This window comes from Cajanus cajan, chromosome 4, assembly GCF_000230855.2.
Source record: "Cajanus cajan strain Asha chromosome 4, NIPB_CcT2T_4, whole genome shotgun sequence".
NCBI classification, from domain to species: domain Eukaryota; kingdom Viridiplantae; phylum Streptophyta; class Magnoliopsida; order Fabales; family Fabaceae; genus Cajanus; species Cajanus cajan.
In genome coordinates this window covers 66,686,894-66,831,072 of record NC_138520.1, presented here as the reverse complement: position 1 = coordinate 66,831,072, position 144,179 = coordinate 66,686,894, and the positions used below count along the sequence as shown (strand labels likewise).

Here is a 144,179-nt window from a genome sequence, read left to right as displayed (position 1 = left end):
ATATTTTTTATTATTAAAATAATATTATATCTAAAGGCGCTATGGGGCATAGCGGTACAATGTCGCTATAGGTGATAGCGACACTTTTTTTTATTATAAATATTTTCATTTTATTTTAAATACTTATTTTTTATATTTTTAATTAAAATTACACAAATAAATAAATTTAGTTAAATTTATATTTTCAGTTTTTTGTTTAATTTAATTAAATTTATATTTTCAGTTTTTTGTTTATAAATTTAATTAAAAATAATTATTTGTGTAGTTTTAATTAAATTTTTTTGTTTAATTCTATTAAGATTTTTTTATATATTAATTTAAAAAAAATCGACAAAAAGATAAGTATTTAAAATAAAATAAAAAAATGAAAATAAAAAAAATAAAAAAAAAATTAATTAAAAATAATTATTTGTGTCGCTATGGGTTCTAGTGACATATTTTTTAATTTAATTTCATTTATACTTTCAGTTTTTGGTTTATAAATTTAATTAAAATTAATTTTTTGTGTAGTTGTTTTTTATTTAAATTAAGTCAAGGAAAAAAAATATAAACAAAACTTAATAAAAAAAGAAGTATAAAATTAAAAAAATGGAAAAAAATTTGATAAAATAAATATGGAAATTTAAATATAAAAATTGTTATTTGTGTACTTTTAATTAATTTTTTTTAAGTTTATTCAGATTTTATTTATATGTTAATTTAAAAAAAAGTGACAAAAAAAGAAGTATTTAAATTTATAATTCTGTTTTATCCATTTTGTTTTAATTTTATTCTTTCATTTAATTTTTTAATTTTAATTTATATCTTTTAAATATTTTTTTAAACCATTTTTCTTTCATTTTATTTTCTAATTTTTATTTTATATATATTAAATATTTAACAAAGGAGGCGTTATGGCTTATAACGATACAATGTCGCTATAGATTATAGCGACTTCTATTTTTTTTTAGTTATTTACTTATTTTCTTAACTTGTTATATATTTCTGTCAAATTTTAATTTTAATGAAATTTCATTTTTATTACATGTATATTATAAATATTTTTAGTTTTATTTATTTTTTTATGTTATCTTTATTAAAAAATATATTATAAAAAAATTATTTAAATGGTGGCGTTGTAGACTATAACGACTTCATTGAAAGCGTTTTGTGTCGTCATAGGCTATAGCGACATTGATAATATGACGTTCATGACTTCTTAGAATTTAAAAAAGTACACTTGTCACTGGTGTTGCTATGGCTCTTAGCGACATTTTAGTAAAATGCTCCAAAGGTGTAAATTATTTCAAAACAGCCTTATTTACGTAAATAGTTTTGAAAAGTGCCCCAAATTATTCAATCAACCTAGAAGATTTGAGACGTGTTGCGTATTTACATTGGATTTGACCTAATTCTGATTTTGCTAAAGTAACTCGATTAACTCGCGAGACATGTTTTAACAAAGAATAGAGTTTCTCTTACTATATATAATATTTCAAAACTTATAACTGGTACAAAATAAGAAATCATGTAGCAAGAGAATGAAAAAGGAAAAACAAAAACGGATAGAGCAACACAAAATGACGTGTCTTGGGCAGTATTGTTAATTCATTATTAAAATAACTAGGATAAACACAAGCATATAAAATTAAAATTTCATGTGATATTAATGATTTATACCTGTAAAGCAATATTTTAAGTATAATATATATAATTAAACAAGGGCCAAAACAAACGAATGGTGAACACAACTGCAACATAAATGGTCCATCAATTACCATAATTAAGTTTCGTGATTGGTTGGGAATCCTTCCTTAGGTTTTAATGTCTCTACTAGACTGAAAATATGATCTCTAATTCTCTATATAATAAAATTTCTTTTTGTACAGAGAAAAAAAAATAGAAAAAGGACAACGAATTCCTAATTCCAGAGATATATGCAACACTGCAGTATTAATTACGTACATGCACAATTGGATCCAACATGTGCATATAATGAAGCCCCTCATGTACATAGAGTTTGGACATTCTCCTAATCAATGAATTAATAGCATAGGCATATATAATCCACTGCAATTTAATTGACAGAACGACAATGCTTCTGAAAGGTTATGGATGAGAATTGAGAACAAATTTGATTTTCCTTTGATCATATGTACTACATATTTCATAAGTCTGACATGCATATTAATTGCATGGCATGGCATATGCCCCGATTGATCTCCATTATTGGTCCATTATATATTCTAGTTAAATCACTGTTGGTGACATATGATAGGAGAAGGATCATTTTCAATACCGAGAGAAACTGATTGTACAAAAGAATTAATGATGACATGCCATGCCACTTCATTATTACCTAGTTCTAGTTATATCTATTCAAGAACAAGATGAATATTTTGTTGAAGTATGAAAAAGGGTAAATTATCTGACGGACCACTTGAACAAGCGGTGCATGGGTGGTGAATGAATAATGACCGTAGATTAAATGTTAAAAAAAGTAAACGGTTGAGATTTAATTTAATGAGTAAGTTTTAACAATTGCAGAGTAGTTCTTTAAAATTTGTTATTCAGGAACATTTTGTATTGTGTAGGGTTCCCCCTTAATATTTCTCAAAATCTTGCTCTTTCTTGCGGTAAATCCATTAATTATTGCAAACCAGTAATAAAATAAGTAAGCCATCTCAACACTTACAAATTGAACATTCCTAAGCTCATGGGGACTTAAATGCAGATCTAAATTAAAAATATCATCCAAACTATAAATTATCACCCCGTTTTCACTGTCAAAAACCTCAAATCTTCCTTCATTAACAACATTTTCCACTTCTTCACAAATTTCCTGTAAATCAATAACAAAATTCTCATCTTCCTCATTCTCATTTATATGATCTTCTCCTTCATTTATTCCTTGAAAATTAAATACTCCTTCATTTATGCCTTCAAAATTATCTACTCCTTCATTTATGCTTTCACAATTATCTACTGCCACCTAAAAAGTTTTAAGACCATCACAAACTTAAAAAGAATATCAACCTTCATCATCACAGTTATCACAAACATGACACAACGCAATATTAAACCACAGAACCCTAAACATGACACAAATGTCACTTACCTCTATACTTGAATTCTCAAACTCCATTCTACTCTCACGTTTAATAACAATAAATCAATCTATCAACCTCAAAGGACTTCCGCAGCAGTTAATCTCTATTAACTGTACACACCAGCAACAAATGTATCAACAAAATTGCACATACATATAAAATCAAATGCAAAATAAACAAAAAACGTTAACCTCCAAATCGGCTTCCTTTTGTACGTGACACTTTAGGTTTCAAAAATAAACAAAATCGATTGCTCACCTGTTAAACCTAACAAATCTTCGCACCGGTTGCGGACTACCACCAACCACAACGGACGGGCCGTCGGACGCCCACTTTGAAGATGCTCTCCACCAAAGCCCGCCGCCGCCAATCGCACCTGCTAATCGGAAATCGTACAACCAAAACACCACAGTAACCGGATCGCAAATCAACTCATCATGGAAAACCCTAAACAACACAATGCACCATAACCCTTCATAAACCTACAAAACACGGACAAATATCAAAATTACAAGGACTACTCTGCAATTCTTAAATCTTAATCATTACGTGATAATCTCAACCGTTCAATATTTTAATATTATATCTACGGTCATCCTAAATCCTAAACATGCAGCACGGATGAACCACTTCTTAAACTTCCCCATTAGAGACTTCACCATATGAAAAAGACGATCATCAGTGGACCATTGAATATATATATATATATATATATATATATATATATATATATATATATATATATATATATCTAACTGCCTGTAATTCCTATCAATCTTTTCATAATTAAATAACTAATTAAATAATTGTTAAATAAAATAATAGAATGGTTAATATTGGTACTCTAGCTCCTCAAGTTGGATATCTAAGAGACCTATAACTTGGAGATAAAAGTGTAGAAATTGGGTGAGGTTTTAGTGAGTGGATCAGCTAACAGATTTTGTGAAACAACATGAATCAATTTAATGATGTAAAAAAAACGTACGTGTTTATTGATAAAATGAAAATCTATGTCCATGTGTTTGGATCTATCATGAAGAGCTAGATTGTTAGCTAATTATATATGTGTATCTAGGCATGGCAACGGGACAGGGTGGGGGCGGGTTTTACGTTCCCCGCCCCCGCAAATTTAAACCGCCCCCGTCCCTGCCTCGATACCCGTCGGGGATAAAATCTAGGTCTCCATCCCCGCTCCCGGCGGGGTTCGGGTTTCCCCGCCCCGCCCCCGCCCCCGCCCCCGCTTCTATTTTTTCTTCTTCATTTCTTTTAAATAAATATGAACAATTTAAAAAAAAAAGTAAAATAATATAAATTTTTACATATAAATATTTATAATTTTGGTTTATATATATATAAATAATTTTTTAATTATATTATTAAGCAGGGTGGGGGCGGGGCGGGGTGGGTATTAACATCTCTGCCCCCGCCCCCGCCCCCGATTTTATTAATCGGGGAAAACCCGAACCCGAATCCGAACTCGATAAACACAAGTTTTCCCCATCCAAATCGGGACAGGTTCAAGAAGGTACCCACGGAACGGGTTAGATTATCATGCCTACGTGTATCACACCGTGATCCGATATATCCACATAAACTTCAAATGACCCCAACGGTTATTTAATCCAAAGAATCTTAGAAATTATTAGGGTGGTCAAGGCTCTATATTCAGTCTATACACAAAAGTATGGGAGTTCTTGACTTGTTTTGTCCCATCATAGTCTAGTCCAATTAATCTCAAGAATTTATTAATGAATTTGTATCTAAGAAATTAGACATAATATTTTAAGGTTAAATTTGATTTATGGTTCACGTTCAGGTCATTTCAACTTATAGTATAATGTCATATACTCTTTCAAAAAGTATATAATTTTTAAACAATTATATATGTATTAATATATAATACTGCTTCTTGACTTAAATAATATTTTCTCTATGATATTATATTTATATTAATATTATTTATTTTAACATAGCATTATATTTTAATTGTAGTTGAATATTTTTTTAATTCTATAATTTAATTATATATAATGTTAAGATTAGTATACTATGCCAAATTAAGTTGACACAATCTTGTTCCATGTGCTGTCAAGTCTTAATATTGTTTAGGTTGTGATTCATAAAATTTACCTATCAAAATTTTGAAATGAGTAAGGATACATATCCCAACTCATCCTATGAACCTCTACACAAAAAGCTAGTTGTGAACTTTTAAGTTATTGAACAACTACCCCAATCCGTATTGACATTAATTGGCAGGAACTCAGATCTTGTCTTGAAGTTTCTATGAGCAATTTGAACATGCACAACCTCTTGCAATTAGGGAGTTTGAGACTTACTCAAAAATTTGCTTAATTTGTTTACACTAATTAGATAGTATTTGTTATTCGATCTTAAATGTTGAAAAGGGAGAATTGATCTAAACTCTTTGAAATATGTAATATATTGTCTTAAAAAAATACTTATCGGTAGATTTTCATCTAAGTTTTCATATTAGTATTGAGGATGTGGAACTGATAAATTCTTATTATGAAAAATATATTCAAGAGCAATAGCTTATTATGAAAAATAAGAAAGTTAAATAATAACTTTTAGATTAAATTAATGAATTATGGATTTAGTTTTTAATTAAAGTTATATTTTTAATAAATAATTCTCTCACTAATGATATTTAGTGTTATATTGTCATCGTTACAACCATTAAGATTAGCGCAATGAAGACATCTTATTCAAAAAATAAATAATGAGTATGACGAGTTGAGAAGAAATTATCCCTTGAAACAAGTAAAGGAATTTCTACGAACTCTTTCAATGATGGCACCAAGAGTAATGTGAAAGCAACTTATGAAGTGTTGAATAAGAACAATCTTCATTTTGTTTATTTATTTATTTTAAGTAATTACAGATTCTCTTCATTTCTCATTATCTCCATTTTTTATTACTAAAGTTTTTGAGAACATAAATTCCCTAAAATATGTTATCGTGCACATATTCTATTTATTTTTCCCAACAGTTTAAGAAATAAAACAAATTAATTAAACCAAAACTTCTATTGTTATTGCAATTGAAATTGATTTCCTCGTGAAGTTGTTTAATAATTCTTTACATCCTTGAAAAACCAAATTTATTATATATTCTATCTAAACCTATATAAAAACAAAAAATGTTTAAAAAAATTTGGACTCAAATATAAATAAATTTTAACAAAGTCAATTTTATTTAATGTTCTCGATCTAAAAATATCTCCCAATAAATAAGAACAATATCTATAATAAATATGATTAAAGATATTTTAGTTATTGTAGTATATGAATTATGAAAATTAAATATATATAATTATTTTTTAAAATTTGTATGAGATTTTTTTTTTACTTTACCGGAGTATTATATATAATTTAAGTCCTTATGCATTTATGAACATGTAAATAAGGTACCAACGAATTAACATGGAATGAATGCACATCAAGAACTAAATTAAAAAAGAAATTTCAAAATAATTAAGAATGATAAAATTTTGTACAAACACAATTCAATGTAGCCCTACCCATAGATTCAGTAACTCAGGTTCAATAAAAGCACAATTTCATAACATATACAGTGGAAATTACACTTTAATTGAGTTTTCTTATAAATTTACATTGAAAGTAAATGAAAAGGAGGAAATGGAGAGGATGAGATAAAATGAAAATACCAAAAAAAATATTTTATATTTGTTTAGAGAATCCAGTAAAAGAGAGGTAATTTTATTTTAGGTATATCTCGTATAAAACTTTCCTCCCTAAAATGCCATGAAATTAGGAGGAAATGTGTGTTGCATTTTTATCAAATTGATGAATAATTTTATATTAATAAAAATACACAGTAAAAAAATTTAATTTTTTAGTTAAATAATTTAATTTTAAAATTACTTTAAAAAGTCTTTTTATACGGCAATATATTTATTTATTTCCATTTTAACTTCCACTCATCAAAACATAAGGAATAAATTTCTCCATTTTTCTCATTAATTTTCTCCATCCAACTAACACATTTTTCTACTCTATTTTTTATTTATGTTTTTCTTTTTCTCTTCTTTATTTTACTTGTAAATTGTAATCACCAAAAATTAGAGAATAGAAATATAGAAAGAGTTAATCACCTATAATAACATGATACAATTAAAAAATATAATTAATTGTTCGTGTAAAAAATTTTTACACGAATAATGATAGATGATTAATTCATATAGAAAAGGGTGTGTCCATCCTGGGCTGGGCTTTAACTTGTCACTAGCGTTTCTTTTATATGTTCGATCTTAGTATTCTTCTTTCCTTCTCTTCATTCATTATTTTGCGTAAAAAATATATTATATTTTTATTTTTTCTTAAATTTCAAATAAGTTGCTGCTTTTTGAAATCAGAAATCAGGACCCGTATAACGGCGGTGTCAACAAAACCCTCACTTTAGATCCTTTAAAAAAATGTTTATTTTAATATTTGTAAAAAAATTTCAAAGTTTCATAACTTCAAATTTATTTTTCATTCTTAAAACTTATTTTAAAAGATCTATCTTTAAAGTATATATAAATATAATTTTATTTTCAAGATTCATCTCTAATTTTTTTTATATCAAAATATATTGTAATTAATTTTTAAAAAAATTACTTTAAAATTTATTTTAGACTTAATAATATGTCAGATGAATTGAAACTCATAAGACATGGTTAAACAGCAAACCCGTTCCATCTCCACAAAATTGAAAGGAAAAGAAACAACTGAAGCTTTTGTGTTGGTTGGACAAGGAAATTTGAGATAGTACCCGACTAGGAATGGCAATAGGGTCCATGGACGGGTAGTAGTAAATTTGTCCCTGTCTTGCTAGATGAAAATTGGTCTCATATCCACCTTATATCCGCGCGGGTATCTATTAAGCGGGTATTCATGAATTTCTTAAATACACACGGATATTCATGGATATTTATAAATTTTTTAAGAAATTTAAAAATTATATTATAAATAATTTTAAATTTATATTTAATGTCATTGAAATATTAAAAATAAAAATTCAGTGTTAATTTTAAACTTTTATTTAACGTTAATTTTGTTGAAATAAATAAAAAGGCAAGATAATCAATAACTTAAAATACATCAATTTCACAAGTAAGTTAAAGTCTCATCACAAAGCTACAATAATTTAATCTCTTAATTCCAAACGAAAGTAAATAACTTAAAATACATAAATCTTATTGGTCTAATCAAACCTATAAAATTAATCAAATTACATTCAACATAATTCTATAACATGCTTAACACATGTTGGTAACTTTATCAACCTCACTTTTGTATGAAAATAAGATGAGAGAATGTAGTTTTAAAATTATGTTGTATAAGGATAATTAAGATATTTAAGAAGTAATATTAAACGGGTACCCACGGGTATGGATATCATCATACCCACTCTCATCCTGTTTATAAACGGGTAAAATATTATTCGTCCTCATTATTCACGGATACCCAATTAGCTTATCCATTTATTATCCGTAACGGAATATTTTACCCGTGGATACCTACGAGTGCGGGTATTTTTGTCATTCCTATACCCAACAACATAGTAAAATGTGAGTGTAAAAATGAAAAGAAAGGATTTTATATATATATATATATATATATATATATATATATATATATAATGGTAGATTTTCACAAAATATTATGAGAGGTCAAAATATTTAAATTAATTTCTATTATTTATAAAATTGTACATAAAAATATATATTATTTTTTTTAAAAAAAGTTTAGGGGGTCATGATTATCCGCCCGCTCCTTCTAAGTTCCACCACTGTATAAATATTACATTTAAATTTTTTAAAAGAAAAAAAACACATAATGTGTGTGTTGGAAAAGAAATGAAAAGAAAGGATTATATACATATCACATTTACATTTTCTATAAACAAAAACATAAATTTGCTAAAATGAGTTGTCCAAAATACAAAAAGCAACCAAAACTATCAATTTCCTACGCCTCCTAAATCCAAATCCTGCTCCAATAATGTTGGAATAACCAAACAATCATTTGGATAACAATAACCAAGACCTATTGCATCCACAAAGGTTGATTCATAGCTAAGTCCCTCATAATTTTCCATCACAATATTTTCTTCAATGTTCATAGTTCCATCCACAGATTCCATGTATCCCATCCACCAAGAATATGAATAATCTTGGCTCTCTCCCCACTCTAATGTCACAGAGTCCTCAATGAGTGGTGTTGATGGTATTGGTATTGGTGTTGGTGTTGGCTTAGCCAATATTGAAGGTCCTGTTGTAGACCATGTAGGTCCAGGTTGAGGTATAGCTTCTAATAAGTAGTAACAATATTGTGCATATGAATACATGGACGCATCAATTTCAATGTTGGAGTTGTTACCTTCTTCTGTGTCACATGGTGGTGGTGGTGATGCACAAGCAGTGTCTCTTTCAGCATCTGAATGATGAGCCTCATGAGAATCTATCTCTTCTGAACCTATCTCTTCTTTCATGGAATTTTCCATTGAGTTGCATACATACAGGGTCAAGAACCAAAATCCCTATGAGAATATATAACTCTTTGAAAGGTGGGAATTGTAAGTTAATGCTTAGCTTGTATTAATTTTAGTGTATTAAAACTTTTCAATTGTAAATTCTGACTTTTCAAACTTTTTTTTCATTCATGAATGTTAGCATTTAAATTTAATTTTGAATAAATTATATTTTTGGTCCATGTTTTTTAAAATTTAAATTTGAGTAAATTATACTTTCGGTTCATGTTTTTTAAAATTACGCTTGATAATTTTCTATTTTTAGACTTAATAAGACTTTTAAAAGTTAAAAAAATGTTATACTATTCTCTTATTCACAAATAATATCAAGTATGTTAACCCATTCATACTATGTAATTTGCACATGACTTTTAATATTTTTTCTTCCAAAAATGCCCCTTAGCTTCTCCATTAAAAGAGACATTTTTAGAAGAAAAAAATATTAAAAGTCATGTACATATTACAAATAAGTTAATAAACTTGACACTGTTTGTAGATCCAAAAGACATTATATCATTTTTTTAACTTTTAAAAAATTGCATAGTAAATCTAAAAATAGAGAAATAACAAATATAATCTAAAAAAAAATAAAGGAAATGTGAGCAATTTACTCTTTAAATTTATATATACTAATAATAAAGAAAGTAAAAAAGTTTTTGAAAAATATTAATTATTTTTTAATAAATAATTTAATTCTTTTTAATTCAATAGAATTATTTACAATTACTATTACTATTATATTTATTTTGGAATAATTAATTATCACTTTAATGTTTTTTCATGTATGTTGTTTATAATATTGAGAAAACATTTATCTTTTTCAATTTTATGTTTCTCCTTTTATATTAATGTTTATTAACTATTATATTTATAATTATAAAATTAAGTTATTTTCCTTTTAAAGATGAATTATTATAAAAATATTATTGCAAAATAACAATTTAATCTTATCATCGTCACTTCCTCTCGTAACTTTATAGTTAGTAGACATCTATTCAACCCTTCAAAACGTGATCGAGTTTGATACATCAAATGTTATCATCACTTTTTCATATATATATAAGTGTTAATTTCTTTAATTATTGAACATAAAAAAGAAATTCATTAATTACTGTAGAATGCTTTTAGGTGAAAAATATTTGAAAATGGGAAATGCACTTAAGACTAGGGAAGGTCTAGGCAACTAGAAACAACATGAGTGAAGTGACCAAGACATAAAAAAGAGCATGTACATTGACACGTATCACGTATGTGGTGAATCCATTAGAGTTAGACACACCAAATATTGTTGAAGCAACCTTGCGTGTATGTAAAGTTTTGGTTAATTTTCACCCCTCTCTGATCCCTACACTTTCATGAACTCTGTCTACACCCAAACAATCAAAATTCAAAAGTATGGGTATAAAATTAGATCGACTTTATTTCTATTCTTATCTGATATAAAATTTTAAATGGATGATAATTTATTTGAAATTAACAATTGAAAAATAGGGCTTAAAAAATAGAATGACATTTTAACACTATATATTAATAGTTAAATTATAAAATGAAATAAATATAAAAATTAAATTAAGGTTAATTTAAGGATATATATTTAAATAAATAATATCATTATTGAATACTTTTCAAAGAATATGTAGGATAGTAAGTGATTTGGGTTGGAACAAATTTAGATAAATTCGTTATTTAATTTGATCAAAATTCAACAAGTAAGATTGAATCATATTTATGCATTTTTATTGCAAAAAATCTAATTAAATTCAATCCAATCACGAACTAATTGAATTGAGTTGAGTTAATTAGATTAATATAATTAATTTTTTTATAAATATTTCAAAATATATTTGAATCATTCAATATCTTATTATTAATACAATGTTATCAACTCATAAAGTAAATAATGATACAAAATTTTAAAATAAATTTATTGATTTGTTATACTATTATTAACCTAGACAACCAATATTAATATAAAATAAAATTTAAAACAAATATGTTATATTGTTGTAATATTATCAACCCAAACAATAAACACTAATACCATTTAAAATTCAAATAGATTTATAACTTAGCAAACAATTACAGAGTTGCTCAAACACTACAAGTAAAAGAGCAAGGTCTCTTCCTATATTATAAACATGGCTAAAAAAAATATGTATATATAGAAAACTAAAACTAATAATAGTATTAATAATAATTATTGTTATTATTATTATTATCATATGAATGAGTTGGGTTGGTCAAAAAACACAACCTGTTACCCAACTCATATAGTGCTAGATTTTGATTGGGTTGGATAAAGTATGGCCCAAACTCTCAAAAAATATGAATTGAAATCATTGAATTAGTTTATGTCAGTCCAAGTTTGTGAGTTATTGATACATATTTAACAAGAATGTCAATTGTGTGACACCTTCTACCCCAACATTAATACACAATAAATGTAAACAATAATTTTTTTTTTTGAGTAAATAAAATCTTTCATAGTTTGATAACATCTTTCATGTATAAAACAAATGTCTCAAATATCATAAGGTAGAAGATTCACATTCGTAACTCATAAATCATAAAAAGTCAACATGTAAGTATCAAAACTCAAGAAAACATAAAAAATAATAAAGAAAATATAGATTAATTCCAGTAAAGGTGGCAGTGCCTCCTAGTTAGGAATTAATTTATAACTTCCAAATCATGTAATAAAAATAATATGACAAAGATGCACATTTTGGTCTTTTTATCAAGAACATTCAAAATTACAAAAGAAAAGAAAACTAAGGCTTTCAAAACAATAACATCCTGAACTAAGCCTAGTTATGCCCCGATGTCACATATCCTATCAGAGCATGCCCAACTGAAACCTTAAGCCTCATCACCAACATCCCCATGATGATGATCACCTGCAACACAATTTAAACATGTACAAGAATAACAAGGGAGTGAGAAATATCTCACTCGGTTCCAGGTGCAGAAATAAAGGTTAGATAGCACACATACACAAAAAATATAAGTCACATGTAAACAATACACATACATAATCAATATCACATATACACTCATTTATCATGCAATAATGTCATGGACTCGACTCATAAATGCATGCATATGGCGCCATATGGAAGTTTCACATTTCTCATAGCTTGTTATATCACTGGTGACCCTAAGGTACACCTTGTTAGCATGTTACATCACTGGTGACCCTAAGGTACACCTTGTTAGCTTGTTAAATCACTGGTGACCCTAAGGTACACCTTGTTAGCTGGTTACATCACTGGTGACCGTTAGTGATGATCCTAAGGTACACCTTGTTAGCTGGTTACATCACTGGTGACCCTAAGGTACACCTAAAATATTTCAGTACATCACTAGTATGCGGCCTAAGCGGCACACCTGGAATAAGTCATTTCATCACATAGCTTGTTACATCACTAGTATGCGACATAAGCAGCACACCTGGAGTTATATATGTATATGATGCATGTCATACATTTACTATTTTATTGACTCAACATTTCACTTATCACGGAATTTCATTTATTGGCTCACATAATTATTTTTCATATTTTCATAGTCATAGCTTATCTCAATAGTCCATTTTCATGTCTCATGTCATTTGTTCATATTTCACATAGTCACGTCATAATTGTTCCTCATAAGGTCCGCACAGGAATCCACAGAGAGCATTCTTATTCATATTAAAACTTATTTATTTTTAAAATTAATTACATATTTATTCATTACTTCCAACAAGGAACACAGTAGGGCAAACAGAAAGTAAAACAGAACACATTCATGTTCCTAGAAACATACATCAGGCAAGGGATTGGGGCCCAATCTGACTACCCAACAATTATTCTCACACCCTCGAGCGAGGTTTCTCACTCCCCCCTTACCTCGATAAGCAGGAGCTGAAACTAGAGCAGAACCTTGCTAATCTCCTCCTATGGATTCCCTCTTTCTTTCTCTCTCTTTCTTTCTCTTTCTCTCTCTCTCTCTCTCTCTCTCTCTCTCTCTATCTTTCGCTCTCTAAGTTTTTACCTTCGTCAGTTACAATTTTTTACAGCCCCTCCCTCCTATTTATAGGCATTCAGGGGTACCCGGAACAGCCCGTTCTGAATCCGGAACGGCTCGTTCTAGAGCCATTCGTTATATGCAAAATTTACAACCACTAATGGAAAAAACACTTTTAAAATCGGTCATGACATGACTGATGTTAAAAGTGGTTAATTTTTTTTTAAATATTTGACTTATTTTAGGAGGATCCTTGAACAAAACATGCAAATTAATAAAATACCAGACAATTCATATGTTTTTAATAGACCAAATTACATACAAATGACAAGAGTTGGTAAATGTCAACCATATATTTAATCAAAGTAACTTACAAATTATGATGCATCATGAATTACAAAATGAGTAAAACTATAAACATAACTCGTAGCTAGCCAATGTTTGAATGAAAAATGTAGCTCATTGCTCCCTAATGGTGTTTATATCTTCTAGCAAAAATGGTGATCGATCTATAAATATCTGTTAAGAAAATTTAGAACAATTAGAAGTAACTCTTAAAACATGATAAAATGCAAACTTAAAATAAAAAATTTTAAAATTCTAAAACGTACTTCAGTCCACCCAGATATTATTTGTGAATCAACAATAGTATGTATTGCCTTCATTACATAGTATCCACACTCATAGTTTCCTTTTTGCTTATGAGACTACAAAAAGAATATAAAAACCAATTTTAGTAGTAATGGTAATTCAAAAGAAAATACCTTAGAAAAAATATCATTACTAAAATAACTTACTTTAAGAGAGACCCAAAGCATTTTTTTCTTCAACTTTGAACCTTTAAGTATATGGTATCTTTCCATAGCCCTAATGATAAAAGGACATCATTATTATATTTTAAAATAAAATGTAATGATAAATAAAATTAAGTAGTTTTTTTAAAACAACTTACTTATCTAATAATTGTTTAAAGTCTGCAGGAGGAGGTTTGTGCATCGAACAAATGCATACAGATATATCGTCCATAGGACAAATAATCAGAAGTTGCCAATGAGCACTGCATTGAGAAACTATCAGTAATAGACAATACATTTTTTAAAAATTTATAATCAATTATATACAAATAGACTTACTTAGAAAAGTAAGGAACTAAGTAAACTTTTTTATTTGAGTCAGACATCCAATTTTGGATGTAAGCTTGAATTTCTTCTGTCTTGTTCCCAATTTTTTGGATTAACTCGGAAGGGACCTGTTTGGGTCGATTGTCATCTTCCATATCTGCAACCAATCTCCATAGCTTTTTCATCGGAGTTAAATTTCTAGAATGGTTAAGCATAGCCTTTGGTGGGACAACATCCTATTAAATAAAGTACACAAATAATGTTATACTACATTATAATAAAATAGCACCAAGTTAAACTTTTAATTTTAACTTGGTGCTATTTTATTATAATGCCTAATAGTTTAGTCTGGAACGACCTCAGAACGGCCTGTACTGCAAGTAGAACGACCCGTTCTGCTTTCAGTACGGCCCGTTCTACTTGCAGTACAGCCCGTTCTGCTTGTAGTACGACCCGTTCTGCAAGCAGTACGGGCCGTTCTGGACTCAAAATTCACCCAGCAACAACGAAATAATTAAGAGATAATAGAAGACAATGTTACCTTGATGTTGTATTCTTTTGAGAAAATGAGAAGCTACACACTTTGGATGAGAGCCCTAGAGAGTAAAGAGAGGAATATATGAACTATTGAAGGCAAAGAGTAGAGAATGGAGCTAGGGGGAGAATGGGAGCGGAGATAGAAGTTTAAGTCTCTTGATGCTACTTTTAAAATCGGTTGTTCAATAACCGATTTTAAAAGTGATACTTTTAAAATTGGCTCTTGAAGACTGATTTTAAAAGTGAACTTTCAAAATCGGTCTTCAAGAACCAATTTTAAAAGTAACGTCAGAGACTTTTAAAATCGGTCATAACGTAACCGATTTTAAAAGTAATGCCATTATTTACAAAATTACCACCACTTCACTTTTAAAATTGGTTACTTTATAACCGATTTTAAAAGTCATTTTTGTACTAGTGAACTGGAACGACCCGTTCTCAAAATCAGAACGACCCGTTTTTAAAATCAGAACGACCCGTTCTTAAAATTAGAACGACCCGTTCTCAAAATTAGAACGACCCGTTCTAGGGTTCATTTTAATACACATTGACCATAATTGGAACGGCCCATTTTTAACTAAGGTTTTTAGGCATTTTAGAATCTTGGAATGACCCGTTTCACTTTGGAAACGGCCCGTTTTGGAATAACCAAAATTGGCCTCTTTACTAATTTGGAACGGCCCGTTCCACCATTTGGAATTGACCATTCTGGTCCTTCAAAAATATTTTACTTTCATCGTTTGGAACGACCTGTTCCACTTTTTGGAACAGCCCATTCTGGGCCTAAAAAAATTCATATAAAAATTAATTTTTTATAAATATTTAAAAAAAAATCCCTAAAATATTCTATAAAAACCCTTTTTATTAATTAATAACTATAAGAAAATAATTTTCATAAATATAAAAATAATAATTAACTATTGTATAAAATTTGAGATGTTACAAATTGTCATAAGTAATAAATTGAACATAAGTCTAAGTTATCGAATTTACAAGAACTTGAGATATAATTATTTAATTTAATTCTAGTACTAAATAGATGGATTAAAGAAATTAAATTTAAAATTGTTTATCATGAAATATAAAATATTTATAAAATTATGGAATTAAGAAAATATTTAACAGAGTAAGAAGGAATTTGAATTTAGATAATAATAATAATAATAACAACAACAACAACATAATAATAATAATAATAATAATAATAATAATCATAAATTGTTTTCACTAATATTCCTTATGTAAATCTACTCTAATTTTCATTCAATATTAGAAATTATATAGTTAATTCAATAGTCCTTGAATATATTTAAATCCTAGTTCCTTAGTCGAGAAACTCTAGATTATTTAAGGAAAGTCTCAATTCCTTGGTAATAAATTTTTGTTAAGCAACCTATGTTAAGGTCAATGATCTAAAAATTGACTTATAAGGGTTACTCCTATTCCTGGGAAATAAGTGTTATCAATGTTTTACTCTTGGATCGTGATTCTAAAAGAGTTTTCCAACTTTAATTAAAATTATAAAATCATGCATTGTCCAAAGCAAGTATTACGTATAAAGTAAAATTGATTAAGTGAATAAAAATAATGTATTGAATGAGACTAGGAAAAATTACATGAGTATAGTAGCTACATCAATGAGAACAACCACTCATGACTAAGGATTATACAAGAGAGAAAAGGATCTTCGATTGACCCGTGATTACAAGAAAGCTCTCACAAGAACTCTTTCTTATCTCTTGTGCTTGGAAAAGTATTGTTTGATTCCGAGACCTCCTAGAAACCCTATTTTTATAACATTTTTTAATGAACTTTTAAGTCAAATATGTATTGGTTTAGAGTGCCCATGTCACTCACTCTTTATTTTTATTTTTATTTTTTGTAAAGGCAAAATTTCATTCAACAAGTAAAGATTTTTTAATCACAAGGCGTGATCAAAAGAATTTACAATATTATCAGAACAAGTTAGAGCACTTACAACACAAGACCAAAGCATAATGAATAATACAGAAGAAAAACAAATCACATCTCAAACTTTACAAACAGATGAGCCACCATAGATTAAGATCATCTTCCTTTTACCAAACTTTAAATACAGTAATTTGGTTGTGTAATCCACTCATAGAGCCCATGTGGCTCACTCTAAGCGACCTTATGCATGCTTCCAATAATACTCTTTGTTTTGGCTCGCTCTGTCTAAATTGGATCCATGGTTCCTGTAACGACCCGGCTGGTCCTTACACACAACACAACACACCAGAAACACCAAACAGAAAGGAACAAGTGTATACATATAGTGTCTAGAATATATATATATACAAGGTCCAAGTCTGGCTAGAGTTAAAGTGTACAAAATACATCAATCGCTACTACATCAAGTAGCTAAAACAACAAAACATCAAAAGAAGTCAGCCCTATCTACCATCTGCAGTCCTGCCACTAGTCACCAACCTATCCCTGCTCTGCTCTCATATAACAATATGATCATCGCAGTCCAAATACAATGGAGACAACAAAGGGTAAGCTAGTGAAAAGAAATCAACATACATATATAACAATATGAATGTTAAAACAGCTACAGCTATCAGCACACCAATTAGCTTATACTACACCACAGCATTCAGCAATTATCAGCACCGCAAAGCGGCAATATCAGCACTGCATAGCAGCAATAACAGCACCACTCTAGTGGCTATAACAGCACCGCTTAGCGGTAATAACAGCACCATCATAGTGGCTATAACCAACATACAGCTCAACAATATACAGCACAGCCAAACAGCTCACAACCCAACTAACACAGCTCATAACACAGCACAACAAATCAGCATACATCACAGCTAAGTAGTACTCAACTCAACATTCTATAGTACATCAATATTATAATTCAACATTATAATCATGAATAACAGCTCAGCTCAGCACGACAATATACATCTATTACAGCTTAACATCATTTTTCAACATTATCATCTAGTCAGCATAACATAATTATCATCTAGTCAGTACAACATATTCATCAATTACAGCTTAATTCAGCATAAAACAACATTTATCAACAATTTTAGCATAAATCAACAGCTATCAGCATATAAGTCAACATCATCATACACGCCCGGTGCACTCATGGTCGCGCCCAGCGCAGCTCAACCAGAAAGCACCAGGGGCCAGCACGCCCGGCGCAAGAAAGTCTGTGCCCGTGTGACCCAGCCAGATAGCATAAGGCTCCCTCGCGCCTAGCGCAATACAAATTGTGCCCAACGTAAGCCCAGGCAGAGACTCTAAGGAGTCTCGCGTGCCTAGCGTGCCCTAACCCGCGCCCAGTGCGGGGAAGGCAGAGACCTCCCAAGGTCTCGCGCTCAGCGCAATTTGAATTGCGCTCGGCGCTCCCATGGCAGAGACTCCCAAGGACTCTCCGTGCCTAGCGCGAAAGAATCGCGCCCAACGCAGCACCAGAAGACCTAAATCATGGTACAACTGATATCGCGCCCAGCTTAGTCCAAGTCACGCCCGACGTGGGCCATCTAGAGGCTCACCTTCTCAAGCTCGCCCGGCGCACACATCTTTGCGCTCGGCGGTCTTTCCTAAAAAGAGCCTCCAGGTGGTCTCGCGCCCGGTGCGAAGAACGGCGCTCAGCGCGAAGTTCAGTAGCAACCCTCAACTTTCGAAAAACTTCACCAAATCCTGCAAATCCACTAGAAAACCAACATGCAATCCATCCAAAAGTCCACACATTCATCAAACATCAAGAAAAACACCTCATTTTCAACATGCAACTTCAAATCCAAGAAAAACCCCAAATTTTCTTCAAAACCCGAAAACCCCAAAAACTCCATTTTTCACTACAACAACTCATCGATCAACAACCAGCTAATGAGTTTCTAAGACTCATTCTCAACCAAACACAGCAACAAAACTAGCTTCCCTTACCTTGGTGCAAGAATCCGAGCTCCGGGGAAAAAAGCAAGCTCAATGGAGAAGAAGAAAACAAAAGGAGAGGAAGAAATGGCGAAGGAGAAGAAGCTCCGCACGGCTCAGCAAATTCTGCCTAGGCTTGATCAGCACATAAGCTCACCAAAGAAGAAATCCGCGAGTGAGAACAGAGAATGAGTGAGAGTTTTGAGTGGGTGAGAGTGAGTGAGAAAAGAGAGGGGGGAAAATGGTTTCACAACCTCCCCAACAACAGGAATTTTCGTCCCCGAAAACAGACTTACTTGGGAAAAGAAACGGATACCGCTCCCTACACTGCTGCTCCACCCAAGTAGCCTCACCAGTAGCTGCATCCCACAACACTTTCACCAGAGCAATGGACTTGTCCCTCAACTCCTTCAGCTTATGATCAACCACAACTACCAGCAACTTCTCAAAAGTCAGATTCTCCTTCAGCTGCAGATCATCCAGCTCCACCACATGACCAGGGTCATGAACATACTTCCTAAGCTGGGATACATGAAATACATCATGTAGGTTTGAAAGAGACGGTGGCAAAGCCAACCGATAAGCAACCGAACCCACACACTGTATGATCTGATAGGGACCGACAAACCTCGGTGTCAACTTTCTTGCCTTCAGCGCTCTACCCACACCAGAAGTCGGAGTCACCTTCAGAAACACATGCTCCCCTTCAGCAAACTCCAAAGCCTTACACCTTTTGTCCGCATAAGATTTTTGCCTACTCTGAGCAGTCTTCATCCTCTCCTGAATCATCTTCACTTTCTCAATAGTCTATAGGATCAACTCCGGTCCCACAACCACTGATTCACCATCTTGATACCAGCATAGAGGAGTCCTACATCTTCTACCATACAAGGCTTCAAACGGCGCCATTCCAATACTAGCATGAAAGCTATTATTGTACGTGAACTCAACCAGTGGTAGGACCTTCTCCCAGCTACCCAAGTGGTCTAACACACAAGCCCTCAGTAGATCTTCCAAGGACTGGATTGTCCTCTCTGACTGACCATCCATCTACGGATGATAAGCAGAACTCAGCTTCAGCTTCGTGCCTAAGGCCTGGTGTAGACTCTGCCAAAACCTAGAAGTGAACCTTGAATCTCTGTCTGAAATAATACTGGAAGGCACCCCGTGCAACCATACTATTTCCCTCACATACAACAGCGTCAGCTTCTCCAAGGACCACTTGATGTTGACAGGCAAGAAATGTGCACACTTGGTCAAACGATCAACAATCACCCAGATAACATCACTATTCCTAGTTGACCTAGGCAACCCCACAACAAAATCAAGAGTGATACTATCTCACTTCCATTCTGGAATCTCCATCTACTGCATCAAATCGCTTGGCTTCTGATGCTCCACCTTCGTCTTCTGACAGGTCAGACAGGTCGCCACATATTCAGCTATCTCCTTCTTCATACCAGACCACCAGAAAGTCTTCTTGAGGTCTTGGTACATCTTAGTCATACCCGGATGTATGCTAAGTTTGCTCTTGTGGCCTTCCTCCAACACAGCTCTCCTCAGCTCAGCATCTTGAGGTAGGCAAATTCTGCCCTTGAACCTCAAGATTCCATCTTCTCCCAGCTCAAAGCCAACAGCCTTCTCGGTACCCAGCAAACCAAGAAGCTTCACCAGTTTCACATCTTGCAACTGCTTAAGTCCAACCTGCCTCAAGAACTCACTAGTTATGGTGATCATCCCACAACTAATGTGATCCCGAGCTAACTCCACACAGAGGTTCAGATCTCTGAACTCCTTAACCAGCTCCAGCTCTCTCACCATCATACTAGACACGTGGATGGATTTCCTACTCAGCGCATCCGCCACAACATTGGCCTTACCAGGATGATACATCAACTGGAAATCATAATCCTTCAAAAATTCCATCCACCATCTCTACCTCATGTTCAACTCCTTCTGATCAAACAAATACCTCAGACTCTTGTGATCACTGAAGACGCTGAACCGAGCACCATACAGATAATGTCTCCATATCTTCAAGGCAAACACCACAGCTGCTAACTCCAAGTCGTGAGTAGGATAATTCCTCTCATGATTCTTCAGTTGCCTTGAAGCATATGCCACTACTTTCATGTTTTGCATCAGCACGCATCCCAGACCCTGGTGAGAAGCATCACAGTACACATCAAAGGGTTCACCAGAATTCGGCAATACCAGCACAGGAGAAGTAGTCAACCTCCTCTTCAGCTCATCAAAGCTCCGCTCACAAGCATCTGTCTAAATGAACGGCTGCTCCTTCCTTGTCAGCTGGGTTAAAGGCGCCACTATCTTGGGGAATCCCTCAATCAACCTCCTATAGTAACCCGCCAAACCCACAAAACTCCGAATATTAGTGACAGTTCTTGGACACTCCCACTGCAACACCAACTCTACCTTAGCCGGATCAACAGCAATCCCCTCAGCTGAGATCACGTGGCCCAAGAACTTCACCTCATCCAACCAAAACTCACATTTTGAAAGCTTAGCATACAGCTGCTTTGCCTTCAAAATCTCCATCACTAACCTCAAGTGCTCACCATGCTCCTCCGGGGTTCTTGAATAAATTAGGATGTCATCAATAAATACCACCACAAATTTATCCAAGAACGGCCGAAAAATCCTGTTAATGTAATTCATGAACACAGCTGGGGCGTTAGTCACACCAAACGACATCACAACATATTCGTAGTGACCATACCTAGTCCTGAAAGCAGTCTTCAGTATGTCACCCTCCTTCACCCTAATCTGGTGATAACCCGACCTCAAGTCGATCTTCGAGAAAATGGATGCTCCCCTCAATTGATCCATTAAGTCATCTATCCGGGGAAGTGGATATTTGTTCTTAATGGTCAACTTGTTCAACTGCCAGTAATCAACACACAGTCGACTACCTCCATCCTTTTTCTTTACCAACAATACAGGAGCACCCCACGACAATACATTCGGCCGCATCAACTTCTTCTCCAGTAGGTCCTCCAATTGACCCTTCAACTCAACTAGCTCAGCAGGAGCCATCCTATAGGGAGCCACTGACACTGGCCCCGCACCTGGAACCAAATCAATGCTAAACTCCATCTCCCTAACAGGAGGCAATCCAGGCACCTCATCAGGGAATACCTCAACAAAGTCTCTCACCACATCAATATCAGCTATAACTCTCTCCGTCTCCACACTCAAAGTAGCAAGCAGAAGACAACACCCTGCTCCATCTCTCAGCAATGATTTAGCTTGGCCAGCTGAAATCAACAACTCCTCCTCCGCCTGAGGAAAGATCAATCGTCTATTGGCACAATCTACAAGAATGCGATTGGCAGACAACCAATCCATCCCTAAGATTATGTCAATGTCCACCAAAGGTAAACAAATCAAGTTCACCTTATACTTCTTCTCATTCAAAACTATCAGACAGCTAGCACACAGCTCAGAAGCAACTACCGAAGCAGAAGCAGGCGTCGACACTAGCAGTCTCAACCCCAAATCACACACAGGCACACTCAACATAGCAGCACAAGTATATGATATAAATGAATGAGAAACACCAGAATCAAAAAGGATCATCACATCCTTACCAGCAGCTCTACCTTTTCCCTTCACAAGATCTGAGGAAGTAGAAGCTTCAGCCCCAGTCAAAGCGAATACTCTACTAGCTATAGTGGGTCTGTTACCCCTCTGAGCATCACCTCTCTAGGCACCACCCCTCTGAGCATCACCCCTCTCTGGTCTGCTTCTAGCAGGACAGTTGGTCGACTCATGACCCATCTGATGACACTTGAAGCACCGGCTCTCCGTGTGTGGACAATCCTTGACAAAGTGGGGCCCAGCACACCTGTAACATCTAAGAGTGGCACCTCCACCCTGTCTCCCTCCACTAGCAGCACCAGAAGGTTTCCTAATGACACGACACCCTTGTTGTGGTTGGGGCCTATCACCAATGCTCAGCCTCCCCAACCAGCATGTACACAGCATATGCCAGCCTCCTCTCCTAAGAACATCCCAACACTGTGAAGATCTTCTCCAGCTCACAGATCCAGTGGTCAACTACCTCTGGATCTGCATCTCCCTTGAATTGTGGAGGATGGCATTTTCGGAACTCAGCTAGGTCCCGGCTCTCCTGTGACCCCGTGGGCCTTGATGCACCAACTACAGCTCTATCAGCCTCCGCCCTAATAAAATAAGCATTTTGCTGTTGCATAGCCATAGCCATCATCTCCATGGCACGGGCTATCTGCTCATTGGTTCTAGTCATTGTCTACAAAAATAAAAGCATCTTTAATATACAATAACTAAACCAAACAACAAATCAACAGCACAACAAAACATCACAGCAGTCAGCACAGCAAACAACACAGCAAGACAGCACAACACAGAGCTCAGCACAACAAAAGCCTAAAGGAACCACCCCCAAAGAGTGTCCACTAGACTCGAACTGCTCTGATACCACTAAAGTGTTACGACCCGGCTGGTCCTTACACACAGCACAACACACCAGAAACACCAAACAGAAAGGAACAAGTGTATATATATAGTGTCTAGAATATATATATATATAAGGTCCAAGTCTGGCTAGAGTTAAAGTGTACAAAATACATCAATCGCTACTACATCAAGTAGCTAAAACAACAAAACATCAAAAGAAGTCAGCCCTATCTGCCATCTGCAGTCCTGCCACTAGTCACCAACCTATCCTTGCTCTGCTCCCATATAACAATATGATCATCGCAGTCCAAACACAATGGACACAACAAAGGGTAAGCTAGTGAAAAGAAATCAACATACATATATAACAATATGAATGTTAAAACAGCTACAACTATCAGCACACCAATCAGCTTATACTACACCACAGCATTCAACAATTATCAGCACCGCAAAGCGGCAATATCAGCACTGCATATCAGCAATAACAACACCACTCTAGTGGCTATAACAGCACCGCTTAGCGACAATAACAGCACCGACTTAGCGGCAATAACAGCACCACCATAGTGGCTATAACCAACATACAGCTCAGTAATATACAGCACAGCCAAACAGCTCACAACCCAGCTAACACAGCTCATAACACAGCACAGCAAATCAGCATACAGCACAACTAAGTAGTATTCAGCACAACTTACTACTCACAACTCAGCTCAACATTCTATAGTACAACAATATTATAATTCAACATTAGAATCATCAATAACAGCTCAGCTCAACACGACAATATACATCTATTACAACTTAACATCATTTTTTAGCATTATCATCTAGCCAGCACAACATAATTATCATCTAGTCAGTACAACATATTCATCAATTACAGCTTAATTCAACATAAAACAACATCTATCAACAATTTCAGCATAAATCAACAACTATCAACATATAAGTCAACATCATCATACGCGCCCGGCGCACTCATGGTCGCGCCCAGCGCAGCTCAACCAAAGAGCACCAGGGGCCAGCATGCCCGGCGCAAGAAAGTCTGCGCCCGTGTGACCCAGCCAGAGAGCATAAGGCTCCCTCGCGCCTAGCGCAATACAAATTGTGCCCAACGTAAGCCCAGGCAGAGACTCTAAGGAGTCTCGCGTGCCCAGTGTGCCCTAACCCGCGCCCAGTGCGGGGAAGGCAGAGACCTCCCAAGGTCTCGCGCCCAGCGCAATTCGAATTGCGCCCGGCGCTCCCATGGCAGAGACTCCCAAGGACTCTCTGTGCCTAGCGTGAAAGAATCGCGCCCAGCGCAGTACCAGAAGACCCAAATCATGGTACAACTGATATCGCGCCCAGCTTAGTCCAAGTCACGCCCGACGTGGGCCATCTAGAGGCTCACCTTCTCAAGCTCGCCCGGCGCACACATCTTTGCGCTTGGCGGGCTTGCCTAAAAAGAGCCTCCAGGTGGTCTCGCGCCCGGCACGAAGAACGGCGCTCAGCACGAAGTTCAGCAACAACCCTCAACTTTCGAAAAGATTCACCAAATCCTGCAAATCCACTAGAAAACCAACATGCAATCCATCCAAAAGTTCACACATTCATCAAACATCAAGAAAAACACCTAATTTTCAACATGCAACTTCAAATCCAAGAAAAACCCCAAATTTTCTTCAAAACCCGGAAACCCCAAAAACTCCATTTTTCACTACAACAGCTCATCGATCAACAACCAGCTAATGAGTTTCTAAGACTCATTCTCAACCAAACACAGCAACAAAACTAGCTTCCCTTACCTTGGTGCAAGAATCCGAGCTCCAGGGAAAAAAGCAAGCTCAATGGAGAAGAAGAAAACGGAAGGAGAGGAAGAAATGGCGAAGGAGAAGAAGCTCCGCACGACTCAGCAAATTCTGCCTAGGCTTAATCAGCACCTAAGCTCACCAAAGAAGAAATTTGCAAGTGAGAACAGAGAATGAGTGAGAGTTTTGAGTGGGTGAGAGTGAGTGAGAAAAGAGAGGGGGGAAAAGGGTTTCACAGTTCCTCTTTGAAACTTGAAACTTCAAAAGTATTTTTTCCATGCGCTATATCTCAAGTTCTCAACAAAGAAAAATGTTAAAATACCTAATATTTAAACAATTAAATTCTAAAATAAAATTAACTCCTACTAAGTGTTTCACGACAAAAAGCAAAATTTAGAAGTATAAAATATATTGATAATTGTCTAAATTAAATAAAAAAAAATATATACATATTTGACAATTATTAGTTACATGTACCTACTTACACTCCTAAAAATATGCATGAGAGATTGTGTTTTCCTTTCTTAAGAATCGAAGAATATAATGACTCACTAAAATATGGAAATAAAAAATAATTACATACTGTCCTTTTGTAATAATTGTAATTAATTATAAATACAAATTTTATAATTAGATTTCAAATAATTAAATTATATTATAATGATAATTAATTAATATCTTTTAATTATATTTAATATACAAAAATCATATGCACCAACAAATAATTAGTGATATGTTAACAAATTATATATTTTATATATATGCTAATTATGTTTTTTAAGCATCATATTAAAACATCATTTGAAATTTATGGTGAGATTATAACATTTTTATAGCTTAATTTTTTTTAAAATACTATTCTTAACAAATTAAATTAATTTTGTATATTTAAGTACACTAAATAGGAATAAAAAATAAAAAAATACTGTAGTAATTTAATAGTTGAAAATGAAAAATGTAAGCCTTTAATAATTAGAATAGTTAGAAGTATGGGAACTTAGGTTGAATCCTCATTGTTACCATCTTTATTATGTTTCCTATCTTTAAAAAAAATGAAAACAAAGAACAATCTGTTAAAGTAAACATTCCCTAAAATTTCTACATGTTGTTACTAACTACTTTCTTGGAAATTTTCAAAGTTAATTCGTAATAGATTTTGGACCGCACCATGGACAATAAATAAAATAAATATCCTTTAGGGTATAGGTTTAATTAAAAAAATTGATTACAAAAATAATAGTTATATTATAACTCATATTGAATTCACATTTAATGATAATTAGTTATAAATATAAATTTTACAATTAGACATCTAAAAAAATTATTTAATATATTTTGATTATAATTAATTATATTTTTATTATATGATATAATATATTGTATTTATTTCACACTTAATTTTAATTAATTTTATCAACAATCATTAATCATATATAATTACATTATTTTAAATAATTGTCCAAATTCAAAGATACATATCAACTTAATTATATTTAATTAAAAAATTGATTTCAATTAGTTACCATTAAACTATTTAACCTAAAAATCAGTTATTTAATGTCTTATAATTATATTTAATATGTGAAAAATCATATGCTCTAACAAATAATTAGTGATATGTTAACAAATTATATATTTTATAGTGAATTATGTTTTTTAAAGTATTATATTAAAACATATCATTTTTCATTTGAAATTCATGATAGAATTATAACATTTTTATCGGTTTAATTTTGTTTATCTTACATATTCTTTAGAAATTTAAATTAATTTTGTATATTTAAGTACAACCATTCACGCTTAATTTAAAATGATTGATTACAAGAAACTAATATTAAATTCACAAGGTAATTAATTATAAATGTAAATTCTATAATTAGATGTCTAAAAATAATTATTTCATGTCTTTTAATTATAATTAATTTTATTTTTATTAGATGGTATAATATGTGGTATTTATTTTATACTTAATTTTAATTAATATTATCAACCATCATTAATCGTACATAATTATATTATTCTAATTAATTTTCCAAATTCAATATATATATATATATATATATATATATATATATATATCAACTTAATTATATTTAATTAAAAATTCAATTTATACTCTTGTATGTTATGAATATCAAAAATCAAAATATATTGATGTTTATAATGACTAGTAAGGAAAAAGACACTCCATGTCTATGTGAAAAAAAAAGTGGATTATTTCTAAATAGATGAACACTTTTTTTTTTGTATTAAAAATAGAATTTTTTATGCATTTTTTTTCCATTTCATCTTTAACATATGCATTAGTAAATTAAAAATTAAAATATAAAATAAGAGTATAATTTACTTTATAAAAGTATACACCAAAAGAATCCATCCCCTTTATTTATTATTGTAGATATAATATTCATATGCTCTCATTTAAAATTAAAATTAATATAAAAAGATTTATAATTGATAATTTATAATGATCAATCACATGATAAAATTATAACACTATTAACTTTTTTATCTTATTAATTCTTACTTCTTTTTTTTACATATTTTACTAATGATATATTCAATTTTTTTTTTTACATTTTTAAGTATAATAATTTACGCTTAATTTAATAAAATTAATTACAATAATAATTGTTATATTATAATTTATATTAAATTAACACCTAATTTTAATTAATTAAAAAAATTATACTTAAATATCAATTGATTTAGTAATATATATAACTGTTTATTTTAGAATATAGCATGCTTATATTAAAAATAATGTTATTTCATCTCTTAAAACTTCTAATAAGATAAACATGTTTAAAAATAATGTTCGAAAAAAATATAAAATATCTACAAAAGAAATATAATGTTAATAGTTATGCTAAAAAGATTAAATGTTATATTATTATTTTAAATATTGTTTCAATGCAAAAATAAATAAAAACAATTATAATAAAAAGTTTAGTTATTGATAGAAGAAATTATATTTAAATTAACACATTAAATTATAAAATTATATATTTAATATACCTTTAATTAGATAAAATTTAAATAATTCACTTATTTATTTGTGGGTCAATGTCTAGTTCATTATAATAATAGCAGATTATGCATACTAAATAGTTTGATGAATTAATTATTTTTAAAAAAAATCAGTAAAAATTACTATAATAACATCATAGTCCAAATTTATGGTTTTATGTATCTTATTATAATCTCCATATTGAACCAACCCTATAGTGGTTCAACTACTTATTTAACTTCTTTTATATATAAAAACATATTTAACTCAATTCATTTAAAATCTGTTGAATACAATAAAAAATGTAACTCCAATCAATAAGACTAGCTTGAGATATTCAGTTGCTTTAGCTAACACTTGAGACACTGAGTCTGTTTATCTAATTACAAAACTAACATCAAAGTTTTCTGAACTACTCAATAATAATGTACATTTGCACAAAATAGAAATATCTTTTTGAGTTCTGTTGATACTAATTGTAATTAATTCTCTAATAGTCTACTTCAAATATGACTAACTCCAATTCTTGTTCTATATCCCAGTCAATAGCTTCCAAAATAAAGTTACCGCTTTACATTCGTGCGATTCCATAAGCTCCATGTAATCCTAGCGAAGTCAGTTGCTTTCTTGGTCTCCTACTTCTTTAAGATACATATCCTAACATGTTTGATGAACAATCCAATTTTTAAATTATTAAATACTACATATAAATTGCAATTTTTTGTTAAAACATTCTGAAGAATGACAATTTCACTTTTTAGTTCATCTAAGATATAATGTATTAATTTAATCATAATATATTTATTTTATATAATCACCTTTATTATTATAATTATTATTCAAAATTATTAACAAAGAATAATAAATCAATTTTTATTTATTATTATCATTATTATTATATAAACATTGTATTTTATTTATTATAGAAAGATTCATCCATTTGAATTATTATAATAATTGTAAATGAAAAAAGGAGAATCAAGTGAGTTAGAATATCAGTCCTAGTAATTATAATATAATATATACTGAGAGTTTATTATAATAATTTTTTTAGCCGAGCCAAATATTTTTTTTAAAAGCTCTATAAAATATTAAGTTACTTGTTAATTTTTATAGAGTAAATTATGACAACAAGTAGCTTTCGATTAAGCTAGTAGCAGCAACTTTTTTATGATTTAAGCAAAATTATTTATATAGTCTCCATTTCAAATCTCAATAAGACAAAAAAATATTATTTTTAACTTTCCACTAATTTTTATATTTTTCTGCTTTGTAAGTTTTTCATTAAATATTTATCACATATATTATATAGTTTTTTTAAACTATAATTATATCTTGTACTATCTTAATTTATTTTTAAATTACATTTTAAAAAGTAAAACAAAAACATATTATTACGTTTATTTTTTTCTTACATGAGTTAAAATAATATCATTAAAATGAGAAAAATATAATTAAATAAAATTGATGTTTTAAATTATTTATAAATTTTAAAAAAAATCAATTTAGTGTTCAAATTTGTACGTTTTTTAAAATTAGTGTTCAAACTATTTATAACTTTAGCGTTTAAATTACTTTTAATTTTTTAATTCTCAGTTACGCTTTTAAACTTTTAATCAACATAATTTATTTGTTAAGAACTTTTCAATTTACACTGAAATTATTAAATTAATTTTAAAGAACTATTTTACCGTCTAAAAATTTATTAAACAATAATCCAGAAGTTTTTAGATATTTGTTTAAATAAATTGAGTTCTTTAAACTAAATTATTAATTACTTTAATTATAAGAGTATATTTATTACATATTTTAAGAATATGTTATATGATTATAATATTTTTTAATATATATAAAGACATATTTAATTATATTTCAAAAATATTTTTATCTTCTAAAAACTGTATTTAAAATAATATTTTATTTAACATTTATCAAAATATCTTTTAAAATTATTTTTTTAGAGGTTTTAAAACTATATATAATTATAATAATATTAAAATATAATATTTAGGGGGCATTTGGTAAGAGAGAAATTTTTTTATACACAAAAATCATGATTTCTGGTAATAACTAAAATATGTTTAGTTACTCATAAAAGTTCCTCAGAATATTCATACAGGGTTCCTAAGAATTAAAAATATTAATGTTTGGTTACAATAGTATATTATTTGGTATATAAATAGTTTTTTTACAAAAGTATCATTTATTAAAATAAACTGATTAGATATATTTATTTACTCAAATCTTATTATAAATATGATATTAAATTATTTTAAAAATTTGAAAACTTATTAAAATTATTTAAATACATAATTCAAAAAAAAATATTACATTATAAAAAGTGTTAACAAATACCATTAAAATATAAAAATAAAATAGATTTTAATAATATAATGAAATACAAGAAAAAGACAAAAAGAAAGAAATAGAGATATGGAGGGAGAGAGAGTGGAAGGGGAGAGTGACGGGGAGAGAGAGAGAGAGAGACTAAGAGGGAGAGAGGAGGAATGAGAGTGAGAGAGACAAAGAGCGAAAAAGAGAAATAAATGAGAGAGGGAAAGAGACAGACAAACAGACAGAGGGAGATAGTAGAGTTGTTAAAGCGGGTTTTAGCCCATTGGTCAACTCAATCCACCTTGAAAACAAGTCAGATGTAGCCAAAAAAAAATCAAAAAGCTCCTAATTGCTCCAAAAAATCAACAGGCCCACTTTCAACCCAGCATACTCAAGTTGAACCCGTGTTAGGCCGGACTACCCACTTAACCCTCTTATACCTTCCATCAACCCAACCCAACAATGGCTCACTTAACCATTTTATTGTTATATATGTATTATTTTAATGAGGTACCATTTTTTAGTAGAGGAAAATAAAGTTGATGTTAAACATGATATATTGCTATAGATTTATCTACGTATTTAAGCCTTTAATGAAATTTAGACAACTACTCTAATGATATTTTTTTATTTTGATTATTTTAAAATTGTACACTTTTTTAATTAAGTTTAATATTGTATGCATGATATTTAGTTTAAAAAAAATTATTTTAAATTAAATTTTTCTTAAAAATTAGGTGGATTAATGAGTCAGGTCAAGTTAAAAAATTTTGAACATTAAAATTGATGAGTCAAGGCAAGTCAACCCACTTAAAAAGTAGGGTTGAGATGGGTTAAGCCAAATAGATCGAATTGGCCCATTTTATAAGAGAGAAAGAGAGGGAGAGTGAGAATGAGAATGAGATAGAAAACGAGAAAGAGAGAGGGGGTGGGGGGGAGAAGAGAAACAGAAGGAAAGAGAGAAAGAAATATTTTTTTTAAGAAGAGAAATTGTGATATTTTTATATACATAAAACTTTCTTCTTAACTTGAGAAAATTGAATTCCCACCTACCCTCCATAAAAAATATTTTTGTGAAAAAGTGAGATAAAAATGGTTGCGAAAAAATTATATTATTGGAGTTTTTTTTCAATAATTACAAAACATGAGAAACCAAAATTCTTGATTAAAAATTTTCAAGAAAGTAAAAACATTCTACATATCAAATGTCTAGTTAATATTTACTTATTTTAATTAAGAAAGTAAAAAAAATAAAATAAAAAATAAAAAGAGAGCGGGCCTGCCTTTCCGATTTCGGTTTCAATTTAACTTTTCCTTAATCTCTAATCCCTAATCCTTCTAATCCTTAATCCACCTCCCCTTCACACTCCCAAAGACCATAACTCAGTAGTAATCAGGTACCAAAATCTTTGTCCTTTTCCTGTTTGATTTTTGTATTGCTTTCGGTGCATTATAGCATATAAGTCATCTTTCTGTCTTTTTTGAATTTGTGAAATATGAGGTTAATGAACATTGAATAGTATATGCGGTTGGTTTGATTTAGCTAGCCTGGTTTTTGTGCTAATAAAGAAATAGAAAAGATAAAAACATGAGTAAAAGAAGCGACTATTCAAAGTTTTGGTTCGAGGATAGACAACATGTAAGTTTCATTATATAGTGGTTAAACTATATATGTAGTTTATGTTATAGGAATATATATAAATGTGTTTTCCAGGTAAGTGTGCAATTGTTGCTAAATTGTGTACTACTATATATACTATGCATTTTTATGGTATAAAGAGGTTGTTTGTGTGTCTTTGTGTAATTTTTTAATGTTTTGTTCTTCACCAAAGTACTTACCAGATAAATCCAGTTCCCTGAAGACGTGTGAGTTAAGCCAAAATTTGCTTTTAGAAGAAGCAGTTGTCTACTAAAGTTCATAAAGAATGGTTTAAATTAAAGTAGATATATATTTTAAGTGAGAGGGAGTGGCTTTAATTCCCCAGCCACCAAAAACTGTACCTATACCAGAATGAGAGAGTTCCACTTATAAATTTCATACTTAACCGATTGAGATGTCCAATCTTCAGAAACTTTTAAGATTGAGTTAAATCAAAAACAAAAATTCTAATAATGCAATGATTAAAAATTAAAACCATAATACCAAACTAATTTTCCCAAAGTGCATGAGAGGAATTCATTTTGTTATACATCAATAACAATTAAACTTAAATCTATCGCTTTGCAGAAACTACTAAAATTCTTACTAAACCAATCAACTTGCATGAGATAATCTAACTTCGTAGTAATGGAGGAAAAGAATTCTTCGTCAACGCCTTATCACCCGAATGAGAAAACTCCAGAGCCTATGATACATATCTCTGAACACTGGTTGCACTATGCAGAAAAGGTATAATATAGCATGATCAGATACTAGTTTTCTATGGATCGGTCAAGGATAATATTATTAATATGGTATAGATAGGAATTTAATATTCTAAGCCACCCATTTGAGAGATTTTGGAGGGAAAATCCATGACCTACAAAAAGGAGAGTAACTCGGCTTTTCTCATGTCATTTTCTCTTTTCTTTGGTCATGGTCCTTAGAATAGGGGCTCAGGTTGAGTCATTGACCAAACACACATCATATGCGGTTGGTTTGATTTAGCTGGCCTTTCTGTTTTCTTTTTACTTTAAACCACTAAAGAGAGGTGGCTGGCATTCAAACCTCACATTGCAGGATGTTTAATGGTTGGTAAGAATGCTTCAAGACTTAAAAATCATGATTCAGTAAGACTATGTTTGTGCTGGCCTTGGTGCTCAAATAGAGCTGCTGTGTGATTTGCATGAGACCTTTTGGAAGGAAAATCATACGTGGTGAAGTAATGGGGTCTGATATTGATTTTAATTGTGTTGGGGTTGTATTCCATTCTATGTTCATCTAGTTTTGTACTGAGAAAATTATAATAAGCTATTCATGTTATCGTGTGCATGCATGTATCTAGTTATGTGTGTTGGCTTATAGGGCTCCCAACATATATGATATACAATTGCAAGCATGTCATACAAGTTGTTTTTCTTTTGATCTAATTCTTAAATACGTACAAAATTGCTTATATATGATGTCTTATCCCCGTTTTGAATAGAAATAGACGTTCAATTAAGAACAAATAACAAAAACCTAAATTCCCAAAATTATGCCGAAGGTATATAACATATTTTAAACAGATCCCCTACAATAGTTATATACTACAAAAAATAATCATATAATGATACATATGTTTCTCACTAAAAGTTATTTTCACTTACACTATAAATATAATATATTTAATATATTATTAAAAAGTGTAAGTATAGACTATAATAATATATAATATATATTGTTAAATTATATTTAAAATTAATATTAAAATTATATATAATTATATATCAAATAAATTTATATTTATATATATATATATATATATATATATATATATTATATTTATAGTAATTTTTTTATATGCCACTATATAAAATATTTATATTTATTGTAGTAATATAAAGTTACAATACAACATTCATTATGTAACAGGAAGGAGAATAACTATATCTAAGACTTTTTCCTTTTTCTACCACTCGAGAGTCATCATACAGCACATAAAATCTAGCCCTCATTGAAATTATAGATTCAAATTTATCTTATAGGCATTTTGAGTTTTGCTTTGTCATTCTCATGCTACGTCCTTTACCCTTCATTGTTTGTTATGAAATATGTCCATTGAACCCAAATCCAATAATGAAGCTAATAGAAAATTTTATGAAATTATATATTAATAAAAAAACAAAACTAATTTTTTTTATTATTGATATTAATTTTATGTTTCATTTTATTTGTAGTTTCTCTATAAAGCCAATAGGAAAATACACAAAGAGGTGAAGCTAATTTAGCTGACAAATTTGTTTTATATTACATTTTTACTTGTCTATTGTTATTTTAAATGGCTATATACGTAGTCTCTTATTAATTAGTAATACATATGTAATTTTTCTGTTTGGAGTCTCCATTTTTTTTACTAGAATATGAATTATAAATTGGGGTCTCTCGTTCAAATTATTTATAAATTTAGTGTTCAAATTACTAGCATTCAAATTACTTTTAAATTTTTATTTTGTAATTACGTTTTTAAACTTTTAATCATAATAATATAGTTTAGTTTAGTTTTTTTATAAAAAAATAGTTGTTGGGAGATTAATTGCAAGAATATATATTTTTTAATTAAATCTCCAACGGGTACAATTATTCATATTAATAAAAAAAATTAAATATTAAAAAATAATTTATATAATTAGAGACAAATTAGCGACAAATAATTAAATATATTAGCAAAAGTGTAGCTAGGGATTTGTTACGATAAATATTGCAACAAATTAACTACAATTTTAGTGAAGAAATTTTACAATACGTAGTGAAAAATTGGCAACAAATTTGCGATGGCAAATTTGGGATGAATTAGCAACCATTTGGTGACAAAATATTTGCAATATATTAGCAACAAATTTGCTACAAAAACGCTACAATGAATTAGCTACAACTTAGTGGAGGCATAATTACAATTGTAGTGAAGGATTACCGGTGGATTAGCAATAGAAATTTTGTGACAAATTAGCGACAATGTTGCGACAGTTATATTGCAATGCATTTACGACAAAAAAAAGTTGTAGTTAATTAATTAGAAAAAAAATGTATGAATTAATAAATATTTAAAGTCAATTTTGTGAGGGAAAGCAATAACATTTACGAGGGAATAGCGAAAAAATATTTTTGTTGCATGTTATTAGTAACAAAACTTTCTATCACAAATACGTCGTGCAAAAAACTTAGCAAGAGATTCGCAAGAGATTGTTTCCTTGTTAATACACAAATTTCTTGTTAAAAAGAATAAAATAAAATATAATTAGCATAACTTTATATTACTTGGAAGGAGCAAAGTGAGGTATGCAGTATCTTCACTTTGTAATTCTATTTCTGATGGGGGTATAAACAATTGCAATAGGCTATTTTGGATGAAGAACGATGTTGTGGAGGCCAAAAGGATTTGGGAGATTGGGAAACAAATTGGTATCTCGTTCAATGACGAGGAAGAACAGATTATCAAAACATTGATGGATTTAGAGGTTAGAGATCAAAAAGAGAGACAAGAACTAATAAATCAAACTATGAGGGGGAATCTAGATGGTAATCCATGAAGCTAATATCTTTTAATGTCAGGGGATTAGGGGGCAAGGTTAAGTGGAGGGTTATTAGGAAAATGATAGTAGAAGAAGATGCTCAGATTGTGTGTCTACAAGAAACAAAAAAGGAAGAAATTACTGAAAGATTGTGCAAAAAACTATGGGGTGACGGACAATGTGAGTGGAGAGCTGTGCCAGCGATTAATGCTGCTGGTGGACTGTTATGTATTTGGAAAGTAGACAAATTTCACGTAAGTCAGCAATTTGAAGGTGTATCTTATCTAGGCTTGGAAGGGGTGTGGAAGGAAAATGGGCTAAGGTTGATTATTGTCAATGTCTACGCGCCGTGTCAAAGAGTTGCACGAATGGGTGTTTGGGATGAGATAACGGTCAAAAGAAGACTTAGTTCAGTTAACCTTTGGTGTGTGGTTGGAGACTTTAATAGTATAAGGTGTGAAGAAGAGAGAGTGAGTACGTCAGGGATAAGGTGTAGTCAGTCAGATATGCGTGCCTTTAATGAGTTCATTGAGAATATGGAAGTGGAGGATCTACCGATTGTAGGGAGGAGGTTTTCATGGTACAAGCCGAACTGTACAGTGAGGAGTAGACTAGACAGAATTCTGGTGTCTAGGGAATGGTTGCTAGCATGGCCGGGTAGTACGCAAATGATCATGGACAGGTGCATTTCGGACCATTGCCCGATTAAACTTCAAGTTTCAAACTCGGATTGGGGACCGAAACCTTTCCGTTCACTTGATCACTGGTTTCATGACCCCTCTTTCAAGAAATTTGTTGTTGATACATGGCAGGAGATGTCCATTCATGGTTGGGGGGCTTATGTATTGAAAGAGAAGTTTAAAATTCTCAAAGGAAAGTTAAGAGAATGGAATTATAACAAGTTTCAGGATCCGATGTCGTCACAAAAAAGGATTGTGAATATGCTAAGTAGGCTGGATAAGAAGGAAGAGGAATCAAGTCTGACTGAAGCTGAATGGTCGAATCGAGTTGAACTTCAAAATCAGTTCTGGGAGGTGGCTATTAGAAACGAATCGATTCTAGCCCAAAAATCTAGGGTCTGTTGGCTAAAAGAGGGAGACATGAACACAAAGTTTTTTCACTTAATGATCAACTGGAGAAGAAGAAAGAATGAACTGAAGGGACTATACATAAATGGGGTGTGGTCAGATGAACCCAAGGTGGTCAAAGCCCATGTAAAAGACTTTTTTCAACAAAGATTCCAAGAACAGCCTCAACCTAGACCTGCGTTGGATGGTGTACGATTCAAGGTCTTAACCTCAGAACAAAATGAATTGCTTATTGCTCCTTTCACTGAAGTGGAGATTCGGTCTGCAGTATGGGAATGTGGTAGCGCAAAGTGCCCTGGCCCAGACGGTCTCAATTTTAGATTCATAAAAGAATTTTGGGGTACTTTGGGTGGGGATATTTGTCTCTTTATGAGAGAATTCCATAACAAGGGAAGATTACCTAGGGGAACAAATTCGGCATTCATCACTCTAATTCCTAAGAGAGATGATCCTCGGTGTCTTAGTGATTACAGGCCTATTTCTCTGGTAGGTTGTATGTACAAGATCTTGTCCAAGGTGCTTGCAAATAGATTGAAGCGTGTCTTGCCTAGTGTTATTGACGAGAGGCAAAGTGCCTTTATTGGGGGTAGGAATATCCTTCACAGCGCATTGGTTGTAAACGAAGTTGTGGACGAGGCTAAGAGATTGAATAAGCCGACCCTATTTTTTAAGGTGGATTACGAAAAGGCGTATGATTCTGTGTGTTGGACCTATCTTCTGTATATGTTAAGACGTCTTGGTTTCAATAACCTATGGGTTAGTTGGATCAGTGAATGCCTCATGTCATCCAGAGTGTCTGTGCTTGTGAACGGAAGCTCTTCAGAGGAATTCGGTCCCAAAAGGGGGCTTAGACAAGGTGATCCACTGTCCCCGTTCCTTTTCACAGTGGTAGCGGAAGGGTTAACGGGACTGATGAGGGAAGCTGTGAGTCAAAATAGTTTTTGTGGTGTGAAGGTTGGATCTCAACAGGTTCCTATCAGTATGATCCAATACGCTGATGATACCATGTTTATTGGTGAGGCAAACTTACAGAATGTAATGGCAACTAAAAGCATGATGAGATGCTTCGAGATGGTTTCGGGTTTGAAAGTCAACTTTTGTAAGAGCAAGTTTGGAGCCATGGGAATTGATTCTGGATTGGCGGAAGGTTATGCTCACTTATTGAATTGTACACTTCTATCCTTTCCTTTTACATACCTCGGGATTCCCATTGGCGCAAATCCAAGAAAGAAAGAGACGTGGAGGCCCATTGTTATCAAAATTCAGAAAAAGTTGTCCGCATGGAAAGGCAAGGTCCTATCAATGGCTGGTAGAGCGTGCTTATTGAATTCAGTATTAACCTCGCTACCACTATTATTTCTCTCTTTCTTCAGAATGCCGGCTAGTGTCAGCAAAGAAATCGTTAGTCTACAAAGAAACTTTTTATGGGGTTGTAAGGAAGATCAACGTAAAATTTGCTGGATAAGCTGGGATAGGGTGACTTTGCCAAAGAAGATGGGGGGATTAGGAGTCAAAAATATTACCAGGTTTAATATGGCTTTGTTAGCCAAGTGGAGGTGGTCTCTTTTTCACCAAAACGATTCTCTATGGGCCAGAGTATTATATTCGAGATATGGTGGTGGGACAAATCTTTGCGCTCAAAGTAGTTCCCGAAGAGATTCCATATGGTGGAGGGATCTACTTATGGTATGTGGTGGACTAGAACAAGACAATTGGTTTGAAAGGAAGATTAAGTGGAGAATTGGATCAGGAGCAAGAGCTAGATTTTGGCTAGATAATTGGACAGGCCCAATCTGTCTAGCAAGTGTTTTTCCGAGGCTATTCACTATTTCTGAACAACAAAATCATTTTATTCAGGATATGGGCTCTTGGACAGACAGTAGTTGGGTATGGCAGCTGCAATGGAGAAGGGAAAGGTTCGAATGGGAGATACAGTTGGAGCAGCAATTAATGCAACAACTTCTGGAGTGTAGTCCTAGGGCGGAGCAGGTTGACTCATGGTGGTGGTTGGGTGAACCGTCTGGAACTTATACAGTCAGGTCTGCATATAGTGCCATCACCTCTGAAGTTGTGGTAGGATCCAATAATGGTGCACCTAACATTATTTGGTCCATCCCGGCACCACCAAAAGTTAAAATTTTTGCTTGGAGAATGATGAGTAGGGGCCTCCCGACAGTGGATAATCTGGCTAGCAGGAGTATTACCATATCAGATAATGATGCACTATGTGTATTTTGTAAGCAAGATATTGAAACTGATTATCATTTGTTCTGCACCTGCTCGGTGGTTGACAAAGTATGGAAGGTATGTCTGTCTTGGATTAATTGTCCTACTCCACTCCCTAGGTGCATTTTGGAGCATTTCAACTTCATTCCTGGACCGATTTACCAAAATGTACAAGTTGAATATTGGCGTACCGTGTGGCTGGTCACTACTTGGACAGTGTGGAGGACAAGGAACCTATGCAGGTTCAATGATAACAGCTTCTGTTTTGATAGTCTGGTGAAAGAGATTCTGGTTCACAGTTGGAGGTGGTTGTCATCCTTCACAAAGACTTTCCGGTATACTTTTTCACAATGGTGCAGCAATCCTGGTCTATGCTTATGTAGATTAGGGGCTTGATGTGTTAGTGTAGGTGGAAGACAGCTACGATGGGAGTGGGGTTTATAATAGAGCAGTAGTAAAGGGTTGTGAAGGGGTTACTTCTTTTCTATTTTTTTCTATTCACGGAACTGATGTTTGGTTCTATATGTACACTTTTCTGTTTATCTTTTTGGTACCACTGGTACCTTTTCAATGAAATTTTTCTTAGCTGTTCAAAAAAAAAACTTTATATTGCTTGGAGAATTGTATTACATAATTATGTTTTTTTTTATTTGTAGCACTGTCAAATGATTAATTAGATATTCAATAGGTTCAACTCAGTTACAACATACATTGAATTCATGAGAAAAAACTTGAATTTGATTAGTACAAAATACATCTATGGAGAAAGAAGAAGAGATTTAAATATAACTAAGCCTTAACTAAGAATTAGTTTCAAAAAGACCAATTTTATATCTCAATAATAAGTTAATACATCTTTTATAGTGTTTTTAATTATTTTTAAAAAATAGTGATGGAATAATTTTATTGGACTAACTTTTGTTTTTATCTTCACTCAAGGTTGCATAAAAAGTGGTTTGACTACAAATTAGTCCATACATATGCTTTGCCTTTGTAATGTCTAATTGTATACATATTAATCCTAATATTTTACGTTTATATATATATTTATATATTTTACGTTTATATATATATTTATAGATTGAAAACATAAGTATATTATTAATGATATTATATGTGATTATAAAGAAAGATTTTTCAAACTAATATACATATAATATTTACAATGACGTACATAATTATAACTTCTTATATCACATATTCGATTTTAATATTTACATTACATATTATTCTAAAAATATTTACAATGCGTACCAATTTACATACCATAATTTCTTTTCTGCTTCTACCAGGGCCGTATCTATGAATTTTTGGGCCTTAGGTAAAAGTTAAGACAAGGGCCTATGTTAATATAGCCCAATAATTTTTATGTTATTTTTCTAGTTTTTTAAGTTGCAAAATTATTTATGAAAGTTTTATAATCAAGTAATTCTAACATATCACTCTCAATAGATAATATAGTTAATCCGTTCAATCTATCTTGTAGTATAGTTGATCTTAAATATGATTTAATCAATTTTAATTTTGAAAAACTTATTTCAGCAGTCACAACAGTTACAGATAATGTTAATAATATTCTATAAGCAATGTATGTATTTAGAAAAGAACATTATCTTTTTATATAGTTCAATATTTTTAATAGTGTGTTAATTTCATTTGTTAGAATTTCTTTCAATAACTTTACTTCTAAAAATAAATCAAGATCATCAATATCAGAATAGTTCTTAAAACTCAAAATCTTTTCAAGATTGATACAATATTTTTTCAATTCATCTTACCCTAAAGTTTTTAAATTTATTTGAATCAAATAAAAAATCAAACATGTTTTCATATTCTAAAAATTGTTTAAATCGACTCTCAATAGAAGAAATTGATTGATGTAATATATACAAAAAATAATCAATATGCAAAAAGAATCTTCAGCAGAATGACTTATCTCATCACTATCAATGTCATCAAAATGTTTTTTCCTATGAATCTTACATTTTTCATTGAACTTAGGTTCTATATCCATTTCAATAGTCATTTCTTTGGTGGATTCTAATGTAGATGCAGAACCATTTTCCCTATAATTTTTTAAATAAGTTATAAGGTCTCTTAAGTGATCTATAGCAACATCTATAATGCATATCTTTAGATTGCATAATCTTACTTACGAAATTAACCGCAAAAAAGTATATCATACCAAATATTCATTCCTAATAAAAATTCAAAATTATCCATCTCATAAGTCGCTAAACCCATGGCTTCACTCTTTATCTTATGATCTTCACTAGTTTTCGATAATTAAACAAGTGCATCCCTTATTTTTTGTGCTTGAAATTTATGGCTTTAACGCTTTCAAGTAATTTTAATAATAAAAAAATAAGAGATATAAAAAATGTAAGATATGTGTTTTTATAAAATATTGGGCCTTATCTCAAGTATTATTAATTTTTTTAAAATTAATTTATATCAATAATACTACTATTAAAAGAATTTGGAGGCCTTATAAGTTTGGGGGCTCTAGGCATTAGCCTTACTTGCCTTATTGAATATCCGGCCTTGGCTTCTACTATAATATTTACATGGATGGTTAAAATAAATTTACAAATGGATTGACATGATTAGCGGGTGGTAAAAAGAAAGTGACTGTTATTGAGGCGTCGATCACTGTAGGGACTTCTTGGTTTGGAGAGAAGGTAAAAGATGACACCGCCACTCTATTGAATGTGACTGCGTTTGCTATCGCGTCTACACTCCATGTAGTTCCAGAAAATACTGCAAATATCACTGAAGGAAAAGGTCTTGGAATGGCTGGCATATCCATCTAGATGTATATATATTTGTTTTCTATATAAATTAATTACAAATTTTTAAAACGAGAAACATAAGGAGCGAGAACAATAATCCAATAAATATCAACAATTACATAATATGCATAGAAATATTTAATACTAGTAAATATATATATATATTAATTTTTCTTGATATAAAAATTTGAATTATACTTGTAGTGACTAGTCAATATAAATGAGGATTATAATAACAAATAACTAAAGATTATTTTACCTTAAATCTTTACTCGTTTAAATCTCCAAGGTAAACCTCCAACTACAAATTAATTATTCAAACTTTCATTCTTATGGTCATATGATAATTTTTATCTTTATAAATGAATAAAGAAATAATAACAAATTGAAGATATTTTTAATAAAACTATATTATAATTAATATTAATATATAAAAAAACTGGAACTAAATTACGTAAATGAAATGTCTTAAGGAATATTAATCAAGTAAATAACATTGATAAATATCATAAAATAATTAAATAACACAAACTAAGAACACCTAACTCCGAGCGTGTGGTTCAGCGGTAGGGGTTGATCCACGCTTAAGCAAGGTCAGGGGTTCGAATCCTGCCTTGTGTATGCAGCCGTGTTAAATCTTGGGGCCAACTGTAGACACCCAATTTCGTCCGGGGGCATACAAACAAGGACATTGACCTCTGTTACGAAGGGAAGGAGCTCCCGAAGCATGCCAACAAGAAGACAGGACTTCAGAGGGCCCAAAAGCACAAATTAAATATTTTTATTGGCCCGGAACGGGCCGTTCCAAGGTCCAGAACAGGCCGTTCCGAGGCTCCCAAAAGGCCAAAAAACCCTAATTTGGAACGGGCCGTTCCAAGATTGGAACAGGCCGCTCCAAGATTGGAACGGGCCATTTCAAGATTAGAACAGGCCGTTCCAAACTCCTCAAAAAAGGGCTAAAAGGTTAATTGGAACGGAGCTGGAACGGGTCGTTCCTAAAACGGAACGGGCAGTTCCTAAACCGGAACGGGCCGTTCCTAAATCTGGAACGGGCCGTTCCAAGACCGTTCCGGTCTAAAAATTACTTGTTATTCTCTCTACTGGAACGGGCCGTTCCGATTTCAGAATGGGTCGTTCCAGTATACGAATTTTACACGAAACGACCATATCCAGAACGGCCGTTCTGATTTTGGAACGGGACGTTCTGGACCCCCTTTCCGAAGTCTATAAATAGACAGCTGGGACTCATTTCTCCGGACTCCAAATTTCATCCAGACTCCCTAGAGCTCAAAATTTCTCTCTTTTTCTCCCTCTTGTATTTCTTGAGATTTTGTGAGGCATTGTAGTGAGAAAAGTTGCCACAAATTAAAGCACCTGAAATCTCCATAGTTGAAGATCTAATAAAGCTTGTTACGAGGTATTATTCATCAATCCCTTGTTCTATTTTTCTCTTCTTTTATTTTAATTATTGCTATCATAAACGCAATTATGTAGATTTCTTAGGGTTCAACCGTGTAATTTAATTTTCATGTAAATAATCATTAATAAAGGGGATTAAATATTTTAATTATTAATTCTTATTATGTTATCTTCATCATAGGGTACCGATTTAGGGCGTTGTAGGGGTGCTTAATACCTTCCCTACACGTAACCGACCCCCGAACCCAATTCTGGTTATCAAGACCATTATTGGACTTTTAAAAACCTTTTATTTTTCCAATGTTTTAAGTAAAACATTGGTGGCGACTCCATGAACCTATTTTCAAAACTATTAATTAAGGATTAGTCTGGTGTCCGGACATTCCTTAATTGATGAAACTTTTAAAAGGATGTCTAAACCATTAGTCGCGAGATCGGAAATTTTCGGGTTGCGACTGTGACACCCTCTACCCCATTATTAATATACAACAAATACAACAATAAAATATTTCTTTTCTTCTTTTTGGGTAAATAAAATCTTTCATAGTTGACAAATATTTCAAATATAACAAGGTAGAAGATTCACATTCGTAACTCATAAATCATAACTCCAGTGTAGAAATTATAAAAGAAAAGAAGTTAAGATTTTCAATACAATTTAGTGTAAAACAAGAAATCATATATATATACAAATAATAATAAAGGAAATATAAATTAACTCCAGTAAAGGTGGCAGTGCCTCCTGGTTAGGAATCAATTTATATTTTCCAAATCATGTAATAAAATATAACAAAGATATTCATTCTGGTCTTTTATCAAGAACGTTCAAATTACAATTCTTAACATACATTTTCCTTGAATTATAAACTTTATCTACGTTATCTCTTCGTTAGAAATTACAAAGAAGAGAAACTAAAGTTATTAAAACAATAACATATTAAACTAAAATAGCTATGCCCCGATGTCACATCCTATCAGAGCATGCCCAATTGAAGCCTTTAAGCCTCATCACCAACATCCTCATGATGCTGATCATCTGCAACACAATTTAAAACATATACAAAAACAACAAGGGAGTGAGAAACATCTCACTCAGTTTCAGGTGCAGAAATAAAGGCTAGATAGCACCCACACACACAACAAATATAAGTCACTTATAAACAATACACATATATCATCAATATCACATATACATTCATTTATCATGCAATGATGTCATGGACTCATCTCATAAATGCATGCATGTGGCGCCATACGGAAGTTTCACATATCATCACTGGTGACCCAAAGGTACACCTGGTTACATCACTGGTGACCCTAAGGTACACCTGGTTACATCACTGGTGACCCTAGGGTACACCTGGTTACAAGTTACATCACTGGTGACCCTAAGGTACACCTTGTTAGCATGTTACATCACTGGTGACCCCAAGGTACACCTCGTTAGCAAGTTACATCACTGGTATGCGGCCTCAGCGGCACACCTGGAATAATATATGCGTATAATGCATGTCATACCATCATAATCTCATTGACTCAATTTTTAACTTGTTACATAATTTCATTTAGTACATCATGTCCTCATTTGTCATAGTCTCATAATCACATGTCTCAATAGTCCATTCATATGTCTCATGTCATTTGTCCATATTTCACAAGGTCATGTCATAAATACTCCTCTTAAGGTCCGCATAGGTATTCACAGAGATCCAGAGAGCATTCTTATTCATATTAAAACTTATTTATTATTAACATTAATTTCATATTCATTTATTACTTTCAACAAAGAACAAGGTAGAGTAAATAGAAAATCAGACAGAACAACGGCACTTTCAACAAAAACAAAGTAGAATAAATAGAAAATCGGACAGAACAACGGCACCTTCAACAAAAAATAAAGTAGAGTAAATAGAAATTTATACAGAACAACGGCACCTTCAACAAAAAGCAAAGTAGAGTAAATAGAAATTTAGACAGAACAACGGCAAGGGATTGGGGGCCAATCCGACAAACAACTATCCAACAATTATCCCCACACCCCTGAGCGAGGTTCTCACTCCCCCCCTTACCTGGATAAGCAGAGCTGAAACTTAGGCAGAGCCTCCTCCTCTGGATTCCCTCTTCCTTTCTCTCTCTCTTTCTTTCTCTTTCTTTCTCTCTCTCTCTCTCTCTCTCTCTCTCTCTTCTCTTTCTCTCTCTAAAATTTCACTTTCTTCCTCTGTATAAAAATTTTCACCCCCTGCCCCTATTTATAGGCAATCTGACGCACCCGGAACGGCCCGTACTGATTTCGGAACGGCCCGTTCCGGATCCTTCCAATCTGGGCAAAATTTGTAACTGGAACGGCCCGTTCCAAAATCGAAACGGCCCGTTCCCAAAAAAACCAGAACGGCCCGTTCTGAAACCAGAACGGCCCGTTCTCAATCTCAGCAGAACGGCCCGTTCTCCTTCCGGAACGGCCCGTTCTCCATACCGGAACGGCCCGTTCCAAGGCCGTTCTGGGACTACAAAAACCTCACATTTTCAACATTTGGAACGGCCCGTTTCACTTTTGGAACGGCCCGTTCCGGAACCCAAAATATGCCATTAACAAAAATAATAATAATAAAGATTTGGGTGTTACAATTCTCCCCTCCTTTTAGAAATTTCGTCCCCGAAATTTACCTGAAAACAGAAATGGATGAGCTTCTCGCATCTTGCTTTCTAATTCCCATGTAGCACTTTCTTCAATATTTCCTCCCCAAACGACCTTAACCAAAGGGATTTCCTTTCCTCTTAGTTGTTTCACTCTCGTGTCATCAATCCTTAGAGGAACCGTTTCATAAGTAAGATTATCCTTCAACTGAATGTTGTCAGACTCAATGATATGGGAAGGATCATGGACATACTTTCTGAGTTGGGAAACATGAAAGACACTATGGAGATTTGAAAGAGATGGAGGCAAAGCAATTTGATAGGCCACTTCACCGATTCTTTTAAGAATTTGATAAGGACCAATGAAACGTGGAGTAAGCTTACGGGATTTCAGTGCTCTGCCTACTCCTGTCCAAGGAGTGACTTTAAGGAATACATGATCACCTTCTTTAAACTTAAGGTCTTTTCTCCTCTTGTCATTATAACTCTTTTGCCTACTCTGGGTTGCTCTCATCTTCTCTTGGATCATCTTAACCTGTTCAGTGGTTTGTTGAACTATCTCAGGTCCTAACATGACATTCTCTCCAGGTTCTGTCCAACATAAAGGTGTTCTACATCTCCTACCATACAGAGCCTCATATGGTGCCATCCCAATACTAGAATGGTAGCTATTATTGTAGGTAAATTCTATCAAAGGTAGGAAACTATCCCAACTACCCCCACGTTCTAAGATGCAAGCCCTCAACAAGTCTTCCAAAGATTGTATGGTTCTCTCAGTTTGGCCATCTGTTTGGGGATGGTAAGCTGAACTCAATCTAAGCTTAGTGCCTAAAGCCTTATGCAAACTCTCCCAAAATCTAGAGGTGAACCTAGGATCTCTATCAGACACAATACTAGTAGGAACTCCATGCAACCTCACGATCTCACTAATGTACAACTTGGTTAACCTCTCCAAAGAGTACCTAATATTAATGGGAATAAAATGGGCAGACTTAGTCAATCTATCCACAATGACCCATATAGCATCCAAGTTCTTCACAGTCTTAGGTAACCCAACTACAAAATCCATAGAGATGCTATCCCACTTCCACACAGGCACATCTAAAGGTTGCATCAAACCTGAAGGTTTTTGGTGTTCTACCTTAGCTTTCTGACATACTAAGCAAGCATACACAAATTCCTCCACTTCCCTCTTCATCTTAGGCCACCAAAACATCTTCTTAAGGTCTTGGTACATCTTAGTGGCTCCTGGATGGATACTAAGGATACTCTTATGACCTTCTTCCAGGATTGCTCTCTTAAGTTCTGGCACACTAGGAATGCACAACCTATCCTTAAATCTTAAAACTCCATCCACTCCAATTCTAAACTCACTTTTCACACCTTGATTCAACTTCTCTACCCGACTCAATAAGAAAGGATCCATCTTCTGACCTTCTCTAATCTCATCTATCAAGCTATTAGTCACTCTTAAAGCTCCCAACTTAATACTCTTAGAGGTCAACTCACACCCTAAGCTCATATCCCTAAACTCCTCAATCATTTCATTTCCCTAATCATCAAGGAAGACATTCTCAAAGATTTTCTACTCAAAGCATCAGCTACAACATTAGCCTTGCCAGGGTGATAATTCAATTGAAAGTCATAATCCTTAAGAAACTCTAACCATCTCCTCTACCTCATATTCAATTCCTTTTGGTCAAACAAGTACTTAAGGCTTTTATGGTCACTAAAAACCTCAAATCTAGACCCAAACAAGTAATGTCTCCACAACTTGAGCACAAAAACTATTGCAGCTAACTCAAGGTCATGGGTAGGATAGTTTTGCTCATGAATTTTAAGTTGTCTTGAAGCATAGGCTACTACCTTACCCTCCTGCATAAGTACTCCTCCTAAATCCAATTTAGAAGCATCACAAAATACCTCAAAAGTCTTACTAGGATCAGGTAATACTAACACAGGAGCACTAGTTAATCTCCTCTTAAGTTCTTGAAAACTTTCCTCACACTTAGAATTCCACACAAAAGGTTGGTCTTTCTTCGTCAGCTTAGTCAAAGGAAGAGCTAGCCTAGAGAAATTCTCTATAAATCTTCTGTAATAACCGGCTAGTCCTAAGAAACTCCTAATCTCAAATACTGATTTAGGTGTTCTCCACTCTAATACAGCTTCTACCTTAACAGGATCTACAGCTATCCCACCCTTGGATATCACATGTCCTAGAAAGTTCACCCTATCCAACCAAAATTCACATTTTGACAATTTAGCATACAACTGTTTCTCCTTAAGGGTTTGAAGAACGATCCTAAGGTGCTCAACATGCTCTTCCCTAGTCTTGGAATACACTAGGATATCATCTATGAAGACCACTACAAATCTATCCAAGTAAGGGTGAAAGATCCTATTCATGTAGTCCATAAAAACACCAAGTGCATTAGTCACACCAAAAGGCATAACTAAATACTCATAGTGCCCATAGCGGGTTCTAAAGGCAGTCTTAGGAACATCCTCAGCTCTCACTCTAATCTGATGGTATCCTGACCTTAAATCTATCTTACTGAACACACAAGCTCCAACTAGTTGATCCATAAGGTCATCTATCCTAGGCAAAGGATACTTATTCTTAATGGTCACTTTATTCAGTTGCCTATAGTCTACGCACAACCTCATGCTCCCATCTTTCTTCTTAACCAACAAAACAGGCGCTCCCCAAGGCGAGACACTAGGCCTAATGAATTGTTTTCCTTGTAATTCCTCTATTTGTTTCTTAAGCTCAACTAACTCTGTAGGGGACATCCTATAGGGTGCTATAGATATAGGTGGGGTACCTGGTACTAAGTCTATGCTAAACTCACTCTCTCTCTCAGGTGGTAAACTAGACACATCCTTAGGAAATACTTCTGGAAATTCTCTCACTAAGGGAATCTCATCTAGCTTACTATCAGTCTCAAGTGTTAAAGAAGCTAAGATCATGTACACTCTTTCATTGTCTTTTAAACAAGTTTCAATGTCAGCAGCACTAAGAAATTCCATACTCTTACATTCACCAAAGGAAATAGATTTCTCAAAGCAGTTTAAAAGGACATGGTGAGAAGATAACCAATCCATGCCAAGAATTACATCTAATTGACTAAGAGGCAAACAAATTAAGTCAACTAGAAACTGCTTATCAGAAACTGTCAAAGGACATTTCAAACACACTAGGGATGTAGTCACAGGACCATTAGTAGGGGTTTCAACAACTAGATCAAAATCTAACAAAGACACAGGCAAATTCAATTTTTGGACACAAGAGACAGAAATAAAGGAATGAGTTGCACCAGAATCAAATAGTACAACAAAAGGAGTCTCAGCTATGAAACAAGTACCTTGTATCAAATTTTCTGACCGAGAAGCTTCAGCACCACTAAGAGCAAATACTCTCCCCACAGTCTTTGGACGCTCAGTTTGCGAACCCGATCCAATAACACGTGTTCTTCGTGGTTCAGGACATTGGGTGCTGATGTGACCTTTACCATTGCAGTTGAAGCAGGTAACTTCCCTGTCACGACACTCAGACTGATTATGACCAACAAGTCCACACTTCCAGCATCTTACTGAAGGAGTGGACACAGACCCTCCAACACTTCCAGTAGCACTAACAGTGGATCCTCTAGTAAGCAACTTGCTTTTATCAGCAGCAGCTTTACTCCCTTGAAATCTATTAGAAGCGGAGTAAGGCTTGCTCCTACCCGAAGTACTAGAACTCACAACACGGATAGGACCTCCAACTCCTTTATAAAAAGCAGCACGAGCACGGTTGTCATGATCATAAATGCTGCACTTATTGACCAGAGTGGGAAAGTGATATATCTCCTGATAGTTAATTGCAGTTTTTACTTCCGGACGCAGACCATTTACAAATTTTATGCATTTAGCTCTTTCACCACCCTCACCATGGTAGTGTGTGCAATAACGAACCAAAGCATCAAATTTGGCAGCATACACAGCCACTGTGTCGTTCCCTTGATTCAGCTCAAGGAATTCCATTTCTTTCCGACTTCTCACATCATCCGGGAAATACTTCTCAAGAAAGACCTTCTTGAAGTTGTCCCAATTCAAGTGCACCCCTCCATCAATCATCCTCCGAAGTGCTCCTTCCCACCAAAAGTGAGCATCAGCAGTCAACATGAATGTGGCCAACTTCACCTTCTGAGCGATGGGACAATCCATAACATTGAAAATTTTCTCTATTTCTGTTAGCCAATTCATAGCAGCATCTGGGTCATATCCTCCTTTAAAGGTAGGTGGGTGATTTCGTTGAAATTGCTCCAACCAGTTAGGAGTAACTTCAGTCCTATTGTTATTATTCATAGCTTGTGCTAATGCTTGAAGAGCATCGGCAATCGCACGATCATTTCTACCAGCCATAGTCTAAGAAAATAATACAATCAATAAACATAATCAATCATCATACTAGCATACCAACAAGTTTTACAATCAATTCAGTCCATCATTCATGTACCAATTAAACATAGTAAACCAAATAAGCATAGTAAACTCATAACTCACGGTCGATTAGATCGACCTGCTCTGATACCACTAAATGTGACACCCTCTACCCCATTATTAATATACAACAAATACAACAATAAAATATTTCTTTTCTTCTTTTTGGGTAAATAAAATCTTTCATAGTTGACAAATATTTCAAATATAACAAGGTAGAAGATTCACATTCGTAACTCATAAATCATAACTCCAGTGTAGAAATTATAAAAGAAAAGAAGTTAAGATTTTCAATACAATTTAGTGTAAAACAAGAAATTATATATATATACAAATAATAATAAAGGAAATATAAATTAACTCCAGTAAAGGTGGCAGTGCCTCCTGGTTAGGAATCAATTTATATTTTCCAAATCATGTAATAAAATATAACAAAGATATTCATTCTGGTCTTTTATCAAGAACGTTCAAATTACAATTCTTAACATACATTTTCCTTGAATTATAAACTTTATCTACGTTATCTCTTCGTTATAAATTACAAAGAAGAGAAACTAAAGTTATTAAAACAATAACATATTAAACTAAAATAGCTATGCCCCGATGTCACATCCTATCAGAGCATGCCCAATTGAAGCCTTTAAGCCTCATCACCAACATCCTCATGATGCTGATCATCTGCAACACAATTTAAAACATATACAAAAACAACAAGGGAGTGAGAAACATCTCACTCAGTTTCAGGTGCAGAAATAAAGGCTAGATAGCACCCACACACACAACAAATATAAGTCACTTATAAACAATACACATATATCATCAATATCACATATACATTCATTTATCATGCAATGATGTCATGGACTCATCTCATAAATGCATGCATGTGGCGCCATACGGAAGTTTCACATATCATCACTGGTGACCCAAAGGTACACCTGGTTACATCACTGGTGACCCTAAGATACACCTGGTTACATCACTGGTGACCCTAGGGTACACCTGGTTACAAGTTACATCACTGGTGACCCTAAGGTACACCTTGTTAGCATGTTACATCACTGGTGACCCCAAGGTACACCTCGTTAGCAAGTTACATCACTGGTATGCGGCCTCAGCGGCACACCTGGAATAATATATGCGTATAATGCATGTCATACCATCATAATCTCATTGACTCAATTTTTAACTTGTTACATAATTTCATTTAGTACATCATGTCCTCATTTGTCATAGTCTCATAATCACATGTCTCAATAGTCCATTCATATGTCTCATGTCATTTGTCCATATTTCACAAGGTCATGTCATAAATACTCCTCTTAAGGTCCGCATAGGTATTCACAGAGATCCAGAGAGCATTCTTATTCATATTAAAACTTATTTATTATTAACATTAATTTCATATTCATTTATTACTTTCAACAAAGAACAAGGTAGAGTAAATAGAAAATCAGACAGAACAACGGCACTTTCAACAAAAACAAAGTAGAATAAATAGAAAATCGGACAGAACAACGGCACCTTCAACAAAAAATAAAGTAGAGTAAATAGAAATTTATACAGAACAACGGCACCTTCAACAAAAAGCAAAGTAGAGTAAATAGAAATTTAGACAGAACAACGGCAAGGGATTGGGGGCCAATCCGACAAACAACTATCCAACAATTATCCCCACACCCCTGAGCGAGGTTCTCACTCCCCCCCTTACCTGGATAAGCAGAGCTGAAACTTAGGCAGAGCCTCCTCCTCTGGATTCCCTCTTCCTTTCTCTCTCTCTTTCTTTCTCTTTCTTTCTCTCTCTCTCTCTCTCTCTCTCTCTCTCTTCTCTTTCTCTCTCTAAAATTTCACTTTCTTCCTCTGTATAAAAATTTTCACCCCCTGCCCCTATTTATAGGCAATCTGACGCACCCGGAACGGCCCGTACTGATTTCGGAACGGCCCGTTCCGGATCCTTCCAATCTGGGCAAAATTTGTAACTGGAACGGCCCGTTCCAAAATCGAAACGGCCCGTTCCCAAAAAAACCAGAACGGCCCGTTCTCAATCTCAGCAGAACGGCCCGTTCTCCTTCCGGAACGGCCCGTTCTCCATACCGGAACGGCCCGTTCCAAGGCCGTTCTGGGACTACAAAAACCTCACATTTTCAACATTTGGAACGGCCCGTTTCACTTTTGGAACGGCCCGTTCCGGAACCCAAAATATGTCATTAACAAAAATAATAATAATAAAGATTTGGGTGTTACAGCGACAGATGGCGACTCCACTAGGGACGTTTAAAGAGGGTCAGGCCCATTTAATTGATGAAGTTAATAAAATAAAAAATAATAATTTAAATATTTTTCTCCTTTACCTTGTTTGTTTTCTTTGTTTGGCTTTGATATCTGTTTGCTTATTTAAATTCCACACCTATTTGAAATAAAATTGTACACAAACCTTTGCACACAACAGTTCCCCCTACACCTGGGGGCATGAGAGTATTAAACATAGGGAGTGGTTGACGTACGACCGGCCCAAGTTTGGCCTTGGAGCCTGCGAGCCTTGTCGGAAATCATACTCAAGGTGATAACCGGTTACTCTAGCTCGAAATACTGCGACAGAACTTAGAGTTTGCCAGGTGACGATGACAGAGATACTGGGTCCCTATAATGGGGGCACCTTGGGGGCCTTAAAGACCAGTGAGATTAGAACCATCCTATACAAAGTACTTTTCTTAACAGGGACCACAGACCAAGGATTTGATCATGATCGTTCGTGGGTGTACGTTGATTGAGCATATGTGTGTGCATTTGTTTGTATTATTTTGTTCTAATAAGAGTGGATTGGAATTTTAAAATAGGCAAACAAATAATATAAAAAATAATAATAAAATTTTATACCCCTTTGTACATTCTTAGGTCAGCATTCCATTAACATCATATAGGTAGTTTCCTTTTTGTAAAAAAAAAAAAGAATCAATAAAAATCAATATAGGTAGTCTCATCTTTATCATGCATTATCCCCCTTTAGATAATAGAAACATGATAAAGATTAGGTAAAAAAAAAAGGACATGCATTCTAGATTAGTTCATTAATTTCATTCATTTTATTTTATTAGCTAAGGAGGATTAGGTTTCCGTATGTGTAGAAAGTTAAGAAAAGTGAATGCTCTAATATACGACAGTATCTGCTTTATAAAGAAAAAGCCCAAATCAATTAAAAAAAAATACTATGGTTGGACCCTTGCTTTGATATGTTTGTTGAAGTAAGTCTTCTTAGAATCTAATATAAATTCTCACTTAATACTGTTGAAATCTATTTGAGCATTCACAAATAAACAAATCAATGAGACTGATATTTATTATTCTCAACTTTCTCTACATTCTGCATTACATTCATTTAGAACATATCCCTCCTTGTAAAAGAATAAATAAGAATAAAAAGGGAAATTAACCTATGTGCGTTAATCAGAAATAATGGAAACAAGCCATGAATAAAGAGTTGAGGGTAAAGAACTCCACAATCATTAAGACCCCAACTCTTACCCTAAGAGGATAAAGTCGTGTCGTGCAACCGTGAAATTCAAAGGGAATGGATGGATCCACACTCTTAACGAGTTGCAAGCTAATAAAGAGAACCTGGGGATGACGAATCTCTCAAACACTAAGGCAAAATGATTAGAGCTTTCTCAAAAGGTGATTTCAACAAGAGAGAAGCATTGCTTGTTAAGAAGCTGCTAGAATGAAAACCCGCAAAAGGTGTTCTAGGCAAAAAAAAAAAAGAAAAAAAAAGCAATGTTTGTTCGAGCTGAAAATCGAGAGACAGCTTGAATGTTCCTCTTCAGATTTCATAGAAAGCTCTATCATCGCTTCTACCCATTCCTACATCTCAGGAAAGATACGGGTTGAGAAAACCTTCATGAGAGAAGAAGCCAAAGGCCCTCCCTCTACACGAAATCTTCTGAAGCGCCACATCCAAGCAAGTGGAGGACTAGCTCTACAGTTAGATGACCTAAGCCTCTCTAAGGGGAAACCTTCTTCTTTTTCTATGTGTACGAATCACGAACTTGGGGCATGCCCGGGCCCTCAAGCTACATTAAATGGGCACGTGTAAATTGACAATTCTATTTTAATGCCATACATTTTTCTTCGTTTCTCTTCTCCCTCTTATCTACACTAAGCCTCATTAACAAACCTTAAATAAGCAAGTACATTTGAAATAAGGACATCATTAGAAACAATGGCTTAATACGCAATAAGGAACACATAAAGATCAATCAAATTTGGCATGACTTGTGGATAAAAGTCCAAGCAAAATCAGTGCAAGGGGCACCCCCCCTTTATTGAAGGAGTGAAAGATGATCACAAATGTTGCAAAGACAAAAGCCCTGCAAGAAACTCATTGAAAGGGCAACACAAAGATTAGGGCAAGGTCCGCTAGGAGACCCATAAACAAAAGGGTAACCTAGGCAAAAGTTAGGACAAAACAGCATCCCGAGTTGAAAACTAAAAGGCAGCTCGGGAAGATCATTTAATCAATATGCAATCCCAAGTCATCGCTTAACTTTGAAGGAAACAATAAGCTAACGCAGAAAATGATTTCCTCACTTTGAATGTGCTTGTTCATCAGCCTAAAACACTAGCCTACCTCGGCCAGCCATTCTTCTATAAACCATTTTTGAAAAAAATCCTTTCTAACAAAACTTTTACAAAAAATATATGTATATATCCCCTTTTTCTCTTTCCTCTTGACCTATATGACATTAAGATAAATTTGAGAGATACACAGAATATGCACAGTGAACACTCACAAGAAAAGATGGAGGTGTCCTAGAACAGAGTCTAGGTACACCTGATCTAAGGGCTAACATATCATATTCGGTACAAGCGAGAAGGCCGAACTAAACAAACCTCAGGTTCAAGAAGCAGCACTGAACCTTAGGTTCAGGAAGCAACACTTGGAATGAATTCAACACGGCTAAAGGATAACAATCCATGTTATTGATTAATGCGCATAGATTAATTTCTTGAAAGTAATATCAATATGCATTTAAGCATTAGCATAGAGGCATCATTGCATAGCATGCATAGGGCACAAGTGTGCACAAAAGGGTATAAGTTCAAAAAAAATTTGAAAAAAAATGCAATTCATTCCTTCTTTGCATTTTCTTTTGCATTCTTGCATTCTTCGTGTGTGTCTATCCATCCCTTGTTGGAGGAATCATGAGGCCGAAGCACTCGTAAAAAAGTTCAACAACTAGACAGTGCTTTAAAGCCAAGATCATGTCAAAAAGCATAGCCCCAACAAGGGCACTCCATACAAGTGGTTTCATATAGCCACCAAGAAACAAAAGACATGTCAACAGCAAGACGGGATAGAACCGGACGAGGAAGAATAATCAAGTCCACAAGCATGAAGAGGCCATCACGCCTTACTCCTCAATTGAATGAAGGATGATTCAAGAGAATGCCAAGACTAGGAATGGTTTCCTTACCAAAGCCAGGAGTGGCTTCCAAATAATACTCATCAATAAATATTAAGCAAATAACATCATCATGGGATGGGATCCCTCCACCAATGATGATAACAAAAGATAAAACAGCAAAAGGCAAGCTTCATACATGTTGAAAAAGCCGAAGCATTTAGAAAAATAGCAGAAAAAGGCAAGCTTCAAACATGAAAAAGCCGAAGCTAAACAAATATAAAATTCAGAAAAAAAAACCTACCACAAGCAGGCGCCTGGAGAGGCATCATAATACTCGCATGGCACGGGAAATACCAGAATCCCTATCACCCATCAACACAGGGGCACATCAAGTACATTTCGCCCATCCTCCTTGGGGCATTTTCCATCACAAGTCAACAACAAGGGTACCATCGAGTACCTCAAATCGAAAAGGAATCACCATCAAGTATCCACCCAGGATTTCAAAGGTCCTTCTTCAAATGATATCAACAACCACCCAAATCGAGAGCCGCCATCGAGCCGCTCAAATCAATGAATGACAACGAGGGTACCGCCGAGTTCCTTGGAGTCGAAACTGGGATGCCGCTGAGCTCCCGCCGTAGGTCGGTTGAAGCCTTAAAATCAGCCAAGCTTGATCGAGAGCCGCCATCGAGCTGCTCAAATCAGTGAATGACAACGAGGGTACCGCCGAGTTCCTTGGAGTCGAAACTGGGATGCCGCCGAGCTCCCACCGTAGGTCGGTTGAAGCCTTAAAATCAGCCAAGCTTGATCGAGAGCCGCCATCGAGCCGCTCAAATCAATGAATGACAACGAGGGTACCGCCGAGTTCCTTGGAGTTGAAACTGGGATGCCGCCGAGCTCCCGCCGTAGGTCGGTTGAAGCCTTAAAATCAGCCAAGCTTGGTCGAGAGCCGCCATGGAGCCGCTCAAATCAATGAATGACAACGAGGGTACCGCCGAGTTCCTTGGAGTCGAAACTGGGATGCCGCCGAGCTCCCACCGTAGGTCGGTTGAAGCCTTAAAATCAGTCAAGCTTGATCGAGAGCCGCCATCGAGCCGCTCAAATCAATGAATGACAACGAGGGTACCACCGAGTTCCTCGAAGTCAAAATCGGGACCGCCGTCGAGCTCCCACCATAGGTCCGTTGAAGCCTTAAAAATCAGCACAACTTGGTTGAGAGCCGCCGTCGAGCCTCTCAAATCAGTGAACGACAACGAGGGTACCGCCGAGTTCCTCGAAGTCAAAATCGGGATTGTCGTCGAGCTTCCATCAATGGGCCAGCTGAAGCCCTAAATATCAGTCCAGCCTGGAGAGGCTGAGCTCATAATATACTCCCTCTTCAACAAGCAACAAATAAAGGAACACATTATCACAAGGGAAACAATGCAGAAGCACCAAAGAGACGAAGAGAAGACCCGGACGAAATGTCTACGTCTTTCAGTGCCTTTGGAAAAGCAACACATTACTATTCCAAAGGACAAGTAAAGAGGGACAGCTGTAGACACCCAATTTCATCCGGGGGCATACAAACAAGGACATGGACCTCTATTACGAAGGGAAGGAGCTCCCGAAGCATGCCAACAAGAAGACAGGACTTTAGAGGGCCCAAAAGCACAAATTAAATATTTTTATTGGCCCGGAACGGGCCGTTCCAAGGTCCAGAACGGGCCGTTCCGAGGCTCCCAAAAGGCCAAAAACCCTAATTTGGAACGGGCTATTCTGAAATTGGAACAGGTCGTTCCAATATTGGAACGGGCCGTTCCAAGATTAGAACAGGCCGTTCCAAACTCCTCAAAAAAGGGCTAAAAGGTTAATTGGAACGGAGCTGGAACGGGCCGTTCCTAAAATGGAATGGGCAGTTCCTAAACCGGAACGGGCCGTTCCTAAATCTGGAACAGGCCGTTCCAAGGCCGTTCCGGTCTAAAAATTACTTGTTATTCTCACTACTGGAACGGGCCGTTCCGATTTCAGAACGGGCCGTTCCAGTATACGAATTTTACACGAAACGACCATATCCAGAACAGCCGTTCTGATTTTGGAACGGCCGTTCTGGACCCCCTTTCCGAAGTCTATAAATAGACAGCTGGGGCTCATTTCTCCGGACTCCAAATTTCATCTAGACTCCCTAGAGCTCGAAATTTCTCTCTTTTTCTCTCTTTTTCTCCCTCTTGTATTTCTTGAGATTTTGTGAGGCATTGTAGTGAGAAAGGTTGTCACAAAGCACCTGAAATCTCCATAGTTGAAGATCTAATAAAGCTTGTTACGAGGTATTATTCATCAATCCCTTGTTCTATTTTTCTCTTCTTTTATTTTAATTATTGCTATCATAAACGCAATTATGTAGATTTCTTAGGGTTCAACAGTGTAATTTAATTTTCATGTAAATAATCATTAATAAAGGGGATTAAATATTTTAATTATTAATTCTTATTATGTTATCTTCATCGTAGGGTACCGATTTAGGGCGTTGTAGGGGTGCTTAATACCTTCCCTACACGTAACCGACCCCCGAATGCAATTCTGGTTATCAAGACCATTATTGGACTTTTAAAAACCTTTTCTTTTTCCAATGTTTTAAGTAAAACATTGGTGGCGACTCCATGAACCTATTTTCAAAACCATTAATTAAGGATTAGTCTGGTGTCCGGGCATTCCTTAATTGATGAGACTTTTAAAAGGATGTCTAAACCATTAGTCGCGAGATCGAAAATTTTCGGGTTGCGACACCAACTATCCCACCCTTTGAGGTGCCTCCAACGTAGCGAGGAGATTAGTCACTGCTATCGATGGTGAATACTCCAGGGACGAACAAAAAAAAACTAGGAACACCTCATTAATTATTATGAGTAAAAATTATTATAGATTAAGCAAATAAATGAAGTTAGGGACACCTCACTAAATAAATACACACAAAATATAATATAATTAAATAAACATAATAGCATATAAAATTTTAAAAAGATAAAATTTCCCTCTCCCTTACCTTAGAATGTTGACTTATCAAGAGTTAACTGCAAACAAATAATTTCACGATCCTCTTCGTACTCTTCTCTCTCTCTTTCTCTCTCTTTTCTCTTTCTTCTCACTATTTCTTTTCTTCGTAAACTTGTGTTCAAATTTTTACTGCATGTTCAAGCCTATTTATAGTGTGAATTTTAATGATTACATAATTAGCTTTTAATGGGAAATTTGTGTATTTTAGTTTGATTTCAAAGTCTCTTTACATTTTAGTTACTTAGGGATAAGGTTTATTAATTAAGGGAAAAGAGGATAAGGTGTGAGGATAAGGTGTGTAGCAGATTTTTCTGGGCAACAAATTTTTCTGCACAAATTTCATTATTTTTTTTTACACCCTTTCATATATATATATATATATATATATATATATATATATATATATATATATATATATATGTGTATATTAATATAATTACTTATATTAACCATTTGAAATTTTAAATATGTATATATATATCATAATATTATTTTTTTAAAAAACAAAGTTATAATAAAATTAAATACTAGATATTTCCATTTTAAAAGAAATTATAATATATCAAAAATATACATATGTATTTATCTATTTATTTTAAATAAGGTAACTAAAATTTAAAAAAAAAATATTTATATATATGTATTATTTTTAAGAAAAAATAATAATAATTTATAACATTACATTGAAGTTAGAATATTACAACCTTCATATTTTTCTCACATCTCTGCCGTATGTTTGATTTGAATTAATGATATTGTAGAGAAACAAGTAGGAACATGATCGAAAATTTTTAATTGTTTGAAAAAAGACAAGAAAAAAAAACGAGAAAAGATAAGTAAAACTCATAGTAAAAGAATCTCTCTAGTAGTAACTAAATTTGGTGGGAGAAAGAGAAAAAAAATTATAAAATCCATTAAAAATGTAAATGACACATTTATCTTTTTGTTATATTATATAAATATGTTATTGAAGATAAATATATCTTTATAACACATTTTACTTTTACTTTTACTTCTTTCTTACTTCTATCGATTGAAGCAACTTAAAAATCTTACTGTTTTTAAAGTCATTTTTCTCTTCTCTTCTCTTTTTTTTTTTCCTTCACTTCTTTCTTTTTAAAACATTTCATCTTCTGTTTAATACATTATTAGGTTTCTTATTGTTAGGCGTACTCGAAAATCATGTGACTCGAAAAGATTGATAGCGCTGCCCGAGAAGTAAAATCAACACATGCTGAGTACTTGTGACTAATCTCACGTGGGACGTGGGAGCACTCGAAATTATGGGACTCGAAAAAGCAAGTGTTGCTCGAAGAATAGTTGAAAAGTTGAGACTCTCTCAGAACATGGAGGTTAAGCCAAAACAGTTACCAAAAAATCAATCGAAGAAACAAGAAACGTGGGAAGAACGGTTAAAGGAAGTTATAATTCAAGACCACGTAGCAAATATAGTGGATAGCGGTTATGAGTTAGAGGCGTACATGCACAGAATTAACCGCTCTTGATTGCTCTATAAAAACAACGATTACGGACCTTTACAGAGGTCGGAAATTTCATACTCACATTTCTGTAAGCACTCTCTGCCTGCGCATATGGCTTTCGTGCACGCATCTGCTGGGTATCAATTTCTTGACCACTTTTCTTTGCTTTTTAGGAGTAGAATTAGCGTAGTTTTCTTAATTTATCTCGTTTAAACCCACGTAGTTATATTACTTCAGCATTGTAATTCTGGAACGTTATGTAAGTTGAACCATGATTTGTATTGCAAATATCTCAATTATTCATTTTGTTCATCTTTACATTTATATGTCTGAAAATTATTGCTTGTTAATTATTGAAGAATCTTTAGAAACAAGTAATCACTAAATCTTCCTACTACTCCTCTTCTCGTTTTACAAGACTAAAACTCAGAAACATCACATATCTAAATTGAAACGTTTTTCGTGCTAGTTTAAATAAAAAGAGCCCATAAAACTTGATTCGACCGTAAACACTTATCTTTTTGAAATTTTTTTAATTATACCCTTAAATTAAATATAAAAATATAACTAATTCTTGATCTTCTTATAATATTTTTACATTGATCTTTTAATAATATTTATAATTAGAGTTAGTAAAATTCTCACAAATTATTACTTTTCTAACAATTTGAAATCACTAAAATTAATCGCAAAATTTTCATTACAAAAAAATATATTAAAGATTAAAGTCAATTACAAATTTTTTAAATATAGAAATTTAATTAAAAATTAAGAAAAAAGTAATGAACCAATTAATGCAATAAAGTTTCATCCTCCAAATAAAGCATAAAATTCATCGCTACCCACATGAAATCAAGGAAAAACAAAAAACCTTGCAGTGTTGTACACAACAACCAAGAAATGCTACAATTTAGATATCCTCATTTTGGCGTTGAATCTTTCCATTTATAGAACAAAGAGCAAGTTTGCAACAAAATCGGCTTCTTAATTATTTCGAAGTTATCACTCTCCCACGTGGAGAGTTCTCGTGGTTTTTCTTGGGTTTATTGTAAAAAAATAATATATTTCTTGTATATATTAATCGAAAAGAACAAATAATTCTTGATTTTAATAATTTATTTATACTCTTCTATATCGAAAATAATTTACTCAGTTACAAAATAGATAAGGAAAGAGTTCCTCACTTATTCAAATACTAAGGATTGTTTAGAATTTTTCCCCCCCCAACCAAATAAGGTGGATAATCTTGTTATTTGAAACTATTTCGTTTGATCAACATGTCTTTAGTTCGTATGAAATTAAACTCATTTTTTTAAAAGAAAAATCTTAAATTAGTGTCATATATATATATATATATATATATATATATATATGAGGAGGGTTCAAACGACACCAGTGTAACTTTAACTAAGTGTTACATCGCTTAATAACTTTATATTAATTATGAATTTTGTAAATTCAACCGTTAGATTGAAATTTTATATTAATCTAAGATGATTTGATACTTCATTCTCATAAAATAAAATTGACGTAATATATACATTTCAAAATATACTAAAATATGAACACTTTGATTACCTTCAAGTTGTTGTTCAATTTAAACAAAATTTGACATATATGATCTAAGAGATATGAACTTTCAATCTAACGGTTGGATTTTCAAAATTTACATTTAATATAAAGTTATTAAGCGGTGTAACATTTAGTAAAAGTTACACCGGTGTCGTTTGAACCCTCCTATATATATATATATATATATATATATATATATATATATATATATATATATATATATATATATATATATATATATATAATTGAGAAATGAAATTTTATTAAAGATAGTCAACTAGATTTTTCAAAAAAAAAAATCAATTATTTGCGACACAGGTAGATAGTTCACATAATATGGTTATAGAAAAAAAGAATGTACTCTTTCATTCATACTTTAAAGTTTAATACATTTTTTTTTGTCTCTAAATAATGGTCATATATATGACATTTCATTCGACTCATAAGAAATTAACTTATATTATAAGTATTGATTTTAAATTTTAAAAAGATGGGAAAAAAGTAAATAGTTTTCATATGAAATTATGAATACCAAAACCAAAATTTGATAAGTTGTTTTTTTGGCATTATTACTTTGTATGTTTAGATTTATCTACGATCACATGAAAAAGGTTAGGATGGCTCACACTCACATGATTTTTCACAGCTTCGATATTTGAGTGCATGTCCTTTTAATTTATTTATAGTCTTTGTCGTGACTAACTAGGCTACATGGTAGAAGTACTCTGTTTAGCTAGGTCCCTCGATCAAAACTCATTTCTCACTGTGCATGTGTTGATGTTGAATATTTTCCCAGTCTTCAAGGCCTTCATGGATTCTGAGCTGTAACAACTTTGAGGGTTTTGAAATTTGTGTTATAAATGATTATTCAATCACGATGTCAAATACCAAAGTATCCTTATTACGAATACAACTATTTTATATTTTGTAGGCGGAAAAAATGAGATCGAAAGGAAAGAATTTATTAATTCCAATTAGTTGAATTCTCTTATGAGAATTAATCATTTATAAAAAAATATAAATAAGATTATGTATGAAGATAGTAAAATAGTTTTATATAATTATTTGATCACAAATTATCATGTATAAATAAATTAATAAAAAAAAATATCATTTCACATAAATAAACATAATATTAATTTTTTAGATCATTAATATTACAAAAATCTAATATAATAATTCTTATAAATAAAGATTACAAAACATTCAATTTTTATAAATAAATTTTAAAAATAAAATTCAACATAATAAAAATTATAATTAAACTTATCATGATCTTGTGTAAACAATATTCTTTAAAACCTGTAAAAAAATTATAAACAAATTACTTAGATTAAAATTATATATTAAATTATTTGCGATAGATCTAAAAAAAAAAACAAATATATAAACATCTGACTTCATCATTAGAATCAACTTTTTCATATTTTTGTAAATACTTATTTTCTAAGTCTATATATTGTTTTAGTCCAATGATACCAATAAAAACTACATGACCAAAAAATGAATGATTAGATAATTGAAATCAACGATAAAAAATAAAATAAATTTTATTAAATAAATAAAATTTAATTATTTATTATCTTATATATTATTTGTGTTTCAACCAATTTTGTGCACACATAAGTGCCTCTAAAGTAAATTTATGGAACCTAGGATGATAAGGACTCAAAAATCTACCTCTTGTACTAAATGCAAATTCTGAAAACTACGGTTGAAATTGAAATTACCAAAACATCCTTAACAGTTTTTTACAAAATTGGATACTTGACCCATTTGTTTTTTACCGTCCAAGAATGTCAACAATAACACTCATAGACAACTTTTTCTTTCAAGTAAAACTCCATTTTAGACTTTATTTATATTCAATTGTATCATTCACAAATGAGTCATAATCAGTAAAACAATTGTTAATATTTAAATTATTTAAGTTTGATTCGTTGACACTTATTCATGAAGTTAAACTTTTCATTATTTCCAAGCTTTATTTTGGTACTCTTTAAAGAATGAGTAGCATAATTTCTTGATATTATTAATTTTAATTAAAGATTAACTACCATATAAAGCTTAAAAAAAATACTTCAACAACTTCAACTTGTATATTGGATCGAAAATAATAATAATATTATTATATTAATTTATATATATTTGTATATATTTATATATAAATAAATTATTGTTATTAAGTAATTATATATATATATATATATATATATATATATATATATATAATTGCAAGATGGAGCGGGTCGGATATCATAGTACTCGTGTCCACACCCGCATCTATTAAATTTTGCAGGTCTATACCCATTCCGTATCCGTATTTATTTCGCATAAAGATATTTTTGTATATACCCATAAAATATGGGTCTATTTTGTCTATATTATAGTAAAAAGTAAGATATAATTTAAATAAACCTCACTAAAAAAAAAAGTAAAATTTTAAATAGTACTACTTAATAAGACATTCATTTCATTTAAAACTAACTAAGAATCTCTAAAACTCACTAAAAAAAAGTAAAATTTTAAATAGTACTACTTAATAAGACATTCATTTAAAACTAACTAAGAATCTCTAAACCTCACTAAAAAAAGTAAAATTTTAAATAGTACTACTTAATATGTTCATTTCATTTAAAACTAACTAAGAATCTCTATTAAAAAAAATTGACATTTAGCGTATATTATAAAATTAATAACCAATAAACGATTGACAACAACAGAATACAGCTAAAAATATTTCATTCATCAACTCGTACGTTCTAAGTAAACTAATGATTTTGAATTCAAATTTTTAAGTATACATGTTGTATTAAATACTTAAAGAGATGACTTTTTCATCTAATAATAATCATATACTTGATTCGAACATAATTATTTTCGATAAATGATTCATGTTAAATAGACAAAAGTTAATGCTGAAAATATAATTGAGGCTATTATACCAAATAAACACTTCTGATTAACATTGTACACTAAACTAACATAATTTGGTAGCTTTTGGAGTGATAGTTAGTGCGTCGGCAACGGGGTCCAAAAACCAAAACAAGATATGGATCATAATTATCTTGAACATGATCTTGTGCTTCACAATTTTTAAAACACCACAATCCCCTGCGTCCTGCATACTTGTCCATGCTTTTCCTGGCTGTCGTATCTCATTTTCAAATAATCAGTTTTGTGTTTGATTCCCACACAATGGGATTCATAAGGTCAACCAACCACACAACCCTCAAATAAAGGTGTAGGTCATGACCCTGACAGCTTACACCAGACCCAATTTGGGTCTTCACTTATGTTTAAAATGTCAAGTGCTTTTAAAGATAATGTTGTTAGATCATTGTTAATAAGAAAAACTAAGCATTTCCATCGTCTTGATTGTACTTTATAAAGTACACATTGGACGGTTATGTATAAATTAATGAATCTCCGAAATTATGCATGTTACTATAATCACCCTCTCAAAATCTCGGATCATTCAAAATCAATTAGGGCATGATCCGGAAACTATAGTGGGTGGCCACCCAATTAATGCTTCATATGTTCAAACGTTTAGTTCAATTTTTAATTAAGCCAACACTACTCATAATATCCACTTACTAATGAAAACAAATTAAGATGCCCCGTTAACCACACCCATATTGGTGACGTCCTTTTCTTTTTCATCTAGTTCTTTGTTTTTTCGAAACAACCCAAATTAGTATGAATATTTTTTTCTCATTTTAAAAGTCTAATATGATTTATATGAATTATTAAGGGTTGTAAAGTGAGATGAAGGTGACGGGTTAATTTGTCTGATCCGGCAAAATTAGTGAGATGGTTCACGTAATTTCAACCTACACTTAAATTAGGTCGATCTTGAAAATAGGTAACCAATAAATATGAACCCATATATATATATATATATATATATATATATTAATAATCATATTATTCAAATAAAATATTCATTGATTTCATTGATGATTAATTTTTGTTAAAAAAATTAACTGATTATTTTTAGTGAGATCTTTTTTTATAATATTTTTTCCTCTACAAGACTTGAATTATAACTCTTGTTTAAAGAGATTGATTTTGTTGATGATTAAATTTTGTTATAAAAAAAAATTAACTAGTCATTTTTAGTTAAATCTTTTTTTCTAATATTTTTTCTTCCATAAGACTTAAATCAGAACTCTTATTTAAGAATATCAAGTTCAATATTACTCATATTAATAACTTATTGGTACGTGTCTTTATATATAAATATACCAAAATGTAAGCATTTGTATATAACACAAAAATGGACCCATGATTTAATAAAAATTAATTAAATAAATAATATAATGTTAAGTACTAAACTTTCATTAATTTAGTTCTATATTATCATTTATTATAAAGTGTTATAAGCTTTAAGAGACTAAAAGTAGTAAATCCTAAATTAGAACATCTAAAATATGAAGAAAAAAAATATATATATAAAAGACTAAAATTAAACTTGAAAAAAGTTTTAGAAGGACCAAAAACATATTTTAGCATTTTATGAATGCAATACATAAGAAAAAAAACTACTAAAAAAATTATAGGACTTTATAATCACTACATTTTTATATTTTGATATATAAAAATAAATATGTAAGAAATTATGATTTTATTTTATTTTTAAATTTTTTAGTCTCTTTTAATCATGCGGTGATCGTACATATGTGTTATATATTTAGGTCTGACTTTAAACCCACCAACCAATCCTAACTAGTCTCACCTAATCCACCAACTCAATGGATTGAAGGTGGGACAATGCATGTGTTGGCACATCAAGTTATCACACTAAATGTGTGTTTGGTTTGACGTTAAAAACGTTTAAACATCGTTTAACTTAAGAAAATGTGTATTCAAACATACTCTGAGTTGTCTCACTTAACCTACTTATAACTTATTTCTAATCCTAACCATCAACATTTATTGTATATAAATAAATTTATATTCTTATATAATTAGAAAAGACATAATATTTTTATTTTATGTTTGAGTAAAAAAAAAATTACTTTATAAAATAAAAATGAATCCAAAACACCCACGCAGAGACCATGCAGCTTTGAAGGTGATGATGACAAGGATCCAACCTTCGGAGACCGATTTGAGTTCAAATCCTTGACTTCACCTAGGAATCCTAAATATTCATGCTATTGATCAAATTAATGGGATTGCATTGCCATATATAGTATCTTACATTATCTAAGCTACCATTAGTACAGTCAAATACACTTTTTCATATTGGATTTTGGTAAGTTGAAATTATATTCGATAAGAATAAAGTAGTCTTAAATTGTCAATTTAAAATCGGTATAAATTATTTTCGTAGAAAAAAATTAATGCACTTTTCCACGGGGAAACGTACAAACCAAACCATATATATCAAGATTCAACCAATAAAATTGTAATTTTCCCTACGAGTCAACCAGGCAGTATCCCACAACTCTACCCAATATATGTTACTATTAGCTTAAAAAACTTAATAAACAAATCCAACACCAGTAATACAGCAATTACAATTCATCATAATTCAGAAGTATAGGTCTATATTTCTCCCTTCTCATAGATCTTTTGTCTTCACATTTCACCCCATTATTACTCCAAACTTATGGTATGACTGACGCGTAAGTTTTCAGGAGTGAGTTTAATTTCTATCTATTATTATTGTAAAAAAAATTATATATCAACCAGTAAAAAATAAGAAATTATCATTGATATAGCTTATAATAAAAGGCAATACCATATCACATATGAAGGTTTGTAATTAGATAACAGGCTAAAACTGCAATTATATATGGATAGAAAATCATTATACAAGCTTGACACAAGTGCCTGATCCTACGCTGATAACTACGAACTACCAAGTAAAACAAGCAACACATCAGAACATGAATGAATACCAAGAAATTAAGTTAATTAGAGTCCAATACAATTTCTTGAGGAAGTGACTCCACCATCCACAACAAGGTTATGTCCACTAACATACTTAGATTCATCACTAGCAAGATAAAGTGCAGCCTCAGCAATGTCCAAAGGTCTCAAAGTTGTGCCTCTCAAGTTGCCAAGCCCTCTAACAAACTCCTCAACCTTCTCCACCCCAAAATCTGCATCATCACATTGACCCTCTTCATCACAAGGCCTCCATGCATTCACAAGCATGGAAGTGGCCACCCCAAACGGTGAAATGCAATTCACCCTAATCCCAAACCTCCCCAACTCACAAGCAGTGTTCTTAGTAAGCCCCACTATGGCATGTTTTGAGGCTGTGTAAGCATGTGGACCAAGCCCCCCCATGACCCCAGCAACACTACAGGTTGAGATGATGCACCCTACTCCTCTAGGGATCATGGCCCTTGCAGCGTGCTTGGTTCCCAAAGCCACACCCTTCACATTCACACGCATCACTAGGTCGAACTCCTCAGGGTCGAAGTTCACAATGCTCTTGTTCTTGGACTGGTTCCCTAGAACACCAGCATTGTTGAACATGATGTCAAGGTGTCCATAGCGAGAGATTGTGGAACTGACCAGATTCTCAACTTCTTTCTCCAAGCTCACATCACAGTGGACGTAGGTGGCTGAAGGAGATAGTGTCTCCGCAAGCCTGGCACCTGCTGAATCTTCTACATCACCAATCACCACCTTTGCACCATGCTTCACAAAAACTCTCACCGTTGCTTCTCCTATGCCCCTCGCACCCCCAGTTACAATAGCAACTTTTCCTTCCAACCTATAATAATAACATACCTTCAATAACAAGAAAAATATCTTGTAGTGTATAATTATGTGCCTATATAATTAATTTCATATTAAGGGACGTATATAAAAACACTTTGGACTATCAGGTATTACAGTATTGTAAACAAGATTAGTTTTTATCGTGAGTTTGTGGGGACCTAGTATGAAAATCCTTCAAATCAGTAACAATTACAATATCCTAAACGAAATTACCGTGTATGTGGGATTGGGAATATAATTATGAGACCTTAGAAGAAGAAAAAAAATGTACAGTTTATAAAAGGTGGCGTTTTTCTCCTTGGAAGCTCATTGGGTGGAGCAAGATTGAAGGTTGTGGACAATCTATTCACGGGGTGGAACCTTTTGTTTCACATCAATTTTGTTTGCGAACTAAAACATGATTTGCAAAGTGTAAAGAGAAACAGAGAAACTAGTGAGGTACAAGTTTGAGTACCTTTTAGATGATGGAGAAAAGGTGGTGTCTGTAATCTGTGGAGAAACTCCTTGAAGGGGTTTCTCAGACATTACAATCATGGTTGAGAATTGAGAGGGAGCAAAAGAGAGAGACAGAGGAAACAGAGGTGCTTGACAAATGCTGAGTACGTGGAGCTGCAAGCGCAAAACCGATATATATATATATATATATATATATATATATATATATATATATATATATATATATATATATATACGCCCATGTATTCTTCCAAATCTGTTTCCTTCTTTTCTATTTGTAGTATCTTAATTCTTAAGTGCATCTCTCAATATTTGACAATAAATTAAAATTTTAATAGGCTTAAATATGTTTAAACTATGTCAAATTAGCTCGATTTTAGATTTTTATTTTTTATTTTTTTTTGTTAAAATTACTTGACAAATATATTTTTTTAATTTAGTACCTGACGTTAGTTTTTTCTATTAAATGATGACGTAGCAAATAGACTGCCATGTCATCACCCAACAGTGTCTGCCACGTCATTCAAGGGACTGCCACATGGACATGGTGATGACATGGCAAACACTATTGGGTGATGGCGTGGCAGTCCATCTGCCACGTCATCACTTGATAGAGAGGAACCAACGTCAGGAACTAAATTAAAAAAAAAATTAATCAGGTATTTAAAACAAAAAATAATAAATTAATAGGTAGTAATCTGAAAATCGACCTAATTGGAGGTAATAATCTGAAAAACCGACCTAATTGAAGGTAGTAATCTGAAAACTGCCTTATTTGAAGGTAGTAATCTAAAAAATCAACCTAATTTGAAGGTAGTAATCTGAAAACTGTCTTATTTGAAGATAGTAATCTGAATATTTGTGGCATTAGCTTTCCTATCTTACAAGTAAAACTTATAAGATTTGAAATTAAATTTTTATTTTAAAAACTTATTATTAGTAAATATAAATATTACACACATATATATTATATATATACTGAGTTTTTATATAATTCCATAATTTTCTTTTTTTATAATCAAGTGCAATAGTTTCCATACATGATCAATGAGAAGCTAATTTATGTGCATTTGTTGCTTTTGTTTCTAGTTACAGGTGTTTTATGTCTTCTTCATCTTATTAATCTTCACTTTTCTCCGCTTCTTCATTGTCCACTATCTTTGTTGGAATTTTTGGTCCATTTTCTATGACAAACCAAAGTTTGAAGTCGATGGATTGTATGAATATTCGCATACGCTCCTTTCACTCAGTGTAATTTATGCAATCGAAATATGAGGGCCTCAAAATAGGTTGTCCTTCAATGACAATTTTCAGATTACTACCTTCAATTAAGTCAATTTTCAGATTACTACCTTCAATTAAGTCGGTTTTTCATATTACTACCTCCAATTAGGTCGATTTTCAGATTACTACCTATTAATTTATTAACTTTTGTTTTAAATACCTGACTAATTTTCTTTTCTTCAATTTAGTATTTGACGTTAGTCCCCCTCTATCAAGTGATGACGTGGCAGATGGATTGTCACGTCATCACCCAACAGTGTTTGCCACGTCATCACCATGTCCATGTGGCAGTCCCTTGAATGACGTGGCAGACACTATTGGGTGATGACGTGACAATCTGTTTGTCACGTCATCATTTAACAGAGGAAACTAACGTCAGGTACTAAATTGAAAAAAAATTGTCAGGTAACTTTAACAAAAAAAAATTTAAAAAGTATTAATCTAAAAATCGAGCTAATTCGAGGTAGTTTAAACATATTTAAGCCATTTTAATATTATATTTTAACTGACTTCTTTTATTGGTTTTTCCTTTTGCGTATGTTTTCATGTTTCCATATCTTTTCACCTATTATCTAATAATATAGAAACACATATACTTATTTGTCAAGTATTCAAGTTATTTTTATATATTATTTGTTAATATTATATGTAAGTTCAAGGGATCTATTAGATTTATATAAATAAATAAACTAATAATATATGAAATAAATCATTTTATTTATTTTCATGCATATTATAATTTATAAATACAGCAATATATGTGTGTGTATTTTATTAAATAAAGAGATAAATTATAATTATAAATAAATTAAAATTTTAATTCAGATGTCAATAAATAATGATAATTTTTTAAAAATAATTACTCTCTTAAATGTATTAAAATAACTAGTTTTTTTTGTAACAAACCGAAATGCCAAAAGTGACAATAATTTGAGATAGCTAGAGTAATGATAATGACTAGGAAATTATGTGCCTGTTTTTTTTTTTTTTTCATTTCTGGAGTATCTAGGGCCGATAGCAGTGACTAATCTCCTCGCTATGTTAGAGGCACCTCAAAGGGTGGGATAGCTAGCCCCAAGATTTAACGCGACTGCATACACAATGCATGATTCGAACCCCCTAACATTGCTTAAGCATGGATCAACCCCTACCGCTGAACCACACGCTTGGGGTTATGTGCCTCGTTATTGTTTTAAAAAGTAAAAAAGTGATAAAAATAAGAGTTTATAAAATAGTAGAGTGTGGTTGTAAATATTAGTTAAAGAAAAAAAAATAGTAAAAAAAAATAGACATCAAAACAACTAATTCTTTTTATTAATAGTTATAGATTAATAGACATTACATCATATGTGTTCAAATATTCATTCACATAATTCAAACACTAATTGTTGGCACATATTAGTGAAGAAAAAAAATGAATGCATAAAGGCTAACAATACTCTTTATTATTATTGATTTTAAATTTAAGTGAAATCCATTGAATATCAATGTGAGTCTACTTTTTTATTTAATAATTATTTTCAATTTTCTTATATTCTTATTTGTTTATGAAGATATATTTATATATTGAGTGTTAAATTGTGGAACAAATGTTTAATAAGAAAGTAGGGACAAACTAGTTAGTATTTAAATTTGCAAGGTGTTATATTGTTCAAATAGTCTAAATATTTTAGACCGATCAATACGAGACTTGTATATCTCTATTTAATTGTTTAATCTTTAGTTGGATTTTTTTTAATACATCTCTTATGTTCAGTATTATTTACGTGGATAAATGGTAGATGATTCTTTTTAATAATCTAGAATATGTGGCCATTTTTAAGGATCTATGATAGCTTTAATATCATCTTAGAATAATAGATTAGAGTCTAACTCAACTCTACAAAACTGACTTATAATTAAAGTGAGTGTTACTTTCCACTCATATATTTTTTACTTATTTAATTTCTAGTCAATTTGATACTTGAATTTTTTTTATTAACGTCTTTACTTTTGGTTTTTGTTTATTTGTATTTCTCCTGTCTTAGAGATTTAGTTTTTCTATTAGCTAGACTAAACTTCAGTTTTATTTTTTTAAAAGATTTGCTGGATAAAATGGTTAAGCCTTAATTTTTTATTTTTTTTAATGCTTAAAGTTGTAGATAGGAGTGACACTCCATGATAACTACTAAATCTAATAAGTTGACCTATTTATATGCACATATATAATATATAAAAAATGTGATAAACTTCAAGTTAATGTCATTAAGGTGGCTAATTAGGAATAAACATCAAAATGTTTATGTAAAAAAAAAAAAAAAAAAAAACCTTCAAAATACTTCCTAAAGTGTAACTTGTACTTATGTGATTTAGTTTTATAATTTTGTTGTGTTTTATTGTTTTAGCTTGTTAAGACAGACGTAAATTCAACAAATTAAAATTTATTTATTTTTTTGCAAACTAACCTCTGTTTTCTATCCTAGAGATATTCTAATGTATGTTTCACATGAATCGTGTGTTAATTAAAAAATGCATGTATAAAATTACAAATAAAGAGTATCTAAAACAAATTACAAATAAAGCAATTCTGATCAAATCAAAGAAGAGGGACCATGCACCATTAATGCAAGTTCCATGACAAATTATTCATTACTTTCCATTCGTTGCTACTGTATTGCTTTTCTGGTCCCCGAACGTTATGTTCATAGAAAACTCAACGATAACGAAAGAAAGTAGAAATATACAATTTACTCGGCCCTATTCACTTTGTTATTTAGTTGTGCATTATCTTTACCATCATAATTAAAAGACCAAATTAAAGGACTTGGCACTATCAATCCCTTCTATATATATTCTCTTGTAACTTGATGGATTAATATATATATAGTAATTAAACACACTAAACTCACATATTATAATGATGATCTATAAGAGAATCTATGTTCAATCTCTATTGTAATTGTGTGAACATTTTTTAAATTAATGATAATCATAGTATTACGAGAGATATTAATCTCTAGTTTAGTAAGTTAAAAATACCCGTAACACAACCAATATATTCTCTTATTTAAAATGCTTTTGATATAATTTGTAACCGGTTTCTAAAACAAAAGCTCTGAACTTTTAATGCAATAGTCTACAAAACGTTGAGGGCAACATGAATAAAGAAGAAATATTGTGCTCAAGACCATGATATAAGTGCAAGAGCATGGAAAACGACGAAAACAACTTTTAAGTGGTCAAATTAATACATTTTTAAAGCATGTTGTGTTTCATGCATTGTGCCCAACATCGATCTTTCTATCGCCATCGTTTATGAAATGTGCTTCATGCTTTTGAAATGTGCTTCATTTAAAATTCCTAGAGGACCCGGCAATAATTACTATACGGATAACAAAGTTAAATTTTACTACGTTAGGAAAAGAAAAGTGTTCTCTCAATTTTTGTGATTTTTTTTTTGAAGATTTTATTGATTAAATCATAAGGTATATAATTTCAAAGAATAACGATATTCACAGAGGTAGTGCACTAACTTGAAATAACCAACTCTTGCACAAAAATATATGGGCTTTACAATGGTATTTTCAAATGGGCTTAGATTTAAAAACTTGAAAATGAAGACATGGATTTTGCTATTTACACTACCTTGTTTGCGAAATACACACTCTTTCCTCTCTCTTTTTTTTTTTTTTTATATTAATCTTTATTATTGTAAATACCTTTTATATCAATAATATTACCCTTTATATAAAAATATATAAATCCTATTTTTTATACTTCATTATTCTCTAAACCTTTATCTATTTTTAATTTCACTCTTTGATTCTTTATCTATTAAAGGATTTCAATTTAATTTCGTCCATTTATATTACTACATTAAATTTTTACAAGAAAATACTCCATTCTCAATATTGTGTTATACATAATTTTAGCATATGCCTCAATGTTAACGTTGCGTGTTGCATTTAATTTCATCGTATCCTTCAATATCCATATTGCTTAATGAGGTAGGTCGTGAATTCTATTTTTTTTTTTTTCAATTTCAAAAAGTATTTTTCAAAACATAATACAAAGAGTGAATAGTGTTCCCAAAAGTGTTGCACTTAAAACCAAAACAGGGAAGTGTGGAACGTAAGCAAGAGGTAGGAGGGAGTGTGAAACATATGTAGGAGGGGGAGTATGGATAGTATTTACTACATTAGAAAAAAAAAATGTTATTTTTTATGATCATTTTTATGTTTTTCATCAACTAAATGATGTAAATTTCAAATAAACCAAATTTGTTGAGCCAATACTAATGGGATATAACTCAATTGGTTAAGTAGAGTGTAAGCAATGATAGACTTATAGTTAGTGAGGGTGAGCAAATGCAATCATTTGCTTTAATTAAATTATTAGTGTATATATACATTATAAATATTGTATTTTTTGCATCCCTAATTTTATATATTGGATTCAATGATGATTATTTTTGACATTTATGTTTTCTTCTTTGTAAATATATGATGATTATTATTAATTTTAAATTTTAAAAAGAATTGCCTCTACTTATTTAGGGTTTTACATCCGCCACTAATGAGTGTTAGTGTTCTAAACCCGTTAGTACTAAATTTGATTATATAGCTAAAAAATGTTGCTGAGCCTATGCTTCAAAGATGCACTAATAGGCCAAACCAACTTTTACACAAACATGGGCTTCGTACTGGTTTTGGTGATGGGCTAAGAATTAAGATTTACAAATCAACAGTTTCCTTGGAGCCTACAGTGAGGTCCACAAGTGAGTCAAGAGAGGTACATGTAAATTTTCTACATCTGAATATTCATTCATCTTTGACCAAAAAAGATATAGAGATATACTTATCCATCTTTAACTTTTTGAGAAAGGATATATATACTTTTAGTTCTCTTATCATTTATATTTTCAGTTTTAGTTATGGTAAACAACATTTTTTTAGCTGACCAGGGTACATAATGATCAAGTTTATATGACTTTATGTATTGGAGCTACTAATTAAGTATATACATGTTCAGGATCAGTTCAGAAAGGAGGAATATCCAAATCTATTTAGGTAGTCAGATTTTGGTGATATATCTGTAAGAATTCTAACACTCAAGTTAATATTTATATAGAGTCTGTCTAGATAAATTTTTTCATATCCACTTATATGTGGTAGTATTTCTTAGGTGATGTGTGAAAAATATCTCCAAGAGTGAATTTTGTGATCGAATGATTTGCGATTGTATTGAGTTTGGTGTGCCACCAAAGGTTTTCCATGTTGGGCTTTGTTGATCAATTATTTTGTTTGAGGGTATTAGACCCAAATCCTATGAAGAACACTCGTGCATGTGTGACAGAGAAGAAAACGAAACATCCCATTTGTATTCTTTAATCAAATAATGCATCTAAAATAAAGTGTGGATAAATTTCTGCTTGTATTAAAAAAAAAAATAGATGGAAGATATTACATATTGACCACATCCCTTTTGGGATTTCATTTTTAACAATGGATTCTTGCATACATTTTACCGTACATGTCAATGTAGAAATGGGTTGTAGGTTTTTCATTTGCACGAATTATTGGGGGTAATTTTGTCATTTTAAAGAAGCTAATATAGAGTGAATCCAAAGAAAGAATTGAGTGTACTTAGTGCAGTGACTAAGATAAACTAGGCTTTTAGTGTTTACTTTAATTTCAAATTAATTAGCTTGTACTTGTTTTCTTGCTTCCAAATTTAAACCAACTCAATCCGTTTTTGGCTTTTCACTTCAACTATGGCTGATCATGACCTTAAATTATTAAGTGAAGATAAAACAAGTAGTGTGTATTACACATAACAAGAGTGGTTCATTTGGTGGGTCCAAAAAAGCCAAATCAGTCTTTGGCAGGTGAAAACACCACATTGAAGGCAACCAACCAGAGATTTGTGGGACACAAGAGAGCCTTGCTCTATAACTGAATCCACTAATAAACTAGGTATTAGCTATTAGCTACATATGAGTCAAAGAAACTAACCAAAAATAGACTTAGCTTAACAAGAAGAAAATGTGCCAAGGGAATTCCCCCACCACATACATACATTAATCAACCAACATGATGATGTGCCTATGTAGTTTCTAAACAGTTTGTTGAGTGTGATATTGATTCTTAAAATTGAGAGAGAAAAAAATATCTCAATTACTTGCCCCCACTTCCGAGAGCAATTCCCTAAGCTTTCAAGCAAAGTTTACATCATTCTGTGCACTTCGCTTCTATATATACAAGCTTATACAAGATCATATTTTTTTGCACTTCCTTTGAAAAATAAGAAAAAAAATATTGAAAAAAAGTGTATTTTTGATACCTCGTTAATGTAAAATTTGTGAATTGTTAAGTAATTAGAAAGTATTCTAGATGTAAACTTTAAAGTGATTAAGTTTTTTAAACATAACAATTCATGATTTTATAATAGTGTGAAAAATATGTACATTATCATACATTCTAATTAAATTTAAAAGTGGTATAAAAAAAATTGTGTTGATTTGTAGGACATTTGTAAATGTTAAAATTAACCATACATATCGAAAAGGGATATTTATGGAAGATTTTGATCTATATAGGATTCTAACCAACAAGGAGTTGAATGAAGTAATGTCGAGTAAAATATCATGAAGTGAAATCATTAAAACATTGAATTTAAGGGAGCATTTCATTTTCTTCTACCATTGCTTGAAATTTAATGATTTGAACAACAATCACTAGTAAAAATGGTTGGACATCTCATAAAGAAATACACATAAAGGGTCTTAACTAGTGAATGATTATGACTAACAAAGAGTTTAGTAAAGTGTCATCAAGTAAAGTATCGCATGGTGCAATTGTTGAAACACTGAATCAAAGGAGTATTATATTTTCTTACCTCTACCTGAAGTTTAATGATTTGAACATCAATCATTAGTAAAAGTGATCAAAAATCACTCACAAAAGGTTTCGATTGATTAAGAGTTATGACCAACAACAAATTGAGTAAAGTGTCATTGAGTGAAATATAGTGAAATGCAATCATTTAGACATTGAATCTAAAGGGTATTACATTTTATCCTACCTCTTTTTGGAATTCAATGATTTGAAACATCACTCACTAGTAAGCAATGACAAAATTGTTGCTTGAAAACTTTTTTATTAACAACCTTTCCTCTTCATATCCTTATCCCTCCAATTTTCCTCCTATTTTCTTTACTCTAACTATGTGTTTTTTGATGGTTGTATAGTCTAGGCAATGGATTAGTGGTTTATGGCGACAATAGGATAGTGATGACACATAATAATAGGTCATTAAAGATGGCGGTGGCGCATAAATGGTGATCACTACCACTAACACCTCCTTCTCCTTCTTTTCCTTTCTTCAATTTCTATTTTTTGTTTGTTGGTTTTCAATGTTATCATGGCTTGATGGTGCTCACAACGACTACCATGATTGAGATGTAGTGTTTTGATGACAACTTGTGAGTCTAAGACAAGTGTTGATGATCTAAAACCAATTATGTAGACAATATAAAAGGTTGCTCACATAGTGTGAAAATGGACAATGGTTATGTAGGCCAATGCATTGACTAGATCATCACTATAAACTCTTTTAGACAACCTAATTTAACAAAGACTCCCTTAGTATGAACCTTGAGGTTATTGCTTGGCTAACTATAATTACAATAACTTAAACAACGACTTTACATGATGCAAATTTCTTGTTGCTACGATTTATTTATAAGATAAGATCGTCTTGAAAATAGGTAAAGGAACAAAGAGAAACTTTACCTTAACCACGACCCGTCAGTAGAACTAATGTTATCAAAAAAGTGTGACCTTAATCACAATCAGCTAGTAAAACCAACACTATACAAGTTCTTATCTAAGACAAAAAAAAAGTTCACAATAAGAAACTCACAATTAGGTTAATCTTCATAGTCTTGCATGCTTTTAAGAGACTCTTATTTATAGGCTAAAATAAACAATATCTCATTTACAAGTATTAACTTTTCACTAAAACTCCACTAGAACATAAATTTCCACTATCATTTATTTTTATCCTAAAATCACTAAAAACTAGTCTAGGAAATATGAAAAGTCATATGATCTTATTTAATTAAATAAAATACAAAAAAAATTATATCAAAAATTGAGAAAATGAGTTTAAGTAACTTTCAAGCCTAAAAACTAAGTAAATGACCCAAATAAAATTCAACTCACTATAGCATCGATAATATTTGGTGTTGATTCACCGAGCTCTACAAATTATTATTTTAACTTTTGTACATCTTTTTTTAGTCATTGAATTTTTCATTGATTAAAAAGAATATTTAAAAATATTAGACCTTGATAAATTCTTATCACTTGTAAAGATAATTATCCATTTGAGTGTGGTTAAAATTCACTGTGTTAATGTATTATATATATTATATTAGCTTCATGCATAGAGAGATCTAAATAAGTTAGTTGAACATAATGCATGAGTGTTGTAATAAAACTCCCTTATTAATATTGTGTCCAATTTTCATATATATAAAAAAATATATTCGCTTCCTCCATCAACTTTGATATGTTATTGGTTACATATTCGATAATCTTAGAAATGCCTTCTCATTTTATAACTCTTACTAAAAACAAATACTAGCTTCTTGCTTACACATCGGTGTATTTATTCCAAAAACATATGTTATTATATCTGATCAAACGTTATATGTCACCTCACCGGTAATATTCATAATCATGTGTTGAGAAAATGTTTTGGTTGAGCAAAGCATCCAATGAAGACCAATACATAGGTGGTCCATACGATGGATGCTACATCTTCTTGATTCTGTTGCCCTTAATTTTGTATAATTAAAACTGGGACAGCTTCCCACTCCTGTGATTAAGGCTTCTAACTACTAATTATTAAGGACCGAGCATTTTGATGAAGTGCTCCAAAAGGTTACAAACTTACAATGGAAGGGTGTTATACATAGAAACTCAATCAACTCACATTAACTATCAAACTTAATAAAATTACACTATTTTATAACATTTTATAAACAATTAAATATCTATCAATCTAATTATTATCTTGATAACCATAAATGTCAAACTTTTGACGATTTAAATATTCATAAATATGATGAAATTGTAGATATATTTAAGTGTATTTAAATAGTACATAGTGTGTTAAATAAAATGAAATTATATGATATATTTTGTAAATATAAATTACTTCACAATAATAACGATAATTAATATATTTATCTAAAATAATTTTTTAAAGAAGAGACTTAATATTATTTAAGAAGAAAAATACAAATTATTTCACTTCCAATAATCATAATTTAAAACTATTTTATGAGATAAATAAAACACACGTAGGATTGAACAATGTATATACCATGGAAACAATGAAAGTTTTTTAATTTTACTTTTTATATAGTAATATAATAATAGTTAGAAAAACGTATATAAGGTTTTAATTCATGTGATGGGGAATTTGTGGGGGAAAACTGAAAAGCGTGGAAGATGAAAAGGGAAATGCGGTTCCACGGTCCAGTCATGGCGTTGGAAAGCGGTTCTCAAATTCAATTTCACATTTACCTAACGAAACCGAACCTTTCGTATCTTTGTGATTTTCGAGAAGTTCAATGAGGAATACTTGAATACAGACAGAAAATGTAAGCAAAGTCTTTTAAACAACCCATAAAATGAGTCAGAGCTGATGTGACAATAATGTGGCACAGGAACCATTGGAGATGCTGTAAGCAAATATTTTCCCAGAAAATGTAAGGAAAAGAACTTCTTCGTCAGTCCTGTTCAGTGACAGCTTCATCCAAAACGCAACATTATAAATTGTAGTGACAGTATCACACTTAAATATAAATTGTATTTTTTTACTTAAATAATTTAATTTTTTTTAAAAATTAATGGTATAGAAGATTTTATTGTTCATATATAATAATAATAATAATTTTATAATATTAATAATTTATAATTTTAATAAATGTATAACTTATTAAATATAATAAATAATATTATGTTTATATATTAATAATTTATAACTTTAATAATTTATGATTTGAATAAGTTATAATCTCAGTAAATTATAATTTTAATAATTTATAATTTTAATTAGTAATATTATATTTAGATATTTATTTACGTAAAATCTATTTTATTATATAAATTTGTATATAAAATAATTTATAATTGTAAAAATTAATAATGTTAATAATTTGTAATATTAATAAGTTATAATACTAATAAGTTAGAATTTTAATAAGTTATAATTTTAATAATGTATAATATAAATACATAAGATGAACTTTGTTGTCTGTTTTGTCAAGCATCAAAACACCTCCAATCAAACCTAATACATATGTCTTAACATGCGCGTGAACTTGTTCCTCTGGTGGTTCTTCTAGTAATGGCAACATGTTGTCTCTTAGCCATTTAGTTTCACTATAGAGCCAACAAGTGACTTTCCCTTCATTGGAATAATGTTGAGATAAGTATCACACATGTCCTCTCAGTCAAACATTGTTGGAGCAATGATAGGGAGTCCATTAACTCTTAGGTCGGTTTGAAATGCAATATCCTCTAGTGTTATGGTGCACTCTCCTGTTGGAAAATGAAAGGTGTGAGTTTCAGGTCTCCACCTCTCGACCAAAATGGTCACCGGTGCATGATCGACCTTATGATGCCTTAGTTTTCCAACCCCAGCAAAACCAATTTGTTCAAGAATTTGAACAATTACAGGGTTGGGTTCTGGCATTGAATGACAGAATGATGAAATTATGTTCTCAATTTTTTGCAATTATGAACAAATTAGTTAGTAACATTATACGTAGATATTGAATTACATTTTAAGTAAACAAACATTATGTGTAAAACATATCATTCTACCAATAAAGGCAGACCTGTGATTGTTTTATTTCCACAACAATATTTTAGGTGAAAGTTTGAAAGTTTGATGAGCTTTGGAAGTTTGACAGAAATGAAGAACTGTCGCAACCCGAAAATTTTTGATCTTACGACTTATGGTTTAGACATCCTTTTAAAAGTCTCATTAATTAAGGAATGTCCGGACGCCAGACTAATCCTTAATTAATGATTTTGAAAATAGGTTCATGGAGTCGCCACCAATATTTTACTCAAAATATTGAAAAAAGAAAAGGTTTTTAAAGATCCAATAATGGCCTTGATAACCAGAATTGGGTTCGGGGGTCGGTTACGTGTAGGGAAGGTATTAAGCACCCCTACAACGCCCTCAATCGGTACCCTATGATGAAGTTAATATGATAAGAATTAATAAATTAAATATTGAATCCCCTTTATTAATATTTATTTACATATTTAAAATATAAATTAAACGATTAACCCTAAAATATCTACATTATGAAGTTTGTTATAACAAAAAAAGAGATAAAGATGAAAAATAAAAGAGAGAGAAAAAGATTGACTGAAATACCTCTTGAACGAGCTTTATTGAATCTTCAAATATGGAGAAGGTGCTTTGTGGCGACCTTTCACACTACAATATGCCTCACAGATCTCAAGAAATACAATAGGAGGGAGAGAGAAGATAGAGATGCGACACAAATCTCAGGAAATACAATAGAAGGGAGAGAGATAGAGAGTTTTCATGCTCAAAGGAGTCTTATTCGAAATTTCTCTGGCCGCCCTGAGAACTGTGCCTGAGGCTTCAATTTATAGGCATCAGATGTGGGCCGGAACGGCCCGTTCTGGATCCGAACGTTATGTTCAAATTATGCACACTGGAACGACCCGTTCTGAAAACGGAACGGCCTGTTCCAGAGTAGAAATTAACACATATTTTTCCTTTCCAAAACGGCCCGTTCCAAATTTGACTTGTTTGGAACGGCCCGTTCTGGTATTGGAACGGCCCGTTCCGGTATTGGATTTTTAGGTGTTTTAGTCACGTTGGAATGGCCCGTTCTGATATTGGAACGGTCCGTTCCGAGGTTCGAAACGGCCCGTTCCGATTCTGGAACAGCCCGTTCCGGGCTACTAAAACAACCTTATTTGATCTTTAGGCCTTCTGACATCCTATCTTGTTGTTTGCCTGCTTCGGGAGCTCCTTTCCTTCATGATGTAGGTCCATTTTCTTGTTTGTGTGCCCCCCGGACGAAATTGGGTGTCTACAAGAACAATGAAGGATGCTTGGTTGATATGAGTTCTGGTAGCATTGGATGAACAAATTTATAGAGAAGGCATGACCGAGATGCCACTGTCATTGATAGAGGTGGGTCTATGGGGATTCAATGCCTTGCTCACATAACGTGTACCTGAGACATGGACCCCACAAGGAATCAACTTCCTTAGAAGGCGTGGTCGAGATGTCACTATCGTTGACAGATGTGGGCCCTATAGGAAATCAATGCCTTGTTCACATAACATGCACACAAGAGGTGGGCTTGCTCGCGGAACGTGCACCTGAGAGGTGGGCCCCATAGGGAATCAATTCCCTAAAAAGGCATGATCGAGATGTCACTGTTGTTGACAAATGTGGGCCCCACAGAAAATTAATTCCTTCAGAAGGTGTGACTGAGATGTCACTGTCGTTGACAAATGTGGGCCCAAGTGGTACGTTGATTAGGGTTTATGGGTCAATTTTTTTTTTATTTTTCACTAAGTTTTTCTATGACTTAGATATATTTTTGACTTGTGAAACTTGTAACATTGGATTCATTGATATGAAAACCATTGAAATAAGTTGGTTTTAGTAAAAAAAACTCAAAAACAAAAATTACATAAAATATCGTTCCCAAAGTGCTACGTTGGTTAGGGTTTATAGGTAAATTTTTTTTTTAATTTTTTCACTAAGTTTTTCTATGACTTACATATATTTTTGACCCTTGAAACTTGTACCATTAGATTCATTGATATGAAAACTATTGAAATAAGTTAGTTTTAGTAAAAACACTAAAAAAAATTATATAAAATATCATTTCCAAAGTGGTACATTGGTTAGGATTTCATTTTTTCACTAAATTTTTAAACTCAATTTTTTCAATGACGTTGTGGCTTTGTGTTAGGGTAAGGTTATGGCAATGGTTAGGGTTATTGTAAGGGTATGTGTAGGGTTAGGATTAAGGTATTGTCAGGGTTTAGGGTTAGGGTTATAGATAGGGTTAACATTGGATTCCTGACCCCTCTTAGTAAAGCATTGATGACACCACTACGTAAAGCAATGATTCCTAACACGTCTGAGACACAACATTGATGACACCATTGCATAAAGTAGTGATTCCTGACATGTCTAAGACACAACATTGATGACACCACTGCGTAAAGTAGTGATTCCTGACACATCTGAGACACAACATTGATGACACCACTATGTAAGGTTTCGCTAGCAATATGAACATTATCAATGTAGCCGTTGATGACTGTTCACAACTAGCTGTTAAGGGAATCCAATGCTACCATTTATAAATAGCCCCTCATCCCTTCATTTTCTTCATTCACCTTCTAAGCTTGTTCCTTCGCTCATCCCCTTTTAAGCTCATCCCCTCAATCACATTCTTCATTCCCTTTCTTGAATCAAAAAAATGTCTTCTTCAATCTATGTCATTGTTCACTCAGATGGTTCCATTAACCAATGTCCTAATGAAGGAGTCACCTTCACCTCCCTATCAACAAAAGTAGTTCGTATAAAGAGGGAATAACTCTAGAAAAGGCTCTAGAAAGTCATCAACACAAAACTACATTGACACGATAATGAAAGGGTGGCTACTATACATTTTCGCTACCCTATTAGACTTGGCCCGGGGGTTAGTAACTACACTTGTGTTGAGTTGAATGATGACGAAGATGTTGAGGCACTTTTTGATGTTCACAATTCTAATCAACTTCAATCAAGTGTTGAATTATATGCTACAAATGAATCACATCCACAACAACTTTCACCTTCACCTTCACCTTACCAAATTTACCAAACTTACCAAAACACAAACCCATCTACTCCTTCATATAATATTCTCTCTGAATACGACATTCAGTCCTACACGTAACTTTTAACTGGTCCATTCATGGACCTCAATGAAATACCTTCTTAGCCATTTGAACAAACTATACCCTCTTAGCCAAATGTGCAAAACACCATTGAAGAACATGCTATTGTTGGTCTCCCAATAGAAAATGTCTTTGATCCTTTTAGCGAGGACAAAGACGAAATCCTCTCCCAACATGAAGATGATGATGAAGAAAACTCCCTCCCACTTCCAAATATTCCACCAGCAAAATCATTAGCCATATATAATCCACCTGCACATTTTCTAGACTTCCCCAATTAAATCCATGAACATGACCCTGAGTTTAGCCATGTCCTTGATCGTGAAATGGTTGTATATCCGCCTGGAACACTCTTTGTTAGCCAACGCTCCTAAAAAAAATAATAAGTGCAAGACTTCATAAATAGATTTCACATTGTGAATCACTGCACTTACAAGGTTAAGATGTCAAGCACAACTAGGCTTGTCATGAAATGCGTTCATCATGACTGTGACTGGAGACGTCGTGCTATATTGCGCACCAGAGAGCAACATTGGGAAATCATGAAGCTTGAAGGCCCTCAAACATGTGTTTCCCCACTCATCTCACAAGATCATAATAAATTGGGATCATGAATGACTTTTCAAACCATTTTTGAAATTATTGATGTTGATCCATCCACACCGATCTCAACCATCATAGCCCACATCAAGTCCATGATGGGTTACACAATCAGCTACAGAAAGGGATGGTTGGGGAAACAATATGCCATTGAAAACATCTTTGGAAACTAGGAGGAGTCATACCACAAGTTACCAGCTATGTTGCAAGTAATGCAAATGTATGTTATGGGCTTTATCTAGAAATTAAATACACAACTCGCATACCAAGGTGGCTTATTGGACAAGAGGAGTGTTTTCTTCAAGAGGTTATTTTGGACCTTCAAGCCATGCATTGATAGTTTGCCTTCTGTAAACTGATTGTTCAAGTGGATGGAACATTTTTATATGACATACGTGACACCTTCTACCCCAACATACATATACAGTAATTATAAAAAATATAAAAAATTTCATCATTAAAAATCAAATTTCCAACTACGTAAGGGTAAAGAGTTCACATTCATAAACTTAATCCAAATAACATGCCGGTAAAATTACAAAGAAATAAAACTGAATTTTCTAAAATAATTTAATAAGAACATCTTTAAACTAATCTTATCTATGTCCTGATGTCACATGTCCTATCAGAGCAAAACCCAACATAGAAGCCTAAGTTTCATCACCAACATCCTCAGCCTCACGCTGATGATCACCTGTATAATAGTCAAAACAGAACAACACGAGAAAAGGGAGTGAGAAACATCTCACTTTGGCTCACAGTGTAGAAATATACGCCGAATAGCCAAACACAAACAAAACAAGTATAACATAGATATATTAATAATAACATCACACTCATCCAAGACATAAACCACCACTTTATCATATAACATTAAAAATGTATAAGTATGGACACGGACTACATATTATCATGCATGTGGCGCCAGTAAAACATCACATGGCATATTGCCGCTAGCAATACACGAAGAGTAGTCTAGGAGTACATGCCGGGTCACACCCTCTGCGCACTCTCACTAGAAGGATATACTACCAGAGTCTCGTCGGGATAGCTAAGCCGCGCAAGATACATCCTATGCACACAATGGGCGAGACTGGGACTTCCAAACCGAGCTATCCCCAAGGACTAATCCCCAAAGCTTTTACACTAGGGGGCCTTCTTCTTTGGCGGTGTATTCCATATCGTACCCTTAAAAACATCTATGCATATGATGCATGTCAATCAAGACTCCATGCTTTTCTCATATCACACTTTCATGTCTCATTATCACTTTTCACATCATCTCATCGTATTTATATAGTCATCACTTTTCACATCATCTCATCATATTCACATAGTCATCACTTTTCACATCATCTCATCATATTCACATAGTCTCTACAGAGCATTCAAAATCATATCAAAACTGGTCTATTTTTAAAAATAAACACATATTTATACATCTCATTCAACAAGGAATACATCAGAACAATCGGAAAGCAAAACAAAAAATATTAATATTTTGCCTGTTTCTCATAGGGTTCCCACAGGAACCCACAGAGCACTCTAATTCATATCAAAACTTGTTTATTTTCAAGATTAGACACATATTTACACTCAGCAAATATCAAGAAACACAACATAAAACTTAGAAGGTAAAACAGAAAACATTTAAAATTTGCCTTTTACAATTATCAATACATTCCCTTAGGGTTTCCCATAAGAACCCATAGAAATCTCAATTCATACAATTAATTGCATATAAGAAAAATAATAAGCAAAACAGATATTGGGAGAAACCCCTCATACATGAGCATACTAAAAATATAGCAAACACAAGATTGGGGGCCAATCCCACTACCCAACATATATTCCCACACCCAGAGCAAGATTTCTCACTTCCCCCCTTACCTCGATAAGCAGGAGCTGAATCTTGTTGGTCGCCCCCTCTAGGTTCCCCTTCTTCTTCAGAGAGAAAGGAGGAAAAAGATAAGAAAATGAAGAAAATGAATTTTAAAGAGTGCAAAACGCTCTATTTATAGGCACCAGGTCGCGGCCAGAACGACCTGTTCCGAATCCGGAACGGCCCGTTCTGGGCACATAGAACATGTACAGAAATCTCTCCCAGAACGGCCCGTTCCAAAACCAGAACGGCCCGTTCTGAGTCAACACTTTGTCCTTTAAAAACACATCCGGAACGGCCCGTTCCCAAAGTGGAACGGCCCGTTCTGGGTTAAAATTTTACCCATGCATGCTTGATTTGGAATGGCCCGTTCCCAAAGTGGAACGGCCCGTTCCAGAGCTACAAAAATCCAGGATTGTTAATTAATAAATAAATAAATAACATATATATATATATATATATCAAATTAAAATAAAATATCAAAACAATTTAAAACATGATTTTTTTCAAATAATAATTATAACAAAATATCATAATTAATAATATTATACAAAATAATTTTCATAACTGATTATTATTAAAAACCTTTAAAACTTCAATCAAACCCATTTAATTAATCAAAATAATTATAAGAAAATAATCTTCATAAATACAAAAATAAATAATAATTATTCATTGTATTAGTAGAAAAATTTGGGGTGTTACAACATATACAAAGGGATGTTATTGGTGGCAGTTGTACAAGATGGAAGCAACGACATAATTCCCATTGCATTGCTATTGTTGAAGGCGAAACAAGTGATGCATGGTTCTTTTTCCTAAAAAAACTTAAGGAGGTATGTAACACTGCAAGATGAGTTGTGCCTCATTTTGGATCATCACGAGACTATTAGAAGTGCACACACCAGAAATGGAAGTGGTTGGACAAAAAAACAATTATGTCCATGTCTATTGCATTAGACACATTGCGCAGAACTTCATGCGACGATTCAAAAATGCGGCATTCAAGAAGGATGTCGTTAACATGGGTAATTTTATTTTTTCTTGTACTTTATATTATCATCAATATTTTTTAAAACTTTCTTACTTAGTTTTCATAATTTAATTTATAACTTTTGTCCAACATATGGAATGACTAAACCTAGATTCTTTTACTATTACAACATAGTAAGAGATGATAATGTTGAAGCAGCACAATGGTCGGACAACATCCCAAGGGAAAAATGGACGATGACATGGGATAATGGACGACGTTGGGGACACATGATAGCAAACCTAGCAAAATCTATTAATTTAATCTTAAATAAAACAAGAAACCTGCCAATTTGTTTCATGGTAATGGTGACATATACTCGTTGCAACAAGTTCTTCGTTGAGAGAGGCAAAAAGGTGGATGCAATGATTAATGTTGGACATGTCTACTTGGAGATTATAGCTAAAACTATTCAAGATGCACAATCAAAGGCGAACACTCATAAAGTCATCACCTTTGACAGAACAAGCACTAGATTTCTAGTGGAAGAAACACAACATCCGACAAAAGTTTGACCCGTTGGGAGATTTACAATAAGGCTAGATGAGACGTGGTGTGATTGTGACAAGTTTAAGAAAGTTCATATCCCTTACTCGCATGTACTTGCTTCATGCTTACATGCACGCCACAACTTTGAAAGTTACATATCTCTCATTTATAACTTACAACAAGTTTCAAAGGTATACGAAGGACAATTCAGAGAGCTCAGACACAAAGATTATTGGCCAACTTACACTGGCCCAACTTTGTGGCCAAATCCAAAACTGAAGAAAACTTTCAAGGGTAGACCCAAGTCCAGTAGGATTAGAACAAAGATGGACATTAGAGAACAACATAATCGTGTAAAAAATTGTTCCTATTGTCACACCCCTGGTCACACTTAGAAGACATTACACCGCTCAATAACTTCATATTAAATGTGAATTTTGTAAATCTAACTGTTAGATCGAAAGTTTTTTACTCTTAGATCATATATATAAAATTTTATATTAATCCAAGATGATTTGATATTTCATTTTTATAAAACAAAATTGACATAATATATACATTTCAAAATATACTAAAATATGAATATTTTGATTACTTTCAAGTTGTTGTTCAATTTTAACAAAATTTGATATAAACATATAAAATAATATGAACTTTCAATCTAACGGTTGTATTTATAAATTCACATTTAATATAGTTATTGAGCGGTGCAATACTTAATAAAAGTTATACCAGCATTATTATAACCCTTCTCATATTTATAATACATACTAACTTATTAAATTTATAATTTTTTCAAATAATAATTTATTCAATTTTTAACTTATTATAAATATAACATTAAAATTTTAACCTATTAAAATTTTTATAATTATAAAAATTATTAATTATTAAAAATTTTAATTATTAAAATAATTAATTATGAACATTATTAATTATCAAATTATTAATATTATATATATATATATATATAATATATTTTTATGACCATTGTAGCTAGGTTAAAATTCAGCTCTTTGGAGATTGAATTCTGACATGTTGCAGTGAAAATGTCTATTTTTGTAAATAATGTGTGGGTTTTTTTTTTAATTTTTTAAAAAAATTCTAAAACAGTAAAAAAATTCAATTCAGAAGAAGATGGTGCAAGTTATTTTGATTTGTTATTACCTGGAAGTTAATTTTGTTTGATAGTGCAGAGTGCAGACACTGTTGTTGAAAACTGAAAAGTTAGGGTAGTTGGTTTTTGGATGAATGTGTAGTTATGTGGATGAGTTAATACTCACCTAACGCTATTATGTTAATCAGTGAGAGAACAACATAAGCAATTGACAAAGGTCTTACAGTTAGTTGCTACTACTGGGTAGACGCTAATTGACCATGTTTTCCCAACCAAGTAAAATTAGTACTTACATGAATCTGTTCAGGGAAAAAGGGTCGAATATGAAGCTTAAAGAGGTTAAGAGAGAGAATAATAAATAGCACGTTGAAGATAGAAAAGGGGGAAAAACGGAAAAAAGTGATTTCCATAATTCCATGCGGACTGGCCATCCAAAAGCGTTGGGTCCACACGGGCGCCGAATTCCCATGTCTGATCAAACGATGTTTTCAAAAGCTCTTCCTTAACAAACGCTCTCACACTTACTTGGAATTTGTGAAGCTATTACCTGCATTATAGTGCATGTTTGCATTCCATTTGTAACGTGAAAATTCACGTTTACTTGAATCAAAAAAATCTTGCTTCTACGTAAATATAACATTGGACGTGGAAAGAGAATGCATAATCCGCGTTTCAAAATGAAATCCAAACATGCACGTAAATAAATTTATAATGTGAATCTAAATTATGTAATACTTGAAATCTTAATGTAAAATAAAATTTTAAAAAGATTATTATGAAAGATAAATTAAAGTAGTGTTTTAAAACCCGGACCGACTCGGCCGGTCGGACCGGTTGGACCGGGAACCGGTGGTCCAACCGGTCCGAATCTGAAGTTAAATCGGTTATGCAGTCAACCCGTTTTAAACCGGATTGAACCGGTCAATTTTCTGGTTCAACCAGTGAACCGGTGGGTCAAACCGGTTCAACCACCTTTTTTTTTTTAATAAATTTTTTAAGGGACCATAAATCACAAAAATAATAATGAAAATTGAATCTCTTAATGAAAAAGCAATGAGTCTTATTAAATATAATAATGACTACTTGTTCTAATATATTTGTTTGTAATATATACAACTTAAATAACTTTTATAGTATATTATTAATTTTAAATTATATATTTAATAATGCAATATCTATGTAAATATTACATATATTATTTTCTGATATTAATTGCAAGCATATTATATATGTACATATTATTTATACTTTTAATGTGTATTAATATACCGTTTAACATGTAATTTTTTTATGTATTTTTTTACAAAATAAAAATAAAAATAATTTTAAATAAGATAGAAAAATTAAAATTTAAAATAAAATATGAATTTATTAAAATTTATAAGTATAAAATATATTTAATATGAATATTTTTTAATAAAAATAAATAAAAATCGAGTCATGCGATTCAACTAGTGACCCACCGGTTCAACCTTTGACCCACTGACCCAGTACCTTAACCGGTTCGATGACCAGTCCGATTTTTAAAACTATGAATTAAACCTTAAAAGTAACTTAATTCTATCAACAAGTCACAGTTTATATTTTGTTCCGTACAGAGTAAAAAAGAAATTTAAAATTAATAAATTAACTTTCTTATTAATAAGAATTATAATAACAGTAACAAAATTTGAATTTAACATTTATTTATATTGTTTAAACTCTTATCATTAAGTCAATTTTAATAATTTAACTAATAAATTAATTAAAATTAAATAAAATAATTGATTAACATAAACATGCAACTTAGAGAGTGAACTAAGAACTTTATTTTACTCATTGTAGATTGTTTATTAAAAAAAATTCGTACTTAAAAAAATATAGGACCTTTTGTAATGTATGTTTTTAAAGACAAAACTGTGTTTGCTTGTCTCTCCAAACAAAACAAATAGAAGTTGGGAACATGACAAGTAGACAAAATGATGCGTAAAATAATTAAATCTTGGTCACAATCAGCTACACCCCAAGTTCCAACATTGTGTCTCTTTTTGCTCAGGAAAGTCTTCGGTCTGATGTGAAATATATATAATAATTTATAATTTATTTATATGTTCGTATCGTTCGAATATTTCGTTTACATTAATACGTAATATACAAGCCTATATAGTTCTTAAAATTGGATTGGATTAATCAGAGTTTATGCAACTATGTACTATCATTTTTGGTTTGAAATGAATATTCGTAGTGGAAGATAACTTAGATAAGTCTTACTTGGCAATAAAAAAGTGTCGCAGGTGTGTACAGGAATTCATGTCGGATTTGCCAGTAAGTCAAGATTAGTCTTGCTAATCTCAAACCACTTGTTCACTAATTACATCTCTCCCCTGCTTTCACAATGTTTATTCTTCATTATAATTTTTATTTATTATATGGTGCTGTGGGTACAAATTAAAAGAATTATAATAATAATAATATTGAAAATTATGTTAAAAGTGTATTATAATTTTGATTTATTATATGGTGCTGTGGGTACAAATTAAAAGAATAATAATAATAATAATAATAATATTGACCAAATCCAAAAAGTAACACGATCCAATACCACCCACCGCATCATAAGCGCCACAATGCGCGCCCTTCAAGGATTAAAAAATGTGATACCAATATTACCCTCTGATTTATAAAATTTATATTTAAATTTAAATATAAACCTGTAATTTTTAAATGATTTTTAAAAATGACTTTAATTTTTATAAACTATTTATAAATTTGTATTACAGTTTTTTTTTTGACAAATAAATTTGTATTGTAGTTAACTTAAAAATCATTTCAATAATAATTTTTAGATTTTAATAAATATATATTGTCAGCAGCATAATTTTTTTTATACACTCTCGATCAATTAATAATTAATTTTACGATTGGACCTTTTTCTCTAATTTTTAGTAAAAAAAATTGACTACAAAAAATAAATTTAACTCTAAATTAAAACAATAAAAATTATTCTTAAAAATTTGTATTTATATTAAAAAAAAAAAAAATAAACGCTCATGGATCTTAACTGTATTTTTATTAGTTTCACAACAAATGCAATAAATAAATAACTGACTCGCGCACACAGTCACTGTCTTCACGTCTCTAACTCACACGCACGCCACCTTATATATAGTATTATTATTATGCATTCAAATTAATTTTCCCAAAGACAAAAAATAAAATAATATAAAATAAAAAAAGAAACTCTCTCCTCTTTCTCTGTCTCTTCATTTCCCCGGTGGAATCATCGGAAAACGCAGCGTCACCGGAAAACGCAGTGTCGCCGGAACGAAGATCGAAGAGCGCAGCGACAAAACGGAAACTGGAGCAGAATTAGAGTTTGGCGATTGCGCGAACTCCAAGAATGCCGCTATGCAGGTACCACATTCGGAGCGCACACGCCCTGGCGGATCCGGAGCTCCGCCGCGCCGCCGCCGGCGACGACTCCGAAGCTATCCTCGAGGCCGTCGCAATGGCCGGACTCGTCGGCTTTCTTCGCCAGCTCGGTGACCTCGCTCAGTGAGTTCGCATTCCCTCTTTCTCTCTCTAACTTCTCTCTCTAGAACCGCTTTCTTCGTTGCGCAGTCACGCAGTTCGAGTCGCGGTTCGCTTGATCGCGCCGAGTTTGAATGAGCGTTGTTGAGTTTGAGAAAAAAGACGTTGTCGTTTAATGCAATGTTTTTCAAGTTTAATTATTGGTCAGTGTTGATTGGAGTTTGTTAGTTTTTGATTCAGCGAGTTTTTTTTTTTTTTTTCTTTTCGTTTTTTGGTATGTCTGTTTGGAACTTTGTTAGTTCGTTCGGTAGATGGAGTAGCTGGTGGTGGATGAATAGAGTTTTTTTTTTTTTTTTTCTGAAATATTATTGTGATTGTTGTTTAATTTTGTGTGATGGAATTTAGTAGATGAAATTGATCTGTAGGATTAGTTTTTAAATTTTGTTTAATTGATCGCTGTTTTTTTTATTTTATTTTTATGTGTGTTTTCTCCTTGATCCTTCGTTAGCTTATGGTTCTTTTTCTTTGTAAGTAGCCACTTTTGGGAGGAAGAAAAGGGGAGAAAAAAGGCGATTGGTTTAAATTATGGGTTGAGAATGAGAAGATGTTGGTTGGCTTTGTATCTATCTATGTGGGTGTTTTATTGACGATGCGTAGATTACAATTCTCTGATTAAAGTTTCTGGATTGATGTTTTCGGCTTGAATTTGAAGAAACGAGTATTTGGTTTAATATGATTGGACTGTTGGTAAAATATGCTTTTGATGTTTTGGGCTTTTTACATAATTTTTATTTATAAAATCACTGAAGGAGAAAATGCAATTTAAGTAGGTTATTTTTAAGCTGACTAACCATGCAGATACTTTGATTTTTCATTTGTTGGATACGGAGTGCGTATAAGGATTCAATGGTCAATCTTAAGATCAGCTATCCGCAGCCACCTCATCAACCCATCTGAACTGAGCCCAGGTGGCTTAAGCCTTAAGACCTGGTTGATTGTGTTTTGATTTTTATTTTTTTTAAAAAAACTATGTAAAGTTATGAAGAACTGTTTTTCAGAACATAATAATAATAATAATAATAATAATAATAATAATAATAATAATAATAAAATGTTTGGAAAGTAGAGATGAGAAAACAGAGGCAGCCTATAGCTACTTCTGTTTTTCAGCTTTAAAAACATTTAAATTGAAAATAGTTTTTAAAAAGAAGTTACTCAATTTTTTTTAATCTTTTATTAAAAAAAAAAAAACAGGTATCAAACAGGACCTTAATCATGAAAATTTAATTCAAATGCTTGAGGTAGAGAAATTTATGTATCTCATGAGATCCAGTAATCCTGGCCTTTTTTCCCCTTCTAATTCATTATAGAAAATTTGTTCCATGCTGCTGAGTGGACAACATCATTTTTTAACATTTTAAATTATAATTTTTACAGCCACTGTATTCTGTAATTTTTCTGCATTTAACTGTATCATTTATGTTAGATTTGCTGCTGAGATGTTCCATGACTTACATGAAGAAGTAATGGCTACTGTCGCAAGAGGCCACAGTCTTATGTCTCGTGTTCAACAGCTTGAGGCTGAAGTTCCAGCAATTGAGAAGGCTTTTTTGTCAAAACCTCACCATTCATCCTTTTTTACAAACGGAGGTTAAATTAATCAGTACAGAGTCCTTTTGTTTATTGTTTGTCTGCAATATGTCACTGATAGGTGATATTGTTCCCTTGACAATTTTTAACATATTTCTTGCATTTCAGGGATTGAATGGCATCCTAATCTTCGGTCTGAACAGAATCTTGTTACCCGCGGAGACTTACCTCGATTTATAATGGATTCATATGAAGAATGCCGAGGTCCTCCAAGATTGTTCCTTCTGGACAAGTATGAGGACCTAATTCATAGAACATAAATTGAAGCACAAATAAAGATTTATTACTCTTATGTTGTACATATTTGAATCTTCTATTTTTTCTTTTGGCTCTGAAAGGTTTGATGTGGCTGGGGCTGGGGCATGTCTGAAGCGTTATACTGACCCGTCATTCTTTATAGTGGAATCTGCTTCCTCTGGAACAGCAACAGTAGAAATCCAAAGGGAAAAGAAAATTCGTAAAGTTAAGGTATTAAAGCGCCAATTCTACCACTTAATATCAAATTTTCAGGAACATTGTTTTAAATGCACAGAAAGCAATTTTATGCTATGGAAAATTGAATATCTGCAATTTGGGTATATAATATGTATATATTTGTTGTATCCAGCAAAAGAAAGGAACACAACCAACTGAACCAAGGAATGGTGAAACCCCTGAAGTTGTATCATCACATACAAAGTGAGCTCCAATAATTTTATTGTGTTGCATTAATAATTCTTTTGGTTTTAGAAACGCAAAAAGGCCTTTAAATGGTTAATTGGTGACTCAATCCATTTCCATTATTGCAGATTGCATCAGTTGTTGCTCGCGGAGCGTATTGAGAATGCTTGTAGTGACCCTGCTCGTCTTGTGAAGTTGAAAAAGAAACAATTGAATGGATCAGCAGTTGAAGCAAAAACTGGGAAAAGTTGCATGAAGAAAATTCTGGAAATCTCCTCACCAGATCATAAAATGGTTCATGAAACTTCAATCATTTCACAGCCTGTGAAATTGGTGTCAGATGATGCTAGTGAAAGTGGGATTAAAATACTTGAAATCAGTAGCATTACTCCTATGAAAAGGTCTTTGGGAAATGAAAACTCATGTTCATCACCAAATGAGCAGGAACTAGAACTGAATCCATACTCAGAAATGTCTTCTAATAATCCTAAAGTACTTGACAAAGAAGAATTCGTATTTGACGAACAAAGGATGAGAGAATGCAGCTTAGATAGCTACCACTCTGATGATGTGACTAGTGATGTTGATGATTATATGGATGCATTAGCTACCATCGAATCTGAATTGGAAACAGAGAATGAGAGTAGACCAATGAAAAACTTCTTAAATATTCAAAATTTAACCGATTCAAATGGCAGAGGGGAACCTCAACTGCAAGCTCAATTTTCAGATTCTCAATCATTTGGAGACTCCTTGACTTCTGAAGAAACTAGTTCATTTGAACAAGATAGAAATGGAGAGCATAATGAAGTGCTAGGTCAGTTGTCAGATTCTCTGTTAACAGGAACCTCCTGGGCATCCTATGATAATAGTTCATTCAGAAGAGATAGAAATGAAGAGCATTCCCAACTACAAGCGCAGTTTTCAGATTCTCAATCTATCAGAAATTTCACATCAGCGATTGAAGATGCGCCATCCAACCAGCTTCCCCCAAATTTTGAGTTGCATAGGACTTTTCGTCACAAGTTTGTTTTGCATGATGATGCACGTGTTCAGGATGAAGTGATTTCTGATTCTAGGCCAGTCTCTTCTGGTTCATGTCTGATGGATTCTAAACATTTATTGTTGTCTGCTGATCTTGGATCGGCCTCACCAGCATCCCTACCTGCAGGGAGTCAATCAGATGAAACAACATCTGGCCCTGTTCAACTTCATTTAAGAATAGAAGATGACGAAGAAAAGAAGTGTCTTGTTGAATCTATAGTGACCAGACCTGATGCTCTCTACGCAATAAGAGATGATGCTTGTTCAATGGTTTCTTTTGATAACAATTCTTTAAACAACCTGGATGCCTGTGATCTCTTTGTTCATTCCAATGCTCTGTTACAAGTTTCTAATGAATTAAACTTAGCTCATGAAGGTGAATGTGGTGATCATTCTAGGATTGAAGCTTTTCAGAACGATTCTCTTAATGAATATTCTTCTGAAATTTTGGTTAGTGGAGATGTTGGTTTACAAGGGGAGGATCCCATTTGCCCTTCGATGGAAGTAGACCTGAATCCATGTACTAAGCTGCTGCTTGATGGCCAAAATTTAAAATCTGAGGATGATATTACAACTACCCAGCTTAAATCAGAAGATCTGTATCCTGTCGTGGAGACTACACCAAAGAGTAGCTTTATAGAGGAGCTACGCTTTGATTTAACAGAAGGAAACAAACCAGAATTAGCAGAGTTAGAAGTTCGGCATCCTAATCAGCAATCAAATTTTGAAGAGGTGCCAACGGTATTGTCTGGTGATGAAATAAGTGGATCCACCAGCAGGTTGGATCTAGTTGAAGATGATGGTCCTATGAAACATCCATCTTTTGACATCATATCACCTCCAATGAGTAATCTAACAAAGTTGGAAGAACCTCTTTCTGTTTTTGCAGATCGTAGTGAGAAAGAGATTTTAGTCAATGAGGCAGATAGTAGTGAATCTTTGACAGAATTGGCAGTCCAGAATGCAGTGGATCAACCAAAAATTTCTTCTATTGATGAACAGTCGAACCTGAAAAGATTAGTTCCATGTGATCCTTCTGATTCTGGAATGCGGAATAATATTCAACATTCATCTCTTAAGGAGAAAATCCAATATGGTTCTTCCATCAGTGATCTGAAAATGGTGTCCATTTGTTCAGAGCTAGACTCTCAAAGGTCATCGGGCCAGGGAATGAACCCAACAAAACGACTCATGGTTCCATTAAAACCTCTTATTCCTGACCTCTTACCCAAGGCAACTAAAATCAATCTTAAGGAGATGCCACCTATGCCCCCTCTGCCACCAATGCAATGGAGAACAGGCAAGGTTCAAGATGCTTCCCTAGTTACACAGAGTGAAGACATGGAAGTAAGTCTAGCCTCACTCCAACCATTGCAACCAAATAAACCAGATGATAAGTCTCAATTTGGTCTATCAACTTCTGAAAAAGAGACCTCGCCATATCAGAGTGTATTTTTGCCTGTCATGGCTGTGGAAAGTAATATGCATCAACATTATTCTGGGTTTTCAGTGGGCATTTCAGAGCACCCTGTTGCTGTTCCTTTTCAATTTCCTGTAATGGTAAATGAAGCAAATGGTCAATATAATTTCCTAGCTCCAGAGCAAAGCCAAATCCAGAACCCTGTCTTAACATTACAGGACAGGCCTTCACTTGGATATGTTGTTGCTTCAGAGGGAGAAATGATATTGAATTCAAGTCCATGCCCATCAACATTTCCTGCCGAGTGTTCTGTTTCAGGGGCTGATCCCATTTTTCAACAAGAAAAACCAAGTCAAGTAATGGAAGGTACGAACTTAGAAGTTAAATTGGATAGACCTAGAGAATTGCATTTGGCTCTACCTGCAGAATGTCCTGTTTCTGGGGATGATCCCACCTCTCCGAAAGAGAAACCAACGCAATCTCCAATTCAGTTAACGGAAGGGACTAGTTTAGAAGCTACAACTCTAATGCAGTCTTCAATTAATCTGGAAAGGGAACAAGGAGATCCTTCAATCCCACTCGTGTCACCTCCAAGTCTAGAAATTGAGAAGACCGATCACAGCCTGCTGCCTTCAGAGGGAAAAATGGCGTTTCCATTGGATACATCTTCTCAAATATCTGAGCATGATACTGAGATGCCTACTGGAAAACCAAAGAATAAGCGTCTTCTTCCCCAGGAGGATCCTGTAATTGATCCTGTTGCTGCTCTTGACAAAAGCAGGGTAATAACGCTTTTCTTGTTCTCATAGAATATTAGAATGTACTCTTTATGTGGCCTTAATTCTTACATGACACGCTAAATTTGAACCACTGCAGCTGAAGAAGGTCGCTGAACGAGTTATGCCCCCTAGAGCACCAAAGGGAGATGAAAGAGACTCGCTGCTAGAAATGATAAGAACAAAGGTTAGAGCTAGCAACTTTTAGGAATTTTTATGAATCGGATTTTTGAAAAATTTAAATCGAACCGATTCATTTTTATATAAGTGAATTGGTTAACCAAATCATTTTTTATAAAATAATTTGATTTTTTTAAAAATTAATTGATTTTTTTTTTAAAATTTGATTGGATCGATACTGTACAGTTTGGTTATCTACTTTATACTCGTATGAATCGGTATTTTCAAAAAATAAACTAACTGAACCAATTCATTTTGCAAAAATGGATTGGTTAATATAATCATTTTTACAAAATGGATTGGTTTGGTTTTTCCTCAAAATGAATCAATTTTTTTAATTTGGATCTACTCAATTTTTGATCGTTCGGATTGGTTTGAATTTTTTTTTGCATACTTTTATCTTATTATTCATGTTGTTCGTACCCTTTTGTTTCTTGTATCTAAAAAAATTAAAATCTTTGTACACATTTTTTTTTGTCAGTCCTTCAACTTGAGGCCTGCTGTGGTTCAACGACCACCCAGCATTCAGGGTCCCAAAACGAACTTGAGAGTTGCTGCCATCCTGGAAAAAGCAAATTCAATTCGCCAGGTCTCTCTCTTTCTTTGTGTGTGTGTTTATTGTAACAGGTTTGTGTTCCTCTCCCCCTCTCTGTCCCAGCAAGAACTAACTAAACTATTGTTGATTATTGAATTAGGCATTGGCTGGAAGTGATGAAGATGATGATGCAGATAGTTGGAGTGATTCTTGAATTTACTATGGAAAGAAAAACACTGTTCTGGTGATGCTGATGGTGGATTTTTTTTTATTTTTATTGTGCGTCTTGCCCTGAATTAGGTGTAACAGTCATTCTCCTCTGTAATGAATAAAAAAACTACGTGACACAGTTATACAAAAATTCTTTATCCAACACTTGGACAACATATGTTCCTTCCATAGTCTTTTCAATTCACACATAGATGCATGAACATTGGAGCAGCATTCAGCTTAGCATCAATAGTCAGACTCTTGCTCAGCGTGCATGCGCAGTATCAAACAAGATCATCAATGCTTTTCTCTCGTCATATAAGAACGTGTATATTTATGTTGTGGTTGTCATGTTTTTTTGATTTATCAATTTTGTAATTCGGTAATGTAGTGGTTTCTCATAATTGTCTCATACATGTAGCTTATCTGTTTGAGTTCAATACAATAGTATACATATACGCGCGTGTAAAATATTTTGATTTTTGAATGTACAGTATCCTGCTTCTTTTATTTTTATCCATATTTTTTTTACAATAATTACATCGAGTTTAGAATTTTTGACCTCGATTCCTAGTTCCTACTATTAAAGTGATCCTAAATAGTTTTTTTTTAAAAAATTTATTTATTTGTTGAAATGATATGAAATTTAAAACAATTTATTAAAATGATATACATTCAAAAGAAAATCAATCTTGGGTGGTTTTGCTAATGAGCTGTTTGGTAAGGAGGATACAAAAATTTTGAAATTTGAGTTGGAAAGAAAGAAAATTTTGAATTTTTATTTCTTTAAGTTAATTTTTTTCCTTTTTTTTTCAACCAAATTAAAGAAAACAGAGTTTTTCATGTTTTCTTCTTCTCCATGTTTTCTCTTATCCAAATATATCATAACCGTGTTGGTCAGCAATGAGAGGCAAGAAAAATGTGGTGCAAAAATATCAGGCCCAACAACACGAGAATTCGTTACTTGTCAACATTAGGTGTGTGACATGGTATGATGTGTTTTGTGTTAACATTGAGAAGCTGTCACATGTTAAATGTAGGTATAGGACAATTTACTCTTAGAAGGTGTATTGGATTGATATATTTTGAAAGATAATTTTAATATGAAAAGTTCTTATAAATTTTAATGAAGTTTTAAAAAAACAAATTTGTAAAATGTTATGACGTTTAAGATTTTTTTTAAAAAGATTTTTAAATTTTAGATTTTAATTAAGACTTTATAATTTAGATTTTAACGGATTTATATTATAAGATTTTAAAGGAATTTTATGAATTTTACATGAAAACATGGATTTATAATATTATAAGATTTAATAAAAAAATATAACATAAGTAATAAAGAAAAGTAAAATTAACACAATTTTTTTATCTTTTGACAAATAATTATTTTTATGTTTTGACAAATAATTGACTTTGTCTTCCTAATTAACATTTCTTCACATATCTAAGTTATATTGCTCTTTTATACATTGTCATATTCTCTTTCATGTACTTAAGTCTAAAAAATATGTTTAAAATTATGGTCTTTATTAACTAGTAGCATTGAAGATGAAGATTCATTCACTAATTCAATTGAAAATTCATAAGGACAACATCCATTACGAAGAAAGTTATGTAATATTAGATGTTAATTCAAGTTCAGTTTATCTTCATTTGTATGTTGTAGAAATAGAAGTCAAGACTTAAAAATTGTGAAGTGTGATTTAAAAATACTAAATATCCTCTCAATCATATTTTTTAAATATGTATGACGTAAATTGAAAGCTTGATTTTTATTTTGAGGGTCATTACCATGATTCACAAAAGTCTTTTTAATATATGTTTCAAAATTTATATTTCAATATTAAATTTTATTATAAATAAACAATTAAATTTTAATAATTTTAAAAAATTAACAATAGATAGGGAAGAGAGAAGGAGGGAGAAAAAATATGAGACAAAGAAGAAGATATAAATGAGAGATGAATAAAAAAAAAGAAAAAGAAAATAAGAGAAAGTAACATGATTGACAAGAGAGAATGAAAGAAAAAAAGAATATGATAGAAAAATAATAATAAAGGTGAGAGAATAGATTTAAGAGAGAGAGAAAAAATAGTAGAATTAGAAGAAAAAAAAAGTCATGTAAAATCTCAAAGATTTTAATGAGATTGTTTAATGAGTGAATTACACATAAATTATATTTAAAATTTTATAAAATCTAGTATTCAAAATAATTCATTAAAATCTCTATATTTTTTAATATCAATAAATTTTTTTAAGTAAATAATAATAATTAAATATTACCAGATTTTGATAATTCTTAAAAAATCCTAATTGAATATATCAGATTTTGATGGACTCTTAAAAAAATTATAATTATTTTAATTAAATATTACGTGATTTTTTTATATTAAAAAAAAAGTAACTAGAGTGTATGTTAAATTTAAGTGATTAAAAAGATAAATTTTTGAATTTGAGAGATTAACATAATATTTTTTTTAATATTTTAGAGACTTAAAATATAAGTCTTAGATTTTAGGAAAAAATACATATTTTAAATTTAAAGGACTAAAAATATAATTAAGTTTAAATATTTCATTACATAATTTTAAATTAAAATAAAATTTTAAATATATGATTGAGAGATACTTTCAGTCTAATGTTAAGTTTTGAAAAATAATTGATCAAATAAAAGTTATTGAGCAATGTAGTAGTTAATAGAAATTACACCAATATAATCTATACCTATTATAAAGAAATATATTTTGGTAACCACTATTTTGGTCTCCACTTTTTAGTAGACTATTATATCCTTGAATGTAAAAAAATATTATATTCTCTTCAATTAACTATTCACAACTTCTAATATTTGTCTGTATAACTATTAGAAATATGAAGTGTCTCGATCTCTCTAATATATATAAAGATGATACTTATTCCAAGGATAAGACTTATTTCACTAAGTAAATTATGTTCTACATTACATTTTAATGATCCAACCGAAATTAAGTTTTTAAATATATAAATTAAGTCTATAAATTTTTAAATTTTTGAAAACTATTTAATACTTTATTCTATTAATTCAAATTGACGGATAATCATAAAAATATTTTAAATGCTAATTTGAATCTATATAATAAAGTATCATATGTTTTTAATTTTTATTAAAAAATATTTATTAAGAATTTTTAATTTAACTGGTAGATTATTAAAATTTAATGTAAAACATAAATTATTGAGTGAAATAAATTTATTAATATCCATTCTTAAAATAAAAGTGTAACGACCCATCATGACCATCACACTACGGAATAACTAAACGACGGAAATATATACTAAAATAGTATAATACATATATATAAACATATATACAACATAGGTGGCCTAACATGCCACACAGTGGTGGACCTTTTAAGGGACAGGGGGAGCCACGGCTCCCCCAAACTTTTTTTAGAATATTTTTATATATATATTCATATATATATATATATATATATATATATATATATATATATTTTATAGTTATTTTATAAAATGACTAGTGAATGATAATATTTACTTTTAAATTTTATTATTATGCATGTTTATTTTGAGTAGAGAAAATAAAAAAATTTGTTATTTTTTAATTAGTAAAAAATTTAATTTATATATAAAAAAATTAATTTAGCACCCCAAATTTTTTATTGATGTTCCGCCACTGATGCCACAAATATATATATATATATATATATATATATATATATATATATATATATATATATATATATATATATATATATATATATATACACACACACACATACATACACACACACAACTAACTACAAAATATTGTACCCCTTAGGGTATTCTACAAAATACAAACATTTCCAGCTCTCGCCACTAGGTGGCCTCTATCTTTAAGATGGCAGCCTATCCTTGCCCTGCTCCTATACAATATATGATCATTGCAGTCCAAATCACATGAAAACATGCAAGGGTAAATTAGGTAAAATAAACAACATATAATATATATACAACATAGCAACTTATGGTTCATCATCATTACATTCAACGCGAACAACAAACAACTTCTATATTACTCACATTTTCTACAACTTACAACACATCTTCATATAACAACACATTATCATCACATCAACATATATTCAACTCATTAGCACATATGCATCGTCACGCATTTCAACTTGGAGATCTCCTATAACACAAGGTGAGTAGTCTAAGTGACTAAGTCCTATCGAACTGACAACATAACTTTTTTGAGCTTTCTTGGTAAACAACAAATTTGGATAAAAATTCACCACACGATAATAATTTCTCAGACTTTGCCACTTAAACAAGGAAGTATAGTACTATGTCAGGATAGGACAACTGGGTTTAGGCCTACCACGACATTAGCTAGCTTAACTATGCCACCTATGAGATTATCCTATTAACTATCCTTTAAATGCTACAACCCTTTGATACTCGATTAGAAACAAAGTTTCTGACTTCGTACTTTACTCAAATTAGTTGCTTGTAATTGGTATAGCTCGACCTAACCCCTATATCGTGGTTGCTTCATACATGTGTGTCTCGACCTTGTCCACACACGGGACCAACTAAGTCCTAGAGGAGAACAAAAAAACATCTACTCCAAAGGACAACTTCTCAATGAGGGATTTTCAACAAATTGGGTTCTCAAAGCACCACAACTATCTCAATCCACATAATGGGATGAGCAACTTCGAAAACATATTCCCTAATCCTAATTATCAACAACTCATGATCACAGCTCAACCAACACAACTCAGTAGCACTATTCAGCTCAACAACTAAAAATAACAACATAATAGCTCATTATGTTTTTCAGCACAACAACTCAGTCAACGCACAACTTTTCAACTCATATCATCTCTACACATATACTCAACTTCACAACTCGTTTACAACACTATGTTCAACATGCATCTCAACATCTCACAACTCAATCATCACTACTCATTCAACTTTAAACAACACAGTTAACTCAACAACTCAACTCACAACTTACAACTCAACCATCACAAAGTAACATCTCTTCAACACATAGTACAACATACAACTTTATAACAACATACAACTCTCATCTAACAACTTAGCAACATTATCATCATGCACTTCACAACTCTCAACTAGATCATCTCATTATATTTCACAACATATATATAGTTAACACACAACATATAACAACTTTAACAACTTAATTTCAACATGTTTCAACAATATCATTTTTTCAACATAAAATTGATCAACACACAACTCATAAACAACTTCAACAACATGCAATATGTTCAACACATAATGCTCCTCATTATACCGCATCTCTACAACTTATTCAACATCATTTAATCATAATACAATTCAAACAACAAGCTTTCAACATACAACTCATCAATCATGTAAGCAACCAACTTAATTAGAAAAGAAATTTATTAAACTAAGTCCCCACGCTTAGTGTAGAAACTCACGCTCAACCTCAGCCTTCTAGAGGCACAATTCAGCTCTCACGTTAAGTATATAATTCCATGCTCAGTGTCAACCTTCCAAAGGCACAACTCACTCTCACCCTCAGTGCAAAATCTCACGCTCAGCCCTAGATTTCTAGCAACACTTCCAAATTGTCACGCTAAACATGAAAACTCACGCTCAGCATCTCAAACCCAAAAAACTCATATCAACAGATGAACAACTCAAATCTCCAAATCCTCTCAACCCATGCAACGATCAAGACATGCAACCCAAAAACCTTCCAACACTAACATCATACAACTCAGAAAATCCAAGAAAAACAACATGTATCTACAACAACTCAAGAAAACCATCACATTTTAACCTTACCTCAAGAACAACAAAAATCCTCAATTTTTAACACAAACCCCCCTTAAATCCACCCCATAGTTGCAGATTTCACAAATTTACCAACATTAACCTTCAATTCATTTAACAACCCCATGTTTTCAACCCAAAACCCCAAAATCCCAGCTTTCCTTACCTCGAAGGAAGAAGAATCCGACTCCGAACTAAAGAAAAGGGAGAAGAAGAAGTGTTTGCACGACTCCAGAGTTGAAAAAGAAGAAGAATAGATGATGAATCTTGCTTCACAACCCTAATTCTTATCACTTCAGCCTTGAGGAAATAAAACAACAATAAAAATTTAGGAAAGAGAGCGAAGAGTGAAAAGAGAGACAAGAGTGTTGCAGGTCTTACAAAATGCCCCCCTCTTCATATATATTTTACTTTTTATTAGAATATTTTATTTTAAATTATCTATTATAAAATATTAAAATAATATTTAAATTTTGAATTTAAACTTTATTACATTGTGCACACACATTAAAAATCCCACTATTTTATCCTTTAGTTGTTATTGTCTTGTGATGTGCCGTTATTTATCCGAATCAAGTTACCTTCTCAACTACTCACTACACTTTACTATTCCTTTTTTAAGACTACAACATTAAATTAGTTTTAATTTGAAAAAATAAAAAAAACGTGGATAGAGATAGACAGATTAATTTCAATTAATAATAAAGATTATCATAAAAAATAGTATAGCATTAAAAAAATATAATAAAAATAAAGATTACGTGTAATTTGTTTTAAGTATTGTTACTTGTCAGCATTTCTCAATAATTAATCGTTGATTTTACACTAAAAAATACAACAACAGGTAACAAGTAACAATAACGGTGTGTTGTGTTTGAGAGAAATCAGCTCCGAACGCCGCTCGCTAGCTGTTTTCTCTTTCTTTCTGTCTCTCAAACTACAAAACCCCTTCTTAATTCTCCTTCACATACCATTGTCAAAGCCTCAAAAGGTGACAACTTTTCATCACTTGTTGCGATTCCCTCTCTCTCCGACTCTCAGTTCATCCCAAGCACAACCTTTTTGATTTTGTATTTTCGTAAGAATTATGGGAAATTCACCCCTTTTCACAAAACCCCTTTTTTTCACTGTCTCAGATACCCAGGAAGAAGAAAACCCCAGTTTGTGGAATTGGGGCATGGAGAGCAGCAGTGGGAAAGAGAGCACGGGGCGTGTGCCACTGTCGGGAGTGGTGGCAGATTGTGTGAAACGGTGGTTCAAAGACGCTCTCAAGGAGGCTAAGGCAGGTGATGTGAACATGCAGGTCTTGGTGGGTCAGATGTATTATCATGGCTATGGTGTTCCCAGAGATGGTCAGAAGGTGTGTTAGTTTGGTTTGGTGGTATTGTTTCATTGGATTCAGTGTTCTTCAATGAACTTTTATTGGATTAGGGTTTGTTTGTGGTTAAAATTTGTATCAAGTTTATTAAGTAGTTTTGGTGTTATTCTCGGATCTGAATTGGAGTTTTACGTCAACGGCGACTTGTGTTGATATATAATGCAAACTGTTGGTTACCTAAGTGAAACTCCACTTTTGATTGGAGAGCAACAGTAATAAAAACACCTAAAACTGCGTATGAGATTTGTCATTTGTTTGTTGTTGTTGATTTTGGGGTTTGCTAGTGTTTCAAGAAGTCAATGTTACTTGACAAAAGAAAGAATAATTAGCTTTTGGAAAAAACAATGAAAGAGACAAAACTTAGGCACAGTTCTTTAAGTGTTTTTGGTGATATACGATCAAACGTGGAGTTTCACCTTGGTTCTACATTGTATTTAAATATTGACGTGTATGGTGTCAGTTGCCAAGGTGAAACTTCAATTTTATTTGGAGAACAACACCAAAAGAAGCACACAAGGGAATGCATCTAAATGTTGTTGTAAGAAAAATGAAGTATGCATCTAAGTCCTTTCTATGGTTCTGATACATTTATATTATAACATATACATATTTATCACGCTTTTATTCCAGTCTGTGTCTAGAATAGCAATATAACATGTGTAGATGTAATGGCTTGAAAAGTTTATTTAGCTTGCAATTATAGGGTCAGTTTTGTATTTGTTTTTTATGATAATGTCAAAACTCAGTCTTTTGTGTTTTTTTCAGATTCATTGTTTTAATGTGTTGTAGACAGAAACAAAAGTCATTGCAGAAATGGATGTAAAGAGTTTCTACCGTGAAATGTGGATTATATGGGCCATTAATTGAATATAAAGAGCAATGGTGTAATTATGAACGATGTGTGGAATGTAGATGTACTTGTTTGTCTTTTCTTATGTTTCCAAGGCTGATGTTATTGGTTTGGGAATGAAGGGGAGAATTTGGCTGACTAAAGCATCAAGGGTAAGGTCTTCAGTTTGGAGAGTTGGTGGTAAACGTCCAGGTAAATTCTCTCTTAGAATATCATCTTTGTTTTCCTTTGTAATTTAGTGTGACTATTTTTTTGTTGGTGCATTTTTGTTAGGTTATAACGCAAGTGATTCTGAGTCTGATGAATTGGAAGAAGACTCTTAATCAGAATATATTTGATTTCATGTCCAAATTTCTGAAAGGTGAGTTTACCCAAATCCTTGAACACTTTCTTCATGTCATTATCGATTTTACTCAATTTGGCCCACATTTGTTAAATAATAGAAAAGCTTGAGGCTTTGGTTACGAGACGTGTCTTATTTCTTCCTACTTGGATGTGTGTTTTGTATCAAGTAACTCAAATTTATTTATGACTTCGGAGTGTTATGTCTTATTTTCTTAATGGTTGTATCTGCGCATCCTTTGAGAATGATAGGTTTCACATATGAGTTCAATTTTGATTCCAGTTTGACAGTTTTTTTTAAGCAACATGTGATTGATGATGGGTTTAATGTTCTCAGTTCCAGAAATAGGTTTTGCATGATTAAGCATGTGACACGACTTCTCTACATGAGTTCAAGAGTTTATGCCTAGTCTACCTGGGAGAGGGGTTTCATAAATTATAAATATTTTGTTTGTATTCTGCTTACTTTCTCTTGGTCATAAAAGGTTAACATGGATTACATGTTCTCTTTTGTTTTATTTTTCTGTTACCCTGATATACAGTGTTGTTCTTGTATAGACAGTGTTGTTCTTGCAAATGAGATGGTGTAATTAATCACATTAAAAAATGAGACATAGACACAGTAAAGACTGCCAAGATGCTAAGCTTATCTTCTATTGCTTTGTATATAATTTGACTGTTGTCTACGTTCTTGGTAGAACAAGCTTTCAATATTTGGTTTGGAAGATATAGATAATACTACGGTGCAACTAATTTGGTGGTTGAGTTTGGTTATGTCACTTTTTTTAACCTTTAAGTTTGATAGCATTTCTTAGAAAGTTTTCTGGAAGATTTTAAGTTGGACCATTAGTAAGGGCTGGGATGGGGGACCATATAGATTTTGGGTCAACATATACTCATTTCAATCTTATTTGATCAAAGTGAGAGGACAGCATTGAAGAACAATATTGCACCTTTGACCTTAAATGTTTGATAAAAATTGAGTCTTGGCCATTTCACCTTGTTTAAATAGACCAACGTCAACATGTTCTGTGGCAAAGTCTGTGCAGTGTGAAACAACAAAGCAACAGTGTAAATAAAATCAATTATTTCTTTAAAGCCCACACATTGTTTCAAATGTACAAAATACATAAAGATTTTGGAAATGCTATATACTGATTTTAAAGTACAATGGATATTAATGTGGTACAACAAAAAACAAACTAGGACAGCTGGCCTGAGCCTTTGTTCCAGAAGGCATCATTTTCAACGATAAATGGGTTTTTTGGTAGGGTTAACAGTTTTTGCATTGTAGTGCTTCACATTCATAACAGGCCATTCTTGATTGACATATTAAACTTCCCTTTCTGATAGATTGATCTTGTGCTCCTTTGTTTTGTAGGTATGTGCAGCATGCCGGTTCTTCTTAGCCACCATATGTGTTCTTGTGACTTGCAGATTTCATTTGCTTTTTGGTCTCTGTATGATATCCTACACCATTTTTTAAATCAAGGAAAAAGGAAAAGAAATATTATTACTTTTTGAGCAAATTGTTGGCTTGATAATTGAGGGTCTTTTCCCCTTCCTTGATATATGAAGGACGGAGCCAAGGGGGGACCTACGGGTGCCACGGCCCCCCCAACAATTTTAATTTTTTTTTATATACATATATATTACTATATGGCACCCCCTATTTTTAATATAAACTCATATGTATAATTAAATAAATAACCCAAATTTATTTTTTTATTCAACTTTTGGACTTCTGGTACGGCCTGCTATGTGGTATCACTTTGGAATTTTTTTTTTTTTAAAAAAATGTAGCGCCTCATTTGATCATTCCAATTCTCGGCCCCCCAGTATTGAAATCCTGGCTCCGTCCCTTCATATATCACCGTATCATGCAAATAGAATAGGAACGTATACAAGTTCATACTTTTTTAAACCGGAATCCGATTCAAATGATGTTAATTTAGATACTTATCTTGTCTGGTTTTATGACTTGCTCTATTTCATGTTAATGTTCTACATTAAGGTTTGGATATCCAATTGCAATGAAAAAAGAATCTGGAGAGGAGGCGGGAAATTAATGTACACATTCATGATTAATGTGCAATCATCAACTGTTACGTATTAAAATGACTCATAAGTGTCTGTTACCACCCAAAAAATTAGTAACTAAAAGATTGCTAAGTGATTGTATTTCCTGTGCCAAGATTGAACTACCAAAATTGTACAAGCTAGGGGAACATGTGCAAATGGGCAAGGTTTGATCTTTACAAGGTCACAATCTTAAAAATACCCCCTCCCGCCTTCTTTGAACAAAAATAAAATTGAATTACTGGTTGACTTTTTTTTGTTTTTGGTACATTTGTGGCAGCGGAGTTTTAATACATAGGATTTCATACAAGCTACTTTAGCTCACTACTTATTTATTAGGTACCTAACCTAGTTTTAAAACCTCGTGTTTAGTTTATCACCATACAAGCTACTTTAGCTCACTAATTATTTATTAGGTACCTAACCTAGTTTTAAAACCTCGTGTTTAGTTTATCACCTTGTAAATTAATACTTTGTTTTGGGAGAAATAGAACAGAAAGAAATAGAGAAGTAGATATGATAAAAAAAAAAAAATACTACCTTTTCATTGTTTGAGAGGAAAAACATAAAAGAGGTTCTTTTTGCGGAATCTGCCAGAAAGTATTTCTCTTTCAAATTGGAATGATGTGGGAGGGAAATGGTTTTTTTTTTTTTAAAAAAGAAAAAGAATTATAATGATTTTTCAAAAATAATTTTATCTTAGAAAAGATATATTATATTAAAAATTACATTTTTAACTATTATAAATATATGGTGTAAAAAATATTATAAATATATTATCTAAACAAAGCATAAATGATCAACCTTTCGGTGGAAAATTTTTAAGTCAAAAATAACTTTTGAAAAAGTCCAATACTAACTTAAGTTTAGCTCATCAAGTTTTGTCTATCAAACCTTTTCTCATTTCTCTTCCATTGTATGATTTTGTTTTTTATGATTTTAGCGAGAGGTGGTGTGTAGCACCCTGAATTTTCTTGTTGATTATTATTTATTAATTAAAAGAATTTTTATAGAGGTTTGTATTAATTTAAAATTATTTATGAAAATTTTTATAAATTATATTTTTTTTAGGCTAGAACGGGCTGTTCCAAAAGTGGAACGGACCGTTCTAGATAATGAAAATAAGTTGTTTTTGAGGGACCAGAACGAGCCGTTCCAAAAGTTGAACGGGCCGTTCCAAAGAAGAAAATTACTCATTTTTGTATTTCCAGAACGGGCCGTTCCCAAAGGGAAACGGGCCGTTCCAAGGTTATGAAATTGCCTAAAGACCTTAGTTGGAAACGGGCCGTTCCAACTATGGTCAATCAGTGTTAACGTGAACTTTAGAACGAGCCGTTCTGCTTTTTGAAACGGGTCGTTCTGCTTTTTGAAACGGGCCGTTCTGATTTTGGAACGGGCAGTTCCAGTTGCTAAATTTGCCTATGTTCGAAGGATCCGGAACGGGCCGTTCCGAATCCAATATGGGCCATTCCGGGGACCCCAGGATGCCTATAAATAGGGACAAGGGGGTGAAAATTTTATACTGAGTGAGAAGGTGAAATCTTAGAGAGAGAAAGAGGAGAGAGAGAGAGAGAGAGAAAGAAAGAAAGAAAGAAAGAGAGGGAAGGAGAGAGGGAATCCAGAGGAGGAGGCCCTGCTCAAGTTTCAACTCCGCTTATCCAGGTAAGGGGGGGAGTGAGAAACCTCGCTCAGGGGTGTGGGGATAATTGTTGGATAGTTTGTTTGTCGGATTGGCCCCCAATCCCTTGCCGTTGTTCTGTCTTATTTTCTATTTGCTCTACTTTATTTCTTGTTGGAAATAATAAATGATTATGTAATCCCAATCTCTTGCCGTTATTCTGTTTGGTTTTTTATTTACTCTACTTTGTTCTTTGTTGAAAGTGCCGTTGTTCTGTCTTATTTTCTATTTACTCTACTTTGTTTTTTTGTTGAAGGTGCCGTTGTTCTGTCTGATTTTCTATTTGCTCTACTTTATTCCTTGATGGAAATAATAAATGATTATGTCATTAACGTTAAAAATGAATAAGTTTTAATATGAATAAGAATGCCCTTTGTGAATTCCTATGCGGACCTTATGAGGAGTATTGATGACATGACCATGTGAAATATGGACAAATGACATGAGACCTAAGAATGGACTATTGAGACAAACTATGATTATGAGATTATGACAAATGAGGACATGATGTACTAAATGAAATTCTGTAATAAGTTAAATGTTGAGTCAATGAGATTATGAATGTATGACATGCATCATATGCATATATTATTCCAGGTGTGCCGCTGAGGCCGCATACCCACGATGTAACATGCTAATTAGGTGTACCTTATGGTCACCCACGATGTAACATGCTAATTAGGTGTACCTTATGGTCACCCACGATGTAAGATGCTAACAAGGTGTACCTTAGGGTCACCAACGATGTAACATGCTAACAAGGTGTACCTTAGGGTCACCAGTGATGTAACCAGGTGTACCTTTGGGTCACCAGTGATGATATGTGAAACTTCCTTATGGCGCCACATGCATGCATTTATGAGTCGAGTTCATGACATCATTGCATGATAAATGAGTATATATGTGATATTGATGATGTATGTGTATTGTTTATCTGTGACTTATATTTGTTGTGTGTGTGTGTGGGTGCTATCTAACCTTTATTTCTGCACCTGAAACTGAGTTAGATGTTTCTCACTCCCTTTTTGTTTTTGTATATGTTTAAATTATGTTGCAGGTGATCAACATCATGAGGATGTTGGTATGAGGCTTAAGGCTTCAGTTGGGCATGCTCTGATAGGATGTGACATCGGGCATAGCTAGGCTTATTTTGGATGTTATTGTTTTAAAAAGCTGTAATCTTTTCTTCTTGTGTAATTTTGAACGTTCTTGAGAAAAGACCAAAATGTACATCTTTGTCATATTTCTTTTATTACATGATTTGAAAATTATAAATTAGTTCCTAACTAGGAGGCACTGCCACCTTTGCTGGAATTAATCTATATTTTTCTTTATATGATTTCTTGAATTTTTATACTTACAAGACGACTTTCTATGATTTATGAGTTACGAATGTGAATCTTCTACCTTATGAGATTTGAAACAATTGTTTTATACATGAAAGATTTTATTTACTCAAAAAGAAAAAGAAATTATTGTTTATATTTATTGTGTATTAACGTTGGGGTAGAGGGTGTCACATGGTGTTAGACCACTTTGATTCAATTGATTGTTAAGAACACATTATCTATTAATTTTTATTATTATTAGTTAAAATTTATTCAAAATTATAAATGACGAACGTGACATATTAAAATGGAAGAAAATGTTGTAATTTTTATATATTTCATCTAATAGTAGTGTTATAAAGGATGTGTTGGTGTGTTAACATTTCTCTTTTGACTAACACGCATTTCTGAAGAACTTTTAATAACCTAAAGTATAAAGGGGAACCAATTCAATGTAATAATAAAATACTTTTTTATTTTGGAAAAACTGCATTTTTTTTATAACTTCGATATTAATAAGAAGCAATGGCTAATCCTTTGAGCCCTCACAAGCAGGACTTATTTCTAACCTACCTCAGAAGTTTTGTGCAGTGTTGGGGTTAAAGGTTAGCTTTGATATAAGTCACGAGCTTTATTAGCAGCCAAAACTTGTACCAAGAAGTCGAATAAACAAACTGTCTAACATCATGCATGTACATTTTACAAGCAAGTTCGAGAGATATTTGTGTTTTCCAATGATGAAAAGGAGGGAAGACTATGTATGAATTGTGGATAAGGTATATATATGCTTAGCTAATTGCATGGAAGGGAAGATTACTCAACAAGCCAGGTAGGGTGAATCTTGTGAATGTTGTACTGTCATCCGTACCATCTTATCAGATGCAAGTCAACTGGTTACCACAACACATGTGTGACTATTTAGATAAAGTTGGACGAAGCTTCATCTGGAAGGGAAGCAGTGATCGAGGTCTTCAATTCGTAGGGTGGAACCATATTACTAGACCTCATGGCTACCAGAATGTTGCTATGTTGATAAATTAGTTTAGGAGATTTTGCGGGGCAGTCAGAAGTTCTAGGTTCGTGTGCTGGTTAATAAATATATGTAGCACAATAATCTGTTCATGGCACGAAATAGGCCTGGTTCACCCATTTGGAACTCATTGAGAAAAGCGCGTCAATGGATCGAGGATGGTTTTGACTTCAAGCTAAGGGATGGATCGAGTAGGTTATGGTTTGATTTATGGTTATCCAAGGAGCTACTAGGGTCAAGAATTCCACTGATTCATATCAGTGATAATAACATCACAGTAGCATATGTTTGGAGACAAGGGACGTGGGAGTTGGATAGTTTACCTGCCATTTTATCTGAGGAAATACGACAAGAGATCTTGGGGATCAAACCATTCTTAATGGAGAATGTCCATGATATTTGGACTTGGTCGCATGACATCTCGGGGGAGTATTCCGTTAGCAATGCATATGTATTGTTGTTAGAAGCTCAAAATGACACACTGGAGATGGGTAGCTGAAAGTGGAAATGGAGATCTGCACTCCCTATTAATATCCAATTCTTTTTTTGGCAAATATGTTGGAACTCCTTACTGACTTGAGATTTACTCGATCACTGGGGGATTTTACAATCCAACACTTGTCCTTTCTGTGATAACTAGAAGGAGACTATCTTCCACTGTTTGATTGGGGGTGAGTAACAACATACATGCAGAGATCATGGCGCTTGTCATGGGATTAGTGTTAGGATCCCTCCTTAATTGGAGAGGTTCTAGAAAATTCTAGAGCTTTCTAGAGAAGTATAGAATTTTCTAGAACATTCTAGAGAATCCTAGAGAATTGTAGAATTCTCTAGAAGCTTGTGGAATAGTGTGGAACCCTCTGGAACATTCTAGAGATGTGTTGAGCCTTCCGGAACCTTATGGAAGAGTATAGAAGGATATAGAAGGGAGTAGAGATTCCTGGAATGTGTGGAGCATTCTAGAGAACCAATCTCAACCCTTGATCCCCACCATTCATTTTGAAGGTGGAGTAGTATAAATAGGGGTAGGAGGCTTCATTCCTATCCATCCAAGCCAAGAGTGAATCCACTTCTTAGAGTGAGAAAGTGAGAAAGCCTCTTTGTGAGAGAAGAGAGATAGTCTCAAGTTTGAGTGTGCCACCATAGAGTGAGTCAATTTTGTAATTACATTCTTGTAATCCTACTATTCTTTTGTATAGTGGAAGAATCTCCATATTGGAGAATTTAACTTGTGCTCCCATTACTACCTTTAATTTCTAAGTGCCTATCTTAACTTCACGAAGCGGGAAAGTCCGAGTTTTCCCAACAATTAGAACTGTGTTGGAGTCATGGATATTCACATGTGCAGTGCCAATCAAACCGTTCATATTTGATTCAGTTAGTGAAAGGGCAAACTGGTTATCATCACAGATATGCTTCTTACGTGTAATACTTAAAGCGACTCATGGCAAGAGCTTGAAATTGTTCACTCGTACATGTTATTCGCGAGGGGAATTCTTGTGTCGACTTTCTTGCAAAGAGGGGATCAACGTCTCTAGTGGAGGTGCAACTGCTAAATGACGCCCTTGCGGCAATGCATATGTTAGCTGCAGATGCTAGAGGCACGCTGGTGCCTAGGCCTTAGTTTGTTTCTTTAATATCAATTTTTGTTGTTTCTTTTTTCTGCTTTTTACTCAATGTAAACAAACAAAAAAAAATGTTTGGAGACCGGAAATACACATAAGGTTAGTGATCTCTTCCCAACACAATTGATTCCATATTCAAAATTAAGATTCGAAACCCCTTGACTAGAAAACATATTATGCTGCGGATTTCACAAATTAAGAAAAAAATTTAAAGAAATTAATACAAGAACTTATACAAATTAAATTATACACGAGTTTTTTAAAAATAGAATATTTTAGAAAAACTATTATAAGACTGAAACATATTGCTATGGCCACAACAATAGTAGTGGCTAGAGTTGCCACCCACAGTGAACTGCCGGCAGGGGTGAAGGGTAGCCGTATTTTGGTGATCAACAGTAGGGGTGGAGGCCATCAGCAAACTCTAGTGGTGACCGTATTTAATGATTCGCAATAGTGGTTAAAGTCACAACCACCACCCACAGAAGCAATGTTGATGGAAGGTACATATTTTGAATATTTCACAGGACAAAAAGAACCGTTATGCTATAGGAAGTATAATAAATTCTATCATAATTTCGAGAAGAAATACAAGAGACCTAAGTTTCTAAAAAATGCTAGTCACCTTTAATTGATGAGGCCAAAAATATAGAGCTCAAACAATAAGGCAAGAATCAGAAAATTCTATTGTATTGATTGGTATAATAAAAGATGATGTAAGATTATAGGATATTCTTATTTACACTAGTGTTGAGTCTAACTACGTGTAAAGTCTAACTAATTGCACAAGTCAGGTAACTTTCTAATGTGTATTCTTGAAAGCAACGGTGATCAGTGTGAACTTGTGATGCTTAATCAATCCATCACACCTATCAGGAATGAGTCTATAATGTTGGGAAAAAAGTTATTGCCACTAAGCATTTACCTGGTTGTGACCATGTTTTTACCTTTAAGAAACATGTTTGACGGCATAACTATAGACAGTTGAACAGTAGAATTTTCTGGGAACGAAAGGAGAATATAAGATTCAAAAATTTGGTTGCCTGCTGAGACTAGGTACCAAATTAGATTGCATGATTTGACATGCTCATCCACGAGAAAGCATTCACCGATAATATACAGTAGATTTACCCACAGGAATCTTATTGACATGAAAGCTTTTAAACAAACACTTTAGAGGCCTTGAAGGAGCAACACCATTTGTGCCGAATAACCATCATGCAATAATTATAATAGTTAATTGAAAACCAACATTGAATATCTTGAATGTGTGCAAGAGATATCTACGATCATGAAATTACAACTCTCTGTTCATACTTTTTAACAATGAGTGAGACTTGGATTCTCAATTCTCATGTTCTCTAGAAAACAAAAAAAGAAAACATTAAAATTTTGGTTCCACATAATTGGTACAGAAAAATTGGTCAAGGATAATTATTTTTTAACAAAAATGACAGGTACCTATAAAATTTGACATGGCACATTCTTCTTAACCTGCTGAATCATAGATTCACGTTCTCCAAGTACCATTTGTAGGTATCAACAAGGCCATCCTTGAGTGAGACTTTTGGTGTCCAACCCAGGCTTGCAAGTTTGGAGCTATCCATCAGCTTCCTTGGAGTCCCATCAGGCTTAGTAGCATCCCAAACAAGATCTCCCTCAAATCCCACCACTTCCTTCATCAACTCAGCCAATTCCTTAATAGTAACCTCTTTTCCGCTTCCTACATTCAAATGCTCCAGTCCACTATACTTTTCCATCATGAAGACAACCGCGTCCGCCAAGTCATCAACGTGCAAGAACTCCCTCAATGGACTCCCTGTGCCCCAAACCACCACCTCCTTGGCATTGTTGACCTTTGCCTCGTGAAACCTTCTCATGAGAGCAGGTAAAACATGCGAATTCTCGGGATGAAAATTATCGTGTGGTCCATATAAGTTGGTGGGCATTCCTGAAATTGCATCCCATTTGTGCTGAATTCTGTAAGCCTGGCACATTTTGATCCCAGCAATCTTTGCAATGGCATACCATTCATTTGTGGGCTCTAAAGGTCCAGTAAGCAAGGCATCTTCAGGAATCGGCTGGGGTGCAAATTTGGGGTAAATGCAAGAGGAACCCAAAAATAACAGTTTCTTAGACCCATGGCAATAAGCAGAATCGATGACGTTGGTCTGGATTTGGAGGTTGATGGAAATAAAATCAGCAGGGTAGGTGTTGTTGGCATGGATGCCACCAACTTTGGCAGCAGCTACAATGACAAATTCAGGTTTTTCAGAGGCAAAGAAAGCCTCAACGTCAGATTGTCTAGTGAGATCAAGCTCTGCATGAGTGCGTAAGACTAGATTAGTGAACCCAAGTTGGGTCAGCTTGCGAACAATGGCCGACCCAACAAGACCCCGGTGACCGGCAACAAACACCTTAGCAGATTTGTAAGCTAGAAATGAGTTTGATGCTGCTGAAAATACACACACAAAAAAAATAAATCAGAAACACGTTTAAAATCAAAGAATAACAATTTTTTTGACTTATAGTGTGCTTGATTTGGTGGTAGAAAACCATGATGAGTGCAATATCATGGTGAAAAGCAACTACTTGTTGCTTCCAAGTTCCAAAAATATGATGGGTTTAACTCATCAGTTCACCAATCCAAACACACTCTTGTTGAATTTAACTAGAATGCACTTACACCATCTTCTAATCACGGATAGCCATGTATGATAAGTTTGTTCCATTTTATAATAATGATTTTAAAGTCTAGAATGATTTCCGACTGTTAAACAACATAAAAATCTTTACCCCAGGAGTGCATCAAAATTAAACTCTTTCTTATATGCCAGAATGAGTCACCAACATAACTTATCTAACAACCACCCTTTAATCAGTCAAACTCTAGTTTAATTCTAACAAAACTTTCAGGGTATGAAGCATTACTCATCAAAGATATAAGACATTCAATTCTAGTTGGGATTCATTTCAGGGGGTTTCAATGAATAATTCTCTAGGCAATAAAACAGATGAATGAAAAGAAGAAAAACCGGTGTTGTCTTGGCTTCCCATGCTTGTCTGTGTTGGTAGTTTGACACTACAGTTAAGCTATTCCACCTTTCACTTCAAATCAAACCTGAAACGAACCAACAAGCAACAACGTTAACAACTAATCACAGAAAATAAGCCACAAAACACAACAACATTCACAACATCACCACCCCCTAATCAAATGAACGATAGTTCACAATTAACGTCTCAAATCTGAAATCCACTTCCAAAACGACGAAATGAAACGATGGTTGCAGCAAAAAAATCGAATCTTTACCTCGAATTTGAAGCGAACCAAAAGCTCTTATATGGAGGCTAAAACGAATGACGGTGCAGTGATACCTAAGAATCCGACCCGCGACTGAGTTGGACTCCGGCGACGGTAAGCTCAGATCTGAGGAACCCCGGCGAGATCAAATGAGAATCTGCTGCTTCCTTTTCCCTCTTCACTCACTAAGCTATTCTTTTTGTTGTTTTTTGGTGAATGCTATTCCTTTCGTTTTTCACCATCTATATATAACAGCGTTATCTTTTGTGATATTGTGTTCCATCAATTCACTATAAAAATTTGGTTAAATACCTCTTTTCGTCTTTTATAAATTTTTTTTTAATTTAATCCTATTTTAATTTTTAATTTTAATTTAGTTCCCAATAACTTAAATTATTATAATTTGGGACTTCTGTCCAAATGATTTAAACGAAGTTAATTGTTGGCCACATGACATCCACGTGGATGTCACGTAGATATGTATGTAGACGCCAAAATTTCTGAAAAAAATGGAAACCAGAACGGCCCGTTCTAAAACCAGAACGGCCCGTTCTAGATGCACTCATGGTGTGTTAATTTTGCATCCGGAACGACTCATTCCAGATGCAAAATTAACATACTAAGAGTGCAACCAGAACGAGTCGTTCTGGTTCCAGAATACCAAACACGGATGGTCACTGATTATAGTTTACGGTTGTGAATCGTGAAAGAAAAAAGACCTAAGGTACAAAAGATTTCAAACACTGAATTTGATAATATTGTAAATGAAAATTGATAACTTCAATTGCTAAATAGTTGGGCTATACAGTGTATCATTAAGGACAATGCAGTGTATCGGTAAAAACAATGGTAGCAGGTTTTATTTTATTGTTAGTCAAACTGGAGTGAAACACTTACTACCAAATTGACACTATACAGTCAAGGATGAAACAAAACGGTGTTTTCCCTTGAAGTCATTGACGATGTACCCCAACAATAATAACATGTTCTTGAGGAGGTACAACCTGAATTTTTATGGTTTAGGGTTTCCCTTCAGCGTTACCCAGATGATTTCCTTTCTCAGTAATTTTTTTGAACTTTTTTAGTATATGTTATGTTCTGAATTTTTGTTTTTAGTTTCTGAACTATGTTTCTATCTTTGAATTTATGATATATGAATTTTTATTTTCAATTTTTGAATCACGTTGCGGCATTTTGATCAACGGATGCATGGAGTTGGTTTTTTGGAAGGGTCGTTCTGAATCCAGAACGGCCCGTTCTGATGCACTGATGGTGTGTGAAATTTGCATTTGGAACGCACGTTCCAGTTGCAAAATTAACACACCAATAGTGCATCCAGAACGGGCCGTTCTGATTCCAGGTGTTTTCATGTCATTTGGCTCCATGTACGCATCTACGTGGCATCCACGTGGTCAACAGTTAACCCCGTTTAAATCATTTGGACGGAAGTCCCAAATTGCAATGATTTTAATTATTGAGGACCAAATTAAAACAAAAAATTAAAGTGAGACTAAATTGAAACAAAAAAATATTATGAGGGACGAAAAGAGGTATTTAACCTAAAAATTTTAACAGTATCATTATGAGAATTTTTTTTATTATTTTAATAAGAAGAGTGGAGTTATTTTGTATCTTTATATATTTTTAAAGATATTTAAAAGTTATTAAATAAATATTTATTAAATCAATTAATATAATTTCTAATTCTTAAATCTTAAGATTTTAAGTTTAAATCTTGAATGTATAAAAGTAGTTAATTTCTTAATATTTTTATTATTTAAAAATTTAAAAGTAAAATAGTTTAAAAATTATATAAAAATTATTTTTATATATAAATATAAATATAAATACTAAAATAATAATAAATATATTAAAATATTATACTTTAAAATATATTTAGTAAAGTGTTATGTTTATTATTCATATAGAATAATTGATGTTTCACCAATCAATTTCTCACCTAAATTTTTCTTATGTTTTTTATTTTTACATTGAGAAATTAATTAATTAGAAATCTATTTTTCAACTAGAGTTTCTTTTACAATTTTATTTTTTTGAAATATTATTATTTTTATATAATATATATTCTCTATTTAATTTACTACCTTAAAAATTAGTTGATATATAAATATAAATATATTTTTATTTTATTGTATATTTATTTCTATTATAAATCCAATATTTTTTTAATGATAATTAATAAATTTTATAATATATGTGTGATAATTTATTAGACTAAAATAAAATATTAACCTAAATATTTTAATATATTATAGTCAATAAAATTAAGATATCAAACAATATACGAAAATATTAAAACTGACTTTAAATCAAAATAACATTAAAAACAAAATAAAAGGTATGGAACATTTTATAGGAATTATTGTAGTTGGGTGAAAGTTTTTACGAGAAGAACAATTTTTTTTTGTATGACTTGGATTCTTATGCATGAGAGATCTTTATAGTTGATCATGTTACTTCATAACTATTATCATGTGTATATGTAAAAATTTTGGACAATCTTTTTTATTTCTTTTTGTCTAGAGTAAGACAAATTTGTGCTTCATAATATTATGACCAATATTTTTAATTGTGAAATTCTCAAAACAATCATTTATATAAATTGAAGATAACATGATGTATGGATGGTATGTAATCATGAAAAGTATGTTTACAAGCAACAATGACATGTGAATAAGACTAATGCAGTTTTTGGAATTTGCAACAAATCACACCATATTTTGTCTGAACATGAATTATCTAGTTAGTTATCATTCTTTTAAGTTATGCACCTATTGCACTTGCAAAAGGAAATGTGTATGATTTTTGTTAAACTCAAGCACATGCGGCATCAATGGATACCAATGCCATTAATTATTGCCTATAAATTTGATTTTAGAAATATGTGTGAAAGTTATTTATCTGTTTTTAATTTTATTTTGACTTACGAGTGATGAGGATTTGAAGTATGTGTGAAAGTTAGTTATCTATGTGTTTTTTTTAATGTGTTTTTAAAATTCTTCTTACTATATTGTATGTGCACTCTTTAATTTGTTTTACATAATTAAATGATGCATTTTTAAATTATTTAAAATTTCTTCTTACAAAACTTTCTAGTTATAAAATAAAAATTATGAATTTATTTATATATTAATTAATTTTGAAGCTAATAAATTAAATAAAAAACATATTATATAAAAATATTAATATTACAAAAAATTGAAATTGTAAAAAAAAATTGCTCCTGAGAAATTGGTTACTAATTAAACCAATTTCTAGATAAAAAAATAAAAAAAATGAAAATTAAGGTGAGAAATTAGTTGATGACAACCAATTTCTTGACATGTATAATAAACATAACACTTTGATAAATATATTTCAAAGTATAATATTTTGGTAATTTTTTTTTTTTGCAATATTATAATAAAAAGGTCCTATTCTAAAGTTTAATATTACTATATAATGGCTTACTATTTACTAGGAGTTTAGCATTTATAAGATACCTTGATTTAGTGTCTACATTAGAGCTTTTTACCCTTTTAATTAATTTACTCAATTATTTAATTCTTTAAAAGTTAACTATATATATATATATATATATATGTAAATAAGGAATCTATTTATTCAAAGAATAAATTTTGATTTGAGGTTTAGAGTTTATTCTACTTTATAAATTATATTTTACATTAGATTTTAACGATCTAACCGTTAAATTAAAAAATTTTATTATATAAATCAATTCTATAATTTTTAAAAAAATTTAAAATCATATAATACTTTTTTATATAGATAAAAATTAATATATAAAATATTTTTATAATTATCTATCAATTTGAGTTAATAAAACAAAGTATAATTTTAATTTTTTTTTTAATTTATAAACCTGATATATATATTAAGAATTTTAATTCAACGATTAAATTATTAAACTTTAATTTAAAATATGAATTATTAAATAAAATAAATCTACTAAAAATTTTAGAATAAGTGTATTGTTAAGAAAGAAAAAGGAAAACACCTTTTATGTTTCTCATGTGATGTGAAATGCCACAACTAAAGCATATATGTGTAAGATCATGGGAAGACAAGCAAAAGCTATAGAAAATTCGCATCTACATGCATTGAATATTTGTGCCTAGGGTATAATGTGTAAACATTTCCTGTAGTTGACGGAAAGAAATGTGTAAAATATGTTGAGTAAAGAGGGAAGGTTCCTTAAAAAGTGGTGGGTCCTTGAGGACCCACAATGGTTATCAATTTACAACTTATAACATGGAGTGTCCTAACAACATGTTACCTTCCTCCTCAGTCCTCACTTCCATATGATACATATTTTCTCCGTCCCATACAACAAAACACGAGGCATAATTTGTCCAAGCTCTCCATGAAAGAATTATTACATGCAGCAAAAAAATTTATCTTCTATATATTTAACGTTATTATATATAGAAAACGTATGCATAAGAATGTCACGGTTACATATGAGAAACTTCCTCACAGCATCAATATTTTGTTTATATAGTATATTGCTAATTACAATAAAATAATAAATAATTTTTTGAATAAATACTTTATACTAAGTAGTTCATAAACGTATTCAAAACAAAACAATTTTCAAAGATATAAACTATATGAAAGTAAAATATGGTATCAAAATGGTCATTCAAAACCATTACATAAACTCAATGACTAACAAATATCTTAAAACACGGTGAAATGATCAAGAATAACAAGTAGCAAATTATAAATTAAGAACCTTGATGTTATATTTTACTAAAGTTTCACTCACAAAATACGATAAAGTCTAAGTCTCATCACTAATATTATCATTCTTGTAACACTTTATTTTTTTTACAAAATGTAATAAAAGTATTTAATAAATATTTTAAGTATTTTTATTTTAACCAATAGAGTTGTATTAATATTTATTTTAATTATTTGACATGTTTTGGAATATTATATAAGGTGTTTTAATTAAATATTTTATTTAATTAATTAATAGGAATAAAATTAGTAACTAAGGTTAAGTGTTTTAATTAAAAAAGGATTTAGGGGATGTTAAATTTTTGAAAGAGGAATTTTAATCATTTTTATGCATTTTTTCTTTTTATGTACACGTTCTTCTTTTTATGCTCAAAGCTTCGTGATTAGGAGTAAGAAGGAAACCACTTCGAAGTCGATCATTCATCTTTTTCCTCTCAACGAAGTAAGGGAGGGAGTGAAAAACCTCACTCTGAGTATGAGATTGTATGTTGGGTAGTGATATTGACTTTCAATCTTGTCTCTGTTGTATGCCTTTGTATGAGGAGTTTTTTTCAAATGTGTTTGTTTTGTCTCTTATTCTTCTTACACTTTCCTAATTAATGATATGAATTGTTTGAAGGTATGATCAATTATATGTTTTGGATTGTAATTGTATGACCTGATATTTCTGTGAATTCCCATGGGAAATCCTAAGGGAAATTGTTGTGATAGTTGGTGAGGATATTGATTGATATGTATAAATTAAGTGATTTGGAATGTTAATTGCATGTTATAGAGAATTTTTACCATATATATATATATATATATATATATGTGTGTGTGTGTGTGTGTGCGTGTTTGTGTCTATGTTTATGCATATAACTACATGCGAATAACTTTTAGCCGTTGAAGAGATGTGATTTCTAGGGAGGAAGATCACATTCTATCACAACGAGACGTGTTGAGTTGCTTAACAAGAAGCCCTAAGGGGCTTAGCTTGCTCAGCTAGATGTTGGTTGCTCATATAGATGTTATTCGCTCTATGAGAGGCTCCAGGAAGTCCAACTTACTCAGTGAGGGAACATTTGCTCAACGACTGTTAGTTGGTTGTTTTACTCTTATGATCTTAATACTATCTTTTACTAATGACTAGCTTTTGATAATGTACATGAGATATATAAGGAGATATGAGGAATATGTGATATATGAATGAGATCATATGTATGTTATTGCATCTAGTCTGTTTGATATGCATCATTCGAATAAAATGTGTTCTTGGTTATGATATAAATAATCGTTAGGGAAAGTCCCTCGTGTAAAAGTTTGGGAACTAATCTTGGGGATAGCTAGGTTTAGGAAGTCTTAGTTTTGCTTTCATGTGCATGGGATGTATCTTACGTGGCCTAACTATCTCAACTAGACCCTAGTAGTATGTCCCCTTAGTGAGAATGTGTAGAAGGTGTGACCCAACATGTATTCCTAGGCTACTAAACATGTATTGCTAGCAGTAATACACAAGTATGATGCTTTTATTGTCGTCACATGCATGATAACATGTAGTCTAATTCCACTGCATATACATTATAATTTTATCTATTATTGTTTATTATGCTTTGTTTATGTTTGACTATTCAGTTTGTATTCCTACATCACGAGCTAAAATGAGATGTTTCTCATTCCCTTTCTTTTGTGTTGTTTTCCTTTGGTTGATATTCAAGCGATAATTTACATGAGGCTGAAGATGTTGGTAATGAGGCTTAGACTTAGTGTTGGATTTTGTTCTGATAGGACATGCAACGTGTAATTAAGACTAGATTAGGATATTATTTTTGTTAAATTATTTTGGAGACACTAGTTTTATTTCCTTACAATTTCATTGATTATGTTATTTTGTTAAGTTAAAAATGTGATACTTTGTACCTAAACACGTTTGGCTTTAATTATGAAGATTATGTTCTTTAATTTCTTTTTTTAATTATTATTCATGTATTATGACATGTGGAATAAAGGATATCACAACGCTGATGATCATTACTTGCAAAACACACACACATACACATATATATGTGTGTGTGTGTGTGCGTTTGTGTGTAAGCAAAATAAGGGGAGTGAGATACGTTTCACTCTAACTCTCGATATAAGATAAGGTTGAATAGCCACACACATATAAATATACATGCAAAGGTAAACAATATAGCATAACTACAAGTAATAACAATAATGTGTCAACAAAATTCATAAACATTCATAGCTCATGGACTTGGTGCAAAGGATACAAGCTTATTTAGATCTACATGCATGTAACCCAATAAAACTTATTACTTGTGCCACAAAGACAATTACTTATAGATAGTGACCCGAAGATAATTACTCATGGAGGGTGGCTCAAAGCTTAATGCTCATAAACAATTATAAAAAGTTTTATGCACGTACACATATCACACATACAAGTACTCTATTAAACACTTCACTTCATGAATTCATCACATACTCATGTCATTCACATAATATATCAACATCGTTCCATTATCATGTACACTATAATTAATAATTCTATTAATCAAAACTAAACCTTAAATATGCAATTATATCATAATGAGATCCTTATCATATTCATATTAATACAAGTTTATGTTCCTAGGTCAATTTCACAAATCATCACTTAATATCATCAATCTTCATCCTACTCTATAAATTGGGGTTCCCTACAATAACTAAAGGTTCTCACATATTCATCAATCAAATCATCTATCCATACCACCTACAAAGCACAATTAAGGTAAATAAAAAACCAAGGAATCTCATGATCTTAACAATCACTCAAAATGCAAGTAAAAAGTAAGGGTTCCCTAAATTCCACACAAAACGTAAGATACAAAGAATGATATTGGAGACAATCCTGCTATCTAACAATAACTCATACTCTAGAGTGAGAATTATCACTCCCCTTTACTTTATTAGACGCTTGATGGAGGACAAGAATTTCTTAGATGTGCTCTGGCACCTCTACATTCGCCTTAGGATTTTCTTGCATTTTAGTGAAAAAAAGGCATAAAAAATCAAAAATTGATGTAACCTCCTTTGTAAAAATCTTAACTTGCCATTAACTCCTCAAATTAAAAGGATAACCCTAATCATGTTTCCCCTTCCTCTTATATAATAATTAAAACAATTATAATTAACATAATAATAAAAAATTCATCCCTCTCCTCCTAATATTATATAATAAACATAATTTTAAAAATCTTAATTAATTAAAAGTACATATAATTATTTTAAAAGCATTTGTATTATTTTATAAACATATTTAATTAATTAAAAATATCTTTATTTTTTTTTAAATTGAAATGTTACACAGGTATCAATTTATACTTAACCTAAATTAACTATATATCATAATTTTTTTTGTAAATTATATTTTTAATTTATATAAATTAAAATTGTTAGAAAAGATATTTGATCTAAGAGGATGGGTAGAATTGAATTTTCAAAATTTCTGTTGAAATTTTCTTGGTCAATAACTTTTTCTAAGTATTTCCAACTAAACCAATTGATTTAAACCAAGGTGAAATAAATGTGTTGAAAACCTTATTAATGCAAGTGTGAATTTAACTACCCTACATGTTATGCTTATGATACAAGAAACATATTAATCAACATGTAATCAGATTAAACAAGAAAGTAAATTCAATTAAAGGATAAGAGAAACTTGCACAAGAATTTATACTGGTTCAATTACTACCACTTGTAACTTACATTCAGTCTCTAATCAACCTGATTGAGTATTTTCACTATTCTTTAAGTTTCAGAAGTTTTACAATCACAAATTACATGCAATACACTTAAACAAATTTAAAGAAATTACTTCTTAAACCCCAAGAAGCACCCACTATAGCACCCCACTATAAGAAACCTTTCTTTCTTGAGAAATCTACTCAAGAACTTATCTACCTTGAAAAACCTATTCAAGAAATCAAAAAGATTAAGGAAAGATATCACTTGATGTGCAAAACAACGTGAACAGGTGTATCAAGACTAAACCAAGTAGTTACAATTCTCCAAGTAGATGATAATGACAATTTAACTCTCTTGACTCATGCTAAAGGTTCCCACAAAAGATTTTAAATCTTTTTTCAAGAAAATTTTTTGTTCAAACCTCACATAATGATTAGAATTCATAAAGTTTTTAGGTCTTCAAGTTTTGAGAATGAGAAATGTCGTATAAAGTTTCCTTTATGAAATAATTGATTATTTTAATGAATAATCAATTATTTTATTGTTTGCAAATCTGAAAATCTATCAAGAACAATTTAATTAATTATTTTTTAGGATAGTCAATTATTTTTGAAATAGTTTTTGAAATAATTAATTATTTAGCTAAATAATCAATTATTTTGAGTAAAAACTTAATACTTTGATTTTTCTCACCAATCCATTTTCAAATCAGTTTTAAACCTCACATGCATAATCAATCATCAACTTAAAAGAAGAATTATAAATCAAGTAATGATTTACCTAACCAATCACAAAGTAAAACATACAAAAAATTACAACTTTCACTCTTATCCATCAAAAGAATAAACTCATAATACATTTGTAATCATCAAATATTATATCTTCATCTTGAGTTTGATAAACAAAAGTACTAATATTATAGACATAATGAATAACAAGTATGTTTTATGTTGTTCATCATCGATTGCTTAGAATCGTAAATATCACTTAAATCGATGAATATCCCACTTTATTTTTCCAACGAACAGTTTAAGGTGAATATCTTGAACAATTATTTTATATTTTATTTTATAGTTAAAAATGATTTTTTTCAAGACAGATAAAGGTTTAAACAATTCTTTTATTATTCTATTGTGTTTAAACTCCACTACTTATTTAAATGGCTGATTGACCATTGTAGTGTAGTTTTCAAAATAAATTACGTAAATGAGGCTCTTTTAAAACTATTTACGCCTTTGGGGTTGTTTACTACAGTGTAGTTTACCGGCTGTAGCGACTTCTGTAGTGTCGTTATGGGCTCCTCAACCATTTAAAATAGCTCAATTTTATAAAAAAAATATTTTTAATAGAGAAAAAATATAATTTAAAATATATTTGTTTTAAATCTTGATGTTTAAAAATATTTGAATAATTTTTGTACAACAGAACAAGATTTTATAAAATAAATTTAATATATTTTTTATGGACTACCGGAGGTGCTAAGGCCCATACCGACCTTGTGTCGCTATGGGCCACAACAACCTCTTTTTTTTTTCTTTACTTTTTCCACATTTATTTTATAAATTATTATTTTTTATTTTATAGTTTTTTTTTTGCATTTTTTTTACATTTTGTTTGTTCAGTTAATTTTATCTTTTATATTTTTTCTTTTTTTCCTTTTCCAGAAGTATTTAAATTAATTGAAGGAAAAAATATAAACAAAATGCAAAAAAAAGAAGCATAAAATAAAAATAATAAAAATGTTAACAAAATTGATAAATTAAATATGAAAAAAGAAAAAAAAAATAGATGTCGCTATGGTCCATAACAACACGAGGGTGCTATGGCCCATAGCAACACGAAGGCGCTATGGACCATAGCGACCTCCCTTTTTAATTTTGTTATTTTTTTTAACTTTTTACACATTTATTTTATAAATTATTTTAAATATTTTTATTTTATACGCAGAGGAAAAAATGTATTATAAAAAATAATTGTGTAAGAAAAAAGGGGAAAATGTAGCTGCTGGTGTGGTAATTTTGACAAGTGGTGCGCAACTGTTGGGAAAACGCAAAGTCGTTATGGCTCATAACGATTTCCTTTTTATTTTATTTTTTTATTTTTTAACATTTAATTTATTATTTTTTAAAAATTATGTTTTCTACTCCTTTTTTTTCTTCGCTTTTTATACATTTTTTCCTTCATTTTTTTTTTATAATTTATATTTTAACATTAATTCTATAGGTTTACTTATTGCACTACAGATGTGTTATGGACCTCCTTTTTTATTTTTTGTTTTTTAACATTTCATTTATCATTTTTTTAAAAATTTATATTTTTTACTCCTTTTTTCCCCTTTTTATACATTTTTTTCTTCATTTAATTTTCTTTTATATTATATATATTTTTAACATTAATTTTATATTTTTTTTAATGCACTATAGAGGCGCTATGACCTATAGCAACACGAAGTTGCTATGTGCCATAACGACCTTTTTTTTTCCATTTAAATTATCATTTTTATTTTATGCATGAAGTCGTTGTATGTCGCTATTAGCTGTAGCAATTTCATTAGTGTTCTTATAGGTCATAGTGACACTATAGTAAAGAATCCCAAAAGCATAAATAGTTTCAAAAGAGTCTCATTTAAATAATTTGTTTCGGAAAGTTCCTATAATGATCGATGAGCCTATTTAAATTTGTTCTTACACCCCTTATTTTATATAAATATAAATGATGCTTATTTCTAACATTGGCAAGATATTTTCATAAATATTTAAAAAATAAGTGAAGATCCAGGTCCTACCGGGAGTCGAACCCAGGTCGCTGGATTCAAAGTCCAGAGTGCTAACCACTACACCATAGAACCGATCTGATTTTAATTTGGCAATGCGTTTTATTATTTAAAATTAAATTAGCATGAAAGAACTTAAACTACAGTTTTTGTTTGTTTTTTTTTTCTTAAAACATTAAACTACTAACAATACTTGGCGATTAAAAAAAAAAAAAAACTTACCAACAATTTGATTATTAATTACTGTGATAGTATCTATATGACTATGCACACATACACTTTTTTTACTCCATAGAAAACCGTGTATTTCCTGAAAATAAAAATAAAATATAATCTTGCAATTATTACAAATTTCTACCACATGTTCATAAGAAATTAATTAGTCACTAAAATTTGATATTCAATTTATCTAAAACTCATTCATTCGGCTTTCTTATATTAAATAAATAGAGTCAACAAAATCAACAAAGTTAGTTTTAAACCGAAAAATAAATTATAGGGTGTAAACTTTAAATTTTAAATCCAAATTAAATATAAATATTTTTTAATTTGGTTCAATAAAACTCGTGTCTTAAGCAAACAAATTCTTTTAATTCTGATATTTTATATTTTACTCATTATTGCAAAGTAAAAAACAAAAAAGAAGACCAAAAGTTTAAGAAGGAGAAATAATTTAAAAATGATGCCCATTCAAACATTGATCAATCATAACAAACATAAATTTCATATTTATTTGGTGGAGAAAAATAAAATACACCTATGTCATTTAACGTGTATACATGTAGTTGATTACATGATTTTATAGGTAATTATTTTTAAGTTTAATCATATTTTAAGAAGTTGAAATTAATATATAGTTACTTTGTATAGAATTTTTATTATATATTATTTAAATATTTTAATTAGATTATGATAGTGAAGATAATGAAGATGAATGACAAACCATCAATTTAAAAGTTGAACAACTTAAAAACAAAAGCTTAAATACTATTGTCCAGGAAATGGAATGATGATTTGAAATAAACGGTAACAAAACTATTCTTTTATTTGAATTAAATTGTTAGTTATAAATTATCTAGAAGGAAATATAATATTGTAATGTTTTTATTTTTCTATTTTATAGGTGTATTGGTAGATTGGTGTTTATTAATTTTTTAAAATTTGTTTTTATTTGAAGCATTTAGTTTGACTTTGATTTGACATAAATGACTTATTATTATAATGATGTCATAAGACTTGAAATTTTGGTTTCTTTTATATATATTTTAATATTTGATTATGACATTGACTAATTATAGAATTATATGGATGTCTTAAATTGTATTTTTTTAAGCTAATTATATTTAAAATAATATAAGATTATTGAAACTTATCTAGTTAGAATTTAAAAAACTTGTAAGAGTAAATTGTTAAGTATATAGATATATCTTTTTCATTATACTTTTCTGATCTTTATTATAAGACATAATCTATAATAAATTATTGGTTTTTTTTATAAAGTATTTTATAGTTTCTAAAAAATATTAAATTATTTTTTTTATCCTTATTAAGATTTTGAAAATATGTGTTTTTTTTTTCTTTCACTTTTTAAATCTTTTCCAATTCATATCTATCATTTTTGTTGGTATTGGTGTATAAATTTTAATATAGAATAATACATTCAAAATTTAATCATAAATAAAAAGAGTAAAATTAAGTTAATCATAATTTATTCTATAAAATTACTAAAAATTAATTAATATAATTACTTATATCGATGATATGATTCAGATTAAAAATATCATTGTCAGAAAGAATAACTTTTATGAAATAATAAATGAGTTTACTATATGATATATAATCAGTTTTCATAATAAAAACATATTAATAAAAATTATTATTATTATAATTGCAAAAATCAAATCTAACAAATAAAAATTAATTAAAAAAATAGATCAACTAAAAAAAAACTCATGATTTACACATACAATCAAATTTGAGTATCAATTTAAAGACCAAATTTAATTCAAATTTTTTTTGTCCCACGCATTATAACTCGTGGTTCAAATTCAACCAACTCATGAAAAAGTGGATAACCCTTTTACAAACTCTAATAATAAACATAGCTATATATATCTAATCGGATTCGATGAGATGGCATATTGAAAAGTTTATGCCCCGTTACGAAAGCTTCACTCAAACAAATATAGAAGAAACGTCTAAAGTTATTTAACCAATATTCAGAAATGAAAAGCAACCGATAACTCCTCTCACAAAACGGTCCAATAAATAATTGATGATAGATATTCAAAGTTTAGTTATAACATTGGGTTTCTGACATTGGTACCACATCATCAGACAGCAACAGAATCCAATAACACATCCTATGTTTGCAAGCCGCCCTTCTCTCCCTCTATAATGTGAAAATTTATGATGTAGGCCGGAATAACCTTACCAAAAACTTATATATCTCACATAATTGTTGTTGGTATTATTTTTTTAATTTCAATTAAAGTTTATTTTAATAATATGCTTATAATGCTTATTAAATTCCAATTTTGATAAACACATGCTAATAAAATCTACAATATTATACTTAAATTTTTTCCATTCCTATATATGCTTAATTAAATTTTGCGCGATACTCGAATTCTAATTTTATTTAATTAAAATAGAACATTTTTAGAAGATAAAGCTTAATAATAATTATTAATTAAAAAAATTTGAATATGTAATTTACTTCAAATTTTGCTATATGTATATTTAGTTTCATCACAATTTTTAATCATTATATTTTAATTAATGTGTATTTTATTCTCTAAAATGTATATTTTTCACTTAATAAATTGTATGAAATCTAAGGACCACATAGAAATTGATCATAATTATTAATAAAGTCAGTTGTTATGAATGAAACTTAATTCAATCTCTTCAATCAAGTTATCATATTTGAATTTTGTGGATAGAAAATACTTATTGAGAAGAACTCAAAAGACCTTATTAATTTTTTTTTACAAAGATTAATTATCAATAAAATGATTAAATACTTCACAATAATAATATAATGAATATAAATTAACCAAAATCATGATACGAAACCATATGATAATTTGTCTTGTAATGTAATAAGGGTGGTAGCTGGTAGGCTATGATGCAGCCCAGTCAAACCCACAAGTCTTGACCCAATTCAGTTTTCCACGGTCAAACATATCTTGAGCTTCCTAGAAGCAGCTTCCAAGACTTTTTGCTGGTGATTGCAAGCTTTACCATTAAATCATGCATCAATTCCCTCTTTCTCTCTCCCCTCTATATTACTATCCAGTCTTGTCTCCTCTCCTTATATCATATCAATCCTTAGACCACTTTTCCAATATAAATTCCAAGCAAACTTTTCTTCATTGCCACCTCAATTCATGAGGACATCTTTCACTCATCTTCTTTCCAACAATAATAGTAGTAACATGACCATGAATGATCATAACAACTGGGGAACTTCTGATATTAATCATGATCAAGTTGGACTTGACGTTCCCAAGTTCAAGTCTGTTCAACCTCCCTCACTACCCATTTCTCCCTCTCCAATCTCCCCTTCTTCTTACTTGCCTTTTTCAACTGCTTTCAGCCCTTCTGAGTTCTTCAACTCACCCATGTTTCTTCCTTCTCCAAATGTAAGTCACAAACTCTCTCATGCAAATTGACAAGCGTGGTTTCATGTTTTGGGGCATCATCACTAATTATGTGGCTTTCTTTGTTGTTGTGTATGTGGTTCTAGATTTTTGCATCTCCTACTACTGAGGCTTTGGTTGGCCAGAGCTTCAACTGGAGGAACGGTTCAGGAGAAGAACAACAACGTGACAAGGGGGATGAGAAAAACTACTCTGACTTCTCTTTCCAACCCCAAATTCAATCTTCCTCAAGCATGTTTCAAGGGGTAGGTATTGTTGTTTTTTGTCACCATTATTTGACTTAAACAAGTATTGTTTTGTGTGTGTCTTTTTGGTTATTATTTGATCATCAAAGACACTTGGAGGCCGGTTCTTATTCTCTTCGTTGTTGTGACATATTTGGACTTGTTTCTATTATTAGCTTCTGTCTTGTATGGCTTGTGGGGTCAGTTTATTTTTTAATGGCCCTTTGAATTGTCTTCTTCTTCTTTGCTCATCTTCTTTTTTCTATTTTATTTTTGTTGGTGTTAACACGGTTTGAATGGTTAAAGCAAGATTCATAACTTGCCCAGCATATTTTAAGTTGAAAAAGTCTAACCTAAAAGTATGTCAATGTATGTTTCTGTTGTGACAAATAATAAATTCCGTTGTAATGATATAATCAAGCTGCATAGTCACAATAATGAAGGTTTAATTTATTGATGGCTTGCAACATGCTATTCTTGTCATGCATTTGGATTTGTATTCTAATACTTGTTCTACTTGAACAGCAGGAACCACTTAAGAAACAAGACATGTGGAAATTCAATGAAGCTACAAAGCAAACTGAATTTTCATCTGAGATGACAGCAACAAAATCTGAATACCCTTTAAGTCAAAGTTTTTCCTTAGGAATGGAAGCAGGAAAATCAGAAATGCAAAGTAATTCAGTTCCGAGGTCTGGTAATTTTGACTACATTAACGCATCTCAAACTGTTAGAGAACAAAAGAGATCAGATGATGGGTTCAACTGGAGAAAATATGGACAGAAACAAGTGAAAGGGAGTGAAAATCCTCGTAGTTATTACAAGTGTACACATCCAAATTGCTCAATGAAGAAGAAAGTAGAGAGGTCTTTGGATGGACAAATTACTGAAATAGTATATAAGGGTCATCATAACCACCCAAAACCACAGTCTAGAAGAACAAACTCTCAATCAATTCACCAACCTTCTTCATCTTGCACCAACTCGGGGATTTCTGATCAATCAGTGGTGACCCTAGGCAATCCACAAATGGATCATTTCTCCATACAGGAAGATTCTTCGGCTTCTGTTGGAGAGGAAGAGTTTGAGCAAACATCACAAACCAGTTACTCTGGAGGAGATGAAGATAGTCTTGGACCAGATGCCAAAAGATGGTAAGATCGACTAACTACAATCTAATAACTCGATTCACTATTTTAGAAGGAAAAAATCGCACAGTTCACCTGGTTTGTATATATAACTAATTCTGCTTGTTATTGTTGCAGGAAGGGAGATAATGAAAATGATGGCTATTCCGTCTCTGGGAGTAGAACTGTGAGAGAGCCTAGAGTGGTAGTTCAAACCACAAGCGAAATTGATATACTTGATGATGGTTTTAGGTGGAGGAAATATGGACAGAAAGTAGTCAAAGGAAACCCCAATGCAAGGTAGTTAACTGATGAGAACAAAGACCCTTTAGTTAATGGTTCTAAATGTTGCAATTCATGTTGTTATCAACACCACAACTTAACTGTTCAAAAACATTCCATCTGCAGGAGCTACTACAAATGCACAGCCCCTGGTTGTTCAGTGAGAAAACATGTTGAGCGAGCTGCACATGACATCAAATCTGTGATCACAACCTATGAAGGGAAACACAACCATGATGTACCTGCTGCACGTGGTAGCGCAAGCTATAACATGAACAGAAATTCTGTGAACAGCAACATACCGGCGCCTATAAGACCCTCGGCAGTGAACTGTTATTCTAGCTCATCAAGTTTCACAAATTCTCTCTGTAATAATACTAGGCTTCCAGCAACCGGAAATCAAGAATCATTTTCACTGGACAAGTTCAAGAACCCTGGAAGTTTTGGCTATTCGGCTCTTAACAAATCAGTGGGTTCATTTACCAATCACGCGCAAAACTCAGATGCTGCATACTCAAGGGCTAAGGATGAGAGGAAGGATGACTCATTCCTTCAGTCTTTTCTGTCAAAGGACTTCTAAATCTGGGACCGGACCACAACTTCACATATTACATATTTTCTAGGATATGGTTTTGTACAGCATGTAGGATTTTAGTTATTCACAGCAGAATATAGACAATGAATCACGAATGTTTACTTATTTACCTCATTTAGATTAGGGATTGACACTACAGCCAAAGTGACAGCAAATTGCTGCTATGCCTGTCTGCCAAGTTCATCTCCCAATAGAAACTTTCAACTTTATCATAGGATTGACCGATGAATTCTGTTATTCTTTTATTGTATTTGTATGGAAAAAGGTTTTCTTGGAAGAATATTACTATATTTCATTAATTGGAACATGTGTGCTTGTGTTGGCAATTTCTACGTGCTCTTTCTACTTTTATTTTTTATTATATGATTTGTGATGCATATCAGGAGGTCCATGTCTTATATAAATTGTACCAACATCATCATAGGGATTTTGATAAATTTTCAATTCATAGTCCTTGATAACCCTGAAAACAAAACATAGTCCTTATGCAAATTTTGATGATAATGAAATGTTAAGTGACTTCTGATTTAATTAGAAAAGAAATTAGAAATTTTCACGCTTGATAATTTTTTTAACAAACCTCTTTGGATTTTAACAAAGTCAAGGCTTTTATTTTTTATTTTTTGGATGTACATTAAGTAATCAGATTGAGAAGAAGAAAAAAATGAAATTCAGTTCTGACTGCTATTGCTTGCGTCTCAGTCAGACACAAATAGTGCATTCACCACATTATTTTTCTTTTGGCCAAATTGGTCAATTACCAGTCTCAAGTACAAGAAGAAAGATTAAACATTACATGTATTTGTATATGAAATCAATATCATATCTCACTGTAACATATGCACAGACTCAGAGAGGTGTGGCCTGACTCCCTTTCTCATCATTAATATACAGAAAAATTGTGATTTGTATAGAAGTATGAAACAATAATAGGGAGGGTTTTGCAGAGTTCAGAGTTCAGATATAAGGTTGAGTTGACAGTTTGTAGCCTGAAATGAGGGCTGACACCGCTAGACAAAAGAAGGCAAAAATAGACAAGCTAATGGCTGAAGCTGAAGAGTCTGTAAATATATTGTCTGCCCCTTCCCTCATTCTATTTGTTATTGGAATTGCTGAAGATGCTGATGATATCAAAAGATATGCCATGATCTGCAACCAAAAACGTTCCTAAGTTAACATTACTTAGGCGAATATTTCATAAATCATAGCCAATCATAAAGGCTTTGAATAAATAAATATAGTCTAAAGCTTTGAATTATTCAAAGTGAAGCCTCTACCAACCCATAAGTCATCGGAATATTATAAGACAATGCAATCAGTAAGACTTGTTAACTTAATTGTCTAAAACACTAAATTAATCCCAATAAAAATCGCCCCCTCCCCCCTTGTGATGGTATTATTGAAGCACTAAAAACGTCATTCAAAGTTGTACATCCTTAGAAAAAAACTTATTTTTTTATTACTAATTATTTAAACTAGATAAGCTTTCATTTTCATCCTTCCGTAGAGGTAACTTCAGAGAGAAAAGTTACAACTTTCCAATCCAATATCTTCAACTTTGGTGATAGTACAACCTCAAAGGCTAAAACCGAGTCTTCCATAACTGTAAGGGGCAACAAATTAATAAAATTCACATTATTTTTAACCATATTATATGAACGAAGTATTTGTTAAAAACCTGACCGATTACTTTTTGTGAGATCTCTCCTCTTATTATTTTTTCACATATAAGTTTTGAATTCAAAATCTTTAAAGAATCGAGTCCAACACTATTCGGTTTAACAATTTATTGATATAAAATTTGCATTTAATATATGACAAAAACATCATATCAACAGCCAAAAGATTAATAAATAAACAAAGTTAAGAAGTCTGAAAATGAACTTCCTTTGAAAATTGAGTTCAACTTAAATACACTGACTTTGATTCGTTACTCCCCATTAGCCATAGAATCAGATATATATGAGATAATAAAAATTGATGGTATAAAATTTGCATTTAATACATGACAAAACATCTTATCAACATCCAAAAGATTAATAAATAAACAAAGTTAAGTAGTCTTGAAATGAAATTCCTTTGAGAATTGAGTTCAACTTAAACAATGACTTTTGATTCGTGACTCCTCACTGGCCTTAGAATCAGATATATATGAGATAATAAAAGTAGCTAGCAGCATCATTGAAATCAATAGCATAAGAGAGAAATGATGCCAAACCTGATCACCAAAAAAGTCAACCATAGCTGCCATTCTTGGCTGAAGGAATTGTTTCGCAGTAGAAAGTTCCTGAATTTGACGGAACGCTTGGGCTCCAGTGTACAAACAAGACAAAATCGCTATAGCCAGCAAATACCTATCATTCTCCAAAGCACAATTCTCTCGTGAATCCACTATCTAAAAACACTTGAATTATAAGACACGTGATAGAATTCATATTATATAAATATAATTAGACTCCGTGTAAAGTAAAAAATGTTTAAAATTTTTTATCTCAAGTTTCAACTAATTAAGTTAATTTTATTTAATATTCTTAATTTAAAAATATTTCTAAGACAATAAATGAGAGCATTATTTACAATAAATGTGATTGAAAATATTTTAATATATATATATATATATATATTATATAAAGTTGTAAAAATTAAATATATTTAATTAGTTTCCTTAATTTATGTAATTTTTTAAACATATATAAATCCAAAGAAAGTATACTGTAATTGATGCATTACCATATGTATTAAAATTGTTGATTTTGTAATTAAATTTTTTTTGTTAGTTTACAACATTCACTGGTATTGATACACACCACATGTATTTTTTAAGGAGATAATTGTGTTCGAGTTGGATCTCCACAACAATATTATGTACTAAAACTTTGAGATTACTGATTAAGAAAAACAAATTCACATATGTATTTAGTGATAGTAATCAACTATATATCCTAACAACTTAGACAAATGAATAATTTTATATTGCATAACGATTTCCATGAAAGAAAAATCAAATTTTGAGCGAAACCCATTAATCTTGATCCAAAAGGGGGTGTGAGATTTGCACCTGTACTCTTCATATTTATCGAACTCTCTCCAATCGCCGTGTTTATTACTGGCTATGATAACGAAGGAGATGAGAGAGAAAAGCAAAGCGATCCCTCTGAGTGCCAACGACCCTCTCTTCATCAAGTCCTCCCTCTTCCACCGCCGCAGGATTCCGCCGATTCCGCCGCTCGCCGCCGCACGGGGCGCAGAAGCCTCCACCGGCGGAGTCTCCACGTGTACCTTGGGAGACGAATCGCCGTCGGGATTTGACATCTTGTTGTGGCTTCCGATTGAAGTTAAAAGAAAAAATTGAATGAGAAAAAGAAGAAGAAGAAGAAGAAGAAGACAGCGAGTTAAGATTGTTGGGACCTTTGTGTGATGTTTGGTTTTTTGTTTTTGTTTTTTCACTTTTTTGTGTGTTTATGTAAAGGTGGCAATGTTGGTAAAATCGTTATGGAAGTTAACGAGGCTTCCGGTGTAGAGAGTTGAAGCGAATGAAGGGCGCGTGAGTTGTACTTGAGGTGACGTGGCGCGATGGCATTGGTTGGAGGAGTGTGGAACGCGACAAAGGCAGTGACAGCTGCTACACCAATGTAGTGATGGAGAACGGCTTGGGAGTGCCAGGCTGGTCGCGTAGATAAACATTCTATAATGTGAAAATATTTTTTAAGTTTGAGGTATCAAATTTTTCGATATGAAATATAAGAACCCCAATCATGTTTGACAAAAATATATGGAAACTAAAAATTCATTTTTCCTATTTATTTTAATATCGTAGTTTGTTAATTATTATAACTCTTTTTAACTAAATTATATTATTTTTTTAATAGTTAGTTTTTTAGGAAATTTTTTCTATTTATTTGTCATCTTTAAAGTTTAAAACTATATTAATTATTATTTTGTAAATTATATTTTTAAATTTCCTTAATTTATACAACTAATATGTATTTATGAAATATTGAACAAAAACAAATAAGGACATAATAAAAATATTAGTTATTGTATGAAAAACAGTATTTTATATATATATATATATATATATTTTAGTTTAGGCATGACAACCTTAAATGACCATTAAAAAAGAATGAGGGTAATAATATTTTTTTAAAAAATTAGTTAATTTAATTAAGAGTATTAAATTTGTTAATAATTTAAATTGTTTTTTTAAATTATCCTTATTACCATCTCTTAAATTAACATTTTTTCTTTCCCGTTATTTATTTTCATTTAATTAATTAATGCTTGAAAGAAAGATATCTTCAATCCTAATAAGAGAGAGAAATTTTTTATGTAATTAATTTCATGAATTTATTATCTTTTATTTAAAAAAATTGTTAATTAGATAAGAATTCTTTTACATACATAATTCATCAAAGTTAAGAAAGGTAATTGATAACAATAAATTTGTTATATGTTTTTTTTTTCAAAACTATAATTGCACTGCCTTTCTCTCTTAAATAGTGTATAAAATGCAAATTATTTTTAAAAAATAAAAAATAATAAAAACCATATAATAGTGAGTGATTATTAAAAATATTGGTGGTAATATAGTGAAATTTACAAAAATAAAAAGAAATAAGAATTTTGTAATTTATAAAAAGGTAATTATAAGGGTAAAATTGTCAAATATGGGGACACCAAATGAGACAATTTCCTTTTATTAATAATATATATTAATACTCACATTTCTCTTAACCAATTATAGTGTATGTTTTATATTACTTCTTTATCATAATTAATATCTTTATTCTTATTGTAGCATTGAGGTTTGCAGGCAACTAAGCCAAGTGTCTTATTTATGACTATAACATGATGAAGATATTTGTGCATGTTGGAATATTATTGTTAATAATAATACTTTCATCATAGTTTATTTATGACTATAACATGATGAAAATCAAAATTGGCATTAGATACACACAGAGAGAATTTTTTTATGAATGTGTTTGACACTGTGATGGACATCAATGATAGAACTAATGATACATTTAATGCTCGATTAGATTTGCCAAAATTTTGCAATCGGAAGGAGTTAGAGTTGAAAGTGTTGGTTGTGACAAACTTATGAAATCAAAGGCAACATATGTATTGACAAAATCCCAAAGAATAACATATGCATTGACAAAATCCCAAATAATTGTTATTTGTAACTGGGTTAAAGAACTTGAGTTGCCAGATGGATATGTTTTTAGTTAGTTATGTTTTTGAATACTTGTTTTGGTTTTTACTACTAGTAATATGTCATATACTTTTATTTTGGATGCTTTATATTGTGATTTAGAAGACTTTATTTGATTTTTACTATTAGTTATTAGTTATATGTCATTTTTATTTTGAATTATTTTTATTAGTTGTGATTTTGAAGATTATATCATAAATTATATATGCTAATTACTTTTATTGTGATATTAGTATTATATATGCACTATCAATTTTAGTGTTATTGTTTATGACTGTTAAACAGGTTCAAAATGGAAATTAAAATAAAATCAATTAACCAGTGCTTCAGGTATAAATTTAGCGACCGATTTTTCTCTCTCTAAAAAATAAAACAAATTTAGTCATCGAATTTGCGACGGTATAAAACTTATAGCGATTGAATTTGCGACGGATTATAACTCATAGTGACTAAAAAATGGGTAACTAATAATTTAGTGACATGAATAGTGAACGAATTTGTGACGCGTATAAAATTTAATATAATAAAAAATAAATATTTAGCGATTGATTTAGAGACTAAACTGAAAATCGTATTTATTTTATTTAAAAAATAAAAACATACTTAGCGATTGATTTAGCGACGTCTCATTCGGTCCCCAATTTGGTCCCTATATATATGAGCGATCATTTTGCGACCGAAAATGCTAGTCACTAAACAGCGACCTGGGATATTTCGATGGTTTTGTAGTCAGGATTTTTGCAACTACTTAAATTCGGTCGCTAAGGTAAATAGCGACCGATTTGAGCAATTTAGTGATCGATTTGAGAAATTTAGCGACTGATTGTGCTGGTCACTAAATGTCTTTTTTTTGGTAATATCTTTTAAATAGTTTACAATTAATGTATTTCATCAAATTAAGAGAACTTATTTTAATAAGAAGTATTTTAGTTTACAAATAATTAATACATCAAACACAATGAATTGGTTCTTATACAAAGCAACAAACAATTGTTATAAGTTAGATATTATAAATAGGAAGAGAGGTGATATTTTAGAGAAGAAATAATTAGGTTTAATTGTATTTTTGATCCCTCAAGTATTGCAATTGTGCAATTTTGATCTTCAAGGTTTTAATTGAGTAATTTTAGGCCTTAAAAGATTTTAATTATTTCATTTTAGTCCCTTAATTTTTAATTCAATAGTTTTAGTCCCTCAACTATTATAATTGTATGATTTTAGTCATTCTCGTTGAAAATTTAGTAATTTTAAATATATATATATATATATATATATATATATATATATGATATTTTAAAATTATACAATTGTTTGCTTATTTAAATTAACGTATATTATAATTTTTGTTAATATATCAAATGATATATATTTATTATTACTAAATAAATAAAATTTGTATATTATTAGTATTTTGATATTACTGATAAATTAATATCAATAATATTTTTAGTATATTTATAGATAAACTAATAATTTGATAAATATGATTTAGTATATATTAATATAATTTTACAAAAATATAAATATATAAGATAAGATATGTATATTTCTAATTAATATACTTATATTTTTTGTAAAAGTATATTAATATATAATAAACTATATTTATCAAATTATTAGTTTATCTATAAATATACTAATAATATTATTGATACTAATTTATCAATAATATTATAAAAATAATAATATATAAATTTTATTTATTTATTAATAATAAATATATATCATTTAATATATAAAACATTGTATATATATATATATATATTAAAATTATTAAATTTTTAATAAGAGAGACTAAATTCATACAATTATAATATTTGAAGGACTAAAATTATTTAATTAAAAATTGAAGGATCAAAACCGTACAACTGCAATCTTTTAAGAGCTAAAATTGTCCAATTAAAACTTTAAAGATCAAAATTGTATAATTACAATATTTGAGGGAAAAAACGTAATTAAACCAAATAATTAATGTATAAGATGATTTTATAATGAGAGACAAAAAAATAAAAATGATCTTTATATATAGGGATGAAGATAATAATAATTGATTATTTTTAAATATATAAATTATATTATAATTAAAATTTAATAATAAATATTATATTAAATAGTTAAGACGATTAAGCATATAAATTAAAGTTAAAAGAAGATATTTGATTGTTTGAAGGAGGTATTTTTTTTTACTAATTATGAAAGTAGTAACACAGTACCAAAATATATAAGAATAATGTTTGAAAATGTTCAATTGGTAATGATGACTTTGTCTATTCTTATAGAGGTGGATATAAAAAATAATTGATATTTTAGCGCATACTGTACAAGTTAAATTTTTATTATATATAATTAAGATTTATAATAAATTATATATATATATATATATATATATATATAATGTTTAAAAATGTAAATTATGCTTAAAAATTTTACAAAATAAATATTTTTAAACATATAAACTCTATTTTAAATAATTTATATTGTATTTTTTTTACAGAAATGATTTATATTGTATTATAAAATTATTTTTATTCATTGATAATTTATTTTAAAAATATAAATTTAATTTATAAATAATTATAATAAATAAAAATAAAATAAAATAAAAAGTTTAACAAAATTAAAAA

At 31.8% G+C, this 144,179-nt stretch overlaps 7 protein-coding genes and 1 non-coding gene across 11 annotated transcripts; 4 read left to right on the top strand and 4 right to left on the bottom strand.

Annotated features, from left to right (window-relative positions):
* Positions 1-67,901: 67,901 nt before the first annotated feature.
* LOC109814865 (short-chain dehydrogenase reductase 2a) lies at positions 67,902-69,495 on the bottom strand. The gene is made up of 2 exons (XM_020379381.3): positions 69,350-69,495; positions 67,902-68,887 (listed from the first exon to the last, which is right to left on the bottom strand). Exons 1-2 carry the CDS (start codon positions 69,427-69,429, stop codon positions 68,077-68,079), a joined length of 891 nt encoding a protein of 296 aa, XP_020234970.2. The 5' UTR covers positions 69,430-69,495; the 3' UTR covers positions 67,902-68,076.
* Positions 69,496-92,927: 23,432 nt separating this feature from the next.
* On the top strand, positions 92,928-100,269 carry LOC109814888 (protein SCAR2). Of its 2 annotated transcripts, none has more exons than XM_083072856.1 (9): positions 92,928-93,302; positions 94,765-94,928; positions 95,037-95,160; positions 95,267-95,396; positions 95,536-95,606; positions 95,717-98,834; positions 98,929-99,015; positions 99,490-99,597; positions 99,704-100,269. In XM_083072856.1, the coding sequence occupies exons 1-9, from the start codon at positions 93,148-93,150 to the stop codon at positions 99,755-99,757; spliced, it is 4,011 nt and encodes a 1,336-aa protein (XP_082928982.1). In that variant the 5' UTR covers positions 92,928-93,147; the 3' UTR covers positions 99,758-100,269. The 2 variants fall into 2 exon arrangements, with proteins under 2 accessions (XP_082928982.1, XP_082928983.1); XM_083072857.1 differs by lacking the exon at positions 92,928-93,302 and adding an exon at positions 93,345-94,246.
* Positions 100,270-106,409: 6,140 nt separating this feature from the next.
* On the top strand, positions 106,410-109,678 carry LOC109814873 (Sel1 repeat protein). The gene is made up of 5 exons (XM_020379391.3): positions 106,410-106,570; positions 106,716-106,939; positions 107,930-107,999; positions 108,081-108,168; positions 109,531-109,678. Exons 2-4 carry the CDS (start codon positions 106,757-106,759, stop codon positions 108,128-108,130), a joined length of 303 nt encoding a protein of 100 aa, XP_020234980.1. The 5' UTR covers positions 106,410-106,570; positions 106,716-106,756; the 3' UTR covers positions 108,131-108,168; positions 109,531-109,678.
* A 4,677-nt stretch (positions 109,679-114,355) lies between these two features.
* On the top strand, positions 114,356-114,763 carry LOC145957477 (uncharacterized). The gene has a single exon (XM_083073740.1). It carries the CDS (start codon positions 114,356-114,358, stop codon positions 114,761-114,763), a length of 408 nt encoding a protein of 135 aa, XP_082929866.1.
* Positions 114,764-117,088: 2,325 nt separating this feature from the next.
* LOC109814891 (putative GDP-L-fucose synthase 2) lies at positions 117,089-119,434 on the bottom strand. Of its 2 annotated transcripts, none has more exons than XM_020379408.3 (3): positions 119,203-119,434; positions 118,925-119,010; positions 117,089-118,341 (listed from the first exon to the last, which is right to left on the bottom strand). In XM_020379408.3, exons 2-3 carry the CDS (start codon positions 118,944-118,946, stop codon positions 117,392-117,394), a joined length of 972 nt encoding a protein of 323 aa, XP_020234997.2. In that variant the 5' UTR covers positions 118,947-119,010; positions 119,203-119,434; the 3' UTR covers positions 117,089-117,391. The 2 variants fall into 2 exon arrangements, with proteins under 2 accessions (XP_020234997.2, XP_020234996.2); XM_020379407.3 differs by having other exon boundaries at positions 117,089-118,344; positions 119,203-119,433.
* Positions 119,435-130,447: 11,013 nt separating this feature from the next.
* Positions 130,448-130,519, bottom strand: TRNAQ-UUG (transfer RNA glutamine (anticodon UUG)). The gene has a single exon. It is a non-coding gene; the product is annotated as a tRNA-Gln (tRNA).
* Positions 130,520-133,722: 3,203 nt separating this feature from the next.
* LOC109814884 (putative WRKY transcription factor 26) lies at positions 133,723-136,663 on the top strand. Of its 2 annotated transcripts, none has more exons than XM_020379401.3 (5): positions 133,723-134,091; positions 134,196-134,354; positions 134,862-135,487; positions 135,599-135,760; positions 135,869-136,663. In XM_020379401.3, the coding sequence occupies exons 1-5, from the start codon at positions 133,837-133,839 to the stop codon at positions 136,320-136,322; spliced, it is 1,656 nt and encodes a 551-aa protein (XP_020234990.1). In that variant the 5' UTR covers positions 133,723-133,836; the 3' UTR covers positions 136,323-136,663. The 2 variants fall into 2 exon arrangements, with proteins under 2 accessions (XP_020234990.1, XP_020234989.1); XM_020379400.3 differs by having other exon boundaries at positions 133,725-134,091; positions 134,859-135,487.
* Positions 136,664-137,002: 339 nt separating this feature from the next.
* On the bottom strand, positions 137,003-139,805 carry LOC109814885 (CASP-like protein 4B1). The gene is made up of 3 exons (XM_020379402.3): positions 139,396-139,805; positions 138,556-138,691; positions 137,003-137,486 (listed from the first exon to the last, which is right to left on the bottom strand). Exons 1-3 carry the CDS (start codon positions 139,647-139,649, stop codon positions 137,295-137,297), a joined length of 582 nt encoding a protein of 193 aa, XP_020234991.2. The 5' UTR covers positions 139,650-139,805; the 3' UTR covers positions 137,003-137,294.
* Between the last annotated feature and the right edge of the window lie 4,374 nt (positions 139,806-144,179).

What these genes read in the sequence shown, in the direction of transcription:
- LOC109814891 (XM_020379407.3), bottom strand. Translation starts at nt 118,946, where the DNA reads ATGGGAAGCCAAGACAACACCG. An exon ending in GGGAAGCCAAGACAACACCG is followed by an intron (nt 118,345 to 118,924) that starts GTTTTTCTTCTT and finishes GTGTATTTTCAG; the next exon opens with CAGCATCAAACTCATTTCTA.
- LOC109814865 (XM_020379381.3), bottom strand. Translation starts at nt 69,429, where the DNA reads ATGATTGTAATGTCTGAGAAACCCCTTCAAGGAGTTTCTCCACAGATT. An exon ending in TTTTCTCCATCATCTAAAAG is followed by an intron (nt 68,888 to 69,349) that starts GTACTCAAACTT and finishes TTATTATTATAG; the next exon opens with GTTGGAAGGAAAAGTTGCTA.
- LOC109814873 (XM_020379391.3), top strand. Translation starts at nt 106,757, where the DNA reads ATGGAGAGCAGCAGTGGGAAAGAGAGCACGGGGCGTGTGCCACTGTCG. An exon ending in TTCCCAGAGATGGTCAGAAG is followed by an intron (nt 106,940 to 107,929) that starts GTGTGTTAGTTT and finishes TTGGGAATGAAG; the next exon opens with GGGAGAATTTGGCTGACTAA. An exon ending in AGTTGGTGGTAAACGTCCAG is followed by an intron (nt 108,000 to 108,080) that starts GTAAATTCTCTC and finishes CATTTTTGTTAG; the next exon opens with GTTATAACGCAAGTGATTCT.
- LOC145957477 (XM_083073740.1), top strand. Translation starts at nt 114,356, where the DNA reads ATGGCACGAAATAGGCCTGGTTCACCCATTTGGAACTCATTGAGAAAA.
- LOC109814885 (XM_020379402.3), bottom strand. Translation starts at nt 139,649, where the DNA reads ATGTCAAATCCCGACGGCGATTCGTCTCCCAAGGTACACGTGGAGACT. An exon ending in GATAAATATGAAGAGTACAG is followed by an intron (nt 138,692 to 139,395) that starts GTGCAAATCTCA and finishes GGAGAATGATAG; the next exon opens with GTATTTGCTGGCTATAGCGA. An exon ending in TTGACTTTTTTGGTGATCAG is followed by an intron (nt 137,487 to 138,555) that starts GTTTGGCATCAT and finishes TTTTGGTTGCAG; the next exon opens with ATCATGGCATATCTTTTGAT.
- LOC109814884 (XM_020379400.3), top strand. Translation starts at nt 133,837, where the DNA reads ATGAGGACATCTTTCACTCATCTTCTTTCCAACAATAATAGTAGTAAC. An exon ending in TGTTTCTTCCTTCTCCAAAT is followed by an intron (nt 134,092 to 134,195) that starts GTAAGTCACAAA and finishes ATGTGGTTCTAG; the next exon opens with ATTTTTGCATCTCCTACTAC. An exon ending in AAAGGAAACCCCAATGCAAG is followed by an intron (nt 135,761 to 135,868) that starts GTAGTTAACTGA and finishes TTCCATCTGCAG; the next exon opens with GAGCTACTACAAATGCACAG.
- LOC109814888 (XM_083072856.1), top strand. Translation starts at nt 93,148, where the DNA reads ATGCCGCTATGCAGGTACCACATTCGGAGCGCACACGCCCTGGCGGAT. An exon ending in AGAAAATTCGTAAAGTTAAG is followed by an intron (nt 95,397 to 95,535) that starts GTATTAAAGCGC and finishes TGTTGTATCCAG; the next exon opens with CAAAAGAAAGGAACACAACC. An exon ending in AAGCAAATTCAATTCGCCAG is followed by an intron (nt 99,598 to 99,703) that starts GTCTCTCTCTTT and finishes TTATTGAATTAG; the next exon opens with GCATTGGCTGGAAGTGATGA.